This window comes from Melozone crissalis, unplaced genomic scaffold (genome assembly GCF_028551555.1).
Source record: "Melozone crissalis strain CALT ecotype California unplaced genomic scaffold, PUWL_Pcris_2 ptg000081l_1, whole genome shotgun sequence".
In the NCBI taxonomy this organism is placed as follows: domain Eukaryota; kingdom Metazoa; phylum Chordata; class Aves; order Passeriformes; family Passerellidae; genus Melozone; species Melozone crissalis.
In genome coordinates, this window is record NW_026535858.1 from 10,855,740 (window position 1) to 10,995,330 (window position 139,591).

The 139,591-nt window shown below is 44.3% G+C and overlaps 8 protein-coding genes across 9 annotated transcripts; 7 read left to right on the plus strand and 1 right to left on the minus strand.

The window, feature by feature from the left end:
* The first annotated feature begins 10,743 nt into the window (after positions 1–10,743).
* LOC128946576 (protein PET117 homolog, mitochondrial) lies at positions 10,744–14,185 on the plus strand. Its single transcript, XM_054290465.1, has 2 exons — positions 10,744–10,857; positions 13,866–14,185. Exons 1-2 carry the CDS (start codon positions 10,762–10,764, stop codon positions 14,013–14,015), a joined length of 246 nt encoding a protein of 81 aa, XP_054146440.1. The 5' UTR covers positions 10,744–10,761; the 3' UTR covers positions 14,016–14,185.
* KAT14 (lysine acetyltransferase 14) lies at positions 14,184–30,710 on the plus strand. 2 transcript variants are annotated; one of them, XM_054290463.1, is made up of 10 exons: positions 14,184–14,529; positions 16,199–16,317; positions 18,779–18,900; positions 20,527–20,708; positions 21,216–21,635; positions 22,473–23,044; positions 23,603–23,739; positions 24,245–24,420; positions 27,457–27,647; positions 30,110–30,710. In XM_054290463.1, exons 1-10 carry the CDS (start codon positions 14,274–14,276, stop codon positions 30,281–30,283), a joined length of 2,349 nt encoding a protein of 782 aa, XP_054146438.1. In that variant the 5' UTR covers positions 14,184–14,273; the 3' UTR covers positions 30,284–30,710. The 2 variants fall into 2 exon arrangements, with proteins under 2 accessions (XP_054146438.1, XP_054146439.1); XM_054290464.1 differs by having other exon boundaries at positions 21,219–21,635.
* A 1,924-nt stretch (positions 30,711–32,634) lies between these two features.
* On the plus strand, positions 32,635–34,080 carry BIRC5 (baculoviral IAP repeat containing 5). The gene is made up of 4 exons (XM_054290426.1): positions 32,635–32,749; positions 32,836–32,945; positions 33,069–33,186; positions 33,411–34,080. Exons 1-4 carry the CDS (start codon positions 32,636–32,638, stop codon positions 33,489–33,491), a joined length of 423 nt encoding a protein of 140 aa, XP_054146401.1. The 5' UTR covers position 32,635; the 3' UTR covers positions 33,492–34,080.
* A 381-nt stretch (positions 34,081–34,461) lies between these two features.
* On the minus strand, positions 34,462–55,013 carry DZANK1 (double zinc ribbon and ankyrin repeat domains 1). Its single transcript, XM_054290241.1, has 20 exons — positions 54,905–55,013; positions 54,116–54,269; positions 52,927–53,044; positions 52,541–52,637; positions 51,679–51,791; positions 51,060–51,145; positions 49,655–49,772; positions 48,650–48,763; positions 47,614–47,706; positions 45,576–45,698; positions 44,692–44,853; positions 43,851–44,079; positions 40,217–40,320; positions 38,979–39,050; positions 37,938–38,034; positions 37,052–37,140; positions 35,917–35,997; positions 35,252–35,379; positions 34,831–34,905; positions 34,462–34,685 (listed from the first exon to the last, which is right to left on the minus strand). The coding sequence occupies exons 1-20, from the start codon at positions 55,011–55,013 to the stop codon at positions 34,565–34,567; spliced, it is 2,283 nt and encodes a 760-aa protein (XP_054146216.1). The 3' UTR covers positions 34,462–34,564.
* A 2,657-nt stretch (positions 55,014–57,670) lies between these two features.
* On the plus strand, positions 57,671–64,560 carry POLR3F (RNA polymerase III subunit F). The gene is made up of 9 exons (XM_054290361.1): positions 57,671–57,745; positions 58,162–58,279; positions 59,140–59,207; positions 59,355–59,422; positions 59,682–59,794; positions 60,291–60,434; positions 62,307–62,414; positions 63,133–63,324; positions 63,862–64,560. The coding sequence occupies exons 1-9, from the start codon at positions 57,690–57,692 to the stop codon at positions 63,937–63,939; spliced, it is 945 nt and encodes a 314-aa protein (XP_054146336.1). The 5' UTR covers positions 57,671–57,689; the 3' UTR covers positions 63,940–64,560.
* Positions 64,561–70,394: 5,834 nt separating this feature from the next.
* SEC23B (SEC23 homolog B, COPII coat complex component) lies at positions 70,395–85,092 on the plus strand. The gene is made up of 20 exons (XM_054290434.1): positions 70,395–70,438; positions 72,340–72,575; positions 73,604–73,661; positions 74,245–74,331; positions 74,512–74,748; positions 75,098–75,183; positions 75,628–75,772; positions 76,297–76,455; positions 77,109–77,224; positions 78,134–78,257; positions 78,657–78,737; positions 79,052–79,141; positions 79,380–79,486; positions 79,617–79,770; positions 81,088–81,165; positions 81,459–81,620; positions 81,855–81,941; positions 83,337–83,492; positions 84,307–84,372; positions 84,874–85,092. Exons 2-20 carry the CDS (start codon positions 72,355–72,357, stop codon positions 84,961–84,963), a joined length of 2,304 nt encoding a protein of 767 aa, XP_054146409.1. The 5' UTR covers positions 70,395–70,438; positions 72,340–72,354; the 3' UTR covers positions 84,964–85,092.
* A 336-nt stretch (positions 85,093–85,428) lies between these two features.
* Positions 85,429–86,863, plus strand: SMIM26 (small integral membrane protein 26). The gene is made up of 2 exons (XM_054290473.1): positions 85,429–85,575; positions 86,379–86,863. Exons 1-2 carry the CDS (start codon positions 85,458–85,460, stop codon positions 86,558–86,560), a joined length of 300 nt encoding a protein of 99 aa, XP_054146448.1. The 5' UTR covers positions 85,429–85,457; the 3' UTR covers positions 86,561–86,863.
* Positions 86,864–87,871: 1,008 nt separating this feature from the next.
* Positions 87,872–100,543, plus strand: DTD1 (D-aminoacyl-tRNA deacylase 1). The gene is made up of 6 exons (XM_054290371.1): positions 87,872–87,939; positions 89,623–89,713; positions 91,618–91,853; positions 95,895–95,992; positions 98,390–98,566; positions 99,927–100,543. The coding sequence occupies exons 1-5, from the start codon at positions 87,897–87,899 to the stop codon at positions 98,543–98,545; spliced, it is 624 nt and encodes a 207-aa protein (XP_054146346.1). The 5' UTR covers positions 87,872–87,896; the 3' UTR covers positions 98,546–98,566; positions 99,927–100,543.
* Positions 100,544–139,591: the final 39,048 nt, after the last annotated feature.

Genomic DNA, 139,591 nt, shown 5'->3' on the forward strand with positions numbered 1-139,591 from the left:
TTTCACGGTCGGTTTCATTGAGACCAAGGCTGAACTTCAGGGGCTGGAATGGAGCCTCCGGAAGGAGCAGCCTCCAAGATCAGGGCCAGATGAGAGAGCTCTGCTGGATGCCGATGTCCCCGTTGGTGTCCTGGAGCCCCAGGGCACAGCTCCAGCCCCACATCAGGTGCTGCCCTGTCAGAGAGCTCCTCCAGCAGCCCGGATCTCCACCAGGGTATTCCAGCACTTTTTGCTCCCCCTGCTCCTGTGGGGAGTTTACATTTTCCGCAGGTACCAGGTGGGAAGCCACCTCAGCATGGCTTGGGGCAATACCTCAGCCAGACCGCACATAAAACCTTCCCTTTCTCTCTTTCTCTTTCAGGCTATGTAATTTTTCTGTTATGTCTGAGATTTTGCTCCAGGACAAAATACAGCTATGTGGGGCTTAATTGATTTCTTTTTTTTTTTTTTGCAGTGCTTTCAACTTGAGGTTTCTTTTATTTTAAGGACTCCTCTTCTTTTAAGGCAAAAGAGGTAGAAAATGACATTAATCAGTGTGCTCTCAAGCCAAGAGCTTGCTGAGAGGACTTCACTGTCATCTGGGCTTTCTCAAATCCTGCTTTGAGGTTCTCACTTAATGAGGTCCTGGGGCACACACTTCACTTCCAGTGGGTGCTCTAAGTCAGACGTGCAGTTACAAGCACGGCTGAATCAGGAATAATAACAGTAAAAACAACAATAATAATAACAATAATAATATCATCATCAGCTCTGGAGCCTTGACATGAGCGGTCAGGGCTGGGCTGTGCCCAGCACCACGGGAGACACAGAGTGGAGAGAAAGTCCTGCAGCCTCTGGCAAGGTAAGTGGAGCTGGGTGGAGAGGCACCAGCTCCATGAAGGAGGGCATTCCAGAGGCAGTGGGCTGCCCACGTGCTGAGCCACCAGCTGGAAATGCAGACTCCTGATGGTTGGTGCTGCTTGGCCAGAGCCCATAGGAAAACCATCCTGCCTTTCCTACAAATGCCATCCCTTGGTATTTTCTAACCTGGAGGAGCCTGAGGAGCGTGCTCACAGCATGACCCCACCAACACCACATGCAGCACCATGAAATGGGATTTTTGGGGATCTTTGGGGATCCTTGTTGTGAGCAAGGCAGCCCACAGACATATCCCTGTATGGCCATGTCCTTCTCCATGCTCCCACTGGAGCAATGCTGCATGCACAGCTTCAGCACTGTAATTAAACTCGATAAATAATGATGCTAACAAGGTAATGGCACAAACATTTCTGTAGGATCTTGTGTAATTTTCAGCATTACTTGGGTGTGGGAGAAAACCTAGCGCGTTAAATTAATATTTTGGGTGTAAATCAAATTAAACGTACAAAACGCCCCGTAGGGTCAAAGCACAGTGGGACCCACCCTTATGGATTTGACTACTAAATACTAAAATGTGTTTCACTTCACTCAGATCACTTGGGAGTGAGGAGGGAGAGGTGGGATCAAAGAAAGAACCAGCCCTGTGTTGCTGTCTCAGTCACTTCCCAGACTAACCCTGGGTGGGGTTGGATTGGGGGTATGTGCAAGGGGCAGGGGATTCATCCTAAAGCCCCCCCTGCTGAAGGATGGGCTTGAGAGGAGCTCAGAAAGGAAGGCCCTGCTCAGGGGACAGCAGCTCAGCTTGGTCTGTGAACAGGGAATATCTCAGCTGTGATCCCAGGGAGCCCTGTCTGTTTTCCTCTTGCCTGGGCTGCTTTTCACCACCATCAGCACATGAGGCTGCAAAGGGACATGATCTGGGCAGGGATGAGGGTTTGATTGCCCAGCCCATCAGAGCTGGGGGTTGTTGAAAGGCACAGTCCCCCAGCAGTGCCAGGGAAATGCCTTCAGCATGGAATGCAGCAAAGGGACCTCCCTGCTCAGCCCCCAGTGGGATCCTGTCCCCAGCCATCCCTCCTCTGGCATGGGAATGGAGGGAGCCCAGCAAGTCTACCGGGGCTGCTCTGCCCTACAGTCACTCAGGACCCATTTTCTGGATATTTCTCATTATTTTGAGCCCATCCAGGCCAGACCAGAGATGAGAACCTGGCTGGTACAGCAGCTTGGCCAGGCAGCCTTTGGTTTCTGGCTCCCAGCAGAGCTCGGGTGAGGAGATTTATTCAAGTTTACTGACCATGCAGGAGTGGCCACAGCTTCATACCCTTGGGAAAACAAACCTTCATCTTCAGGGTCTGTAGTGTTCTTGCACACCAGGGCTGCTGCAAGTCACCCAAAAACCCAGCTGACACCCCCTTGGCTGGTGAGCCCTCACACTGCGCTCAAGATGCATTTTGGGAGAGATGGGGAAGAATCTGAGTGTCAAAGCCCTGGCAAAAGGCTCAGAAACCTTTGCACGGAGTCAAAGACAGCTGTGCCTCCAATTTTAGCCCTTGGAAAAATTTACCAACTTTGTGTGAGGATGTACAAACCGCAAAAGTTTGAGTATAATTTGTGAATTTATCACAAAGTGAAAAAGTAGAATTTTGAGGATTTAGAATGGAGGTTCAAGAGGCAAGATGAAGGAATCTGGGCGTGTCTTCTTCTTCTTCTTCTTCTTCTTCTTCTTCTTCTTCTTCTTCGTCTTTTTCATAATCTTCTTTTTCTTTTTCTTCTTCTTCATCTTTTTCTTCTTCTTCTTCATCATCTTCGTCTTCGTCTTCTTCTTCTTCTTCTTCTTCTTCTTCTTCTTCTTCTTCATCATCATCATCATCATCTTCGTCTTCTTCTTCTTCTTCTTCTTCTTCTTCTTCTTCTTCTTCATCATCATCATCTTCTTCTTCTTCTTCTTGTCCTCCATCTTCTGCTGTGATGGTGACACTTCTAGATTGGTTTAAAGTAGAGACAGACTGTCTAACATAAATATAAATAATAGGTACTAGAAAATTATTGTAAATAAAGTAGTTTCTAGTATAAAAAACTAACATGGCCCCAAGGGCGGTCAGTGTGCCTCAACCCGACCTGCCGGACAGACCTCAGCGGGTCAGACAGAGAATGTGTTAGATAAAAGAAAATAAACAACCTTAAAAACCGTGCTGGGTAAAAAAGACTCTTCAACACCTTGAGAGCCACTTCAGCAGCACAAACCGGAGCTCTGTGCCGCGGCTCTGTGTCCGTGAGGAGCCGAGGCGCTGCCGGGGATGCTGCGGCGCTGCCGCGGCGGCGGGGCTGACTCAGCCGGGCTTGGGCAGCGCCCGCCCCACGCACTGCACCTCGCCTCGCCCCAGGGCTGCTCCTGCCTCCCAGGGCCCCTTCCCACCTGAACACGGCTGCTCCTGCCTCTCAGAGCACCTTCCCACCTAAACACGGCTGCTCCTGCCTCTCAGGGCTCCTTCCCACCTAAAACACGGCTGCTCCTGCCTCTCAGAGCACCTTCCCACCTAAACACGGCTGCTCCTGCCTCTCAGAGCACCTTCCCACCTAAACACGGCTGCTCCTGCCTCTCAGAGCACCTTCCCACCTAAAACACAGTGCTCCTGCCTCCAGAGCTCCTTCCCACCTAAACACGGCTGCTCCTGCCTCCAGAGCACCTTCCCACCTAAACACGGCTGCTCCTGCCTCTCAGGGCTCCTTCCCACCTAAAACACGGCTGCTCCTGCCTCGCAGGGCCCCTTCCCACCTAAAACACAGTGCTCCTGCCTCCAGAGCACCTTCCCACCTAAAACACGGCTGCTCCTGCCTCCCAGGGCTCCTTCCCACCTGAACACGGTGCTCCGGCCTCCCAGGGCTCCTTCCCACCTGAACACGGCTGCTCCTGCCTCTCAGGGCTCCTTCCCACCTGAACACGGCTGCTCCTGCCTCCCAGGGCCCCTTCCCACCTAAAGCCCGGCCTTTGGGTGAGCACCAGCCCGCGGGGGCAGGGGGATGTCAGCACTGATGGGCACAGCAAAGCTACTGCCCCTATCACCCTGGGGCCTGGCCACTGGAAAGCCCGGCTTCCAAGGCAGGTTTTGGCAGCTGTCCTGCTTGGATGAGGAAACGCTTCACCGCAGCGGCAGGAGCCAGGGTGGCTCCGTGCCAGCATTATCTCGGAAGGAGGGGAGGGAGCAGCGGCTCTGCAGGCTGCCCCAGTTTGGAGGGCGAGCTGCTTCCCTTGACCGAGCAGGGAGCGATGCAGAAGGTGCCAGCCGGGAGGAGATGCCTCCCCGGGCTGCGGCAGAACCTGCCCTGCCTGTGCCTCTCTGCTGCCGGGTTTCAAAGAGCCCCAGCAGGCTGAGTCACCACGCTCCTGTCTCCCTGCCTCCCACGGCCCCGCCACTCCCGGCGTCTCCCTGTCTTTCCCCACCTATGGCTCCGCTTCCTTCCCACTCTCCCCGTCCCTCTGGCCGCCCATTCACTGTGGCTCCCCTCCCTCGGGGCACCCAGCACCTCCACAGCTTCCCACCCAGCCTACAAGTCCCACTCCTTGTGGAAATGTCCCCCTTGTGAGGTCTGTGGTGGGTGTTGGACTGGAGCAGCCCCTGAGCATCCTCCACACTGGTATCCATGGCCCTGTGCTTGGAGGAAGGGGATTCTGTGCCCCACATGCCCTATACCATGGTCTGGCAGCAGTCTGGGAGCATCTCTGCCTCTTGGAGAGATGTCCACCCTCACAAACTGGTCAGCAGAGCCCTGAGCTCTCAGGCTGCCATGGAAAGGTGATAGTGTGAGCATCTGTGTCTGGAGATCTCTGAAGCCCCTTGCCAGCTTTGGGTTTTGTGTTGCTCGGTTTCCCGCAATCCTACTGCCCAGTGTTTCCTCCCTGGGAACTTCAGTGTGTTCCTACCAGCCTGATCCAGCAGCAAAGCTTCCAAAGGCAGTGAAATCCCAGGAGAATCCTGCAGGAGTAGCTAAATAGTGGACAGAAAGCTATTCCCTCTGAATGTTTCTGCTGTGCTTCAAAATACATCACCTTTTTTAGGCACTAGCAAATCCAGATGGGCTCTAACTTCCAAAAACTTCCACATAAGTCAGAGCTCCTCCAGCCTCTTCCAGTCAGTGCTGGTGGTGGCCCCCAGTGCCCTGTGTTTCCCTGGTGCTTTCACAAGAGACCAAACCAACAGCTGTGTGAACAGTGATGTGGCAGCAGCCTCTCAGCCTTCTTGCCCGGTTGTTTGGATTTTGGATTCTCCCAGGCAGGTCACAGGGAGCTTCAGCCAGGTGGGTTTGGCCACTTGAGCAGCTTCCCAATTCAGTCTCTGGAGGGGGCTGCTGGAATGCAGTGGAAAGGACACCACAGGTGGTCTGCTGAGCCTCACTTCCTGGCTTTATCCTTGCGAGAGGCATTTTCCCTCCTTGCATTATCATCATCCTCATCATCACCACATCTCCTTGTTCCCACTTTGCTGCCTGGCCTGAGTCTGCTTCCCATGCAGATGGGAGGTATTGGCCTGGAAAAGGCACATTTTCCCTGGCTCTGGGATGCACGGGGATGCAGTGCCACCAGGATGCACTGCTGTTGGGATGCACCCATGGAGGCTGAGAGCTCCAGGAAGGAATGCAAAGCCCATTACCTGACTGGGATGACAATCATTTGTCGGCAGTTTGGGAAGACAAGGGGAAAGCTCTCTGTGAAAAAAAGCTGGATGAGCCACAACTGGAGGCTGACTCAGTCAGTCTCCTTCCAGGTTCCTGAAAATAATGAGCGTGCCTTTGAACCCCGTGCTTCCCGCAGCTGGCACGGCGTGATAAGCCGTGCTTCCCCCCTCCCACAGGCCCTGCCATCCCTGCCATCCCCAGCCGAGCTCAAACCTCGAGCGTAGAAAATCCCCTGTCCCCTCCCCAAGGACAAATGGCACCTCTGGGGCCCCCCAAGGCTTCCTCATTCCTGCCGGATGACGGCTGCCATAAATCCCATTGTATGCGTAGCCAGCTCGAGCATTTCTTTACCATTTCAAAAATCTCCAGGAGGGGCTCGGTGCTGCCCCTGCCATCCCTCTCATTCTGCAGGATCATTGGAGTGAGAAAGAAGTGATAAGGGCAGAGAGGAAGGAGTAAGTGTTCCCAGCTGGCTGCTTGGGGACAGTCCCATTGCTGCCACCCCTGCCCGAGCACCCTGGCACTGCAGCTCCCTGGGGCTTTTGGTCCTGCTGCACTCCTCCCAGCTCCTCCTCGATGAGGAAGAGTACCAGGACAGCCTTGGCCACTGGCATTGGTGATCCCAGCCCGGACACAAACCGGTCCCAGGCAGGGCCAGGGGACAGGACAGGATGTCCCCAGCCCTGTGTTGGGCACTGCCTGGTTAGAGATGCACCTTTCCTGCTCCTTGTCCCGGTGCCAGGGCAGGGCTGCTTCCAACGGGGATCCAACGCTGCTGCTGGAGAGTCCCTGCCTGTCCTGCCCGTGCTACGGCAGAGCATGTGCTCCAACATGCCCAGGAGGAGCACAGACACACACACACACACAGACACACACAGACACACACACAGACACACACACAGACACACACAGACACACACACACAGACACACACACACACAGACACACACACAGACACAGACACACACACACACAGACACACACAGACACAGACACACACACACACAGACACACACACACACACACACAGACACACACACACACACACACACACAGACACACACACACACAGGTACACTGCTGGGAATGGCCATGGCAGCACAGTGGAGCTGCTCCCAGCTGGGTCCCTTTCCTTACAGCTCTGGTTTGGCCCCCGAGGGGGCTCAGAGCTGGCTGCAGCACCCATGGGTGCCTTTGGCCTCTCCACACACACCCAGATGAGCTCTCCTCTCCCTGCTGCTCTCATGGCTGCAGTCTCAGAACCCCTTCTGCCCATGGGAGAGCCCTGGCAGGGTGTGAGCTGGAGGTGCAGCTCACCCTGCTTTGGGGGCCAGGACCCCCCACACCTCCTGTCTTGCTGCAGAGTTACCCTGCCACCACTTTGGGTTCTGTGCACAGCGGTTTTGATCTCCCGGAGCCTTTGGCAATGATTTCCAGGAGAGAACAAGCCCAGCCCTAAGACAGCAACACCCCTGCCCTGAGTTCCCAGCAGCGCTGCCGCCGTCCCCACCTCCCTCCCGTGGGCAAGGGTCTGTGCAATTAGCACCAATATAATGATTACTGCCGGGGTTACATCCTCTCCCTGCTCCCGAGCAGGCAGACTTTGGCCTCTGCCTGATTTTCGTCCCCCTCCCGGGGCAAGCATTGCAGGAGGGAGCCAGGCTGCACTCCCTGGGTCGGATACCCTCTGCAGCACCCCAAAAACAGGGTCTGGATGTCCCTCCCCACCATATCCCTCCCTGATTTCCCCATGGCAGGGACCTACTGTTCCTTGGGGAAATCCGGGAGGGATATGGTGGGGAGGCACATCCAGACCCTCCTCCTCACTCCCTCATGCTGGTGATGCCCGGAACGGAGTTTGGGGTGTCTGGGGGTCCCTTTTCCCCCTCTGGCAGGGCAATAAGAGGTGTTGGTGCCGGTGGCAGCCCCACAGCTCGGTTTAGCTGGAGGTGACCCCGGGCTGGCTGCCCCACTGCAGTCACACCAGCCCGGCTGTAAAAGCAGCACGGCACCTTGTCCATGCCTCCCTCCGGGCTGGAAGGAGGAAGTGCAGGGGGAATTTAAAATCCCAAGTAACTGTTTCAAACTGTTTCAAACTGTTTCACAGGCTGCCCTGCAAATGGAAAGAAAGTTTCAGCGCTCCTTGCTCGTAAAGGATTCTGTCATCTCCCGCCCTAATTTATCTTTACTTCATCACTCAAATTTCAGGACAATCAGATTTGCTTCCCTCCAGCCCTCTGGGAAGAACTATCAGAGGGCCCTGGTTCTTGTCTGAATGGGAGGAGCAACTAAATCCATCCAAATTGCTGGTGAGAACAGGTTCACAGAGCTTCTCTCTGTGCAAGTGCTGAGGGGATGAGTTCCATGGGCTCTCACTTCATTCATACCCATCAAAAAATAAAACTCACCCAAGCCAAGCACACCTCCACCTGCCCGGAAAGGAGGCTGACCTGGTCAAAATAAAGCATTTTTAACACATACATTTCATGAATTTAAAGTACTTCGGGGGTTTCCGTGCACAGAGAAGCCTCTGAATTACAGGGGAGGGACATAAAAAGTTACACATCACAATTTTTTCCTCTGCATAATGCACTTTTAATTACAAACAACACGACCCTGCCAGCAAATCCTACAGAAACATTTCCTGCAGGGCCAGGGTGGCTGCACCTGGGCCATCAGCGCCTGCACCACCACAGGCAGGTCCGTCCCTGCTGCGGAGGGATGGAATAATTCTGTTTCTGGGAGGGGAAAAGGTATCACGGTGAGACAAAAGCGCCTACAACACCGCAATTAGCTCTTTTGCTGCTATAATTAGCGCTGCCATAAGGAGAAAATCAATGCTCACAGCAGCAGGCACAGCTCTGCCTCTACCCCAGAGCCGTGCAGACACCCACACCCACACCCAGCCACGATCAGCTTCACAGGGCAAACGGGATTTGCTGAATTCAGGTTTTGGGGCTTTTTTGTCTTTGCCACTGAGGCAGGCGAGCCCCTGTGTCCCAGTGGAGGGCTCTGGGTGTGTGCAAAGTGCCCCGTGTGAGCACATACACAGACACACAGACACACACTGGGGGAAACCCAGAAAGCTTTGTGAAAACGTGCCTTGAGGATGGTTTTTGAATTTTTTATTGTTATTTTTTGTTAGTTTGCAGTTTGATAAGAGAGGTTGGCTCCTCACATTAAACAGGGCAAAGGGAGCAGGAAGGAGCTGTGGTTCAGGATCAAACCTGGAAATATGGGCTGTGCTCAGACTTTTCTCCCTCCCCTTCCACATCTTGCTGGGTTTCCTTAGGCTTCACTCCTTTTGCTTTTGCCACCAGTGAGCAGCCCGTTTTCTGGATTCGTTGGTGGTTCATACAGGTTTGAGCTGACACTGCCACCCCTTCTCCTCTCAGAGTGACCCAAAGCCTGGCCAGAGCTCCTCCTCATCCCCCAGAACGGCTGGAACAGGGAAACAAACATGGAAATCTTGCTGAGACAGGGCTGCAATCAACGCAGCCCTATCAAAGAGGGTGCCAAATGCCTGTGAAAGAGCGTGGAGGGCGGATGAGGCACACGGGGCTTGCACAAGATGTATTTTCTTTGAAATCCAGGACAGAAATGCCCCCTAAGGATGGACTGCAGATGTTATCCGAGATCATTATCCAGATCTGAGCTGTTTGCCCAGGGGAAAAATGGCCTTGAGCTTTCCAGTCTCCTTCAGGTGTGACCCAACCCTTTTCCGGCTTGGCCCCACCTCCGTGAGCGCCGCTATTCCCCGATAAGGAGGAACCAGGCACGGGAGAGAGGGCACCAAAGCTCTGGGCATTGCACAACTTTCCCCAGCAGAGAAACCCTCCTGATCCACCTCTCTCTCAGTTTGAGCCCATGCTCTGCCTCTCCATTTGGGAGTCTAACACCAGGCTTGTGTTTGTGGGGCTGAATTCCTCTCTCGTGTCCTCCTGCCCACCGGCAGCTGGGAAGGTTTTTCCCAGCAGGAAAATGTCCCCCATCGGTGCACATCCATCCCCTCTGGGCGCTCCGGCCCTCCCACCTCCGTCACATCACTTCCCTGCCCCTGCAGCCCGGCTCCCAGAAAGGAAAATGGGATTTAAACCAGACCAGCTGCTAATCTGGGTTTGGGAAAGGTCCCCTCTCATCCCACAGCATGGAAAGGGGGAAAGGAGAAGAGCAGGGCCAGGGCAGGGGAGCTGAGCCCTTGGGAGAACGGGAGGGGCAGGAACACCTGAACCACCAGGGCAGAAACAGATTGTGAAAGCGCAGCCTGAATGCTCCCTAGGGATTTTAGCCCCTCCGGGGATTAATGATGGGATCGGGTAGAGTTGAGGGAGCTGCACCCTTCCCCAGTGCCAGGGGTTCTGTGCTGGCTCCCATCCACCAGGTTTGACCCCATTCCTGGCACTCCAGTGGCCTTGGACCCCTCACAAGCACAAACCCTAACGAGAGTAAACACAGCACAGCCATGAGACTCCGTTGGATATTATCATCCCCACTAATTTCACCTTTCACTTTAATCATGTTCATTCAGCAGAGAGATTAAAAATATTATAATAAGGAAGGATCAGCCTGACGAGTGTTTGATTTCCTTCTTCCACTGCAGACAGGGCTGGGGATGGAATAATTCTCTCTTCAGAGCACGGAAACCTGGCAAACACGAAGCCTGAAGGCCACACACTGAACAATGAGAAGAAACCAAACAATTGAAGAGCAGCTTTCTCCAGCTGCTTCTCCCACGCAATTCGGGATTTCTGGGCGAGGACAGCGCAGGACTGGTGGTCTCCACTTGACAAAACCAGAAATGTTTCTTGCACGCACAAGAAAATTCCATTTATTCGCGTTGGCCGGCGGGAAGCTCCAGGGAGCAGCCCCAGGAGACGCGGGCACAGCTGGGCACCCAAATCCCCAGCGGCGCTGAGGGAACAAAGGCCGATTTTTGGAGTTTCTGGCCGGCAGGGTGCGAGTTTAGCACCCACGGCAGGGTTTCTGGCCGGCAGGGTGCGAGTTTAGCACCCATGGCAGAGTTTCTGCCCGGTCCTGGAGCTGCATCTCCCGGAGCCGCTCTCCCCAAGCCCCGCCCCGCATCGGCGCTCGGCTGCCCGGGTCTGGCTCGCTGCGCTCGGCGCTCGGCAGGGGCGGGGCGCGCCGCCTCACGCTCTCTCCCGCTCCCCCGCCCGCCCGCCCGCCCGCCCGGCGCTTTCCCCGCCGCGGCCCCGCGCCGCCCCGCCGGCCATGTCGCGGGGCTCCCGCCTGGCGCTGGCCGTCTCCGCGCTGCTCTCCGCCGCCATCGTGGCGGCCGTGCACATCCAGCAGCGCCGGGAGCTGGAGGTGAGTGCGCGCCGCGGGCCGCGGGGGGGAAGGCGGCGAGCGGGGCCCTGCGCCGGCCCTCAATGCGGCTCCGCCCACCGGCCGGGCAAGCCCCGCCCCTTTGCTCAGACCACGCCCCCTCACCTGGCGGCCCGGCAGGCCCCGCCCCCACCTGCGGGCTCAGCGCGGAGCCACGCCCACTGATAAAGAGCCACGCCCACCGCCAAGCCCCGCCCCCTGCGCGCACCTGAGCCCACGTGTCCCTGCTCCTTCCTTCCTTCCTTCCTTCCTTCCTTCCTTCCTTCTCTGGCAGTGTTCCCGGGGCTCTCCCCTGTCTGTCTGTGCTGTCCCACTTGTGTGCCCACTGTTTCTCCTCAGCCCCACAAATGCAGCCTGCTGGAGGACAGACAGCCCTGTGCTGAAGGACAGACAGCCCTGCGCTGTGCCATGCCCATGCTCCCCTCTTGTTCTGCCGGTGCAACCTGTCAGAAGCACCACGTGGTGATTGAACAGGGCGGTTCTCTGTGCTGTATTTACAAAAATCAGGGAATTCCTGGCAGGCAGCCTGTGTGCCAGGGAGCCCACAGCCAAAAGGTGTCAGCTGTGACCATGGTGAGTCCTGAAGCAGAGCAGCCCTGCCTGGGGCTGGAGGCTGTGTGGTTGTGTGAAGCTGTGCTGTGTGGGCAGTGATGTGCTGGTTTGGACCCTGCTGATGAGCCCAGGGTTATGTGAGGGCACACAGCTGATCCTTCCCCACTTACTTACAAAAAATCTAGAAAATGCACACGGAAACAGCCTGAATGACACTGAGGCAGTCAGAAGTTACAGAACACCAGAGTTCAACTTCCCAATCCATAGCCCAGCTGGCTGTTGCTTGGGCTTTGTGATGCATTCTGTAGGTAGAGGATTATATTTTGTTCCCCTCCAGAGATTGTCTGTCAGTGCTTGAGAGGGATGGAATCTGGAGGATGAGGCTGGTGTGGGTAAGGAAGGAGGCAGGTTTGTGTGAGCAAGGGTGGGAGAGCACTCTGAAGGGCACAGGCAGAGCAAGGACAGGATGGTTGGGATCCTGGAGTGGCAGCCAGCAATGGCTCTGCACTTCCAGAGCTGATGGATGTGCTTGTTGGATCACCTAACATATTTTGGGTAGATCACATTTTTGCAGCTGTTTGCTCTCTGGTTCAGTGTGCCTGCCTTGGGGCACTGAGGATCTGGCAGGAATAGCTGCTAAATGCTCCTAAACTAAATTGCAGCTGCAATTAATGGCACTTGTACTTTGAACATGTGCAGAATAAACATCACCCTTGGGTGTTTCATGGGACACCTGAACCTCATGGATCTTTTTGACCCAAATCCCATTGCAGGCTAATACCTCTTCAGAAGGTCCAAGGCTCAAAGCTTATGTTTTGTAAATTTAATCTGAGATTTTTTTTTTATAACTCTTCATGGCCAAGCCAAGCAGTAGTGGCTTCATGTTCCACAGATCCAGCTATTTAGATAACATAATGGAAATAAATATTTTACAGTCCTGGTGTAGAGATTATTTCAAGTTTATCTTTATGCAGATTAATAAACGTTTGACTCTTATAAATTGATGTGCCAGGCCCAGAGTGCTTTGAGCTTGCACATGCTTTTCATGCCTGCAGAAGACAAGCAGGGCTAACTTCCAAGAATGGAGGAAGATGAGAAGATTACCTTTCTCATTTCAGGTCTTTGTCACTTGTGACACTCAAATTCTAAAGGTGTCTTTTGCAAAATGTGCATTTTCAAAGTAAATGCATCCACCATCTGAAGGATTGCAGTGTTTTGTGAAGGAAAAAGGATTATATTCTTGGTGCAATTGATCAGTTACCTTGTATCTCCTCACATCTTTATTGTTATTAACTGATAGCAATGTAATTATAAGTTTATGAACTTTGTATTCAGTTTCAAATTACTGATTTGTGGTAATCAGTAATTACAGTAATTTGTAGCCTGAGTTCAGTTGATGGAAGCTGGTGAGAAGGAACTGGTTTTATTAGATTAATTTCTGGAGAGTTTTGATTATTGGCAGACACGTGTGGCTGTGCATTTTCTTAACAAGATAAAATTATTTCTTAAAACCTTTCTGTTTTGATCTAGACAGGAGAAATGATTGCATTTGAAGGTGCAGTCATTGGCATGCTAGGTGAGGAATTAAACTCTGTTGAATAATAGTCACAGACATCCTCTCAAATGACTTTGGGGTCAGCTTTCAAATAAATTATTTCCAGGTGCATTTTGGCATCATTCAAATGGGTCAAAAAATTATTGATCTTTCATCTAATTATCAAAATATCAAAGTGAGTAAAAATGTCCAGGTAAGAGAGAGAGAAGCAGCAGGGATTTTCTTAGGGCTGTTCCCACCCAATGAGGGGTGGCACCCCAGGTTGAAAGCTGCTGGTGTTGTGTTGCACACAATGTATTTATTTATTTATGTGTTATATATTTACATGATTTATAATGAACACTTTAGGTAAAGGGGATATTTGTGAAGCAAGTGCTTTGCTGTTTAAAGAGTTTGGCATAAGCAGGTTGTAGATTTTTTTTAAGATTAGGACATGAGCAGAAAGAAGCAAATGAAGACACATACCAATTTTTCTTAAAATAATTTCCAGTTTGTCACAAAATTTCCTCTGAGCAGAGAAGTTTTGAGGAGCTCCTTCTGATGTGGTAAAGATTTAGGTCAGAGATGACAGGGATTTTAGATCACATCCATCCTGCATGGCACGGGAATTCCAGGCTCCGAGCATTTATTTGCTCCATAGCTTTGTCACTTTGTAAACCCAACCATCATCACTAACCAACATCACTTCAGTGAGTGCAGATAAAGCAGTTTTTGGTGTAGTGATTCTGGATATTGGTGGAGTGATTCTGGATGTCCTGAAGATTCCAGCCACGGTACATTGCTGTGGGAAGACCCTGCAGAGGGAGGGTGGAGCTGGGGTGGGGTTGGTCCCCATCAGCGTCCCCGGGCTGTGATAAACCCTTTGTGTCCTTTGTGTTTCCAGAGGCTGAGGAGTGGCGTGGTCAGAGATCTGGAGCGTCAGAAGCAGAAGAAGGAGAACATTCGCCTGCTGGAAGAGCAGATCGCTCTGACAAAGCGGCTCATTGAGGAGAGAGACAAGGCGCTGATGGAAAAGCGTTCCCAGCAGCCCTAGGCACTGGCCTAGCTCCTTAGAGGTTTGATTAAAGACGTTTGGAGGTCGTTTGCATCTCACTCCTTGCAGGTGTTGTAACAAACAGAGGTAACCTGTGAAAGACTGCTTATTTTGTATAAATTATAATCCAGCCCCTGCAGCTTTGGGGCAGACACAAACCCCTTTGGTCTGTGGTTGGTACTCGCACTGTGAGGGTTTGGTTGTGCCGCATCCCAGGCTGGGCAGGAGCAGCTCAGTGTGGGGCAGGCTCCCTCTAGCATGGCCAACAACGTGCACATGGGCGGGCTGCTCAGCCGCCACGACGATGAGGCCACCAGGACCTCCACCTCCGAGGGGCTGGAGGAGGGCGAGGTGGAAGGGGAGACTCTGCTCATCGTGGAGTCCGAGGACCAGGCTTCCGTGGATTTGTCGCACGACCAGAGCGGGGACTCCCTCAACAGCGACGAGGGGGAGACGTCCTGGATGGAGGAGATGTCCTATTACTGTGAGAAGTGCCAGAAGTGGATCCCAGCAAGTAAGGCTGCGTGGTGCTGGCCGTGGTGGTGTTTGAGAGGTGTTTGTGCTGCCCTGTGTTCCTGTTTCACAGCTTGGTGGGTGATGCCTGCTGGCAGGGGCTGTGTCAGACACTGCAGTCCCGGAGCTGGGGCTCTCCTGAGGAAGTCAAACTGTCTTCTTCAGTTACTAGAGAACATCAAAGTTCAGAAATGTGCCCACACTCACAATTCTTGCAGCTATTTAGCGACCTGGCCTCTCTGCTCACTCAGCTAGTGACCCTTGCTGTAAAGCTCTGGGGAGGAAAAGGACTTTGTGTGTTACTTTTTTCCCCTCCCTGTTATTTGTCACATCTGTGGAGCATATGGCTAAATCTCAACCTTAATGTTTTCCCAATAATGTGAATTTAAATTCACTTAGAAACATGCTCAGCCTGGGGGGTGTTAGGAGCAAGCTGCAGAATTTGGTGCCTCTCCTCTGGCACAGATATATGCTGTTAGCAGTGTAACAGACAGCTTTGCATTCTAAATTCTGGATTATCTGGTCTGTTATTACATTTAAGATCCAGATATTGGTAAACACCTTGGCTTTGGTGTTTTTTGTTTTTGTTTTGTTTGATTTGATTCGGGGGTTTTGTGGGGTTTGTTTATTTGTTTGTGGTCAAAAATAAGGGACTGTTTAGGTGGCACCTGCCTTGCAGATTTGTCAGAGCTGCCCTTTTTGCCTTCTTCGGATTTGCCAAAATTTATAGTGTAAAAATCTCCTCTCAAGGCATGTTAGTGAATGTTTAGGTGTTGATGTAATGAAACCAGCGCCAGACTAATTAATTACTATGCACTAAAGGGAAATATTAACTTGAAATGTATTAATAGAAAAAAAATGAAGCAGAGTTAAAGGCAGCATGAGCTATCTCACATGGAGCACCTCATTTAACACTCAACTTGTTTTATTTTACAAATGTGCTCCTCTCTGCAGTTGCTGTGGAACAAATCCAAGGAGCAGACAAGGCCAGTTGCAAAGCAGCAGTAGCCACATACAAATGTGCAGAGTAAACGAGCTGCCAAAGGGAGATACTGTGCTGTTCCCTAATTGTTCAGTTCTAGGGAGTTCAGTTGTCTCATGTGAAAATAAAACAGACAAATAATCACTTTATTTCATTGAATTGCCTATGAAAATTTAATCAGAGCAAGGAGTGGAAAAAAAAATTCCACTCCTTGCTCTGATTAAATTCAGAGAAATTCTCTTCATTTACCAAGTGTGAGGGGTTTTCCCCCCATCAGATGTAGTTGCAAACTGAATTCTGCAATTCACTATGGAAGCAGGGTATCCATATGTTTAAAAGTATAAAATTATACAGTAAAAGAGATGGCATCCTTGTAGAGAAACATCTTTGGAGTGTGACATTCCAGAAACACTCTAGTCTTAACATTGTTTCCCTGTCCTCCGGTGTAATTTTTCAATTGTTCATGTTTGTGTAAATTAACTCCTGGTAAGTTTAAATGCCCTGATTTCCTTTTCCTCTGCTGTAGAAACATGGAATTAAAACCTGTAACTTCGGGTGCATGGGGGTTTACAGGTGGTTCTGTCATTTTTGTTCAGACAAACCTGATCTTGGAAGAAATCCAAATTTCCTTTGCAGCACTTTTTCCTATAAAAGGGCAAAAAGATTGATTTTTCCCTTTTCATTTTAGGTCAACTGAGAGAACAGCTCAGCTACCTCAAAGGAGATAACTTTTTCAGATTCACTTGCTCTGATTGCTCAGAAGATGGGAAGGAGCAATTTGAACGTCTGAGATTAACGTGGCAACAAGTAAGTGAAATGTTTGTGCCATCAGAACAGCCGTGGGACTTTCTGAAATTGTTGGTGGTTGTGTACATGCTACCTGGAAAGGGAGGATCAGGTATTGATAACTAAGGAGCATTTGCATGAACTGAAGAAATTAATTAGCTGAGGATTGCCTGCACATGAGAACTTCAGCATTTGGCAGGGAAATTGAAAGATAATCATACAAACCACATTCCTTTTCTTTTTTTTTTTCTTCCCCTTATGTTGCTCATGAATTCATGGCTTCAAGCAGGTTTGGAAAAGCAAAATAAATACAGTTTGGCTTCTAGGCATGAACAGTTTTTTGTGTCTAAGAAAATGTGAAACTGGTGAGGTGGCAACATAGAAACAGAAAGCTTGCCAGCTCCCTGGGTGCAAAGCTCCAACCTGGCTGCCTGTGCACTTGCTGGAATTCACTGTTCCAGTCATTTGCACACCTGAGCAATGAAAATAACATCTGTTTGCATTCTTTGAGCCTGCAATGGTGTGCTGTCTCATAGAATATCACAGGATCAGCTAGGATGGAAAAGGCCTTTGAGATCATCAAATCCACCCTGTGACCTAACACCACCTTGACCATGGCACTGAGTGCAGCATTCAGGGTTTCCTTAAACACTTGCAGGGATGGTGACTCCATCAGCTCCCTGGGCAGCCCATCTCAATGCTCAGTCACTCTTTTGGTGAAGAAATTCTTCCTAATGTCCAGCCTGAGCTGATCATCTGGGGACCTGCCCCTCCTGAATCCATGCTGTGGGTGCCAAGTGATGGCTCTCAGGATGATCTGTTCCATAACCTTGCCAGGCACTGAGGTCAGGCTGGCTGATCTGGAGCTCCCTGGATCCTCCTTCCAGCCCTTCTTATGGATGGCTGTGACCCTCCAGCCATCAGGTGCCCTCTTGGTGAGCCAGGGCTGGTGGTAAATGATGGAGAGCAGCTTGGTGAGCTCTTCTGCCAGCTCCCTCCTCACCTAGGATGGATCCCACCTGCTCCCATAGACTTGTGAGCATCTAAGAGGGCTCAGCAGGTCACCAACTGCTTCCTCCTGAATAACAGGATTATTATTCTGCTCCCTGTCCCCATCTTCCAGCTCAGGAGGCCACTTGTCCTGAGGACAAGCTGTCACACTGTTGAAAATATCAGCCTGGTTGGCTTTTCCTTGAATCTTACCCCTAGGCACTCAGCCTTATTGTCATGTAAGGTAATTTGAAACACTCATTGTAGCTCTTGCACTGCTTTCTCGTGGTGCCAGTGCAGGGAAAAAGGTTGGTTTAGGCAGGGCTCTGTGCTGGCAGACTGGAAGAGTTTCACCAATTCCAGACTGGGAAAGCAAAGGCTGCTGGCATTGCCCAGGTCTCTTCAGGGGAAGACAAAATGAAAATGGGTGAGGAGGAAAGCTGTGACCACATCCCTGGGCTTCCAGCAGCCAGAGCTGCTGCTGCTTCTGGGTAAGTGGAATGGAGAGAAATGGTGAAACTAACTTGCCTGAAGCAGGAAGAATGGGGACAGTGATTTCTGGATTTTTTTCAGAGTACGTGGCCTCAACAGATCCATATCTTTAGCCAGTTGAAAAGAGAATTATTTTTGACATCCTGAGACAAAACCCACAAAATCCTAGTTATCAAACTGAGAGGGGTTGTGAGGTAGAAATAGGGTGAAGGAGACATTAAAACTGTCCATGTTTCCTCATTTTGACATCTTTGACAATGCATCCCAGAAAGCCAAGGTCCACTGTGAGGAGACCCATCTCCCTGAGAAAAGCAGATTTCAGACTTCTCTGAGGGTGAAATACAAGTTATTGTTGGAAGTAGTGCCAAACTGAGGCTGTGTGATTGTTAAAAGATGATCCCAATTTAGTTCTGTTCTAATAAATTAATTGAAATTAATTAAGTAAATGTAATTAACAGTTGATCACCTAGGATTTACTTGAAGGAGGTGAGATATTTTTCAAAGCTGCCCTTTAGTTTGGGTATGTAACAGGTCAGAGTCAATTTAGTTTTGAAGTGTGAAAGACCATTTTCACAGTGTTCCTGATGTATTGGATAGCAGGGTTACTTGTGACTTTCTTTTTATTTATTTGAAAGTCTGTTTCCCTACCTCTGCATTACATTCAGACCCCAGCTGTACTGTAATTCATTTATACAACATTTATACAATTCATTTATGCACAATTCTTGTGTCTCAGCACAAACCTGCATAACTAGGCAGCTTGTTATTCCCATGGGATGGAGAAATCTCTGGAAGAATGTGCATCTAACAATAGAAAGACAAGAACAGGCAGCACAAAACCAGGAAGAAGATGGATTGCAGAAGTTGCCTATGAGATGTTGCAAAAATAAGACATTTATGAGGGAGCAAAGATCTGTGTGTGTGTGTGTGGCAGCTGTGGGGGTCTGTTCAGCAGAAAAAGCAGAAGGGATTCACTGGTGTCCAACACTTTCTGTTGCAGGTTGTCATGTTGGCAATGTACAACTTGTCTCTGGAAGGAACGGGCCGCCAGGGGTACTTCAGGTGGAAAGAAGACATTTGTGCTTTTATTGAGAAACACTGGACTTTCTTACTAGGGAACAGGTAAAGACAGGATATTTTCCCGAGGATCTGGTTTGTGAGCCAGAGGAATGACAGATGGACGAGAATCCTGGTTAATTTGGTGACAACTCTGTTGAGCCTTACAAGTGATAAAAAGGGAAGATTTAATATTAAGAATCTGAGTGCAGGCATGGGGGTACACTTGAGAAAGAATTAGCATTTCTTACTGGGGAGAAACACCCCCAGGAGTGTCACACAAAAGCAATACAAATGCATCTATTTTGGATTATTTCTTACCTTCCTTTAGGCAGCATATGAACTTGCAGAGAACTGAGTTTTTCTAAACAGTCACAATGGGTGGGCTCATCCTGGTATTGCCAATCTTTAGGGACAGAAATGTGATCCAGCAAAGTTCTTTGGCTATGAAGCTTGCCAAAGGACCAAATTCTTCAAGAAGAACTGAGCCTCACCTTTTAGATTGCTTCAGATCTTAATGAAATGGCTCTTACATAGTAGGTGTTAAACAATTGGAAAGTTTTTCACACTGTCAGAGTAGGAGCCCCTCTGGTAGAGGGCAGCCTTCATTTTCCAGGTGAACAGCACATTTCCTCTGAGTGTGCTGAAGCTGTCAAAGCCAAGCCTCACTGTTGGTGTGTGTGCTGTGGAGGCAGGGAAGGAACTGGGCAATCCTTGGAAGGTGCAGATTTGATTGACTTCACAGCTTCTTTTCTTCCCCAGGGATTTCCTCTGTCGTAAGATCTGGCCTTTCTTCCTAACCAGATTTGGTCTTGGCTTTGCTTTCAGAGCTTGTCTGTGCCTCCTTGCTCTGTTCTCAGAAATGATGTTAGCATTTGTCCTCTCTGGGAGCCACAGGGACCCTGACAGGAGGGCAGCTAGTGGCCCATTGTCCCTCATTCAGTGCCTCCCAGCGTTTGCTGCTGCCTTTTGAGGTTTGCCCTGGGAAGTGGGCACTCCTTGCTCTGATTAAAATTCAGAGAGTGATTTCTGGCCTCAGACACAGCCTTCCCACTTGCCTGGACAAGCCACTGAAGGAACAGAGACAGCTGAATCGTGTGTGCAGCAGCACAAACTGTGCAAAGATCTTCCTTGGCATATTGAAGTGCAGTTTATCCAGATTTACTGCAACACTCCAGACTCTGAGCTGCAGCAGCTGCGTTTGATCCCCCACCTTTGGGGTTCAGTCCCTCAAGGTGTGTAAGGGCAGCACCTGAGTGAGCACCAGCTCAGCCAAGCCTTGGCAAGCACAGAAGTTTCTGCATGTGGGGGGTGTGCAAAGGCAAGAAGAAATCCTGAGATTCTGGGCAACTCTGTTGCATGAACGTGACTCTCCAGAGTCCAAGGGAGTACCTCAGTTATTGGCTACAAGGGCAATTCTTCAGTATTTCTTCTGATCTCTAAGTGACATCTTAGTTAGCCGTGTCCCCAGTTCCTAAAGGAACTAAAAAGGCTCAGGTACCCAATAAGAGTGCCCTGCCCAGCAGAGGGAAAGGCTTAAATACAGCTCCCTGCCTCCAAGGGGCCACAAAAGTGCTTCAGGAGCAGTTCAGAGATTGTGTGTCAGTGCCTCTGGCAGAAACACTCTGTCCAGCATGGAAGCACAGCTGGTGAATGGGGACCTAACCCTTGTTTTCCTCTCTCCCACCACAGGAAAAAGACCTCAACATGGTGGAGCACAGTTGCTGGCTGTCTCTCTGTGGGGAGCCCCTTGTTTTTCCGCTCGGGGGCACAGGAATTTGGAGAACCGGGATGGTGGAAGCTGGTTCATAACAAGCCCCCAACACTGAAGCCTGAAGGAGAGAAGCTGTCAGCATCTGCACTGAAGGCAAAAGGTAACTCTGTCCCCAGTAGTGTGTAGATTGCTTGCTGGGCCAGAGCTGGGAGATGTGAGAAAAGTTCAGTTGAAACCAGTTTGTGTGCATGGACAGCTCCTTAGCTGTGTTCTGCTATAATGGCTGACTGAAGAGAACTATGGGGCATATACTGCAGTGTGAGAAACCTGTTATATTTTATTACCTTTTTCCATTGTGCTGACTTGTGCAGAGTGGTTTTCTTTGGGTTATTTTAGCTGAAATCCACAATTTCCCCACTTCTCTTTACCCTGGGGAATGTCTTTTATCTTTTGTCACTAGATGCAAATTCTCCTCTGTGCGGAGGAACAAAATTTGGGCTTTAACGAGGTTTTAGTCATACACTGGCTTAATGCTACACGTCCCAGAGTGAATTTTTTGGTCACTTTGAAAACCCCATCTTTTAAGCTCAGTAGTCAGTGTGGTTTTGACTGCACAGTGTGAATCCAGTGACTGCAGGAGCTCAGAATAATCAAACCCCTTCTGCAGCAGCTTCCAAGCCCCCGCTGGATCCCATCATTACCGTGGAAGGCCTCCGGAAGCGCGTGAGCCGCAACCCCGTGGAGTCGGCCATGGAGCTGAAGGAGAAGAGGTCCCGCACTCAGGAGGCCAAGGACATTCGGAGGGCCCAGAAGGAGGCAGCCGGCTTCCTGGACCGCAGCACCTCCTCCACTCCTGTCAAGTTCAGCAGCCGCTGCCGCCGGCCCGACATCGTGCTGGAGAAGGGAGAGGTCATCGACTTCTCCTCGCTGAGCTCCTCCGACCGCACGCCCCTGACCAGCCCCTCTCCATCCCCCTCCCTGGACTTCTCCGCCCCCGGCACGCCCGCCTCGCACTCGGCCACTCCCAGCCTGCTCTCGGAGGCCGATCTCATCCCCGACGTCATGCCGCCACAGGCGCTCTTCCATGGTAAGGGCCTCCACGGGTTTCCTTCGGTGATGAACCGTGTGCGTTTTTCTAGGAATCTGTTTTGCACCAATGAGGTGCAGGATCCTTTCATGATGAGATGGAAAGTAACTGGCAGTATTCTATTGTCTTAGTTGAGTGTGAGTCTCAGGTAGTTGGCTGTTAATTGCTGCCCTGAGATGTGCAGGGTGTCTCTGCTTCAGCCCGTGCGTCTGAAGAACGAGTCAGAGCTCTTCAGTTTTCGGTCTAGAGGTTGTTTATTAATTCTTATCTATAAAATTTTCTTTCTGCCCAGCCGAGGTCTGTTCTGCAGGGCAGCCACAGGCACTCTGACCACCCCTGAGGTGGTGTTGTCTTTTTATACTACAAACTGGGTGTAACATATTTACACTTAATTCCCAATACCTATCACCTATGTTAGACATTGCACTTCTCCTCTAAACCAATCCCAAAGTGCCAACATCACTGCAGAAAATGGAGACCATGAAGAAGAAGAAGAAAGGCTAGACATGCCCAAGTTCCTCTATCTTGTCTCCATAACCCCCATACCAGAAATCTTAAAATCTACATTTTCACCCTGTGATAATTCTATCATTATACTGTTTAAACTTCTGTGACTTTCATGTCCTCATACAAAGCTGGTAACTTGCTCCAGGGGTCTTTTCAGCATCTCCCATCCAAAATCAGGAGATCTGGGAGTACACAGAAAATGAAATGTGTTGGGTAAACCCACATTATTGTTCTTTAGCAGAAAAATGCTGTGATAACCATTTTTGAAATGAGACTTTGATGTTTAAATTATTTTTTCTATCCCCTGGATTATTTTGCTCTGTTCCACAGATGATGAGGAGATGGAAGGAGATGGAGTCATAGACCCAGGAATAGAGTATGTGCCCCCTCCCAGTGGGACAGCTGGTGCTGGCACCATGATAGCAAGCAGGAAAAAAGTGAAGACAGCTGAGCAGATCAAACAAGAGGTGGAAAGTGAAGAAGAAAAAACAGAACGGATGGAAGGTGACAGTGAAGATCCTGAAGAGTCAAACACACCCTTGCAGGTGAGAGGACGAGACAAGGGCAAGTCACAGCTGGAGAAGGATGCTAAGCCCAGAGCTCCCAAGCACACCTCAGTTAGCATCTATGAGGAGAAGCTGCTGCTGAAGAGACTGGAAGCCTGTCCCAATGCTCTGAGCATGACCCCAGAGGCCCGCAGGCTGAGGCGCAAGCTGCTGGTCAGGCAGGCCAAGAGGGAGAGAGGGCTCCCACTCTTTGACCTGGACCAGGTTGTGAATGCTGCACTGCTCCTGGTTGATGGGATTTATGGAGCCAAAGAAGGTGCTGTCTCCAGGTCCCCAGTAGGGCAAGCAACATACAGAACTACTAGCCAGGACTTCAGGATCTTGGACAGATACCAGGTGGGTGTTCCCAAATCTAAGTTAGCTTTTGGCACTGGTTATTTTAAAGCTTTTGCTGCAGCCAGCAGTGTCTCATTGAGGTTATCTGACTCCTAAAGTGAAAAAGATCATGTGAGCAAGACTTGTTTTGGCTTGGGGCTCTCCTAAGTCCCTTTCTTCTTGGGACATGCTGGTTCAGCACTGCTGTCTGTCAGTGTCAGTGCCACAAATGTCACTGTGTTTGTACTCCAGCCCTGCCCAAATGCTGGAGGTCTGGAAGTACCCAGACAGGTGGGTGCTCTTTCACGTGTGTAGGAGGGAGATGACCTGCAGCACTTTCAGATTTGGGCACCAAATTTGGGAGCACTCAACAGAGCCCAGAGGTGGCACCACCGTGCTCCATCCCCCCTGTCACACTGAGAGGCCATTACTGTCCCTCCATGTGTTCAATCTCTGCCTGACCTCCCTGCAATTGTTGTGCATTTTTGTGCATGCAGACGATGCTGCCCTTGCTCTCCCTCCATGTGTTCAATCTCTGCCTGACCTCCCTGCCATTGTTGTGCATTTTTTGTCACGCAGACGATGCTGCCCGCCACGAAGGGATACCGCCAGCAGACAAGCAGGTTCCTGTACCGCCTGGTAGGCTCGGAGGAGCTGCTGGCAGACCACAGTATTGTCAGCCCTTACACCTCCCGTGTCCTTAAGCCTTACATCAGGTACAGAGGGTCTGAGCTTGCTCTTGGCTTGTGCACCGCCAGCCCACGGAGAGGACACCTTTCTTGGGCAGTGCTCCTCACTCCTCCTCACAGTACATCCCAGTGCACCATGGTAACCCTGGAGGGATAGTGTTGGATTTAGCTGAGTGGTGAAATGGATTGCATTGGGAAGGGGAATCTCCAAGAGGGGGCAAGGGCAGAGAGGGAATTGCTGTAGCCATTCAATGCAAGTTGCACCTGCTCTTGGGTCAGAGCTGTGATTTCCTTGCTCATGCTGTAAGGAAAGACTGGCTGGACATGCTGTGGGGCTGGAAAGTGTCCTGGCCTCTGGCACAAGGGTGTTTTGGCTGAGCCTGGGGCTGCTTCCCCATGTGAATGGAAGACTTCTTTATTTTCCTTATGTTGAGCATGTCAGAAGATATTTCATGGGCAGTAGCCATTTAGCTGCAGTGGCAGTTCTAGTTGCTCACTTGCTTTTTGTGTTTCCTTTTCACGTTCCTGGCAGACGTGATTATGAGACAAAGCCTCCAAAACTCAGGCTGCTGGCAGAAATCCGGGCCAATCCACACAGGAATGATCTCAACTGGAAGGCTGAGCCAGAAGCACCCATTGATTACTGCTACGTTCGCCCTAATCACATCCCCACTATCAACTCCATGTGCCACGAATTCTTCTGGCCTGGTAAGATTCCTCCAGTGCTTGGGTTTCCAAGAAAGAAGTGAAAAAATATGTTCTTGGGCCAAATTTTATTTCAGTTGGTGTCTGGCTGGTTCTTAGAAACCCATTATCTGATGTTACAGGAATGTATTTGAGGTGGAGGCGTGGCTTTGGTGTCTTTGTCTCTTGAGATTGAATAAAACTGGGCAATTAGGACCTAATTAGCACGGCAGTTACAAAAATAGGTGCTAATAGGAGTAGTAGGTAGGTTAGTAGTTAACTAAACTTGAGCATCCAGTGAAATGTTTTGCAAGAATCAGGGGTTGAAATAAACAGTTTTATACCAGAGATTACTGTTCATTAACTCTGTGAGAAGGTTTTTTCCTAACAGCCATAAGCTGCATATGTCAGAGTGAAAGTTGGGAGGTCGTAGGAGGAGTGGCTGAGGTGACTCGATCTGTTCAGCCTGGAGAGCAGGAGACTGAGGGGAGACCTCATCGTGGGCTGCAGCTCCCTGAGGAGGGGAAGCAGAGGGACAGGCACCAACCTCTTCTCTGTGATGACAGGACCCAATGGAATGGCTCTGAAACTGTTAGGGGAGGTTTTGGATGGGGATTAGGAAAAGGTTCTTCTCCCAGAGGGTGGTTGGGCACTGGAACAGGCTCCCCAGGGCAGTGGTGACAGCTCCAACCTGCCCCTGAGGAGTCTGGACAACACTCTCAGGCACACGGTGTGATTCTTGCAGCTGTCCTGTGCAGGGCCAGGAACTGGACTGGATGATCCTTGAGGGTCCCTTCCAACTCAGCTTATTCTGTGATTCAGTGAATTGCTTTTACAGCTGTGATGTCCTTTATTTCTTCAAGCCTCGGTGGGAAAGGTTAGGTTTGTGTTTTTCTGTCCTTTCTGGAACTGCAGGTTCTTTGGGGACAGTGTCCACCCTTTCTGGGGGTGGTTACAAGGCTGCACTCTTTAGTTCTTCTGCAATAATAACAGGGATGTTCATCTGCTGCATGCATCAGCTTCTGATCAGCAAACAAGGCAGCAGGCTAATTTAGAAAAGGCCAGTGCAAACAGAACACACCTTTATTCCAGGTAACTGCTGGCTTTGTGTTTTGATTTGCTGGTGGTGATTCAGCAGGGCTGTAGTTCAGCAGTGCCCATGTGCCCCAGTCAGGATGGGAGCTCTTTTTGCTTCTCATTATGCAAATTGCACAGTGTGGGGGGAATAACCTGGCACACCTTTCCTTTCACGAGCTGTTTGAGGGTTTGTGAGAGACTCTTGCAATCCCAGCAGAGGCTGAACCGCTTTGTCATAGTCTCCCCTCTCCTGATAATGCATTTGAAGTTCTGGCCAAGTTGCCTTACACCTTCATTAAGTTCTTCAGGACTCACCCTGTTTTATTTAACATAAGGAGCATGGGTGTGTTCCACCCAACTGTGAGCTGTTCATCATTAAATCAGAAAGCTGACACCCCTGTCAGTCTCCAAACAGGAATCCAAATCTTTTCCATGGTGATAAAATTCTGATGCTGGGATATGATTGTTGCACCTTGGTTCTGTGTAGCAGGAGAGGGAAGTGATAAGGATGTAAAGCCTGGGTGCAAAGGGTTTAGCTGGTACAGCTTGGGGGTGGGAGGCAGGGATATGCAACTGGGTGAGCATCATTAAGCCAGCACTTAGTTCTTCTGTGCCTCCAAACTCTTCCTGTCAGAGCTGTTCTTGTCTCTCCCAAGGCAGAGCCAGGTTTCCAGGTAGAGAGATTCCCAGGTGTTGTTTGTTCAGTGCCTTGGTGCCCTAACGGGAAACCTCTCCCTGGCAGGGAGTGTCTCCAGCGGTGAACCATCCTGAGCTGAGCATCTCCCTCCCTACAGGAAAAGCTGCACCCCTGCAGAGACACCAGTGCCTGGGGCAGGGAGTGTTCTGTCCAGACACGCTGCAAGGCACTCCACAGGCAGGGCAGCCTTGCCTTAATTAACACAGCTCCCTATTGCCAATCGATCCCTCCCACGCCCCGCTCCACCCAGCTCACTCTGGAGCAAGAAATAACTCACCCACTTCTCTGTGCCTGCTGCTTCTGAAGTCTTGCCTCTCATCAGAGTGATTACTGGAGAACACACTCTGCTGTTTTGTTACCCTGTGTTCCAAATACATGGCAATTGCCAACTTGAGGCTGAAGCAAACGTTTCTGGCACATGTCTTCTGTGTCTTGCATCTCATCTAGGGTCTGTCCACACAAATTATCGAGCAGTCAGTCTTCAGTGCCTTGAGCTGCACTGCTGGGTGGATGCTGTGCAGGCTGTGTGGATGCTCTAGGACTGCAGCAGCAGGGTGATTAGGTAAAGTAACCAAGGTTGCAAGGTAACAAGCTCCCAGTCTGTTTCTGAGTCCAGCCTCTAACTCACAGAAGCACCACTGCCTGAGAGGCTGCTTCATCCCCAGATCAGAAAATTTGCATGCCAAAAGGAGGTGTTTGGATAGCGTTGGAAGCTGTGGTCGGGCTCACAGTGCAGCCCCACAACCAGCTGAGAGTGCACAAGAGACAGCAGTAAGAGCTGCAGGGTGGAGGAAACAGACAGTAATGCTTGCAAAGCTGAAGCTCAGTTTCATGCGTGCTGCTTCTGAAGAGAGTTAAGTTTCAGTTTCATCCTTGAGTCATTTGAAAGGAAATCAGCTTTGTTAGTGTTTCCATGCAAGCTTCCCTGCTAGGCAGATACTGTTTTGTCTGTTTTGTTGTATCATCTTTTCCCTTGCATACTCACCTGGCACGGGAGGCACCAGGATCAGGCAGCTGGTTTCATCCCCTGCACTCTGGGTGTCCTGACCCCTGGGATTTCCCAAAATGTGGGAAATTTGGACTCATAATTTACAGTAACAGAGGGTTACTCTAGCAGGGACCTTGGACTATTCTGTTATGCTGTGATCTCTTGCTATCACAAATTTGAAATAAAGGTAAAAAGAAGGGATTGAGGGTTTCTAAAAAGCCTTTAACTCCTGGATTTGAACCACACTTCTCTTTTGGTTTGCAGTGCTTCCAACTGCTGTCTCTCTCTTTTTCCCTAGGAATTGATTTGTCAGAGTGCCTGCAGTATCCTGACTTCAGTGTTGTTGTCCTTTACAAGAAAGTTATCATTGCCTTTGGCTTTATGGTGCCAGATGTGAAGTACAATGAGGCTTACATCTCTTTTCTCTTGGTGCACCCTGAGTGGAGAAGAGCTGGGATTGCAACCTTCATGATTTACCACCTTATCCAGGTAATGAAATGAAATCATCCCTTGAATCTGCCAAAGAACCAGCTCTCACTTCTTCTTTGTGTGCACACCTGCAGGTATTGGAGGGTGAGATATTGGAGAACCCTTTTTGTGAGTGTTTATGGGAGGGAGTAGCTCCTGCTTTGGAAGTCACAATGTGTTTAGGAAAACAACCATCCTGTCCTCAGAATTAGAGGGACGCTGCACACTTCAGCTGTTTTGGGGTTAGCTCTGTGTTCTTCAGTGGTCAATACTTTGTGTAGAAGGGATACTGTAAATGGGGGTTTAAGGAGGAAATGAGGTAAGAATGGGGCAGGGTCAGTTAGAATTATTGCAGCTTTCTTGACTACACCTGGAGGTTTATTCCATGCATTAAATCACTTACTGATCTCAATCACTCACTTGCACTTTTATCCTCTGGTTCAAGTACAGCTGAGTTCATAATGAAGAGTTTGCAACCTCATTGTTTAAAATGGGCCTTATTCCACAGGGATACTTGGGAAAGTTAATCTCAGCTAACTAAATGGGTGATACTAAAGGAGTTAAACTTCATTAAATCTCTGAATGAATACTGTTATTCAAGTGGCCTTAATTCCACTGACTTTCTTGAATTAAATTGCAGGAAAGGCAGCTTAATTGTGAGTAAAGATGAGTAAGATACATGTTCTTTACAGAGCCCAACTCCACAGTTTTACCACTCCCTGAACTCTCTTGGCAGAGCTGCTGATGGGAAACGTTGTAGTCAAGATGAGCTTCCCTAACAAAAACTCACCATTGGAAACTGTTGTATCCTCTTTCTTTCTTGGCTAAAGCAAGGTAGGGAGTGCTGGCAGAGCCTTGTGGAAAGTGATCCCTGCTTTGGAAAAGCACTTTGTGCTCCTGGGCTGCCTGAGGATAACTCTGCTACCTGCACAGCTCTCTGCAGTGCTGGCACAGGCCTCTCATCAATATTCTTTAAACTCAGCCCTTGCATCTCCCAGACAGCTCTGTGTCAAGTGTTGAAGGAAATTGCCCTCAGCTCTGTGTGCTGATGTGAGATGTCAACACCCAGTGGGAACAGGAGCCAAGGCTTGCAGGCATCCAGCAGGTGGACTCTCAGAGACTTCCCTCTCCAGCAGAGTGGGATGCTGGAGTTGGCAAGTCAGCCACAGAAAATCTTCACACCTTTTTGTAGGATGTATCACATCAATTAACCTAATCCTGCTTGCATGAAATTCCCTGTTGTGAAAAACCAAGCAGATTTCAGAGATTTGATTCTGATTAGGCACATTAGCAATGAGAGATCAGCACTGTATGTTTAGCTCACATGAGGTTTGTTTTGCCATTGCTGACTTTCTGCCAGTGGCAGAAGGGGTTTAGTCCTGTGGAACAGTGGTGGTTGTGACCTTCTGTTCCTCAGTCTCCAGGTTTTAGGTGCTACTTTGCAGCCTGCTTGGGTTTGGAGCCTCCTCTCTGTAGCTTGAGACACTTTGATGCTTTGCTTGTATTAAGAGTAAGTTGCTGACTTTATGATCAGTGTGCTGAGTTTGGGGCTGAATTCTTGGGAACAGCATAACTTAACAGAAAAATGGTTTGATGCAAATAGTGGTGGCTGGTTTTGCTGGCAAAATTTATCCTCTCATGCATCTGTCCCAGAGGAATAAACTACATTTTCTTAATGATCTCATTCAAATTTTCTTTTCCCCAAAACAGCTTCCAATTATTTCTTTTTTTCCTTCCCTCCTTAAATTCCTGAGGGTTTTCTCCTTGAATGTACTATCTTGGAGATTTCCTAGAGGGTATTACTGTTCCCACTTTAGAGTTACCATACACTCAATATACATGGAATGCTATTAAATCACTCGATGAAAGCAGAAAATAAATTATTTCAGCATCTTAATCAGAGTGTTGCTGGTTAGAATAATTTAGGATCTTCAAGGTAACTTCAGCCATGCTATTATTTGCTGTCTGAACTGAATTTCCTGCCTTCTCAGGAGGAGAGTGCTGTGCCCTGAAGGATGGGAGAGGAGCTGGGTGGGATAGGCAGGAATTCCAGCATGACAGCACAGAGGTGCTCAGGCAGTCCCAGAGAGCTCAGCTCTGTTTGCTGACAGGGAGGAGTGCAGAGCCTGGTCCTCTGGCATGTTTTGTCTTTTCTTCAGGCCATTGTATTAGAGATCAGGGCTGTACAGCAAGATTATTTTTAATTAACAATTACTTTAGCAATTTACAATGGGCAGATGACAAATTATAATCCCAAACCTTCCATTGTCAGAGAATCCACGTTTCCCAGAAACAAAGGCTCGGAGGAGCAGCAGCAGCCCTCCCTTTGCTGTTGCTATGTGTGGTAACTCCTGTGACTTTTCTCACATTTCCTCAGTACCTTGGATCCCTGATGAGTGTGCTCACCTCCGCATTCCCCCAGAGGCTGTCTCGTTCCCTTGCAGTGATATCTCCTTTTTGTTCCTCTCCCCCTCCCTTGGCAGACCTGCATGGGCAAGGACGTCACCCTTCACGTCTCTGCAAGCAACCCTGCTATGCTGCTCTACCAGAAGTTTGGATTTAAGACTGAGGAGTACATTTTGGATTTTTATGACAAGTATTACCCCTTGGACAGCAAGGAGTGCAAGCACGCCTTCTTCCTCAGGCTGCGGCGCTGAGCTCGGGAGAGCTCTGGGGAAAAGCCCAATCCATCCAAAAACTCCCCCAGCTTTTGGTGGAGGATGTTGGCTGCCACAGGAGAGCTGCAACACGCTGGTGTGTTTATCCCTAGGACTTTGGATGTCAGCAGTGTGTGGAAAAATGCAATCCAAAAGGATTGATTCCTGTGCTCCAAGGGGAGAGGCCTGGAAATGCCAACTAGGGTACACTGAAACCACTGGAAAATTGAAATTCCTTATTGGGGAATTTTCCTGCCACTGTTACTTTGGAGAGCCTCATTAGCAAACAAAAATACCAAACTAAAAAGTGTTTCTCACTTGAGAGGGGCCCCATGGATTTCAAGTTTTGAAACCTGTCCAAAAAATATTGCAGGTTTTTTGTCTCTGTTTTTGTTTATTAGCAAAAAATGAACACCTAAACTTAAACCATTCAGTGTTTCTGTGGTTTGATTGCTTTGTTAGGAACTGTCTTGAGTCTGTGAAGGGAAATAAGGTATTGGTGCCTGTAGCTGGATGTTAACATTAGGAAAGTTCTGCCCATGCCAGAACCGTAGTCCTGGAACCATGTTTCAGAACTACTGAAGAGTGTGTGGATTCCTGTTATCCCAAGTGCAAGGCTCAGAGGAGACACCTTTGTTTTGCCCCTTCCCTTGCCCTCCTTGCCCCGTGCTCAGTGTGGTTCTCGTAGCGCGCAGTGTTTTGTGTTCAGGAACGGTGTCAGGTGGGTTTGTGTCTAGGCAAGGCAGGGCACCACAGCTGCCAGATCAGCTCTTTGGAATCCTTCCACCTTTCTGTGGCTGTGGGGCTGCAGATCAGCCCTTTGGGCACACCTCTAGCCACAGAGCAGCCTCACAGGCTCCAGCACCCACCTCCTCCTGCTGGCAGAAACCCAGAGCAGAAGTCAGCGGGGATGTTTGAAATGCTGATTTGTAGAAGCAGTCTGCTCGCAGCTGGGAGGGAGGAGGAGAGGGCAGAGGTGGCCCAGATCTAGTTCTTGGAAGCACCTAGGCTCACCTAGCAAAGAATAAATAGAAATAGCCAAGAATCAAAAAATACAACCCCAAATGCTTTCTCTGCTAGTGGCTCTTGTCCTTTTCCACAATGTAGCAGCTTCTCTCTCTGCCTTTCAGTGCAGATGAACAGAAAGCTGCACAGACCAAAGGCCAGGCTGGGCATTTTAACTACAGATCACATCCATTGGGATGTGTCCTTTTACATCCAGCCCACAGAGAGCTACACACCAAATGTGACTTCTCTGTCCTTAGTCTAGTGTGTGTACCTGCTGGCTACCTGACTATAGCAGTAATTACCTTACTGCAGTCTTCATTTTGGTAACAAAAGAGAAAGGGACACAAAATATGTTTTTATGTAGCCAGTGTCCCTGATCACCAACACAAAACCCAGTGGCAGTGGAAAGGAAAACCAGCCCAGCCAAGGGTTGTGTGCCCAGACATCCATGCACATTTCTGTCTGTTTCATGACTGTGAAGATTTTCAATGTTCTTAATGTTCTGAGTTAGCTGGACTTTGAAAGAAAAGAAATATATGTCTTTATGAATGGAATTAAAGCCCTTCCCTTGGAAAAGCTTGTCTGTAGTCATACTGTTTGTTAAGGTGTCTCTCCATCATCTTATTTCATTGGAATCTAGTAAACTCCAGTATGGCCCTGAGAGGATGTGTGTGGGCAGCTGACCAAGGCAAGAAACTCATTTCCCTACGGGCACACACAGGCAGGCCTTAGCAAGCTCCTCCTTTCCAGACAGAATTAGGAAATACAAAATAGTCTGCAAAAGATCATGGTTCAGCATTGTGTTCTCGAAGGTGACCATGAAGATCTTGAGGAACATCTTGTTCTGTGGCTTTGTCCCTCAGGGACTGCCAAGTGACAACGCTTTTATAACAGCCCTGTGTCATCGGAGCTGCAGCCAGCTTGTGTTATCCAGGTCCCTCGTTTAACCCCAGATCCTCAAAGGCAGTGAGGTGATCCTCGGGGTGGGAGCCGTGGCTTTGTCAGGGGTGAGGTTCTAAGGTACGTAGTGAAACCAGCGGACGAACGGTGTTCCCAGCCCTCTGCTTCCCTCTGGTGCCTCGGGAGCCTGACTGCTGGCTCAGCCGAGCTGCGCTTGAGGAGCAAACACCGCGCTGCCCGAGGAGTCAAGCACCATTTAACTAGGCCCGGAGAATAAAGGCGGAACTTTTCCTAACGGGGCAACAAATCCCTGAGCTCCGATTCGCTGCCACAAGGAAAGGTTTCCTTTCTCCAGGCTGCGCGGGCGCCCTGAGGGCTCGGTGAGGGCGGCGGGCCCGCCCCGCTCCCGCCGTGCCCCGCGCTCGCAGCCGTTTGAACGGGGCCATGGCGGGCCGGGAGCTGCTGCCCGAGGGGTGGCGGCTCTACTTCCACTCCGTCCGCGCCGCCACCTTCCACAACTGGCCCTTCACCGAGGGCTGCGCCTGCACGCCCGAGCGGGTGAGCGCGGGGCCGGGGCGGCGGGAGGGGAGCGGAGCGGGGCCGGGCGGGCGGGCGGGCGCTGACGGCCTCCCGTGTGCCCGCAGATGGCGGCGGCGGGCTTCGTGCACTGCCCCAGCGAGAACAGCCCCGACGTGGCGCAGTGCTTCTACTGCCTCAAGGAGCTGGAGGGCTGGGAGCCCGACGATGACCCGCTGTGAGTACCGGGGGATCCCTCGGCCTCTGCCCCAGCCCGGGGCAGCCGCTGGCGGCGACCGAGAGCGGGACCGTGTGGCTCCCTGCCTCCTCTTATTTTCTCTTTCTTTTCGCCTCTTTTCAGGGAGGAGCACAAAAAACACGCTGCGGCCTGTGGTTTTCTTTCTCTTCAGAAAGAACCTTCTAACATGACGGTGCAGGAGTTCCTGAAGCTGGAAAAAATGCGAGCGAGAAAGGCACTTGTACGTACACGGCATCTTGGCTTTGAATTGTTCGGCCGGGCTCGTTCCTTACCACAAGGCTTTGTGTAAAGTGCTTTGTTGTATCCAGGCTCGGGCTGGATCAGCCGGTGATCCCTTTCCTTGTTCTCTGCTTTATGCAGGATGTATCCTTCTTTCTCCTCGAAGCTGAATGATGCTCCACTTAGTGGTAGACAGTAACATCATATTATTTTTACTCTTTGCAGAAAAAAGAGGTCTCTCAGATGATGACCAAGGTTGAAGATAAAGCCAAGATCCAGCGCTGTAGTATAAAGAATCTGTCCTAGACTGCTGCAGCTTCATAGTTGCCAGTGACACCTGTCTTGTCCACATGCTGTGGCACTGCCCTGTGACTGAACGGCCGTGTTTCCTGAGGCTGCTTCCAGACTGGCTGTCCCTGAGAAGCAGAGGGAATTCTTCTTCACTCCTCCCACTCTGTCTGGGAGGTACCTGGGGTTTGATGCACTGCATACAAAATATTTTTCTGCAAGGATTCTCCTAATTTTCCTGCTGGTTTTTAAAGGATTATTATTTGTGGGTTTACTTGTTTTCTTTTTTTTTTTTTTTTTAATTTTTTTTGTAAATCCACCTGTTTGGAGATATTGCTGTCTCATAAAGATAGTAGTAGCTCTGGTGCTAAAACTTGTATTTTTGATAGCAGCTGACATGCATTTCCATATTTGTACTGAATATTCTGATGCTTTTAGATGCTTTGGGACATAGAAAGGAGAAGGAGTTTTAAAAATACTTTGAGGTTTTAGGATTGTGGCTAATAACTTGGAGTTATACCACACCTTAGTGTGCCTGGTATTCTTGTAAATTTCTGTTTGTTGTTGGCTGCTGCCTTGTGTTGATGCATTTATAAATAAAAGCTGAAGGCAGAACAACAAAGTAGTTTTACTCAATTTTCTGGAGGACAAGACTCTGACCTTTACTGCAATGGGCTGCAGTTTTCACATCAAAAAGGAAATTAAGCTCATCAGTTACAGCTTGCAGTGCTATTGCTCAAGTGTCAGTGTTCATCAGGCATTGTAGACATTTCAGAGATATTGAAATGCATTTGTGCCTGGGAAGGTTTGGTTTGTCCCTTTGCTTGGAAAGGAAAAGAAAATTTGCAGAATAGAGTGCAGTCAGAGGGGAATTGTGCTCTGAACTGCTGGAAAGGAACGGGGCAATCTTGGAGGAACTCTTTGACTATTACAGGGCCCAAGCTGATCCAGGGCCGTGGATTCTGCAGACGGAACTGGACACACGTGGTCAGGTGCTCCCAAAGTCAAAGAACCTTCAGCTTTATTTGGGGATTAAGTTTGCTGTAATAACACATTGATGAGAACAATGTTCCTGTGTCACATAAGTCTGTTCAGTGCTCTCTATCCCCACTTACTTGGAACAGTGAAATAACCTTATTATCTCCAGCTGCAACAGCCAAATCCAGCGCTGAGTGCCCTGCTGCATTCTTCTTTTGCACGCTTGCATTGCAGCTGTAAATACAGAACATTGGTTTAAACTGCTTCAATTCAGTGCACTTAGTGATGAAGTGGCTTGGAGGTGAATGTTGATGTAGAGGAACTTTGGAATTTCTGGATGCTGCTTCCCACAGGGACACGGGGCAGCCACAGTACCTACCCTAACAGGGCCCGGACGCTCTCCTCTCCCTCCAGTCCCAGCAGAACTGCCTCGTGGAGAGCTGTGTTGTTGTGCCTGCACAGGAGGAATGAGCAATGCACTTACTGCCCAAGGAAACTTGGCAAATAAAACTTAGGAAGATGAATAGGAGGGTGCAGAACACACGAGAAGTGTGGCAGGCTTTGGGGATGTTTATCTTATTAAGTTGAAATGGGTGGGGGAAGGAAGTGAATAGAACAGCAGCTTTTATAACAGAAGTTATGGGAAATCTTCAAAGCTGGCAACTGGGAGTGTGGATAGTGTCCTTGAAATGAACATATTTGTGGAGGAGAGGTGGGGTTTAGCTCTCTCTGAAACTGGAGCACGTGTGATTTCTTTTGGTAAAACTTGGCAAGAGCTGAGGCAGAGGATCAGAACTCACGGCCCTGACTGCTGGTCAATGTCAGCCCCTTTCTGCACCAGAGGGGAGATGGCTCCTGTGTGCTTGTTCAGGACAGCAACTGTGAGGGCAGGGCGCTCCTCCTGGCTCAGGGAGTTGGGGTCAGCTCCCTGGAACAGAGCACAGGCAAAGGGGGCTGCTAACACCACACAGATTCTTCAGCATCCACCTCACTTTTGTGTTGTGCCAGTTCAAGTTGGCAAATGGGCTTCGTGCTCAAGACAGACAGAGGTTCAAAGTGTGTTGTTTTGCTTTCTTCTGAAAATGTTTGTCATCTCCTAGCTCAAAGCCAGAGTTAATGTGTGTAACAATAGCCAAATGAGATCCCAGAGCAGAAACACAGATTATGCTTGCTTTTGCTATACAGAGGACTTGATCCTAAATTATAATATTAATACATTTTTTTTTGTTTGGCTTTGATAAACCCAGAGAAGACTGCCTTATCCACTGACCAAATAGAAATTTGGGGAGATCATCTGTAAATGTAAAACAGGCCCTATCTTCTCTAAAATGCTCTTTCAGTCTGAAGCCTGGTATTGCAAGGCTGTTGCCTCCTAATCATCAAGCTGAAGTTGCATTCCAGGCTAATATTCACGCAGTAGACAGGCAAAGAGTTGAAAAAGGAAACTTCAGCAAGTGTTACTTACATCACTGAGCAACTGTTCTATGAAGGAGATTCTGCCTTTCCCAGTTTGACCCAGTTCATCCAGCAGCTGTCTGGACTCTGGCTGTGGAGACACACAACAGCCAGAAACATTGCACACAGGGAAAATGCAAGCAGGTGGGCCAGATTCTGCCTTGGAATGAAAGTGCAAAATCCACACAGTGGCATGAATTTGATGTATCTGAGCCTCAGTTACTAATCCCTGACTTCTTTGGGAATGTTTTTCTGAACCTGAGCAAATGTTGGGTAACCCTGGCTAATATCTCACCACTGAGGTCTTCATTCAGCAATGGGTGTCTGCAAATTATTCACTTTATGGCAATGCAGCTCCCCAGGGCTGTACAAAGATCTGCTCAGCACAGCAAAATTAAACATGGCTACATGTTTAGGAGTAAAGTTTGAAGTTTCCAAAACTTGTGGAAGTATTTTATTTTAAAAATATGTATGTTTTGCCTCAGTGAAATTAGTTTACTAAATCTTAACAAACAAACAACAAAACCTAAAACGTTTTCCTTTTATTTCTTCCCAGCTTTCAACCTTCTCTCATTTTGAAAGCTCAGTCACTTTTTTATCTCTGGACTCATATCACAGATCTTCTCCCACCTGTTCAGTTGGCTGACTGATCCAAGCTTAGATTAATGTACATTGCCCTTTTGAAATTTTCCATGTCATTACTGATAGTCCCTCTAGTAGACAGTTCTTTCAGGAAATTTGGTCTCCAGGGAAGTAAATCCTTGCTTCTTGAATTAAACTAGGCCTCTATGGAGTTAAATGTTGTAAAGTCAAGGGAAGATGACAATACTTCCATTTGATGTTGTTTCTGAAAAATATCTGTAAGAGAATCACTGCAACAGTCCTTAGGCCTAATGCAGTGTCAAAATTGAATGGGTTCAAAATGAGAGAAAAAAAATCTAATTAAACTCTTAGAAAAACAAATTAGTTATTTCCAGTTCTGAATGAAATGTCAGTTACCAATGTTCAGGTTTTCTATTAAGTTGGACTTTTAACCCCTGGCCCCAGTCAGGGTTAAAATCTTTCTGTTTTAATGCCTGGATGCCCTCCTTCATGTTAATGCTGCTCTATAAATCTTTTTTCCTGTATTTGCAGGGGATACTTACAGAGAGCCTAGATTCCTTTCCCATGAGTGTTCTTGACTTGGTTCTCTTTATTTTGCCTCTTGAATGGAAAAGATTGGGATCATCTCTGCCTACCAGAAAGGAAAACAAGTGTTAATTCAAAGCAAAGTCAGTATCCTAACTAGAACTTGGGGCAGAGATCTGGAAATAATTTATCCAAAATCAAAGCAGTATTTATCAGTTTTCCACATGAGAAAGTGATGAAATACTTGTTGCAGTTCAAACTGGTTTTAACAAAAGGTTTGCACGGCTCCCAGTGCAGTGACTGCCTCTTGCTAAGCCTCAGACTGGAAGCACAAAGTGGATGAAACTTACATGTGAATTATATCAATGATGCTATAGGAATTCCTGAATTGTAATGCTGACTTTACAACTGGTTGATTTAATGAAAACCTAAGTCCAAAATGAGATGCTCAAAATGCTGAGCTGTTACTGACACCAGTGGGAGATTGCAGTTAAACAACATCCCTACATGAATGTATTTCATAATTTCTCATCTCTGCCAAAAGTGCCAGAGCTGGCAGTTCCTGGAGAGCTCAGATGTAGAGATAATATTGATGTTTATGGTTCCTATTGTAAAAGAGTATGTGAAATATCTAAAGTTTTAGTGCTATAATAAAAGCTGTGACCTGTGGCTGCAGTTCACTGCTCTCCTCAGCTCTCCAGGGATGAAGTTCCCAGGAGTTTTTGAGGGCATCTGTACATTGCTTAAATCTCAACTTGGACACCTTTTGAGACTTAAAAGATCAACTTAAATAGGCACAGAATGTTTGCCTGCCTTGGTGTTTAAGCTTTCAAGCACTACTTCTGTATACCTGACTGCTCTATTTATAGTCTACTGTAAAGACAGGGAGGAAAAAAATCTCACCAAAATTAGTCTGACTGCCATCCTGTCCATCTCTGACTTCTGCTCCAGCACTCAGATAATCATTGCTGAGCTTCACTGCTCTGTTAGGATGAATATTCTGTAGAATCATCAAATGCAGGCAGTTACTAAGATTATCATGTAATGATAAATAATAATGATGATAATAAAAAAATATAATAAATAAATACTCTTAGTGGCACAACACTTGCCTATGAGAAAATACATAGGCTTTGAATAGCAGTGTCAAATTACCACAAGACATGGTCATATGTAATTGAACTCTGTTTTGAGGCAAAATTATGTAGCAATTTTTTCTGAACCTTCTGTTAGGTATTTCTTTTGATTTAGAAAAAAAATTATACAACCTTAGTTAATGAAATGAAGATTCTCATCCAAATGAAAGTATTTCTACCACTTGAGAAATTTCGCTTCTGAAATGATGTGATACAGTTTTTCAGGCCTCACATGGCAAGGTAAGCTTTCCAAGATTCCACACAAGAGATGCAGTCTGAATTTTGGATTTTTGAAATGGTAGATTTTCATCTTGAAAAGCTGGAAATGTGTATATGTTGTGATTTTTGGAGCATGGTAATTCCTGAGATAGAGATTCCAGGTTTTGAATAGAGCTAACAGGAGCTCTGACAAAAGTTATCTCCAAACTATTGAGAATTACTAAGCTTAGTTTTTAAGAGCACATTTTGCAGGCTTAAGAAAAGCAGGTTCTGAGATCAAAAGCCAAGGGGTGCTAGAATCATCAAACAACATCAGCTGAAAGAAGAAAGTTAATACTAATAGCAAACTAACAAAATGTGAGATGATAGCAACATAACCACGAAGTCTGGCTTAATCAGATAAAGATACCTGTTCATTCAGCTCCAACAGAGAAACAAAAAGATTCTTTTCTCTGGAGAGGTAAGTTAACACCCTCTGAACAAAAGCATTTCTTGTTTAGACCTGAATTTCAAATCTATCAGCATTACACTGCTCTAGTGACAGCTTTAGAGCAGCTGCCTCTCAACAGGTCCCATCCCATGAACTGACCTTGTTAACAGCAGCAAAATTCAATGTAATAGTGACTTCATAGTCATCTTCAGAGAGGGTGGCATAGTTAATCTAAAAGGAAAGAGCAGCCATTAGTAGATCTTAGCAAAAAACCCCCACAAAAGTACTTTAAAGAATAATTCTTGCTGATGGTGTTTCTTGTGCAGCCAATGCACAAAATCACACGTGGCCTTTGCCTCCTTGTGATATTGTACCAACACTTCCCATGTCAATGAGAAAGGGGCAGGTGTGTTTTGAGAAACTGGAAATTTCATAACAACTGAAACACCAAATGAATCCAAAAGTGTAGTAAGGCTGCATTTCATAGAAGTTCAGTCATTCTCCACTGAGATGTTGTAGCTGCATAAAAGGCTGTGTTGTTCTTGGGACTCCCAGATCCAGGAGAACTGGTGGCTGCTTTAGGGACACCAGTCTGTACTAAAACTTTGGTACCTTTGTGTATCAATCCTTGAGACAGTACTGCTGGCAACAAATCTATGGAAGTCATACAAAAATGAGTGCACAGGAGATTGTAAAGAGGTGGAATGAAGATTATATTGCAGCTGGTTGAGAATTTTGAGGTAAGGTTGATTATATTTCTAATCCACATGAAAAACTGAAAAAGCAGCATTAAACCCAGATAGTTGGCATCTGCTTTGAACCATTTGTTACTGCTGGGGGCATTGCTTTTAAGACAATAAACTGACACAAGGCCAAGAAGCAGCAGGAATAGCCTTCCCCAGACAATTTTATATTCTTCAGGCCTATCCTTTTGAATCCTCTAGCAGAGGAGATAAGTTGAAATGGACTGTATCTCAACTCTATTAAGCAGATATTCTCTTATAGTTGCACAGCAGCTTCTGAACATCTTGGTGGACAATAGGTCGCAGTGAATATAGAAATTAGATAGCAAGTATCTACTGGAGTATCTACTCCTTAGGAAGGAGTCCTAGAAGGTTCCCACCTTCTTTCTATATAAAAAGCAGCTGAGCAAAGGATTTCTCACTCCCCTTGCAGTTCTTAGGTGAGAGAATGGGAATTGCCATTGGAAAAAAAAGCAGAAAAAAGTCTTCAGAAGAAGACTGACCAAAAAATGGAAAAACCAAACAGGACAAATGACACACAGGTCAACATCTAAAGAAAAGGGAGACATTTACTTTTCCAGTGGTTGTGTAGCAGCCATGATAATCTTTTCATGACCCTCCAAAGGAAGATATTACTCACAAGTTCCTTCCTACCTTTCCCATTTGAGGTTCTCCAATCAGTGTTCTGAATTCAGGGTTGTTCTGGGCATAGCTTCTTAAATGAGCACAAACATGATCCAGCTGTTTTCTCCAGTAACCTGTTCACAGGGAGAAAAATCCTTAAAATGTGATTAACATTCCTTCTAGTCAGGTGAATGGAAGGTTTAAAAGATAGCACAGTTTCATTGAGATAAAAAAAAATGCTGTAGAAAATTCATCTAATCATGAAAATGAGAAGGAAGTTATACCCTAAAAAGCCAGGTGAAACACTGTTTTATCTGTAGTTATAATTCATCCTTAGGGCCCTCTATTCACAACAAAGCCATGTCTTGGAATGGTCCTTAGGAGTCAAAACTGGTTCTGTGTGAAGGGAAAAATCTCACACCATTCCAGATCATAAAAAAAGGAAAAAGTAAAATATTACAATTAAGTAATTATGTATTACTGAACTGATTTTTAGTTGATTTGGGATAACTGACAGGGAACAATAATCCAAATCTGAAAACTGCAAACACAGAAACTCAGGACACACAACATTTTGGTCTGTGTAAGTTATCCTCCAAATTAATTCCTTTCAATTTGATATGTAAGAGCATATTAAAAGCTTAAGCATTCCTGCTCTTTTTCCTGTCAGGATTGCTGGGAGAGAGTCAGCATTCCTTTATCCTGATAGAGGCCACAAAACATGAGGGGATGAATGTGCCTGGATTAAAAACTCATCTTAAGCCATTTAGAGCTTTGGCACCTCCTGTCCAGGCAATTCCAGAGCTACATTTTGTTTTCATCAGAGAAAAAAACAAATGGACTTGTTCTCATTTTTAACTGTTTGTTTTCAGGATCTGGGTGATTTTCTTTTTTAGTATCCTTATGGTAAATACAGAGCATGATTCATTTTGTTGTAAATAAACTGTGTAGGCTTGGTAACCTCATTTAACTTACACAATGCAGCTGCTCTGATCTTATCCTTTCCTTCATGTTAAGTGAAGCTTAAAACAGTGAAAAGAGACCAAGCCAGAAGGAAAGTGCTGCTCTGGCTTTTACAAGACAAAGCAAGGGCACAAGGAGTTTTGTGCTTGGAAGACTCAAGGTTGACAAATGATGCTATGACAAACGAAACCAACAAATCTTACTTGTTAAGCAGCTTTAAATGAATAGAAAAAGAAGGATCCACAGAACAACATAAATTGCCCCCAAAAACTAATACAAGCTGAAAGCAGTGTTTAAAACATCTAAAATAGACTATTTGCTGAGTGATCTCTCCATTGAAGTCAGTATTTTTTGCAATAAAGTGGTTTATAACTGGCTCAGATCCCCAGATTTTATTTGGAAAAATCCAGATGGTCAGGAACATATTCTTGCATGGTTGATGTTCTATTAGATCTCATTATACCTATATCATACTGATTTTACCTTTGTTACAGTAGAAAAGGAAGTTCTTGGTAAAGTTTACCTGGTAAATGTCTTGGTTCCTGTTCAAAACAGACTGAAAGTACAACAAAAAAAGAAATATAGTATACACCAGAGGATTGGTGTTTTGGTACTGCTGTTGTTTGCCCCTTTCTTAACTTTAATGTTTTTTTTAATCTTCACACATGAAAAGAAGGTTAGTTAATAGTTGATATGGTCAAGAAATAATAACCTCCACCATTTTACTTCATTGCTTGTATTTAAAAACTTGAATATCAAATGTCTGATCCTATTTTGATTGAAGAAATAATTGTCATATTTGACATAAATAAACAAGATTTTCCTGGGTGATAGTGCATGGTCTTGTTGATACAAATAGTTTCAAGCCATGTATAAAACTCAGCATGAACTGACTGTAAAAGACATTTATTGATTTATGGAATGAAATAAATTCCTCAGTCCTTGGCAGGATCTAAAGGAGAATACATTACACAGTGCAACTTCAAAAAAGTTACCTCTGCTAAGTGGATAAAAGAGAAAATAATTCAAAAGCAGCTCAGAATCTGTGCCCAACCTTTCCCAGTGACAGCAGTTCTCACTCACAAGTCAAGAGCTGTACTTCTGACAGAGATATACAAATATTCAGTGTGACTTTGCTTTTTTCTTGGCTCTATTAGGGGCCAATCCTGTTTTATCTCTGACTAAATTAAGCTCCCTGGCATGTTAAGTCAAGTATTTCCTACAGTGATGCCTAAGAGAACATGTCACATTTCAGAGGAAGGGAGGAGGAAAACAGATTTCCCCATTGATTATTTTAGGAATCAGAGTCCATCTGAATACAGACACGCAGAGTCAAAAGAGGAATTTCTAACATCCATTAGCAACTTTTACTACCCAATAGAAAATTAATTCTGGTAACAGCCTAAGGAGTTGATCATCTGACTGCTGAAGAGAGCTAGATGAGAAAGTGGATCCAAAAGAGTAACTGCTCCTCCAAACCAGGGTTTGGTGCTGTAATGATTGAAAATTAACTCATTCTATGGATTGCCCAGCTGGACTGCCCTGTGAGATTAAAGACCATTTTGCCCACTGAGCCATTTATTAGGTCCCTAATTAATAATAATGGACTGTCTTCAAGGGTTTGGGATCCAGAAAGCTGAAGATTTCTCAGGATCGTAAAACTAAAACCTCTAAAAATGGCAAAGCATTTAATGACAGCAAACAGTCAAGTGACTCCACAAAGAACAAAGTTGTGGAGGGATAGAATATAAGAGAATAGTGCAGAAGGTAATCTCACACCTGAGGAGTTGCAGCTGTACCAATCACCAGAGATTAGGAACAGCCCTGCCCTGAACAGGCCACAGCTGTGTCCAACAATGATGTGTGCTATAAAAGAGCGGGTTAGCTGGGTGAGAGGAGCTGGAGTTTGTTGGCTGTGTTGTGAAGAAGGAGTCAGTGCTGTGAAGAAGGAGTCAGTGCTGTGAAGAAGGAGTCAGTGCTGTGAGGAACTGCCCATGAGATATCACCAAGAAGGTATGGGAGATTTCCAATAAGATGACAACACAAAGTTACCACAAAACTCACTGTGAATGAAAGTTGTCTGCACTACTGCTCCTGCTGTAGTCTGTGAGAGGAAAGACTCTTCAATGAGTGATATTTTTATAATCCTGTTAAGAATCCCTTTCTCTAGTTTAGTTATCTTTGCTTCTGAAGCTTCTATCATTTATTCCACAGCAGCACGCCAAACAAGTTGCTTGTGTAGATGACCTTCATCATATTTTCAAGAGCTCTGATCCCCTGTGTCTCAGAGTTTTGTTTAGCAATATCCCTGCAGGTGCCATCACAGCTCTGCCTGAAGTTCACATGGTAGAGGCTGGGGAGGCTCCTGGGAACTGGGAGTATTCAGTGGTTTCCAATTCCCATACAGGACACCTGCCTCCGGTCTTGTGGGATCTGAAGAGATCAAAGTGCTACCAATTTAGTAAGGCTGCACAGGGCTCAGTAAGCCAAATTTTGATATTGCTGATAGTTTTATTTTAGCTATTGATGGAGATCAGTGATTGAATTCTAGGGCAGTGCATTTACAAGTGACTGGTGGAAACAGACTTGTAAAGATGTACATAAGTGTCTGACTGATGCCACATTCCATGCATTATAATATTTTCAAGAAAAAAAGCAAGGTCATAAATTGTTTAGAAATCACAAAATCAGAACTTCTAACCTTTTCCAGGACTAATGGCTGTCAGGAGAGGCTTATGATCACTCATCTTTTCCACCTTTTCCTTTTGTGAAATCAGCTCAAGCTCCTTCTTTTCCAACAGTTTGCTGGATGGGTAAAAAAGTCCAATGGTTTGGGTTCCTTTATCTTCTCTTTCTGTTAGTTCTGCCCTTGATTTGGGCAAGGAAACAGGACAAGTTTTCCAGGCAACTTGAGCCTGTAATAGTTTTGCCTGTGAGGGGTGGTGGAGAAGGGAAAATGTAAGTAATATAGGTATAATTCAATGGCTTACAAGCATAACTAACCAAGGGAATGTAAGGGAATGAAAAAGCTAGCAGGAAGAATCATTAACAATTTAAAAATTTTAGTTACCAGTCTGTAACAACAATGCAACTTACCATAAATATTCAAGCAAAATCCAAATTCTTTACAATTGCCAGGGAATGTGTATGCTTTTGTAGGGCAAAAGCTGCTTTATTAAGTATTGGAGTCTGTCTTAAAACAGTTTAAAAACTACTACTACATTTGTGTGAAAGAATACCTTGCATCAGCAGACCACAACTAATTCACAGCCAATAAGATACAACTACTTGAAGAGCTAAGACTTTTGAAAGGCTGACTGTTTCCCACTTTGCCATTTACAAAGGCTGGATTGAGGCCTTGGGCTGAGGCTGCTTTTCAGCAGAAAGCAAACCAAACATTTTTGCCCTCCTTGTGCTCCCAGCCTACAGCATTGTCCCAAGGCAATGGAATTCCCATTCCCAAGGAATGGAGCTGTGCTGATCCACCTTCCCCCAGTAGAGCAGCCTCTCCCTGAGTTCAAACCTGGCTTTGTGTGTCCTACCTGGGAGGATGCCAGGGGGTCCCCACGGTCCATGAGAGTGCCAGGAGAGCTTTGTCTGGATGGGGGCTCTATGTACACACCACAGGACACACAGAATCGAGCATAGGGCTGGTTGCTGGTCCCACACTTGGAACAAGCAAAGTAGGATGGAAGAGGTCCAGGCTGGAAAGTTCAATGCAACATTTGTCACTGGAGCAGCATAGGATGAATGACTCAGGAATGATAAGGGCAGAGGAATGAATTTAAAGGATGTAAAGCACCACCCTGAGTGCCCTAACACAGTACAGGACTAATGGTTATTTACGCGTGTAGGGGAGTGTTTCAAATTTTATGTGCGTTCAGCTCACGGAGAATAAATTCTGCTTTAGTGTGATCTTAGGTAGAAGCACTGCACAAGGGGAAATTTTTTACATTGATTGTAGCTCTACTGAGCAGCAGTTAAGTATTGTCCTCACTGAAGTTAAGGAGGCCTTCAGTCAAAACAATTGCATGCATCATCTCATATCTGGTAATTGCCTGTGTAGGTGATTATAGCCCAGAGCTGTTATGGGAAAACTTGCATTGGGTCAGCCTGTACTTTAACCTTTGATGGTTAAGCTACTTTGCCTGAGCACAGGGCTGTTGCATCTCAGCTGATGCAATGACCTGGTGCTTGTTGACCCACGATAATTTGTTTGCAGCTCTAAACCCTGGGGTCACAGACTGATGTGGAGTCAGGACGCCACCTAAGCCATTCCTTTTTCCATACCCAACCCTCTCTGCTCTAAGCAAGTATCTGGATGCTAACAGTGTTTAGTGACTGGCAGGAGCTTAGCACAGAGCAGTGTGGCACTGCAGCAGAGAAGCAGCCCCAGGTGTGTCCCAGAGGCAGCAGGAGCACCTGCCTTGGCCCCACACCAGGCACAGAAGCGGGCGTCGCTCCGGTTCACACCGCCGCACTTGGAGCACCGAGCCGTCTGCCCTGGCTGGCCCTGCAGAGATGGGCACCAGTCTCCTCCAAACGTGGGCTGGTTAAACAAAACAAGCATTAGGCACAAAATCCTCCTTGTGAAGGAAAGTCTACCAGCCTAATAAAGGGAAAGAGGAAAGCAAGCTGTTCTGGCAACATAAAGTAATATTCAGCCTAAAGGAATTCTTGCAGCTTAGAGTGACTTGGATCTAACTTATAATTTTCATCACAAAACCACAGTAAAGTGTAGCATTAATTAATTTGAAAATATTTTTAGCAGAACTAGCACTAAAAAATAACCTTATCAATGGTGTGCTTTTAAACTGAGTATTTATTAATAGAGTCCTATGTATAAGCACATATGAAATTAAGATGGAGGCTTCTGTACTGACAAACTTGCATTTCCAAATCCAACACACAATTTTCCTTGTACCTCTCTCTTTAGTAGTATGGCAGGGAGAATGTGTTCAGGCAAAGAGTTTCCTCACAGTTTAGAATTTGCTGCATAAATATATTTTTGCACTCTTTTGCTTTGTGCAAATTATAGATTACCCAACTTTTCTACAATTAACTTATATGAGTAAGCAAAACAGGTTTTTCATCTGAAACTTCCAGAGCTTAAGTACAGATCCCAGTTAGGACAAATAGCACTTAAAAATGTTTTGTTAGGTTTTGCCTTAAGGCTTATGCAGTTTATTTTCTCTACAAGTCAGGAATATGGATAGGGGACAGAAGCCAAGGAAAATTATTTTGATTACACCATAACAGCAAGTAAGCAAACACAAAATAGCCCTGTTTTAATCTGTGGCCTGCATTGCAAGTTGAACAATGTAATTAGGGGGTTCAGTTGGAAAATAAAATTTAGAAAAGCATAAGTCTAAGTATGTTCTAAATATAAATTATGTAATAGCCATTAATAATATCAGCATTATTACTATTAAAACCTACTAATAACTAATAATACAATAACTAACTATTGTTATCACTAATTCATCATCATTATTAGCAAATTTTCTGATTACTATTAATAATTCTTAGTAAGCATTTAACTTTCTCAGCTACTACAGGTCTCACATTCGAGTCACATGCCTAACTACATATGCAGCTACATATTATCTACACACATTTCTGCATTCAGTGAAGCAGCCAAACATATATTTATCTTAGGTAAGTGCAGAATCCTACTGAAATTCACTTTGAAATGACACTCATGTGGCTATACAAGAGACTTTTGCCTCTAGTTATGGACAGTTTTAGAATTCAAGATGTTAATCATTATAATCAGAAGATTTTAACTTGCAAAGCATTATTGTTATATCATTTTTGTATTTACCACAACATGGAGAAGTGAAATGTACCAGATGTTTTTCATACAAGATTTTTTCAGAACTGAAAATAAAATTCTTCTAAGGAACCAAGCTAAATGGGGAGTTGAAACAGAGCAATTTTAAGGGTAATATTTCAGTGCTTTTCTCACCTCTGTGCAGAGTCACAGCCAAATACAAGCATGCTAGCTGTATGCATGTAGGAGAAGCAGCAAGTAGAGATAAGAAAAATAATGCAAAAGTGGAGATAAGAAATATAATGCAAAAGCCTATTCTATTTTCAGAATATAACTGACATCAGTGTGAATGTTGTTCCTGATGTATAAATTCAACTTTTCTAATGCAATTAAAAGTAATCTAGACACAAACAAGACTCCCTTGGAGTCAAGACTACCCATTTTCTGAGAGCCTTCTGAGCTTTCTCAAGGGCATTCACAATCCTGACTTCCATGTCAGAAGCTTGAAGGTACATGAGACACTCATGTTTAATTGGACATTTGTGGTGGAGCTTCTGTGGGAGGACTGGGCTTAAATGTGACATTGGGGAGAGAATCTCTGCTTTGGTGACATGGGGACATGACTTCAGTTTTCCAGAGATAAAGGATGTTGTGCTGTGGTTTGATTCACCCAGTGTGATTGAAGCCTTACCAGTTGTACTTCAGGCAGTTTGCTCTCACAAGTTGCACAGTGCTTATGGTGAAGAGGATTTCCTGTGCCACACACCTGACAAATGACTTTGCCCTTTTAAACAGAGAGAAAACACATTTCACAGAGTATTTGAAAACTGTCTGAAAACAAAAATACAAAGACTTGATATTACAAAATGCTGTGGTTTTCCAGCCCTGCAGATAGAGAACATCCTTCAAGTCTGGGCTGTTTCACGCTTTAGTTAGGCCATGTTGCCTCTCATCACATGGGGACTATTTTTTTTTAATTATGCTTTAGTTTCTTCAGGAGATTCAGTATCAGTATCTCCAGGTCTTTGTATACTCTGGTTTCAGTTTGCTGAGTTACTATCCTCACAAAAACCAGACAGCGCAGAATGTGCATAGACAATTATTAACAATAATATAACACCAAGTGAGGTGCCTTAAAAGACCTCTGGTGGTGATTTGACCCTGGCTGAAGACCAGGTGCCCACCAAAGCTGTTCTATTATTCCCCTCAGTTGGACAGAAAAGAGAAAATATAATGAAAGGCTCATGAGTTTAAGAGCAGGGAGAGATCACTCACTGATCACTGTCAGGGGAAAAACAGACTCATCTTGGGCAAGTTACTGAATTTATTACTAGTCAAATCAGAGTAGGAAAATAAGGAATCAAACCAAATCTCAAAAAACACCTTTCCCCCACTCCTCCTTCTTTCCTGGACTTAATTTTCCTCCTAATTCTCTGTCTCCTGCCCTCCTCAGCAGCGCAGGGAAATGGAGGTTAAGATCAGCCCATCACACATTGCTTCTGCTGCTCCTTCCTTCTCAAGGGAAGTTTGTCCATGTCTTTCTTGTACTGGGGAATCCTTAATCCCTTTTTCCATTCAAGTTGTTTTAAATCTCACTAACTCTTAAAGGTGTCCATAATGTAATTATACAAAGCTGGGTTGGATCAAAATATTTGTAATGAAGTCATCTGCTAGAAAAATGCATGCCAGGAGTTAAATAACTATTTTTTTTTCTTATTCTCAATTACCTTTATGCAGATGTTGGTTTGGGGCTGCAGCTGTGGAGCTATTGGTGCCTCACAGATAATGCAAGTGGGTGTATTCATTGGCACAAGATGTCTGCATTCAAGGCACGGTGCCATCTGAAGGAAAAGCCACATCTCACAGTTATGTTAAGGACCACAATGAGATCATTAAGGTTATCATGAGATTTCAGTATTTTCCTAGCTGGAGTGTATATCAGCAGCAAGGTCACTGGAAACATAGCAATTGACAGAAACAGATGCTGATACCTTAAAGATCAAAGGATCATATTGAGAAAATATTAAGATATCTGGAAAGAGAATGTCAGAAAGGTGTTAAGGTAATTTTCAATAAAATGAAAATGATACTATAAATATAGTAGGACTGGCAAGGTGCTGTGGTCCTTGAGGGGACCCTGTGAGAAGGCTTTCTTTCTGTTTCCAAGAAATTACAATCCTGTTATTCCACTCTCACCCACTTCATACAGGTAACTGAAATTCTCCTAATTATGAACCTAATCTAAGAAGGTGGTGAATCTCAGTCATTACTTTAAACTACAGCACTGCCCAGACCAGACAACTTTCTGATGATACAGGAAGGGAAATACACCACTGACTTGTTAGGTCAGGTCTTGGGAAGAGCTTAGAGAAGACAGTTACTCATACTACTCCAAAAACTTGGTGCGTATGCCCACACATGTCACCATTTAAAGTTTCAGGTCTGGTAGTGTTTCCTTACATAGGCAAATAATTTACTTTTCTTTGTTTTCCTTATTAGAATACATGGCCCTTGAAGAATCTATGGTCAATTTCACCCATCTTTGGAGAATTTCATTGGGTCCAGTGCTGAAGTTATTGAGCAGAACTTTGAAATGAAAGTGTGAGTAGGTAACAGGTTTGCCAGCACTGACTGTGTAGCTTGCAGAGGCTGCTGTTCTTTGCCAGGATGATGTGTGGACTGCTGTCATGTTTGCAAGGATGATGTGTGCATTGCTGTGATATTTTGCTGACCTGTGTTCCTTCGGGGACTGGGAAACGCTGGAATGGCACAGGGGGGATGGGAGATCCACATTTCTGGCAGAAGTGAGCCAAGGGCTCAGACAGGCGAGGGGCAGAACAATGTGCACATCTGAAAATAAAGCAAACTGGCTGAGCTGGGTTTAGTATTGCACTGCTGCATAATAATGAATAATCTGGAATTGGCTGTGACAGGACTTAGGCTGCTGATTTCTCAGCAGTGGTGGAACACCACACCATGCCCCAACATCCAGATATGGAGTTCTGAACTCCAAACAGCTTTGCAAGGTAGAAAGCTGTCTGGTCTCAGGGGTCTCTGTGGTCATGATGACCCCAAGATGTGTCAGAGTCTCTCTTCCCAGCCCAGCAGCTGAAGAAGGAGTCAGGATTCTTCTGTTCTGGTTCTCAAGGTTGTTTATTTGCTGTTATCTATAATATGCTTTCTCCAACCCACCAAGGTCTGTCTGGCAGGTCAGGTTGTGGCACACTGACCACCTCAGAGGTGATGTTATCTTTTTATACTAAAAACTACATGTACATTATTTACAATAATTTCCCAATACCTATCACCTATGTTTGACACTGTGTTCCTACTCTAAACCAATCTGAAAGTGCCACGATCACCCAGAAGATGGAGGCCAAGAAGAAGGAGAAAAAAGGACAAGGCATGCCCAAATTCCTCCATCCTGGGACCCTGAGCCCCCATTCTAAAAACCCCCAAAATTCTACTTTTCACCCTGTGACAAACTAACTATCATTCTACTTAAAATTCTGTGGCTTGTAAATCCTCATATAAAGTTGGTAATTGTTTTTTCCATGGGTCAAAATCAAAGGCACAGGGGCCTTGGGCTCTGTGCCAAGGTCTCTGAGCCCCCTGGCAGGGGCTCGAGCCCTCCAGAACAGCCAGAGGTATGTCCTGGGTTCTGACAGTCTGGCGACTATGGAGTTTCATACTTTCCTCCGCATGATGGGAGATGAACAGGTCTCCAGACAGGCAGTCTGTGTCACTGCTGCACCACGGGGAACCACTGATGTAGATCACAGAACTTTTTCAATCCTGATAAGCACTAATGTTCTGTGAGACTACTCCAGTGAGCAGTGCTCACCTACAGCACTGAGGGTGTACTACAATTTGAAAAGATAGTTTATTCTCTGAACCTATGAGTGTTAGGAGGTTTGTTTTTTAAGGGATGATAAGACAGCTGATAACAGACAGTTGAAAACTACATTTAGCAAACAGAACGTTTAAAGTCCTATCTAGATGATGCTCTGCAGCTATGACCCAATGTCTGTCTTTGCCTTCCTTAGTTTTACAGAAACCCACAGGATTATCAGCTTGGTTGCAGAAGGCTCAGATATTTTCCAAAGGACAAGTATGTTAAAAGGAGAAGCCACTTACTTAAGGAAATCTGTTTCACTCTGGATCCTTGACATGTGTGTGCTTGCTAGGCTTTTCTGGACAGTTACTGTAGAGGAACTTGTAAACTGAAATAGAGGCAATTCTTTATGCTTTAGTAAGGAAATATTTGCAAAATGCATAGAAAGAGAAATCAGCTACTGATGCAATTTGAAATAAACTGCACTGAAGTGCACTGATTTGAAGAGTATCTACCATTCTTGATTCCCCCATTAGCTGAATTAAGGACCCATGGCTCCTTCCAGTAAAAATAAATCAATGCCTTGCTATGTAATTCCACCACAGCATTACTGAATATTTTTACTTGCCAACAAACAGCAGTAAGTATTTGCTAACTGCAGATTCAGGAATGTATTAGAAAAGAATTAGTAGGGATGCAGTCAGTATTGATTTCCTTTGCCTGGTTTTATCCATACTGACAACTGTGTCCTGCTTTGGGCATTCCTATTCCAGTGCATCATCACCGTTCCATTTAAATCAGGACTGCAGAATCCAGGCAAAAGCATTAATAGCTGAGAGAGATCACAAATCTTCACCTCCTCCTTTTTTTAGACCTGAGGACAATCTTGCAAAGTTTTCTTCAGCCTACCCCTTTGCTCACCTGCAATGACTCCATTTGCTGTGCTGAGGTGGATTCCTCTCTGAGCTCTGTGGCTCCCAAACCACTGGCAAGGAGCTGAGGCCCTTGAGGGGATCTGTGAGAAGGTTTTCTGTCTGTTTCCAAGATTAAAATGACAATCCTGTTATTCCACTGTCACCCACTTCATGCTTCAGTTAATATATATCTGAACTGGAATGTTACATACTCTAGCTAAATATAATTAAAAACACATTTGGCATCCACATTTTGGGTTCAAATAAGCTGCATGGAATTACAGGAAATGAAACTAGAAGAAACCCCACACCTCTCTGACTGAGCTGACTTTTGTGTTTTAATTTATTTACAGTTTTCTTCCTTCCTGCATGCTAAAAAATTACTCCCAGTTCCTGAGAGTAAATTAATGAGTAAACATTAATAAAATTACCTGCTCTAAAACAGTCCCATTGCTGTTGCCATGGAATAAGAGACTTTATCTACAGAGAAAATGTGGGTGAAGCTTTCATTTCTGCTCAGTGTATTTATTTTGGAATCTTACTGCAAGCAAACATCAGTAAAGAAACTCTGTAAAGGATTTGCAATCCCATCAATTTAATAGCATCTTCTGGCACAAAGGGAAGTACAGACAGGGCCTTGTTGTGTTACTGAGAAATGAATGACATTTTAATATGTTTTAAGAAGTGATGTGAAATGTATGGAAGGCAAATTTTGTTCTCTATTTGCAGTGTTGAGCAATCCAAACTGGAATTTCCAGAGAATGTTCTGTCTTCTGAGAGGGTTTTGAAATTACCCACATTTTACAAGTTATACAAGAGGAAAACTATGCTATTTTCTGCTATCTCAGTTTTATGAAGTGATACTGTACCTTGAAGGTCTTGGGTTGTTTCATCCCAGGCAGGCTTGATTTCCACATTCAGTCTATTCTTCTTAGGTTTTGTAGTAAATGTTCCACCTTCCTTATTCTAAAATGTAATTCCATTTCAATTTCAAATAAAACTTTTGCTTTTGCTCTAATCCTCTCCTGCTATAGTTGTTAAAAATTTAAAACTACATCCTTAAGGTATTTATTTTCAATGCAAGTATGTTAAAAGCTTAATTTTAACATTACAAAAAGGATCAAAGCAGCAAAGATGGGCAAAAAGAGAAAATAAGATATGTGAATAAAACTGGCAGTCACAGCTTAATATCTAAATAATATCATATATACAACATTTTATACTCACACAAGGGGTTACAATTTCCAAAACTTACCAGTGTGGCCATATATTTCAGGAAATTCTTGTCATCATCTTCAACAGGGAAAAGGAAGTTTGGTTGCTGGTACTCTACCACAAACACCTTTGTCACAATTGAACTCTCCCTGTAGTCCCTGAAAATCAACATTCACAAAGCTAAGAACCTGCCACAGACCTGTGTGCTGCAACAAGAAAATCTCTCATGGATGTGGTTTATTAGGTGGAACATCCCTTTCAAGCTTGCCAGTCATCATTGCAGTAGGATCTTGAGCAATCTTTATTTGATAAAGCAACTGTCATTCTCTAATGCCTATTAAATTACAGCAGTGGATTGAAATAGCTGTAAATGTCTAAACCACTCTTGCATGGTTTATTGTCATTAAAGTGAATCTCTGAAAATGTCTTAGTATAAACAGTCTGGAAACAAATGTTAATCCAGGCAGTGATGGCAAGAAAATAAACCTAGGCCTAGGTTTTGTGTGTTATATAAAGTTGTTGTATTGCAGTGCAGACACGAGCACAGGCTGGCTGCAGGTGCTGCTAACAGGGAACAGCAAACACAAATCTCCAAGTGGAGTGGAAGTTCCTGCCCCCTTGGAAATAAAAGATAATGTAACACAGTACAGACAGAGAGTGGATGTGTCCTCTCTCTCAGCATGAAGTTAGTTTGGACAAACTCACTGGTTGTGCAGCAAAATCCAGTTTTCTTTCTATGAATTGTATTTTTGCTTCACCCCATGTTGTACTTAAGCTGTGAGGTTCAGCATTCTGTGATCCCTTGGGAGAAATGAAGCAAATTCCTGGGAAGATCAGCTTCTAATAATCCACAGAACCACTGGATGACCCCAGAAACACCAGCCTGGTTTCTGTGGTGTTTCTGATGGTCACACTCCAAAGGAGGAGCCCTCAGGACAGTACATCAGCCTCTCACCCACAGCCTCTGGGATCAGTGGACACCCAGAGTCCAGGAGATAGTACCCAAGAGGTTATCCAGCCACACAAAACATGGACATCCATTTTAATGGATAAAAATTAACCTGAGAAAGCCAAGTCAATGCTATTCATGAGGATCATTTAGATTGCAAACTGCCTGGGGAAAGGCTCATCTCTCACCTGCAGGGTATGGAGTGCTTTAAACAACACAGGGATGTCGGTCCCTTGCCAAAACAGGACTAAAATAAACCAAACCAGGATTTGTAACTCACTTTGTAACTGCCAGAGCCTTGACCATTACTCTCCCCTCTGGTAACATGATAGGACCCTTATACTCCAAGGTGTTATAAGGCCCATAGCCAGGTTTCCTACTGAGTTCTGGTTTACTTCCATCTAAAGTGTAATAAATAGAGGCCTCAGGTGTATCTGAAAGAAACAGAAAAAGTAATTCCTCAGACTGTAGGAACCTTGGGAAAACAAAGTATTCACTACTGTGCTTGATTTTTCTCACATAAAGAAAATAAAGCAGGTCCATAAGTGACTGAATGTTTGGGATCAAAACTGTTTCTCCCATGAAATATCAGTTACCCAACAAAAGCAATTTCATTGTAAGCAATATTTCTAACAGCAAAGTATCTGTGAAATGATTTTGCATGCAAACATTGCAGCAGTTTGTCCATTCCAATGACAGAAAGGGTATTTTCTGCCACAGCAAAAGGTGACAATTCAAAAATTGTAATGACAACGTTGGGAGTAAGCCTGGTACATGATTCTTTCAGGAACTGTTTTTGCAGTCAAAGCCAAATGCAAGAGCTTAAAAGTTTGGCCTTGGAAGCAATTAAGACTGCTAGCACAAATAACTTTTATGTCAGTAATATTGTTTGGATGCATAAATTTACATGCAAGTATATTTGGTGCATCAAATCTGCTGGTCAATTTTATAAGTTCCTTAAATGCACACTCCAAACATCATGGTTAAATGTGAAAAAGGTATAAAGGCTAAATATTTCAAATGGACACATAAGTACAGGTTTGAGGTGGGGTTAAAGCCTTGTTCATACCTGATTTTATTTCTATGAGAGTATTTGTGTCTATTTCCCGTTGAGCTTTCCCAGGAGGTGGGATTCGAAGTGGGAAGATCTGAGGAGCTGAGACAGAGCCAGCTGTCATTTTTTCCCAGCAGTGGTCTTTAAAACAGAAAAGTAAAAAGACAGACAATCATTTCCCTAAAAAGAAGAATGCACTGAGAAATACAGTCTTTTAGCATGACTCCTTGTCTTTGTTTCTCTTGAAGAGAGAACACTGGATTCTTTAAACCATTCTGTGATTGTGACTCTGTGTGTTTGAGCTAGAACAGCTGCAGCACCTCATGTCAGAGATACATGGAAGGAGTAAGGGACAAGAATCTCCACCCTGACCATGTCAGATGTGAAACCAGCTTCATCCCACTATGGCCACCTGAATAAGTGGAAAATACTAAAGAAAACCAGCTAATTTTTTAGCTTATCCCAGTTATCATGTGAATCCAGAATATATCCATGAAACAGGTGCCAAACCTGATTTATCCTGATGTACACAGTCATTATCACATCATGTAATTCAAGAATGCAAAAATGCATTTGGATATGATGACATTTTACAAAACAAAGATATAGTATACACTCCAGATCTTGTGAATTGATGCTCAGGGCCAGGAAACACGTCTGGGTTACAAGGGTTTGGTTCTGTCACCATCCCTCCAGTGCCCCAGGGACACTTTCCCCTCTCTCAGGGCAATCTGTCCCAGTGCTACTTTACAGGGTGAGGGTGAACCCTTCCCCTGGAAGCCTGGAACTTCCCGTGCCCCAGATTCTCTCTGTTGCCTCCTGCCCCAATTTTGGGCACCACTGAGCCCAGCCCGGTCCATCCTCTGACCCCACCCACCAACCCCGGGCGGATCAGCTCTGTCCCTGACCCGAGGGGGCGTTCAGCCTTCCCCGATGGTCCCAGCAGCTCTTGGCATCCCAGAGCTACAGCGGGCTCCTGGGGAAACCCAGGGCACTGGGAATATTCCTCTGTCTGCTCTGGGGTGCCCTGACCCCCAGGGGTGCACTGACTTTGACCCTCACTCATGGAGAAAGTTTCCTAAACTCCAGAATAGAACAGAATCCACAAAAGTGTGAAATAGATTATAGAGAGCAGTGTAGGTGTATCACTTGGTGAGAAATTTAGGTTTTGGGATTTTTAGTATGTTGTGGATGGAAGCAAGATGGAGGGCACAGGGTGTCATCCTGGGTTTCTTCTTCATGCTTCTTCTTTCTTCTTCTTCATGGGTTTGGGTGGCATTTTGTAATTGGGCAAAAAAGTCCACATTGTGGGCTCTTTAAGATCAGTTATGTGATTTATGTTATACAATAATTCGTGCTAAAGGAAATTGAAACCACAGCATCTTGGGCACCAAGCCAGTGTCGGACAAATAAAGAATGGAGATTCAAGCACCAGGAGGACACTGTCTCCAGGGATATTTCAAAGATGTATATTTCAAGGGATTTTTTTTCATTTGACAAGACCCCAGCAGGAGGCATTTGACGGGCATCATCAGAAGTTTATGCCAGGAAGTTTTCACCTGACAGGATTCCAGGAATTATCCACCGCTTCCAGGAAACACCACAGCAAAAAAGAAAAACTACAATAATATGCTAAAATATGCTATAGAAGAGCCCTCTACCAGAGCCCAAAGGACTGTATAAAACAGATCTCTTTGAAATGACATTTCAGAGACCCACAGGGACCTTGGTGCAATAGAGACCAAATCCTGAGACTCCTGGACCCTGATCACCTGGCCCAGAGTCGACTCACTTGTGGCTTTTTCCAAATTTATATTTGATTGTTTAATAAATTTCCTTAATTATTAAATTGGAGTATTCATTTATAACAAGTTATTAGGTTAAAAAGGAAAATAATCTAGGTGTCAGTTCTTAACTGGATGGTTTAGTTTTAAAAGACCTTGTAACAAGAGATAGGATTTTTCATGAAACATGTCTGTGACAAACTTTCCTTAGGATTTTTTCTCCTGAGAATCTGAGAGGCCTCAGGAACAAAATGTAAACATTGATTATCTGCTGCTGTGGAATGCTACAGGTGCATCTGTGATTGGTCTCAGGTGGTTGTTTGTAATTAATGCCCAATCACAGCCCAGCTGTGTCTCTCTCTGGCCAGTCACAGGATTTTGTTATTCATTCTATTCTTTCCCTTTCCTTGCTAGCCTTCTGATGAAATCCTTTAGTATAGTTTTAATATAATATATATCATAAAATAATAAACCAGCCTTCTAAACATGGAGTCAGATCCTCATCTCTTCCCTCATCTTGGGACCCCTGTTATCATCTCTACAATAATTGGCCATTTTGTGCCTTCTAATAAAAAGCTGCCAAACTCACAGTTAAGAGACTTTTACTGATAAGAAATAATAAACACCTGAGTCCGAACACCAATTGCTGTCTCAAGTGCCTTCATTCCAAACCCAAAAAAATAACAACTAACACCCCATAGGCTCCCTCCGGCCTTTTGGGATCGCATCCCTGGAACGGGAACGGCCCTGCCGGCATCTCTGTCCGCTTCAGGGCGCGGCCCCCACACTCTCTCCGCTCCATCGCAGCTCTCCAGCCCCTGCTCACCCGCTGGATCCCTCTGGATCCCTCTGGATCCCGGTCAATCCCTCTGGATCCCGTCCGATCCCGCCGCTCCCGCTCCGTTTCCAAGGACGCCGCTCCCGCCCCGCATTGGCCGTTGCTACGCAACCGACACCGCCCGTCCCCGCCGTCGCGCGTCTCTGACGTCATCTCTCCGCGCCGGGCCAGCCGCGCCATGGCGGAGGTGAAGGTGAAGCCGGAGGTGCCGGATCCCATGGACATCGAGAGCAGGTGCTGCGGGCGCCCGCAGGCGGGCATGGGGTGGCTGTGTGGAGGCCACGAAGGGTTCTGGGGCCGGGGGCAGCAGGCGTGGCGGGGCCTCGCCGTTCAAGGCCTGAACGGGAGGGGGTTGTTCGACGCCCCAGTGTTAATGAGGAAAATGATGCTGAAGGAGAGGGTGCTTGGGGACACGGAGAGTTTCGTGCTTAGAGGGCACTGAGGGTTGGGTCAGGTCACTTTCGGCTGTCCCGGAGTTTTTCTGGTCTTGGAAAGGGAAATGGACAGGGAGTTGGTGCTGAGCTGCCTAAAGAAGCAATTGATGGATGCTTTTCCCCCGAGTTCCTCCTGTCGCTCTCTCCCATCCTGACTCCAGTGCCGTTTGGATGGAGCAGAACACGAGTTTTAAAGTTGCTTCTCTCCTCCTGCAGGATCCTTGAGCTGTGCCACCAGTTCCCCCATGGCATCACGGACCAGGTGATCCAGAATGACATGCCTCACATGGAAGCCCAGCAGAGAGCTGTGGCCATCAACAGGCTGCTCTCCATGGTAGGGACAGCCCACCTTCCTCATCCTCCTCAGCACATTCCTAACCACAAGGCTCATTAGGGATGGGGAGTTAATTAGCTGTAGAGAAAAGGGGGGATGTGAGCCCTTCTCTCATAGGTGGGGGTGTTCTCTGAACCCCCCATGAAATCCCAAGCTTGTGGATTGCTCTGAAGGCACACAGGAACCTGCCAAACCTGTAAGAACCAAGGCTGTAACTGCAGGAAAGGATCAGCTGGCAATGAGAGAGTGAATTTTCATTAATTCTGTTATACACACTTACATCCTTAGGCTTGTCAAGTTGCTTTCCTCTTCAAAATAAGAAATAAGGACTTTGCCTGACCACAAGCATGCACAGCAGAACAATCTCTTTGCCAGTAATTTGCTTCTAAAAATCACTGCCCATCAAAGTTGGCAGCTTTCCAGTGATTGCCACTTAGTAAAAAGCAGAATTTTGTTGCTGGAACTTGGAATTGTTCCAGAGCTCCACTATGATTTCTGGGTTTCTGTGCAAATGGGTGCTTTGGTGGAAAGTGAGAGCAAAGTGAACCAGAACCCTGACAAGGATGTCCCTTGTCAGCCATGGGAAAGTCAGGAGAAATAATAGGAATTGTGTAGATGTTGTGGGAAGGGTCAGGAACTGTTTGTTATTTCTGACAGCTGATGATAAGGGGAAATTTGTAAGGGGAAAACAAAATATCCTCAAGGCTGTTGTTATTTCCAGTGGTTAGAAACATTATTTTTCCTTTTTTCTTTATTTAGTTGACATTAAACAAGGTTTTTATTTTAGAATTTCAGAATATTCCTCTAAAACACCTGAAACAAGCTGTTTGAAGAAAAGTAAATGTGTCCATCTCTCCTAGGGGCAGCTGGACCTTCTGAGGAGCAGTGCAGGTCTCCTGTACAGGATCAAAGATTCCCAAAATGCAAGGTAAGCCTGTGACTGCTGGGGAGGTGTGTTGGGAACACAATTCTTGTTTAAAACAAATCAAACTTCAATTCTTGTTTAAAACAAATCCAACTTCTTTCAAATTTTGGACCTTTTAAAAAAATCCTGCTGTCTGTCTTGTTTTGACAGTAAAATGAAAGGTTCTGACAATCAAGAGAAGCTGGTTTACCAAATCATAGAGGATGCAGGCAACAAAGGTACTTTAAATTATCATTGTGAATGGCACTGTTTGCTAACTGTCCAAAGTCACAAATGCTTGCCCAGACAATAAAAATATAAAATCTAATGCCCCATACCTGCTTGCTTTCCCCCAATCCCTTCTGTCCATTCCTTCCCTTTTGCTGGGAGTGGCAGGGAAGCAACCCAAGCAGTGTTCTGATGTGACTTTTGGTTGGTGTGCATGGAAACAAATGGTTTCTTCTATTTATTTCTGTTCACTTCTCTGTTTTTGAACAGGTATTTGGAGCAGGGACATTAGGTACAAAAGCAATCTGCCTTTAACAGAGATCAACAAGATACTGAAAAACTTGGAAAGCAAGAAATTAATCAAAGCAGTTAAATCTGTGGCAGTGAGTATTTTGTGACATTTTTAAACAATTTCAAACATCTGCTGCATGGTTTGAATGCTTTTAACAGGGGCCTGGGGGCAGAGAAAGCTGGAGGCAAAATGAGTTTTCTCTCTTTGACTGTGCACCAGTGTTTGACTTTGCCTTTCAGTGTTCAGGTTTGAGGTGCAAGAGATCAGCTGAGGTCCACAGGTCAGCTTCTTGCTGTCTGTCTGCAGTTACCTGGTTCTCACTGGGTCTGCTAAAGCAGGTGGGGGTAGAGAAGTTGGACACAGCAAAGCAGTAGCTTTTTTGTGTTCATGTGAAAGATGCTGGCTTCATCTGGTCTGTTATAAAATTATTAGCAATCGAAATGGGTTGATCTTCTCTTTATCTCCGAGGGTCAAACTGGAGTCAGGTATAAGAGTAATAAGATTCTTTTGCAGATTATCTGTTTACATGTCCCTTCCTTGTGAAGGAGGGGAAATGTTGTTGAGAGCTGAACCTTTCCCTCCCCCAGGCATCCAAGAAGAAGGTGTACATGCTGTACAACCTGCAGCCCGACCGCTCCGTCACTGGAGGGGCCTGGTACAGTGACCAGGACTTCGAGTCTGAGTTTGTGGAGGTGTTAAATCAACAGTGCTTTAAGTTTCTGCAGAGCAAGGTGAGTGCCAAAGTCACCTGCCAGGTGCCAGGCAAGGCTTAGGTTTTCCATAAGTGTTGGCCATTACTGCAGCTAGATGCACAAATCCATACTGGAGTATTATTTTTGTCACAGTAGGTGTGATGGTGTTGTATTTAAGGATGGATACTTTTACACCCTGGACAAGGAGGGAAGACTTTTATCCCCAAGGTCCAATGACAAATTGTCCTAGGTGACCCAAAATTGTGTATTCCTAAGACCCAGCAACCTGGGAATTGTGTGTTTTATCCTGGAAGAGGGGTGCAGGATCCCTTTAAAACCAGAAATGGATATGAAGGAAATGCCTTTGTTCTCCCAGGGTGCCTGAGGGGATTGCCTGGGCCAGGTCTTCAAGTCATACCCGATGTGAAAAATGTCAATCACTTGTTTTTAAAATATTAAGAGTTTTATAGTAATAAAATGGTTAGAAAAATAGTGATATAATTAGAGTAATAATAATTTGGATAACTAGGATTTAGGACAATATGAGACAACAGAAACAAAGAGTTATGGACAGTCTGGGTACCTCTTTCTGGGCAAAATAAGCCTGGAAAAGGACAAATGTTAACAGAGGATTAACCCTTAAAAGCAACAGCCTGTTGCATATTCACACACCTCATCCATGATGCATAAATTCCATCCAAACACAGGATTCTGTCTGGTCAGTGTCAGCTTCTTCCTCTGAATCCTGACAGCACCTTAAGGGAGGCAGGAAGAAGTTCATTTCTTCTGATAATGGAGCAATAAATTCTCTTTCTCTGACAGATTTAGGTGTCCTGTGGCTGCTATCTCAGTGCGAGTCCTCTCTTTAAAAAAAGTATCGTACATAGCATAGTTTCTATTTTAACATTATGTTATAACCTAAAACTATATTTAACACACTACTTGAGAAAATTAATACAGCCTAACTTTCTAAGATACCACATATAATATTCATTTTAATATTTGTGAAAAGCCAATCATAAAATACACATTTTTCACACCCAAAAAGCTGCATTTTGCAGTCCAGACCTGCTTCAGAGGGAATTTTGCAATACCTTTTCCAGCTGAGGAGGAGTCAGAGGCTCTCTCCACAATTTTGCAGCTGCCTGCTGTTTGTTTGTCGAGGAGAGGGGCAGACCTGCAACTTGCTGGGAAGTTTTTTCCAGCGTTTTTGGCAGCATTGGAGCCTTTTGGCCAGAAATTATTTGTCCAGATTTTGTTTTGTCCCTGTCCCCCTCTGATTGTTTTTTGTGGAGCTCTGGAACCATGGAGTCTGTTATCTTTTATTTGATATTTTTTCACTTCTGACTTCTCCCATTTTGTCTCTTATTGGTGGAAGGAGATGATTCATTTTGGACTCTCCACCCCATATAATTGTCTTAAACTAAGACACAAACCAGGCAGCAAAGACCACAGGACCAAAACATCTAGGAAAAGTCACTGTGGTTTCTGCAGAACATCTCATTTCTGAGGGGGTGTAAGGCATCAGTCAGTCAGGTAGCTCTGCCTAGAACCTAGTCCCTGGTTCATTAAATATGTCTGCAGATTCTAGCATTTGTCTATTCCATTACAATATATTTTTAATTGGCTCTAGGTACAGCAGAAACTTGTTTTTTTTTTTTTTGTCAACAAAATGCCAAATGTTGGTTCATATTAATCTGAACTACAGTGTAAATTTTATGTCATTTATTATAAAATTATATTTGATTGTGCACTGCATTGTCTCACACACACCAGTTTAAGTGCTTTTAAATGCTAAACATGTCCCAGAAATGGAAAACAAGTTTTGTTTTTGAGTCTGCCTGAAACTGAACCACAAAGGAGGTTCATGGCAGTGGGTGCTGACTCTGACCAACCTTTGCTTTTTCTCAGGCAGAGGCAGCTCGAGACAGCAAGCAGAACCCCATGATACAGAGGAACAGCTCGTTTGCCTCCTCCCATGAGGTGTGGAAATACATCTGTGAGCTGGGCATCAGTAAGGTCAGAACAGATTCATCTCACTGCTGTTCAAATTGTCAGTGCATGATGAGCTCTAGGAGCTGGCTGCTGCAAACTTGCTGCAGGTCTCATAAATGTCTTTGCACCCCACAGCTTGTGTAATGGGGGTGAGCTTTGTGGCTTCATTGCTTTTTGGGGAGGGTCACTGGTACTGCCTGGCATACCAGGATAGCTTGTGGGTTTTCAAAAATGTGTTTTTGAAAACATGGGTTTTCAGAAATATGTAAAAGAATTAGCATTCACATCCTTGTTAACTGTCTCAGCTGGTTTAGATTTTATCATTTCTCTTAAGTTTACATATGCACTTCAAGGAATTTTAGGGGATGGAAAAATACCTTATCATTACTGGTCACCATCAACAAGTATAGCTTTAGCAGTCTTGTCTTTTTCTTCTTTCACAATTGTTTTCCTGCAAAACTGGGACTGTATTGTGCTAGGCTGATGGAGGCATCTCAGGTACACAGGGAAGTTCTTCTTGGTAAGACCAAGGCTAGTGCAAGTCAGAAATGCTCAGGAGGTAGGAGGTATTAGAATTCCTTTTCTTTTCGCACTGCAAAACTCCATAAAGTTCCCAGTGGGACTGGTGCCTTTTTCTGAAGTTAGAACTCTGTGGATTTGTTACTCATGGTGTTTGCTCCTTTCCTCCTTGCAGGACTGGCACACATCTTTCCTAACATGTATTTTACAAATTGTTTCTTAGGTAGAGTTGTCCATGGAAGACATTGAGACCATTTTGAACACTCTGATCTATGATGGCAAAGTGGAGATGACCATCATTGCTGCCAAGGAGGGGACAGTGGGCAGCGTGGATGGGCAGATGAGGCTGTACAGAGCTGTCAGTCCTCTCATCCAGCCCACTGGATTGGTCAGGACACCCTGTGGACTCTGCCCTGTGAGTAATTAATGCTGTGTATCATTAGTGGTGCATGCAGCTCTTGAACACAGGCCTGCAGATGGCACAGGGCAAGCTCAGGGCTGAGCCAGCTGTGCTTCAAAGCTGCCTGTGAGGAACAGGTTCTGGTTTTGGTCTGAACACCTGCTCTGCCAGGTGTTCCCCACTCCCAGCCTGTCTCTTTACTGGACTCTATATGAAGATGTTGTCAAGTGTAGCCTGTTCCAAATCATGTTATTATATTTCTGATCCCAGGTTTGCCTGTGTTTTTACCAAGCTAAATTATTTCTGTCTAGCTTTTGGTCTCTCCTCCCTGGTCTCCTTTACCTCCCTGTAGGTAAAACCTGCCAACATGTCCCTTTGTGGTGGGATCTGTTTTTCTCTTCTCCTTCAGAGTTGCCATAAATCTTCCTAGGTTTTGGCCTCTGTTAGACTAATGCTGATCTACTGGGAAAAAGCAGAAAACATGTTACACACAGCAAGCACCATCTAACTGGAAGCAATTACTCTGCTGAGACACAGGGCTTTCTTTTGCAGGTTTTTGATGATTGTCATGAAGGTGGTGAGATTTCTCCATCAAACTGCATTTATATGACAGAATGGTTGGAGTTTTAAAGTGAAAGCAAACTGTAAACTGGATTCATTCTTCACAGCCAAAGTGACAAAGCACGTTGCTTTTTTTAAAAGCGGACTTCTAAATTTGTAAGCAACTTCAGGACATGGAGTGACAAAACAGCCATGTGGCAGTTGTGTGAGCTCTCCTGGGAGTGGACTGGAAGTGGAATTAGTGCTGAAGATCAAGGCTGAAGTGGAAATGTAGATCCATTCTTCAGTCAAAACTGGAGATGGTAACGAAGGTGGTTAATAAAGCAGATTTCTAAGCAACAGTTCAAAATAAAGTTCAAACAAGGTTGAGACATTTTAGTCTTAACATTTATCAGTCCCGCACAGCTGATCAGAAAAACTTCTAACAAGTGGTACCAAGAATGAGATCCCAAATTTTGCTTTCAGATTAATGCTACTGATGGATCCTTAAGTTCTAAAGCTGACACTTTTCTCCCATGATAGTTTCCATCTAATTGAAGACTATGAATCTGAGGTGGGAAAGATTCTGAATATGTCATATTCAGAATCTGAATATGTCAAACACTTACTGGTTCTTTATTTCATATATATTGTTCTTTATTATCTTTCTTACCTGCTTATTTATCATTAAATGCCTGATTTTTCTTATGTGCCTCTCTGCTTCATTTCCTGTATTGCTGCCTGCTCTATTTATTCCTTCATCATCCAATTTCTGGTGGTGGTTTCTGCAGCTGTGTCACATACCTGGATGTCTCCACTGAAATTTTGAGTAGAGGTGTTCTGGGAAGATATGTTCTCCACAAGAGAAAGGGTTCCTCTGGCTTGATGGTACAGAGAAAATTTTTATGGATTCCAGCATCCAGAGTTGCAGAGGGGTGGAATGGCACACTAGGAGGCAGGGTGGGGTGCACAGGGGCTGTGCACAGGCTGCCCCCCCTGCACCACTTGCTGCCTGTGCCTTCAGCTGCCTCTGGCCAGGCTGGGTCTCTCCACAATTACTCAGTATCTTCACAACAGTGTCCCAGCACTGGGGAGCCATCAGGGGGTCAACACAACACAGGGCTTGTTGCATATGGCTATTTTCAAATGTGCCTGGCTCAAAATAAGCCCTCTGGGCACTGTGTTGGGAGGGTAGTGGGAAAGCACCTCTGTGTCTGTTAGCAGCATCCTGGGTAACCTGACAGAGAGTTAACGTAGATTTTGGATCAGTTTTCCTCATAAAGGTAATAAGGGCTTTTACATCAGCATTTTCAATATTGTCCTGGAGTTTGCACTTTCTAAAAGCAGTCTGGATCACATATGAAAGTGTTCAAATCTTGCTTGATTTCCATTTCCCTTCTTACAGCATGGATGGAGGACAGAGGCTAATGAGGGTGCTGTACAAAGAATAAAGACCCTCCCATGGTTCCTGTCCCATGCAGGGAGGGTATGGATGCAGAGAGAAAGGCTCCTTGTGTGGGAGCAGTTAGGTGTGTACTGGAGCAAACAATGAGCACTGATAAGCTGGCAAGTCCATGGAGGGGCTGTGATTGTCCCAGTGAGGTGAGCACTGCCAGCAGGCTCTGCTTTTGCTGCAGTGTTGTCTCCAGGTGAAAGGGATGCATATCTACAGAGGCTGAAGGGCTCTGAGGAAAGAGATGTGGGGTGAAATGATTGGAGCTTTGTTCTTCCTCTGCCCCCTTTAACCACTCAGCACAGAGAAGCCAAGGGGAAAAGGCTGCTCTCTTCCCTGGAAGGAGCATTGGATCAGACATCCTTTATTCCACCCAAGGTAATTTCATTGAGGTGTGGGGCTGGGTTGTTTTTGTCTTCCTGTCTTCAAAGGGGACCTGACACAATGGGGTCCTGAGCCTGCTGCTGCAGAGATAACACCGTATTTGTGCTCCACTGCAGCTAGGAGATAACTTCCAGGGAAACAGCAAGGCTTTATCATGCAGGTATGTCACTTTATGCTCTGTAATCACATTCATTGGCAATAAGAAAAGGGAGAGAAAGCTTCTCCTCAGTGAACAGCTTTAGGAAGTAGAGAGATGGTTTATTAAGCTCTTTAAGTTTTGGCATTGGGTTTATCTGGCTTAGATGACCTTTGTGGTATCTGAAACTTCTTAGCATTGAAGCTGTAACAAGACTTCTCAGATCTGGGGAAAAGTGCCTATAAGGGAAAAGCAATTTCAATTTAGTTTCTTACAGATAGCAATCTGTCTATTTATATATGAATCAGAGGAGTGATCTTTCTGTCACTCTGGTTCTTCATGAACCTGGCTGATCTATCAGCCTGACATTCTTATCTGAAAAGGGAGTAAATGCTAAAAGGTAGCATGAATAGTGTCCTGAGTTTTGTCAATCTTCTCCTTGGCAAAGCTGTCCCTATTCCAAACTGGTATGAAATGGAATGTTTTCAGGAAGCTACTACAGTAGCTCTAGTACTCAATATGAAAACACTTATGTGTAGAAAGCTGAATTATCCCTTAAAACATGGATGACAAATAGGAAGCATGATCTACTCATTTATTTTCACAAACCTCATGCACGAGGTCAGAGCTCAGCTGCTGCAGGACCATGAGATCCCTCGTGAGCTGGAGAGAGCTCATCCTTGTTTTCATGAGCCCTGATCCTGCTGACAACTCTCTTTTGAGTGGCTTCCTCACTAGTAGTAGCCAGCTGGAGGGTGGGCACACCCAGATGCCACACGGGATCGAGTGCAAAAGTGTGCTTTAATTCCAAGACAAACACTGACCACGGTAGCTGGCTGCACTGAGAACTGACAGTGTGCAGCTGGCAGCTATTGCCTGGCATGTGCAGCCTTTACACTCCAAAGTTTAAAACATGAGGATGAATGGCAAACTTGAAGCTTTGGTAGTGAAAACATTTTCCCCGTGGCTGAGTGGCTGTTGAGTTTTTTCCTGGGTTTGATTTTTTGGCTGCGGGTTTTGTATTTTTACTCATATGGTAAGTGACACACTGGAGGTGTGATGGTAATTGTTGTTCCTCTGGTGCTGTTAGAGCACCATCTCCTGTCTCCTCCTGGGATGGCTCTAACAGGGAACAAGCTAGGTCTTAAGCCATACTGGTTTCTTTTTTGCCTCCACATGCAGAGAATCTTTCCCAGATTTTGGGAAGAAACTGTAGTGAGTGGAGTCTGGGTCTTCTATTGCTGCTAAACACTTGATGCTTTGAAAGAGAGTACAGACACCTCAAACAGAACTGTCCTCTGCCACACACAGAGCACCTTTCCCTCCTCTTGCTCTGCTTGGCTGGGACTTTCTGCCGTTTCACCTGTGAGAAATGCATGGCTGGGCCCTCCTCAGGCACACTTGAGCCCAGCTTAGCTTGCAGCCTGGAGGAGACTCAAAGAGATTTGACAAGCTCCACAGGTGGTGTCCAAGTTCTCGTTGGAAATATTCACTTCCCCCATGAGAAAGTTGGTCATTGCACTTTGCTCACTCTTCAGGAGGTCTTCTGGGAAATGGGGAGGACAGGAACCAGAGCTCAAAGCTCTCTTCTCTTTCAGCTGTTAAACACAAACCAAGTTTAGGCTTGTATAGGCAGCCTGTGGTGTTTTCCTTTCTCCCACTTTTTGAGCAAGCTTGTGCTTCTTTCAGGAAATGCTTTTGGGAAAGCTTTTTTTTTGGGTTATTTGTTCCACAGACAAAGGGCTTTAAGGTTGTGCCCCTCTTCCAAACTGCTTTGGTTTAACCCAGCAGACAGGTAAACACCACACAGGTGTTCCCTTACTTCCTCCCCAGTGGGATGGGAGAGACAATTGTAAAAAAAAAGTAAAGGTTGTAGATTCACATGAAGACAGTTTAACAGGGCAGAAAAGGAAGGGAAAATAATGGTAAGAGATTATATAAATCATGTGATGAACAATACAGTTGCTCCTCCTCCTGATCATTGCCCATGGAGGGCCAGAGCAGTAGGCTGGAAACCAGCAGCCAACTCTCCCCAGTTTTATTGTTCAGCATATGATAAGGAATAAGGAATATCCCTTGAGCCACTAGGGATCAGTTGTCCTGCCTTTGTCCCCTTCCAAATTATTGGGCAGCCCCAGCTTCCTAGCTGGCAGGAAGAACCTGAAAAATCCTTGACTTAGCATAAGAATTGCTCAGCAAGAACTAAATTATCAGGGTGTTACCAACATCTTCCTAATCCTAAATCAAAAAATGCAGCACTAAACCAGCTCTGAGGGAGGAAAATTAACTCTGAAAGTTGAAAGCAGGACACAAACTCAAAAGAGTTGCTCAATATTTTAGTGAATCTAATGTTTGCAGGGGGTGCACTGTGGCCTTGAAGCCCTGGGTCCTGGTAAGACACTTTGCTGTTGAGATGTGGCAGTGGGAGGAAGATGTAAACAAACAAACAACTTCAGAAGAGCAGATTTGCTTTGCCTCCTACTTGGAGAGCCAGTCCTGGGCTGGGAATGTTCATCCTACACCTGACAATGTTAGCAATACTAGTAGTTTGAATTTTACACACTTTAGCATGCACACAGGAATTTTTTTATTCCCACTGTATTTGGGATGCCAGGAAGCTGGGAAGGCAAATCTAATGTTCACCTCAGACAGCATTTCATTTTGCTTTGTTTTGGACCTGGAACTGTACTCTGCACATCCCAAACACAGATTTCTGTGGCATTTAGAAGAAAGAAAACAGGGAAAAATCCCCCAAAACAAAACCCCTCACCCAGCTGGACATGGGTGAGTAGACTTGATCACAAGGCAATAATTTCCTTTAAGCAACGGTGGAGCAGTGCCCACACAGAAGTCTGGGGGATATTTGTAAGCCAACCACTGCATGAATGTAATGCAAACACCCAAACTATAAGAAGCAGACTGAGGTATTTCATTGCAATGCCTTTGCACCTCAAATATGTGTGAAAGTCTACAGGATTCAGGAATGGATTTGCATCCATGCATTCAGATGGAGAAGTACCACTTGCACAGCATCACACAAAGCTGCAGGGGAGAATTCCTGTCTTGAGCTCACTAGGAAAAGGCCTTTACCTCCTTGGCTTTGGAAAGAGACTGGGAAGCAACACAAGATGGAAGCAATGAAAGAAGGGCTCATATTTGCCTAATTTCAAGGCAGAGACAAATTCCTGGGGCTAGTCGGATGTGCCAAACCTCTACTTCATACCCACATGCTCCCTGAAAATTGTGTCCATCCCTGGAGCTCTCCTATGAGAGGAGTAGGAGTTGGACACAGTAGGTCGGGGTACAGATTTCCCGACAGAATGGTGAACTGCTGTGGCCTCGAGCAGATGTGGGGGTAAAGCTCAGCCAGGGAACAGAGCTGGAGGAAAATCCAATGGATTGTCCCTGCCTTGCTGCTGGAATGGAGTAGCCTCATGACTCTGCCCAGTGTGTGTTGCTGACCCAGCGTGCCCAGGGACAGAATGCACGGCCTGACAGAGGAGCTGGGAACTGAGACAAAGGTGAGACTGTGTGGGGCTGGCAGTTTATTTCTTTAAAAAGTGTCTGGGTGTTATTGGTGCAGCGCTACTCATAACCCCTTCCCAGTGTGAAAAATGCCAATCACTTGTTTTTAAAATTTTAAAAGTTTAATAGGAATAAAATGGTTATAAAAATAGTAATATAATTAGAGTTTGGACCATTTGAATTAGGACAATATAAGACAATAGAAACAAAGAGTTACGCACAGTCCAGGTACCTCTTTCTGGGCAGCACAAGCCTGAAAAAGGACACAGGGTAACAGAGGATTAACCCTTAAAAGCAATAGACTGCTGCATATTCATACACTTCATCCATGATGCATAAATTCCATTCAAACACAGGATTCTGTCTGGTGTCAGCTTCTTCCTCTTAATCCTAACGGTGTCTTCAAGCCTGAGCAAGGCGGGAAGAAGTTCGTTTCTTCTGATAAGAGAGCAATAAATTCTCTTTCTCTGAAAGATTTAGGTGTCCTGTGGCTGTTATCTCGCTTGTGAGTCCTTTCTTTAAAAAAGTATCTTATACAGCATAGTTTCTATTTTAACATTTTTATTATAACCTAAAACGATATTTAACACACTACTTAAGAAAAATAATACAGCATAACTTTCTAACACAACACATACAATATTCATTTTAATATTTGCGAAAAGCCAATCACAAAATCCGCATTTTTCACACCAGGAAGTTCTGCGCTCCCTGCTGCACACGACAGCGCGCTCCTACGCAGCCAAGCACCGTGAGGGCAGAGTTCCCTCAGGCCGTGCCAGGGGAGCAACGCGGAACCGCATCCCACGCTTGGCAGGGACACCCCGTCCATCGCCATTCCAAGGCGGAACCTGCCGCCTTTAGCCAAGATGAGCTCCCTGCCGCCGCCGCCCCGCTAAGTTTGGTAGGGGCACGCCTCTCCCCTCCTTGTGAAAGGCGGCGCGGCGTGCCCTCAGCTAAGATGGCGGCGAAGCCTCAGCGGGCGTGCCGCCGCCGCCGCCATGTTGGCGGCGGGCAGCGCGTACCGCTGAGCTGGCCTTGCCGGGCGCGCGGGGCGTGCCGGGAGGGAGCGGCGCGAGCGGCGCGGGCAGGTGGGAGCGGCGGGGCTCCGAGGAGATGGGAATGGGAATGGGAATGGGAATGGGGGATCTGTGCCCCCTGAGCGACACAGGCGGTGTCAGGCGGTCAGTGACGGCCACTGTGAGGGGGAAGGGGTCGTCCCTTGTGAGGGGAGCCAGTGGCGTCCCCTGCAGGCGGGTGTGGAGGGGGCGGCCAGCGGTGTCCCCTGAAGGCATGTGGAGCGTGGTCGGTGGTGTCCTCTGAAGGGGTGTGGAGCGTGGTCAGCGGTGTCCCCTGAAGCGGTGTGGAGCGTGGTCAGCGGTGTCCCCTGAAGGGATGTGGAGGGTGGTCAGCGGTGTCCCCTGGCCCGGTGCTTTCATGGGGGTCACCAGTGTCCCTCAGAGCAGCAGGGGCTCGGCGCTGTTCGCTTCGGCCGGGCTGGGCATCGGCAGTGTCCCCCAGAGCAGGGCTGGAGTCAGGTGTGTCCCCTGTGGAGGGTCAGCAGTAGCCTGTAGCCGTGCTTTGCCCCATGGCCGTGCAGGGGATCAGTGGTCTGGGGGACCTGTGGTGTCCCCCACAGCCATGCTAAGCACAGCAGCTGGGCCATTACACCTGTCCTGACCCCAGACTAGGGCCACAACTCATGGCAAACCCAGCTTGGCAGGCAGCCTGGGGCAGGGAAGTGATGCTGGGCTGCAGCTGGAGAAACATGGAATAAATTCACCCTGTGGCTGTGCTGCATGCCTGAGATGTCAAATGTGTGTATTGCTGTCCTGATGTGCGGGGTCTTTTACAGGCAGACTCAGCTCTGACTTTCACCTTGACAGACCTGTTTGTGTTGTGAACCCTTCTGTTTGTCCATCCAATGAAGGGATGGAAACATGGGGCAATTCTGCCTAAGCTTGATTTACATCCTTAATAGTATAGAGGAAAATGTCAGTGAATTTGGAGTTCTGTAGGAAAATATTACACCAAAACTTCCCCTCCTCTGAGGGGACACGTTGCTTCTAATTTTTCATGTGTGTGGCCCTCCTGAATATCCCACCTGCAGTGACGACCAGGAGTAAGGTAGTCCTGGAGCATCTGCAGCTGTAGGTGAACCTCTGAGTTTCCTTGTCTGAAGCAGGTTGTGGAGCTGCTGCTTTTGGCTCTCTGAGTTGCTGCTAGTGCTGTGTGGTGTTTCTGTGATCTGGATTTGACAAGTAAGTTTTTTGGTAAGCTTGTCCTTGCCTTTCTCAGAGAAATCCAAAGTAGTGATGGCCTGGAAGCTCTTGTTTGTGCCCTCTTTTAAAGAGTTTAGCAAGACAACACAGAGAATGACTCCTGTTGTGCTGGGGATATTCCTCCTTGATGTTTTCTGAAGTCTTCTGGACTCTCAGTTCCTTCCTTACAGTGGGACAATGATGCCATGCAGAGTGGGTGGTTTTTGATATTTTGTCATGTACACCCTTCCCTTTGTAAGCAGGTCAGGCTGGCAGCTTGGTGACATTTGTGACTGGTTTGGTGTCAGACTTGGCCTCCTTTTCTCCCTGCAATGTTTTAGCTGAAGGCTCCAGGATGTGTTGCAAATCTGGCCTGTTTTCCTTTACTGACCCAGTCAGGCAGGATTGCCTTGAGGCTGATTTTGAGATGTCAAAAGTGAATCATAAGAAAAAAAAAAACAACCTCTTGCATTCTGACTTTGAGTGTCGGCTTTCCTCGTTTCTTTGTTGGATTTGCTGGTGGTTTAATTGGCTGCAACGTTGATGAGAGCACTGGACAGAAGAGATTAACGGAATCACGTGGTTTAGTTGATAATGGGATTAATGCATTGTGCTGTGTTGGCTTTGTCCTGCAGTGCCTTGTGCCCTCACCTGTAGTTGATGTGCTGAGCTCCTTTGCAGGCCCTGCTGCCCACACCACTGACCCGAATGTGCATTTTTCTGTCCTTCAGGAGCTTCTGGGGGCCATGGCGACGTACCTGGAGTTCATCCAGCAGAACGAGGAGCGCGACGGGGTGCGCTTCAGCTGGAACGTGTGGCCCTCCAGCAGGCTGGAGGCCACCAGGATGGTTGTGCCCCTGGCCTGTCTGCTGACCCCGCTGAAGGAGCGCCTGGACCTGCCCCCCGTGCAGTATGAGCCAGTGCTCTGCAGCAGGCCCACCTGCAAAGCTGTGCTCAACCCTCTCTGGTAGGAGATGCTCGGATGGGGAGGTTGGAAGGGGCTGGGTAGGACCTGATTTTCATCTGGGCTTCATTGCTTCCTTATTGCCCTTTTGTCTGCCCTATGCTTGGCAGCCTCTTTGATTTAGATGTGGTGGGCTTGCTAAAATCCATACATCAACATGCCTGTTACTAGAGCTGGCAGGAGCAGAGGGCACAGGAGGATCTTTGGGGGAGGCTGTTAAGGCAGAGAGTCCTGTCAGCATCCCAGAGAATTTAATGGTGAATGAGGAAACTCATAACAGACAAAGATGCCCATTATACTGGTATACTCAAATCTAATGATTTGAGTGCTCTGGACTCTGATGTTCGCTTGTTTTCCTCTGGACTGTGATGTTCACTTGTTTTCCTGCTTCCTACACATCCTGCTGCTTGTAGGTCAGTTCCAATATGAGCATAATGAAGTAATTTTAGAGGAATATCTCGATCCCAAGATCATGTGATGATCACCATGCTCAGAACGTGGTGTTGGACCGAGAAAAAGCAGGGAATGCCAGTAAGAGGAAGTGAAATGAGATCAAAGCCGTGGAAGGAGAACGTGGCATCCTGCACTAGCAGGATGTTGTACTGGCCTGAGGAGAGTAAACTCTGTGGGCCAGGGAACAGCCTGTTTGTTCTGTGTTTGCACAAGATCTGGGTGGATGGCTCCTGCTGCTCTGAGGCTGGAGCACTTGTGTGCTACAGCTGCACAAACAATAGGACATGAGGTGAGCCTAAGTGCAGTGAAAGAATGATTAGACCCAAGTCTGTGTCTGCCAAGGGCTGAGCTTCAGAGAGCTGGCAGTGGCCCCACATGCTGACAAGCCTGGAAATGGCAGGGCTGGATTAGCTAATGAACTTCCTGGTAATAGAACAAGAGTCTGGTCCCTGAAACACTTGCTGTTCAAGCTGGAGTGTCTGTTTCTTCCTCAGTGCTGTGAACCAGCATGGATTAATGAATTAATTGCTGTAAAATTGTTCCTGAAGTGACACCAATGCCTCATCTTTCCCTTGCAGCCAAGTTGACTATCGGGCCAAGCTTTGGGCTTGTAACTTCTGTTTTCAGAGAAACCAGGTAAGTTGGAAAAAGCATTTCCACCTTTTCAGTGAACACTTTATTGATGGCCTTCCCTGGACATAAAACATAAATTCTGCTTCTCTAGATCCCTTCCCTTGGCATTTTTCTCTTGCTGAACCCCCAGGCTAGTGTACAGGCTGCTTTATCTGACATACTGTCAGTGATTTTACTGGCATGCAGAGCATAGCAAGGAGATAAAAATGCTTTTTTGTTCCATGTATCTCAGTGTGTTTTTTGCATCTGATATTTACTATTCCTGCAGATTATGGAATTCATGAGATTTGAGTAGACTTTTGCCATCAGAAACTATGGCTAAAAGAATTTCAGCTACTACATGGTTGCTGTTGTAGCCTTACCTTTTATTTACACTGGATTGAGTCCATCCTGCTGGCCACTTGTTGTCTGTGCTTAGGAAAAGCACTGTGGGTTTCTTGTAATGAATTAATCAGATTGGTGCAGTGGCAGTAAATAAAAAGTTAAATAACCACATCAGCAGCAGGGCAGGCTTTGTGCTGCAGGTGAGAGCCCTACATTTTTGCCCTGCAGCTTCCTTGTCCTAATTTTTTGTTCTCTTTTTCAGTTCCCCCCAGCCTATGCTGGCATTTCTGAAGTCAATCAGCCAGCAGAGCTTATGCCTCAGTTTTCAACAATTGAATACATAGTGCAGGTAAATGAACCACAGGCAAGTCTGGACCTCCCAGAATTGTCTTATTTGTGACAAATGAAATATGTGTAAAATACTTTTAGGATAATGCAAATAAATACCATGTCTGCAAGGTGCTTAAGAAGGAGCTCATTTTATTCCTTGGCTTGAGGCTTTACAAAATGTCATTTCTTCCCCCGTCAGCGAGGTCCGCAGACGCCGCTGATCTTCCTATATGTTGTGGACACGTGCTTGGAGGAGGAGGATTTGCAGGCCCTGAAGGAGTCCCTGCAGATGTCCCTGAGCCTGCTGCCCCCTGATGCCCTGGTGGGGCTCATCACTTTTGGCAGGATGGTCCAGGTTCACGAGCTGAGCTGTGAAGGGATTTCCAAGAGCTACGTGTTCCGCGGCACCAAGGACCTGACAGCCAAGCAAATCCAGGTGTGCTCTGCCACCCCTCAGCCCAGGGGCTTGTACCTCTCACCTCTCTTGGGAGAAAGGAGGGCTTGGTGCTCTCAGCTGTGAGCCTGTTGCCCTCCCAGTATCTGTCCTGTCTTTTTGCCTTTGTAAATGTCTTGGAAGCTTGTTCAGAATTGAGTTTGTGTATCTCACATAATGGACATATGATCCATTCCTAGTGGCAGTGCAAAGATGAGTAATTTTACAGATTTAAGTATATTTAATGCTGCAGGATTCAGGATTGCAGGCCTCAGGGTATATGAAATAATAATACAAGTGATATGTTTAGTGTTTGAATAGTTCATCTCTGCTCCCTCTTTACTGTTCTTAGGATATGCTTGGGCTTTCGAGGCCAGCTGTCCCCATGCAACAGGGAAGACCTCTTCAAACTCCAGAGCAGCCTGTTATTTCCAGCAGGTAAGCTTCACAACACACAGCAGGGCAGATGTTTTATGCCCCTTTATACCTGTAGGTCATGCTTCTAACCCTGGGTTTCCCAGGAAGGGAAAGAAGTTTTAAATGGTATTGTCTCGTCACATTTATTTACCTCCATTGAACACAATTTTCTCTTTTTCAGTGGTAGCTCTCGTGCCTTTCAGCAAACTCACCTTTGAACTTCTTTCCTGTTCTTTATGTGACTTTGCCTTCTTGTCAGTTCCTGATGTCTTGCTTTGATCAAATTTTTTATTTTGCACAGGCTTGTTATCTTGGAAAGTTTGCATGTAAGAAGACAGCCTGCTGCATGTCTCTTTATTTCTGATTATTGTCTCAGTGCAATTTATGTGTCTGGCAAACAACAGAGGCAGTTTTTTTCTTCTGCAGACTTAGAAGCAGTAAAACACTGTATTTATATTTTTGCAGGTTCCTACAGCCTGTGCATAAGATTGACATGAATTTAACAGATCTGCTTGGGGAGCTGCAGAGGGACCCATGGCCAGTGACCCAGGGAAAGAGACCCCTGCGTTCTACTGGAGTGGCTCTTTCCATTGCAGTTGGCTTGTTGGAGGTACTTCTAATCTGCTGTTTGAGATGAGCAGGCCAAAGTAAGCGCATGAGTGCAGCTGGGTTACAGTGGGGTGCAGAGCTGCAGTTTGTCTCTCCTGATATTTGAGCTGTGCTAGCACCAGCTGATGTAGAGTGAGCTGGAAGGTTCCATCTAAATGGTAAAATTTGCAGGTGTTTAAAGGTCTCTGATTCTTATGTGTGTTGCTACACAAGAAGTGATGCTAAGCACTGGATTTATCTAAGTATTATCTAAGATGTAAGTAAAGAGAACAGAAACTGCCTGCTTCCTGTTTTGAAGACATGAAGCTTGGTATGGTTTGAATTTAAACTTTATCTGAGTGCTGTGCCTGTCAGGAAGTGCATCACTGTTTATTGAGGTGACCTCTAGCAGGGACAGGTCCCCACTGACATTGCAGGAGCACATGCACACCCTTCTCTAAAGAAAGCATTGTTGCTATTTAATCAATTTCCCTTTTTTTTTCCCCTCCTCCCCCTCTCTGATATAAGTATTTGTTTTGATTTTAGGGCACATTTCCAAACACAGGGGCCAGAATAATGCTGTTCACAGGTGGGCCACCAACACAGGGGCCAGGCATGGTGGTGGGAGATGAGCTGAAAACCCCCATCCGTTCCTGGCATGACATTGAGAAGGACAATGCAAGGTTCATGAAGAAGGCCACCAAAGTAGGTACTAGGGCTTGATGGGTGTGTTTAAAAGCTGAAACTGTGTTGTGTCAGAACGTTATGTGGGTTGCATGGTTGTCCTTGAAATAATCTGAGTCTTTGTGTATGCTGAATTATGAGGATGGTTAAGGGAAGGGTAAAAAAACTTCCTCCTAGTTAGTTCTCCATCATGGTCTTGTGCCTTCTCAGAGAAGAAAGTATTTCAGTGTTGTTTTTTAGCTGGTGGTGGGTGGAGAGTTTGTTCATCCCCATCATTGTATCTCCTCCTGGAGAGGAACAAATCTCCCTAGAACTGGTTATTTCCAGAAAGCCTCCTTTGTCTTCTTTCATTAAAATAGAAAAAATGTCAGATGTGAAATATGCCTGACAGCTTAGAGAAAGCAGGATGACACCTGTTCTCTTAACTGTCTTTGGGTTCCCAGCAAGTCATCACAGACTAGACAATCCCTTGTCATTTATGTTTATATTTGAGACAATAAACTCAGGCTCATCCAAATGCATCCCTCATCCTAGAAGGGAGCAGTGTGCTGCAGCCAACATCTCTTTAGCTACCACAGCCCTGGTGATTGTCCCATGTGTCCCTTGTGCTGGCCTGAGGTGGGAACAGCAGAAGTTGCCCTTTGCAGCCTCCTAACCCCTGTGTGTGTTCCCAGCACTACGAGACTCTGGCCCACCGCTCTGCGGCCAACGGGCACTGCATCGACATCTACGCCTGTGCCCTGGACCAGACAGGGCTGCTGGAGATGAAGTGCTGTGCAAACCTCACTGGGTATGTTCACAGCAGGGCAGCACACAGCTGCCACCTGCTTTTTGGGGGTTTTCTGAAGGGGGAGAATACTTCAGGAAGCAATTAGATGTGCTGGCAGGGCAGAAGGGTTTTCGTCGTTCTGTTCTAAACTGTGGTTTGAATTTGCCAGGAATTATATGGCAAGCCTCACCTGATCCCAGTCCACATTTCTGGAGTCTCAAAGCAGCATGTGAATTAGCACTGCTGTTAGAAAACTCACTGGTGGGTAGAAGCTTTCCTTGTGTGGGCCAGATTTTCTCTGCTTAACAGCTCGCTTCTGCTTTCTCCAGAGATTCTTGACTTCCCTGGGCCCAGTTTTAAGTGACATGTCTTAAAGGATAAATGTCTCTGTCCCATATTGCTAGAAATGATCTCTGTGAGGAAGGCTGTGTGCTAACCCAGGCCTTTTGGGGAATTGGCATGTCTTACTGCAAGTGCAAGGTGTTTGTAAATAACCCCTCAGTGCTCAGCACAGTTTGACCCTGTGAATGTGTTACTCAGCTGCATCTGGTCAGGCCTGGGTTTGTCAGGGCACTTGGGGGAGCCCAGCACCTTCCTGCAGCCACCCCTGGTGTGGTGTGGGTGGCTCCAGCCCTGCTCAGGGAAAGCAGCCTGAGCAAAGAGCTGTCCAGGGTTGAAACACAAACGTTTTGAAGGAAGCAATGGCAAGAAACAGAGTTGAGAAAGGAATCTGACAAATGTGGAGCTCTAACCTGTGTGGCTTTGTAGGAGGCACCCATGAATCTGCTCTCCCTGGTATGAATCCTGCCTATGCAAAGGCATGCTCTAAAGCAGTAACTGCATGTGTTTGCATGTGTCAGAGGTTCAGGGATGTATCCTTGGTGCTTCTAGTTCCCAACTGCTTCAGTTCCCTTGTTTTTTCTTTCCCAGAGGACACATGGTGATGGGAGACTCCTTCAACACTTCTCTCTTCAAGCAGACCTTCCAGAGGGTATTTAGCAAAGGCTACAATGGGGAATTTCGGATGGCTTTTGGTGCAAATCTGGATGTGAAGGTGAGAGATGAGCTTGATTGCAGTTTCTGGGATGTTTGGGGTGTAGGAATGTCTACATGTTTGAGGTCAGATGTAGTGCTTCTTTGGGAGAAACACTGTACTGAAGGGATATTTATTTGGAAGCTTAGTGATGTTGTTGTGTGGGTTTTTTGTTTTGTTTGTTTGGTTTGATTTTGTTTTATTTAAAGCAGCCTCTCCTCACTCAACAAGGAACATTTCATACAGTTTCATCCCTATAAATATATTAAAATGTGATTCTGCAGATTCACTAATTGTAGCAGTGGGTGGTCTGGGAAAATACCATCTCATTAAAGCTGAGCAACACATTTAGACTGTGTGTATTCTGTTTTACTGACTTCATGAAAAAACCAAACTTTTTTTTTTTTTACCTTGTTCAAGACCTCCAGGGAGCTGAAAATTGCAGGAGCCATTGGACCATGCATATCCCTGAATGCTAAAGGGCCATGTGTGTCTGAAAATGTAAGTTTCTGACATGGAAAAATCTTTAATAAGAAGTAAATATACAATGCAAAGTTCCTGTCTAGACCTACAGTTGAACCAGAATGTCACAGTTTTCCAGGAAATATCCCTAGGAAATTACAGCCTTTCTTAGACTAAATTCTTGCTTCCTAAGGCTTCTTTTAACTGTATGGCCTTCAGTAACTTCATTCACACCCAAAAGATACAGAATCTAGAAGGCCTGCCATTACTTGTACATCTGATCAGAATTTAACATAAACTGGCCTTTCCTGCTGCTAGAGGAAAATTGCTGCTTTCTTTTTGATTCTGTGCAGGAACTTGGAATTGGAGGAACATCTCAATGGAAAATCTGTAGTCTGGATCCCAGTACAACTCTGGCCATCTACTTTGAAGTGATAAATCAGGTAAGTCCTGGCTTTTTTTTTTTTAATCATCTTTTTTACTTGTTACAGGTCTAGATAATGCCATGGCACCCCCTGTGTAGCTGGTGGATGGTTGCAAAGCAGCAGTTCTGTGATGAGGAAATAATTTCAGAAATTTTTTGTACTTGACTGTTTCTTTTATGTGCTGTGGGGGCTTGTTAGAGCTGGGAAGAGTTCTGGAAATCATGTTTTGAAGTCTGTGCTTGTGTTTCATTTGCAGCACAATGCACCCATCCCCCAGGGAGGCAGGGGGGCAGTGCAGTTTGTCACCCACTATCAACACTCCAGCACGCAGAAGCGCATTCGTGTCACCACCATAGCCAGAAAGTGAGTACCCCGTGCCAGTGCTCTGCAGAGTGGCAGCAGCTTCAGCTCCCATCTGTGCTGGGATTCCTGGCTTTTTGCTGCATTGGCACACGTGGATGCACGTGGCATTAACCCTTTGCTCACCCTGCAGCTGGGCAGATGCACAGACCCAGCTCCAGCACATTGAGGCCGCGTTTGACCAGGAGGCGGCTGCGGTGCTGATGGCACGGCTGGGAGTGTACAGGGCTGAGTCTGAGGAGGGACCTGATGTTCTGCGTTGGCTGGACAGGCAGCTCATCAGGCTGGTAAGGTCAACACACTGAGCTTGGGGGCATTCTTGATTTCAGTGATTTCAGTGAAATTTTTGTGATTTAGTTTTGTTTGTGCTCGGATCATGGTGACGTCACTGTAGTGTGGAATAACTCAGAACCCAGTGTGATCAGCAAATTCAGGATGGGATAGGTGAACATCCCATCATGCTGAAAGGGATTGACTAAGGGATAGTGAAACACAGAATAATGCAGGTGGGATGGTCACTGGTTCAACCCTTCTGCTTAAAGTAGGACCAAATCTGAAGTTAGAGCAGCTTGCTCCAAGTCCTGTTCAGTTGTGTTTTGAAGATCTCCAAAAGTGGGATTCCTTACACGTCTCTGGACAGCCTATTCCAATGTCTGGTCACAGTCACTGTTGTTTGTTTTTTTTTCCTCAATCAGAATTTCCATTTCCCCAGTTACCAGTCAGGTAGGCAGCAAGTTGACTCCCTGATCTCACTCTTCACCAGGCTGAACAAACCCAGCTTCTTTGGCTTCATTTTCTTTATAAGCTGTTCCAACCCTTGACTAACTTGGTGGCCTCTGCTAGACCAGTTTGTTTGTATATGCTAGACCATATCCATGTTTGTCTTGCACTGGAGAGCCCAAAGCTGGACACAGCATTCAGATATGGGCAAGTTCAGGATAGTAATCTGAATTAATTCTGCAACCTCGTACTGTCTCTTGCTTTGAGTTTCACAAGCCCAAATTGTCCAAATCAGTGCTGGTCTTGTCCAAACACCCATGTGGGGTTGGTACTAACAAAATATGGCACAGCAGACCCTAAAAAACCAGGGCCAGTCAAATAGAGATTGGAGCACAAGCACAAACAGGGGCAAACTGTTTGCTGCAATGACTCTGGGATCATTTAGAGTTTAATTTCTAAAACCACTGATACTTATTTTCAGTGAAATGGTGAAATACTTATTCGCTGTTCTGCAAGAAGTGTTCCATAGGGTGCAGAACAGTGTAGGTGTAATAGCCTTGAATTAATGGAAACAAAAAGGTGGTACTATAGAGGCACCATTTCTTTCTGGATAATTCTTGGATAATTTCAAATCTAGACTTTATGAATGTATATATATATGAAAACAGATTAAATCTTCATTCTCATTCCAGTAAGACAGAGAAACCACTGACTTAAAGAAAAATAGCCTGTAAATACTGTAGTACTTGTTCTTGTCAGGTTCATGCCTTGATTGTTTAAAAATTAGCAGAACACCCTGTAGAAAAAGAGATGTAAATTCTATTGAAAAAAAGGGAAAAAATAGAAAAAAGAGATAACCAAAGTACCCATTTTGCTTCCAACAGTGTCAGAAATTTGGACAGTACAACAAAGATGATCCCAACTCCTTTAGGCTGTCAGAATCATTTTCTTTGTATCCTCAGGTAAGAATGTCACTTCCCACAGCCATGGGAAAAGTGTGCAGGGGTGAGTGGGAATGGATAAAACATCTTGCACTGTTTATCAGATTCAGGAGGGGAGGAATGAGTGCTTTTTTAATGTAATGGACCCATCATGTAGTTCAGCACTGCAAGAGATTGGTAAGAGAAGAAGTCTGAGGAGTTATAAGGGGCAGACTTTTCCCCAAAGAATTTTCTGTTCAAAAATACTGGAATTGGGTTGAAATGTTTTGGCACTTTGGCTGACATTTGTTGTCTCACTCCCCTTTCTGCTGCAGTTCATCTTCCACCTGCGCCGCTCCCCGTTCCTGCAGGTCTTCAATAACAGCCCCGATGAATCTTCCTATTACCGGCACCACTTTGCCAGGCAGGACCTGACCCAGTCCCTCATTATGATCCAGCCCATCCTTTATGCTTATTCTTTCCATGGGCCTCCTGAGGTGAGTCTGTGTTTTCCAGGAAGAGGTCAATCAACTCAAAATAATGAGTGTTCAGTTGAAGTAACACTATTTCAGTCAAGAGACCCCTCTAGAGTTTAAAAAAATTATTACAGGACATGATACTTTTATTCAAGATCATATCAAATGACACTTGGATGGGCATAGAAATTGCTCTCTGACATCCTGAGATCTGAGAGCTTAGGGGTGCCTGATTTTGTTCTTTATTTTCTCCAGCCAGTGCTTTTGGACAGCAGCAGTATTCTTCCTGACAGGATCCTCCTGATGGATACTTTCTTCCAGATAGTGATCTACCTTGGTGAGGTATGGTGAAACACATTCTCTTTTTCTGTGCTCCTTCCTCCTGCCATGCATGCAGCCAGCTTTGCTGCTAGTGTGAAATATTAACAAACAACTTCTTGCAAAGCCCACACAGCATCATGACCATGTCATGTACATGCTGCTTGTTGGAATACAATTCCATCACTGTCAGAGTAAAAATAATACTGGAGCCACTAAGATATGTTCTGCACCAAGTAGCAGTACAGCACCAATGTGCTCTCTGTTGATGGAGTGACAAAACTATCTTTTGTCTCCTTAAAAGGGAAAAAAGCCTAGAAGTTTCTTTCCTCAATTAGGTAAAAAGACACCTCATAGGACTTGAGGGACTTCACCTCAAACTTAAGGATAGCCAGTTGGACAGAAGCCAAAAAGTCCCACCTAAGCAATTTACTAGAAGAAGACAACAAAGGAGCCAATCACTTTTGTGAGGTGTTTTACCAGGAGCAAGAATCTGGCTTAATTTTTCTCTGTGAAGCATTTTGTTATTTTGCCTTTTATAAATCTTTTCTATTTCCAACACTACCACAGAAGCCATCCTGCTGATTTTATGCCTTCTAAGGTAGCTGAGCTATCTTGTTGTGATATAAATCTCCAAGAGCTTATGAGACCTAGCTCAAACAGACCATATATCATAGCAGCTGTTGTGTTTGCTTGGCCATGAAGGGGGTCCCTTACCATGACTGGAAAAGGCCAGAGAAACTGGAAATGAAGCAAGGCAGAGTTACAAGATGATACATCCTTTAACAGAGTTGCAAGTATTTTCAGAGGAGTGACAGACTTTTGCTTGCAGGGCTTTCATACTTAAGTACTGAGACTCTTCAAGAAATTAGGCAGTTTTCCAGTTTTAAATACTGGGTGTTTTTGAAAGCTGCTGTTCCTTCTCTCATGACTGAGGGGAGTGCTTAGATACTAAAATTTCTAAAAATCTTTTGGAGTTACCTTAAGGAGTTTCTATCTTCTGTTGCAGAGCAAAACACTCGGCAGGTGTGTAAAATTCAGACAAGGGAAGAGCTGAATGTCTGACCTGTGTCTGTACAGAGGAATTGCTGCAGACATATGGTGCATGCAATGGATGCCTTGAAAGTACTGTAAGGCCAAGTCAGATTCAAAGAGTCAGTGATTTATAAATGTTTCATTTGTGTGCTGGCACGGGCTGAAGCATATTGAAGATTTTCAACAAACTGCTCTGGCACTGCACAAATTGCTGCCAGGTTTTGTGTGGGGTGCCTTTCAGGGACAGAAAGCAATGTTGTAGGCACAGTAGTGAAGGTGTGTGTTTGCCCCTCAGCAGAAGCACATGTAGCATTCTCAGGGTAAAAAGGGGAGGCTTGTAGACACCTCTGCTCCATTTTCCTTTCCTCCCTGTCCCATCAATAGACTATTGCCCAGTGGCAGAAAGCTGGCTACCAAGACATGCCTGAATATGAAAACTTCAAGCACCTCCTGCAAGCCCCACTGGATGATGCCCAGGAAATCCTGCAGACCAGATTCCCAATGCCACGTTACATCCACACTGAGCACGGGGGCAGTCAGGTAAGGAACTTTCTAGAGGAACTCTTTCTGTTGTTGCCTAGAGCAAATGGCTCATTCTGCTTTTCTAAAAGGATAATTCTGGTAGTCAGACACAGTTCAGCTCTTCAAAGTACAGAGCTTGCATATTTTCTTATCAGCTTTTGCTACAACTCTGTCTTTTAATAAGCTGATCACTTGCTGGATATGGTTATGAAATCTGAGAGTGGAAAAAATGGGAAAGCCAACTTGAATATGTTTTTATTCCCCAGTAGAAAGGTGGGAAATAAATGATTTGGCTGTGTGTCTATAGTTAGCTTGCTAGGACAGTAATGCTGAATGATTGACCATCTGTACCTTCACTCTCAGACACTGAATGAGGATATAAAACTGTTCTTATTTTCACTCTTCCTGGAATTGCAGTATACTGTAACTTGTGTACAGTGTACTGTACTTGTAGCAGTGAAGGGGCAGGAAGTGATGCTCCAAACCAGAGATTTGGTGTTGATTTTTGATGTGACCCTTTTACACTGGTCTTGCACTGAGCCCATTTTGGAAGAGCAGATGTGGCAGGGGGAGAAGAGCAGTGCTGGTGTTTCCTGTGCCATGGAATCAGAGCTGCCAGCTGGGCACAGCCTGCTGGAGCAGGGCACTCAGTGCCCCTGGGAGACAAACTCTCTGTGGAGCAAGGATTTCTGGGCTTGAAACCTGCTTAAGTTAAATTAGTGCCTTGCAAAAGCAGAGGAACATTGCTGCTCATGCATCTAGAGTGGGATGAAGCCTGAGGGAGCAGACAGGGCTCTCATTTTACCAAACTCCTCCTCTTTTGTCTTTATAGGCTCGGTTCCTCCTGTCTAAAGTGAATCCTTCCCAGACCCACAATAACCTCTATGCCTGGGGCCAGGTAAGCAATGGAGGAGCTGCTCATGTTTGGGAATGCTGTAAATACACATGGACACATTTGTGTGTGCAGTGGCCATCTCATCTCACCAAGTGGCCACAAACTGTTACATTTGTCTTTGGTTCCTTATCATGATAGCACTGGATGATCAGAATGGAGTTTTCAAGCTTGGATGTCATGCATTTTTAGTATTCTGGAAAAAGCAACTAGCATATGGATACATACAGATCTAATTTAGCTGAGAATTCTAGGTTTTTTTATCCTGTTTGCTTACCTTTGGGCAGCAGAATTCCCAGTGCTTTAGGAAGAAGAGGCTTCCCTGCAGCAGTTCAGATTGTAGGAGAGGATAATGTCAGTGCTGTTGCCAAAGAGTGGCATCTGGGTTTTGCAGGAGAAAAACGTTTTAGCAGGCAATTAGGTCAGAGTGCTGACATTTAATTTGCTATTAATTCATCCCCTGTGTTAGCAGCAGTATTTTAGGCACCTTATTTGTTTTTTCTGCAGGAATCAGGAGCTCCAATCCTGACAGATGATGTGAGTCTCCAGGTGTTCATGGACCACCTGAAAAAGCTCGCAGTCTCTAGTGCATCGTGACTGATCACACTGAGCAGCAGCAGAACATTTACATGGATCGTGTTGATGACAGAAGTGGACCAATTCATTTACATTTCCTTTCCTCTCTTTTAAACTAGGGATTTTAACTGTTACACGAAATAAACATTCAGGGAGAGTTTTTTACTTCTCCCTTCTAATTTATTTGTATTGCTGTTTGTCTATATTCTGTTCATTCTGCATTTTCTATGCATCGTGATTAGAGTTGAAAGGTGTCTTAGCCAACAGAGATTTTGACAGCCTTTAGCTTCACTTTTAAGAATTTTCTTTTAAGAGTTCTTAAGAGGTCTCCCAGCGAGCAGGGGTCTGTATTAATGAAAAACACAACGGGGTAGGAGCACTGCTCCATGGTGTTGTCCCCAAATCCCGCTGTCGGTGCCATGGGCGGCCCTTGGCTCCTTTTGCCCCGCCCCCTGCGCTTGCCCCGCCCCTCGGCGCGCGCCCCTGTTGTGGGCGGGGCTTCCGCGCGGGCAGCCATGAAGGTGGCGCGCGCCGCCGTGTGGAACGCCAGGGCCGCGCTGGTCTATTCGCTGGGCGCCTGGACCACGCTGGGCGCCCTCATCTACTACGGCCGCATGGAGAAAGGCGGCACCGGTACCGGCAGCGGGGCCTGCGGTCACCTCCGGGGGCTGGGGAGGTCTCGCTGAGGGAGAGCCCGCTCGGCGATCGTCATGTCCGGGGCGGGGCTTGCTCGGGGGGCGGGGCTTGCGTGAGGGAGAGCTCGGCCGCGGGCGGCTCCTGGGCTCTCATGGCTGCCTTGTGTAGGGCCGGGATCCCACCAGTCCCGCTCCCATCGCTTCCCGGCCGGGGAAAGTAACGCTGGGTGTTGACCGCCCGCCCCTCGGGGCACTTCGGGCTGTGCGGCTGCCGGCTGAGTGAGCCGGGTGTCCGCCCGGCCCTCCCCCGGCTGTCCCTCCTGAGGGGAGATACATCCCGTGATGATGGGAGAAGCTTGTGCTATATCTCAAGTCACTATACTCTTCCCACCCTATTGTTTTTATTTGCGCTGTGGAAATGTTTCGAAGCTGTGCTGCGGGAGGGTTAGGCTGGACATAAGGAAGCATTTCTTTACTGAGAGGGTGGTCACACAGTGGCATTAATGGGTGTTCGCACTGGGCTGCTTGGGCTAGCTTTGATGTGGATAGCTTGGGAAACCTGTTGTTACTGCTACTGTAGTACTGAGAATTGTCCAGTACCAGTGCAGGTATCTGATCTACCCCATTAAATCAGTTTTTCTGGCTATGGTTAACAGATCTTTGCTATCTGAGCCTCAGAATGGGAGGAAAAGCAAAAAGAATACTGAATGCCCACGTGGCTGCCATCATAAGGGATAAAACATTTTTATTGTTGTGCTCTTTTTTGTCTTCCCTGCCCTAACCATCTTTTTTATTCCTTAGAGAATGGAAATGATCCTGAGGCAAGCCAACCCCGCAAGGAAGTACACACTAAGGAATATCCTTTTGGATTGACAGTGACAACAGAAATAACATACAAAGAGGTTCAGCCTCCTCTTACTCGGCTGCTCAGGCGTGTGGTGTCATTCTTTGTTCCTGATGACGGCCCTCCTTCTGAGAAGTGAGCTGTTCAGAAGCTCAGAACATTGTGCTGGACCTGTGAGAACATCATCCCAGTGCCTGGCACCACAGCACTGCTGGAAAACTGTCCCTTGCTTTGCTGGAACAGCAGCTCTGCCCTGCTGGTGTGAAGGTGCTTTCCCAGCAGGACAAACCCAGGTAGATCCAGGCTGTGCCTGGGATGGCTCCTCAGCTGGGCAGCTCTGAAATGGATACTTCAGGAACCATGAGTAAATGGGAAGGAATATAGTTTAATGTCTTGGTTACTGGAGTTCTTAATGGTCCTTCAAATAAAAGCTCAGAGAGATTGAGTTACAAGTGTGGAAATGTTTCTGTAAGCTAAAAACTTACTGAATGTACTGAATGTGCTCCAGGCTCTTGTTCTTTAGGGGTTTTCCTGATCCTTGCACACGCTGTCCCCTTGTAGGGTACTGTCCCTGAACTCTGTGGCCAGAGCTAATGTTCATTCTGTAGGATTTTCCCTGGTCCTTATGGACATCACCTTCACTGTTTCTCCCTACAGCCCTGTTAGGACACATCCTGCCCTGCCCAGAAGGGGATCTGAGGTTTTCCATCTTGCTGTTTGGAAAGCTGTCTCCATCTCCTCTGCCCACACACCTCAGCTTCCAGATCCTTCCAATTGTTGCAGGGATGCTGCAGGGAGAGGGTGTCTTCGTCAGGAGCTGTGGTGATACAACGAGGAGGAGTTGGTACAAATAAAAGGAAGGGAAATTTAGGTTTGATATTGGGATGAAATTCTTGACTGTGGGAGTGGTGAGGCACTGGAACAGGCTGCCTGGGGAGGGTGTGGATTCCCCAGCTGTGGAAGTGCTCAAGGCCAGGTTTTGGATAACCTTGAGCAACCTGGCCTGGTGCAAAGTGTCCCTGCCCTCGCAGCCCACACCTTTGATTCTGTAGGAGCTTTTACAACCCAAGCCCCACCCAGCCCGTGCACCTACGGACCCACCTCAGCTCCTTACAGCCACCAACCACCTCCTTTTCCCAGCCACTCCTTTTTATGGACACCCTGCTGTGTCCCTGTAGCTGTTCCTATAGCGGATGCCAATCTGCTTACGTGCATATTCCTTTTTGGAAGGCACCCCCAAATCCCTACAGGAAGGGGATTAAGAGGAATAAGAGGAAGAGGGGACTAAGGGAATAAGAGGAAGGCCAAGCACCTGGACACGCCCCTGTCCCATGGAATCTCCCGTCGCGGCCGTGCCGGGGCTGCAGCGGCACCTCCCGTGCGCCGGGGGGCGCTGTGCGCGGGGAGCGGCCGCCGCCGCCGCTGCCGGGCGCCGCTGCTGTCCCCGCTCGGCGCTGGCCGCGCTGCGCTGCGCCATGAAGGCGATCGTGCAGCGGGTGGCCCAGGCCAGCGTCACAGGTCAGTGTGTCCCGAGCGCGGAGCTGCGGGGGCCGGGCCGGCCGGGCGGGTGTCTGTGTGCGGGGCTGGCTGTGGGGGTGTGCGGGGCTCCCCTCGCCCTGTCCCCCCGCGTGGGGCTGGCGTGGCTCCTCTCGCTCGCGGCTCCCCCGGGGGCTCGGCCCCGCGGGTGCGTGTGTGTGTGTGTGTGTGGGGCGTGTGTGGAGCTCCGTGTGCTCCCTTGCCTGGCGGGCGTGGGCTGGCACACAGCTGCCATCGCCTCCTCCAGCGCCTTTGTGTCGGCAGCACAGTCGCAGTCGTCTTGCTTCGCTTGTGCTCGCGGAATCGCACAGTGTTCCGAGTTGGAAGGGACCCACAGCGATCGTGGAGTCCAACTCTTAGCCCTGCACGGGACATCCCCGAGAGTCACACCGTGTGCCGGGAGCATTGTCCGAACGCTTCCTGGGCTCCGGCAGGCTCGGTGCTGTGGTGCCGTGACACCGCCTGGGTGCCGTGACACCGCCTGGTGCTGTGACACCGCCTGGGCGCTCTGTTAGCGGGGCTGCCCTGGCACGGCCGTGCTTTGCTGTTTCTGTGGTGGCAGTGCCATCCCGCTGTCCCAATCCCTGGCACTGCAGTCCCAGTCACCTCCGTGCACGGCAGGCATGTTGGCAGTGCAGCCCGGATCATCTTTTTGCACTGCCCGTGTGTGTGTCAGTGGTGCTGTCCCAGCTCCCCTGCCAGGCACTGCTCGCCTGGGTTCCTTCAGGAATGGTGTGTCCTGATGGAATATCCCTGCTATTGCACTGGTTTGCACCTCCTGTGACTTTTCTGGGGAGAATTTCAGCTGTTGAGCTGAAACTGGGGAGAGTTCCTGGCTGTTGAAGGGTTTGGTGTACTTAGCAGGACAGATTTCTGGACTGGAGGACTCATACTCTGATCCACCCACTGATGCACGGACACTTTCAGCTTTCACTGGAAACCTGATCTTCTTTCTTTTTGTGGGATGTTTGCAGCTTTTTGTCCCAGTCATGAGCCTGGATGCAGTTTTAGCAGCTGGGTAACTGGTGCTTGTCTCAGTTTTAAGACCACATTTATTCTTACCACAGTCATCTCAGGATGAACCACATTAAGATAAGTACATTAAGACAGTTTAAGGCATTTCTTAGGAAAACACTGCCTATTTTTGTGTTTTATTGTAAATGTCATAAAAGGGGTAAATTTCCCAATTAGGAGGGTCTAATTTGCAGGTTGTTGGGAGTCATATTTCAAAAAATCCATAAGGACTCAGGTAGAAATCACCTGCTCAAAATAATGGCAAAGTATGAAGGGAACGGTGGAGTAGAGAAATTGAGTGCACTTGGTGGCATCAACCAGGTGGATAATTTTTCAAGGATTGGGGAGAGTTTTACCACCTTTGTGTTTAAGACAACTGATGCAATTGCAGTATCAAAATCTTCATATAGTGTTTTTAAATGCTGGAGTAAGGTAAGTAACCCAATCTGATAAAGAAGTGCTGGCATTGGAAAACTTTTGAAAGAATGCTTCTGCGTGGTCTTTCAAATCTACAAACTTAAGACAGAGGAAACAGGGTTTAGAATGCTGTTTTCTTTAGTGGTTGCACTGCTGAAACCAGTCCTGACTTGTGCCATAAAACAAGACAGTTCATTTAGCCTTATTTTTCTTTTCCCTCTCTGCTTTCTCCAGTGGGTGGTGAACAAATCAGTTCAATAGGACGAGGCCTCTGTGTGCTGCTGGGCATTTCTTTGGAAGATACACAAAGAGAGCTGGAGCACATGTAAGTCACTCCCTTCCTTTTGCCTTGCACTCTTCTGTTTGTGCATTGCTGACACCTGTGCAGTAGCCAAACAAATCAGCTATTCCTGTTGGAAAATTCAGGTTTGCCTGTTAATTCCTCTTCAGATTTTACCTTGAATACAAGTTTTCTCTTCATGTTCCATTGAGAAAAATCTGGTCCCATTTTCTGCTATGTGTTTTTTATCAAGAGCAGACTCTTTTAAATCCTTTTTGAGTCCAAAAGAAATCCCTCCTTCAATGATGGGATTTATGAGCATCATCAGACTCTCCTTTTAGCTTGCACAGGAGTTTTGTTCTTCCTAAAGGCAGGATAGTCTTGTCAGCTGCTTGTCTGCAAACAGGAATCAGTTTTGGCAGCCTGGAGGACTGGCTCTGGCCATCTGCTCCATGGCCACAGAATATTGGGATTCAGCCAGCAAACACATGCAAGGGAGAGCTCTCCAGGGGCTTCTTCCGTCTCTTTTGGACTGGTTATTGCTCTAGGGCTGATCTCAGTCCTTGCAAAGGCAAAAAAGAAACAGGTAATGGAGCTGACTGATGTAAAGAAGAAGGGTTTTTTGTGTTCACATTCTCCATTGGTTCCCTCAGTGTGTAACACCTGCTCTGCCGTCACTTCCCATCCCTGCCTGGGTGGATGTGGAAGCTGCTCCTGAATTTTGCAGGCAGGAGATCTGTGGCTGCCATGCTCTCAGCACCAGGTTGCTGGGGTGGCTGGCACAGGAAGGGCAGGAAGCCAGCATCTGGGCAGAGGGAGTGAGAGAAAGCAGCTTAACCAGGCTTTTCAGGTCCTATTAAAGGAAACTTTAGTAATCCTGTAAATGAATCAACAAACACCTCTATGAAGAAAACAGAGCAGTGGTGATGATTTGAACCTTCTGCTGGGGCCTTCCAGTGGATGCTTTCAACAATCCACTCCATTCAGGAGTTAATTCTGTTTGCTGTTGACACACACTAATTGGCAAGGATATTCTTGTGACTGTGCCCTAGTGATGGCAAAACCCTGAAGCTGGACCACAACAAAGTCTCAGCTTTGTCTTGCACTGACTGCCTCACCTCTGGTGCAGTGCAAAATGCCTGGCTGAGGGCTGCAGTTGAAACCCTTTGTACTTGATATGCTGCAGGTGTGGAGAAGCCAGAAGAAGAAACCAAAGACAGGAGAGTGACTTGGATGCAGTCCTGACATGGACTAGGTTGCAGTTTCCTGCTGCTTTTCAGGATCCACTTGTGAAAGTCCCCTTGTTGTGTTGAGCCAGTCAGTTCTGTCCCCTATCTCAAGAAAATCAGCCCAAAATTCAAACCACTTTGCTGCCACCTGCAGTTCTGCCCTGTTCCTTGGATTCCTCCTCTCATCCTGATGAAAAAGTGTTGTCATCATCTGGCTTATGGGGCCTGGTCTGGAAATAGTGCTAGGAAGTGACAAAGCAGGAGGAGTATATAATGAATCACGATTGGAAACAAAAACCCACAGTTTTAAACACAGTTTAGGATGATCTCATTTCCTACTGAGTGTGATTTCCTGGTCTGGTGGGAGGATTCAAATTCCCAAAGCTGTTCACACGTTCAATAATGTTGTGACACATCAAAGCAGATAGTAAAGAGTGAGCTCTCTTCCTTCCTGTGCCATCTTTATGTTGCTGTGGAACATGCAGTTATTCTGTCCTGGTGCCACGCTCTGGTAAATGATGGTGTGGATTAATGACCTGACACTGTTGTGTTAAGGCTCTGCCTAATGTAATGAGATTCCCAGGGCTGGGAATCAAGGGGCAGAGGGTTATCTTGTTATGTGGAGGCAGGCTGAATATGCATCTGTTATCTCATTCTTTATGATACCTGTTGATCCTGCAGGGGACAATTTAGGAATTAATTATCTTCTCCTCCTCCCAGGGTTCGGAAGATCTTGAACTTGCGAGTCTTCGAAGATGAAAGTGGGAAGCACTGGTCCAAAAGTGTGATGGATAAACAGTATGAAGTGTTGTGTGTGAGCCAGTTCACTCTCCAGTGCATCCTGAAGGGAAACAAGCCTGACTATCACATGGCAATGCCCACAGAGCAGGCAGAGTCTTTTTATAACAACTTCCTAGAGCAGCTAAGAAAAGCCTACAAACCAGAGCTTATTAAAGGTAAGGACAGAAGGTTGGTAAGGTCCTTGCTGTGACCAGTGCACACTCCTTGTGTGTGTCCTTTCCTGACTGTTGCTTTCTTTTTTCTGTGATTTTCTGTAGCTGAAGGGATGTTAACAATATTTTCACTAGAGCCTGTCAGGGTGATTGCTCCAGTCTTCCTCTATCCAAGCCTTTCTCTGGATGGCATGTATTCCATGACATGTAGATGTTGTATTCCATGACATGTAGATGTTGTATTCCATGACATGTAAATGTTGTATTTCATGGCATGTAGATGTTGTATTCCATGACATGTAGATGTTGTATTTCATGGCATGTAGATATTGTATTCCTTTTGGCTGCACAGCATGAACACCCCAGAGAGAGGCTGCAGCCATGAGAACAAACTCTGTGGTCAGGCTCCCTCAAAGGCTGGATATTTTGTGCTGTATAAATAGATTAACCCAAGAGAAGCATTTTTTTCTGAGAAGTGTGTTTAGTGAGGCTCTAAGGTGTGTGATGGACAGCACAGTTCCATCTGTCACTTCCACATCCTGTTACATGGAATTGTGACAGTGGGAGGTGTAATGTGCTGCTTGAGAACAGGTTTTGATTTAGATTCTCTTTCCTCAACTCTGTGTCATGTGTGGAACAGTTTTCTCTTTATCAGAAAATACCTGGCTTTCCTGTTCATTTGTGCTCTGTCCATACTCAATCTTTTCTGTTTGGTTTTCTCAGTACTTTCTGTCCATTTTCATATTCAGATTTGACTTTTTGCTACACTTGACAGAAGACAAGTTTCTAGAAAAGATTATTTTTTAAATGGTGTCTGCTAATAGGTAGTGGTTGGCCTTCCTTTCCTGATGAGGAAAAAAGTAAAAAAAGCTGAGGAAAGATTTAGAGGCTAATTTTCATATTGACTCTAGGTTAGGATAATTATTCCAGTGCTTTCCAAGGAGGCACAGTGAAATGCACACATGTCCACATGTCCAAAAATGTCAATTTTTCAAGCTTTTCTTGATATGTTCTTCCACCATATGTTCCTGATAAGGAATGCATTTCTGATACCCCTTCAATCACTTCATATTTTGAAAGCAGCTTTTTGAATTCATTCTCTCAGTGAATAGCAGTTGAGGATCTGAAATGAATATTAAGTGCCCTTATTTTGGCACTTTTTTTTGCCAGTGCTTTCTGCAAAATGAGCTTTCCCTTCTGCATTTTTTCTTTCAGTGTTAAAAGCACAGATTTGGAAACCCAAGAGTGCTATTGTGTCAGATAACACATGAATTTAAAACTGCTGGCAGCACTGGAGCTACCTGTCAGTTTATGACTTTGCTTTCTTATTAAGCTGTGCCAGCTATGGTGTGTTGCACCCAAGTCTGTTAAGATTCTCTTAGGTTGAAGTTTCTGCTGTGCCAATTGCTTTGCCAGTGGTTTTTTTTTTTTTTTTTGCTTCTTTGCTGTCTGGAAAATCTGTACTCACATTGCCCCTACATACACACAGGCACACACACAACAGTTGTAGTTATTGGGAGATTAGAGTTTGATTCTCTGGATTGCTGTAGGTGCCCTTCCCTTTTGATCCTACAGATTGCTTAATGCATTTTAGAGGAGTAATTTAATCACTGAAAGTGGAATTTGTGTAGATGAGGCAAAGACAGATCAATGAAGGTCTTGTCCTGTCTCCTGAGAGCCTTGTGTTTTCTGGTTCCTGGTTGCAGGAGAGAATTTGGCTGTTGGGAGTTGTAGGTGCTGGGCAGGCAGCTCCTCTCTGCTCCCTGGTGTGCCTGGAGCTTGCCAGCCAGGAGCTCAGAGTGGGAAGTGTTCCCCAAAGAGAGGCACAAACCATTCTTCCACACGAAGAGCAGTGGGACACTTGGCAAATGAAACCTTGGAGAAGCTTCAGAGCCATGGTTCCCAGGTCAGCACATGGGCACCCACATGTAGGAAATAAAAGGTTGCATCAGAAGTCCTTGCCTGTTGTTCTTCAGTGATTTCTTGTGTTCTTCAACATCCCTCTCCCCTCTGGGGAGCAGAGCTGGTGTCTGCAGGCCTGAGCACTCTTGTTGTAAGCTAATATCCAAATATCAGACCTGCCAAGGCTCCTCCTTCTGTTTCAGGGCCTTTGCTCTCTGTCTTGAATGTGGATATATTCTTCTGAGGTAGTAAAGATTAACATGGCAAGGAGTGTGAAATGTCTTACTCCCTTAGTAGTAATACCTAAGTAAATATGAGAGGATTGTTCCACAAGGAAGAGTTTAACTCAGATTAAGGTTTGGTACAAGTTGAAAGCACAATTATTCTCCCTGATTAATTCTCTTTGTGAGTGTTGTCATTTCAGAATAAGTGCTCTTATCTGGAGCAACAGTATTCACATGAGGTTAATTAAGAATAACTTTCCAAGTAGACAAGCTTAGAAGTATAAAACCAGTGTGAAATTTCTAGGTCATAAGGCTTGAAATATGTACAAAAATATTCTGGAACTAAATGATGCCTCTTTTTCAAGTCTGTATGGCTCAGATGTGGCTCCTCTGACTCATGTCAGGTGCAGATATTCCATCTGAGGAAGGCATGTGTGTTGGGTTTTAGAGGCAAGGAATTTGGAAGCTGGGTGTCCAGCAGAATGAACTTGTCACTTTAATAGTACATCTAGGATCCTATTTTATTGCAGAAGATGTTGCAAGATTAATTGATAGTCCAGAAGTCTTCAAGTGGGGAAGGATGAAGAGAGTAACTAGAAATTTAAATGTGTGAGGAGAATGGGAGGGAACTGTTACAGAAAGATGTTCCTTGACAGTAGTTCTGGTGCCAAAACAAGATAGAAAGTGCTTATGACATGGGAGTACTTTGAGTGTTCTGCTAAAGTTGGGGTTTAATTGACCACTTTATCAGCCTCTGGAAAAAAAAGGTTTGTGGAGTTTACCTTTTTTATAGGTCCATACACATGAATGGGAAGTGGAAAAGACCAATCCTTTTTTAAGTGAAGTACAGCAGAGGGATGGGATTGTAGAGAGCAATTTGAAAAGTTGTGCTCCCATAAATAAAATTTAAGATAATATTCTTTGTTTATTATTTTGTTAAAGAAAGATGCATTAGTTCTGGCTGGGTTTTGTGGTCACAGGGTTGTGTAACTCTCAAAGACTAGCCTAGGTTACCAGCAGGAATGTAGAAATGGCTGTGGCAGATTGGAACTTACTGTATTTGTGGGGTGCCCTGATAAAAGAAGGAATGATGAATCTGACTCCATGTCCTCAGAAGGCTAATTTATTATTTTATGGTACTATATTAAAGAATACTATACTATACTAAAGAATACAGAAAGGATACTTACAGAAGGCTAAAAAGATAATAATGAAAACTCGTGACTCTTTCCAGAGTCCCAACACAGCTTGGCCCTGATTGGCCAATGAATGAAAACAACTTGCACCAGAATCCAATGAAACAATCACCTGTGGGTAAACAATCTCCAAACACATTCCAAAGGAGCAAAACACAGGAGAAGCAAATGAGATAAGAATTGTTTTCCTTTTTCTCTGAGGCTTCTCAGCTTGCCAGGAGAAAAATCCTGGGCAAAGGGATATTTCAGAGAATGTGAATATCACGGGAGTTGAGCTGCACCCCAGTGTCCCCTGCTCTACAGTATTTAATTATCAAATGCTTCAGAGTAGGGTCCAGGTCTTCTTACCTTTTGCCTAAATATAAAGTTTCTTCAAAGCATTAAGTGGTCAGTTGGACTGGAGCTGTTAGAGCCTTTAAAATGTCATCTCCTGGCAGTGAGAACCATCCTGCCCATCCTGAACTGTGGACACCCTGATTACCTGTAGACTTGGTTTATTTTGTTCATGTTTCTCTACTTAGCTGTGTATTTATCCTCTCTGAATGTCAAGCTACATACCTGGGTGCACATACACTGTTTTTTCTTAGTAGCATTCTGCAGTTTAGTAGTGAGCTGCCCTTTTATGTATTTTTTATTTCTTTTTGGTATCACTTTTGGTAAAAACTTTGGTGTGTGTTATCCTCCCAAGGGCTCTGAGCACTTGTTGTCTTTTCCCTTTTCAGATGGCAAGTTTGGTGCCTACATGCAGGTCCACATCCAGAATGATGGTCCTGTAACAATAGAACTGGAGTCCCCAGCCGCCACTGTTGATCCTAAACAAGTAAGTGACTTGTAAGGTCTGTCTGGAAAGGATGATGTGCATCCTGTGCAAATTTGGAGCATTCTTGTTGTGAAGCAGTACAGCTTCATTGGGTACAAGGACCTTGTCCTTCCTGTGCTGCCTCTGAACAGACAAATAATTGCATTGTTTTCTTCAGTTCCCTGGCCTCTTGAAAGGCTGTGTGTGTGTAATGCAGAACAGCTTTTCACAGTTTATTCCTCCTCCTCATTAAAGCTGTTGTTTCATCATGACTCATTAACAATGTTTTTAATTAGTCTGGACCACCCCCCATGCCTTTAATGAAGTTCCTTGCCATATGGGTGACTGGATGGAAGTGAAGAGGTGCCTCTCTGTCAGAAACAAGGGAATAGTGAATTTCAATCCCAAATTTAAGTCTGGAGTGGACAGGAGAGTGAGCTAGCTCTGGTGAGGAAGAGCACAAACTGTGCTAAAAACCAAATTCAGTGTTGAGACTTCCTCATCCTCTAAACACAACAGTGGCCAGCTTTTCCAGGCTGAGAGAAAAGGGGGAAGGATTGCTGTGCCTCAGCAAGGCCACACCAACCTTATTTGTATGATGCTTCACTTAACCTTGGTGAAATTGTTACTGCAGTTTATAAAAAGGGGCAGGAAGGAAGAATCAGGAAACTACAGGCCTGTTAATCTAACCTCAGTGCCTGGAAAAATTGTGGAGAAATCATGCTGGGTGCTCCTGAAAGGCATTTAAAGGTGAGGTTAAGTCAACATGGATTCAAAAGGGAAGTCCTGTCTAACTGTAATGCTCTTCTACAATAAGGAAGTAAAGGAAGGGAAGGTGGTGGATTTAGTTTTTCTAGATTTCAGTAAAGCTTTTGACACTGTCCCTCACATCATCCTTCTCAACAAGTCCTCCAACTATAAATGAGCAGATACAAGTGCCCTGTGTTGCCTTAAATAGCTTGGTTTGAAGTTGGTTTCATTTTCTTCAAATTCTGTTTCTGGATTCTTGTGTCATGTTTTAACCCCTGAAAAATCTACTTCTGTCTCTAGTCTTTCTTTCTGTACCCTCACAGTTTTAGAGTTCTCAGGCCAAACCATGCATAATTAGCAGCAGCAGCTCTGTTTTTGGAGTGAGAACTGCTGCCCAGTGTGTGTAGGTGTAAAATAACCAAGGAATTACCAAGGTATGCAGGGTTCTGCAAGGATTCATTTCTTTCTTGGGGAATATTGACTTGTTTAAGGGGTTTGCCTTCCCAGCTCAAGGCTGCCTGCTTTACCCATCTGACAACACCTTCCTGGTGGTCACAACTTGGGCTGAAGGCAGGGAAGGATGCTGGTTTTTAAACTTTCTCTGGCAGTTTAAGGCCCAAAACTCCCTTGACAAGCCTCTTGAAAGGGCTTAGGGTGTTTTCATGTTCCCTGAGTTAGACACAAAGGAGAAATTCCAACAGGGTATTATCAAGAAGTCAAAACAACAAAAACTTCACCGGCAACCTTCAGAAAATCAGACAACTTTGGCAAAAATTTAGAGCAACATCCAGTTAACACAAAACATTTCACAAAGCATTGGCTTAACCCATTCAGCTTCACAAACTCCAAATCTGTCCAATTTTAAGTTGCTCAAAACTCAGAGGAGACGGAATTAGAAGAAGAAAGAGACAGAAAAGAATGAATATAGCTCCCACTCCTGGTCCCAGCTGTGTTCAGCTGATAAAAATTCCAAGAGGAGATGGGGTCAAGACATCCATCATGCAAAGTGTGATGAGGGAGAGCCAATTTAAATTGTTCTCTTTCCTCTTCCCTGCCCATTGCATTCTTTTTTTTTGCTGACAAAAATCTTTTGATTTGTTTGTAGCATGGGAAGTAAGGCTTAGGGATGGTGTGGTTTTTATATGTGAGCTTTCAGCTTTATCAAGAAGAGATAGCTGAACCATCCTGCAGTGTTTAATGTGATGTTAGCAGGAAGAGATTAGACAAATAATTGCTGATGAATAGCTCTTTTATGTCATTGGATGTGACAGTGAAATATTTTATCTGAGCAATTGTCTTGTGTTTGTAACTGGTAATCAGAACTTTGTAAGTCATTTGCAATGTAATTAGTAAAAATACATTTGGATTAGTCAATCCAAATGTATTTTTTGTATTACTTGTGCTGAGGGATATAAATAAATCACTTCTCTTTTATACTTGGGGCGATCATGTTATCTTATGGTGATAATTCACTGTCTCTTCTAAACTTTTGAAAATCTCAGCCTTCAGGGTTATTTTTCTTTCTTTTTTTGTTTTGTTGATACATGTATTGGTGTTGTGAATCTAAGTTGCAAGTTTTATGCAAATGCTCACATTTACAATTTTTTAGAAATAGACTTCTGAAATAATTTTATTACATGATGTATTTTTTCCTTACTTTGTGAACAGCTGACAAAACTTGAAAAACAGCAACAAAGGAAAGAGAAGACCAGAACCAAGGTGCCCTCTGAGTCAAGTAGAGAAAGAAATGTCCCCAGAAACAAGGATGACCCCAGTGCCAGCAGTGGAGCAGAAGGAGATGTGTCCTCTGAAAGGGAGCCTTAGCTCATCCAAGGCAGGCCTCAGGTTTGGCTTCTCCTCTCCTCTGGAATGCTTGGCCCCTGCCTCTTTTACTGAAGCAGCACATGCATAGAGTGGCATTAGAAGTGCTGGAAGGTGAAATTTTATAATCTTGCTGGTTTTATAAATTTTACAACCTCTGCTCCCATCTGCAGTCGCACACCAGAGTGTTGGGGTGGGTGAAAGCCTCTTCCCAGCTTGGCTGGAGGTGTGGGTCTGGGTCTGGCCCTGTTGTGACTGTTTCCATGTTGACTCAGGAAATCTGAAAGTTTGATCTGATAGTACAGCAGTGACTGAACTCAGAATCCTGCCTTGTGTTCTTCAGATACACAGAGACACAGGGCTGTATTTCTGTCTGTCCTGACCTAGCAGGGAGCTCACTCTGGGACAGCCCAAATACAGCGCAGTCCCCAGCAATGGAGGTGGAGAACAGCTCCAGAACTGCAGAACTGCAGCTTCCTTTCATGGTTCTTACCTGCCCCTGCTCAGTTTTGCTCTTTCCCAGGATGAATTAGTCACAGGCTGTCTCATAGACCTCCACCATCTAATAAGGACATTAGGGCAGGCACTGAGAGCCAGATTTGCCTCAGCAGCAGGAGATCTTCTCTCCCTTCAGGCACTCCACCTCCAGGACATGCCTAGACATCAGTGAATGGAATTAGGCTGAATACAGACCTGAATGCTCTGTCATGGATTATCTGCCTATGTAGATATGTGTTTATCATACTCTTCCAGTCAGCTTTAAGCCTTCAGGACACAGCTTTCATTATCTTCCCTCCCCCTTCCTGCTCCCAAAAAGTTACATTGCTGATTTTGACTTTCCAAACGTGTCCAAGCTCTCAAGAAAGTGTTATTATCCTCATCTGCACACTGAAGCCCTGAGCTGGCTGTGCAGTTTAATTATTAACAGCTTTGCAAAGTTAAGGTTTAACCTTTCTCTCATTTTCCTGTCCCCAGAGTTTAGTCTGCCTGTGATTTATACAATTCAGCATCATTCATTGCTCACAAAGTTCCTTACTTTTTTATTTTCTTTCTTAAATCCATGAATTTCCCAGGTGGTCAGACATTGGGTGATGATTTCTGTTCTGTACAGGGTTTTCCCCCACACTGTTTCTGGGTTGTATGTTGAAATAATGACATTGTAGAGGGTTTGCAGTGTTATTGGAATGATTGGGTGAGTCCAATCTTTCCAATAACATTTGGATTTCTAAGGAGCTGAACATCTCTAAAATGTGATACACAGTTAACCTAGCATTAGTTTTCATGCTGTGACAATAAGTAAATTTTTTTTTCTCAATGGGATTTGAAGGAATCCTGCAGTATTTCTGCTCTACCTACAATAATGTTCCTGTTTTTTGCCTTCCAGAATTTCTTACACAAAAGCTACTCTGAATTCTTGAAGAAAGACCCAACACTGGCCTCAGCAACACTCTTCAACCACTTTGGAGAAGGATGGAAGATGGGAAAGCAGAGCTGAGCCATTAGAAACCTTTCATTCTGTATTGAACCAACCAAAGCAATGCTATCAGATCCAGTTGTTAATGTGTAGTGTCAGTAGTGAAAAGGACTTGTGACATTTCTGTGTTTGCGTTCTCACACGACTGCTGAGCAAAGGGTGGCTGTGGGCAGGTTGTAGCAGAGCATTTCACTCTCAGTACATAAGCTCCATTTAAAGAATAAATCAGGGTTTTTCCTTAAACTTACACTTGAATTCTGAAATTCTCTGAGCAGGCTTGTGTATTGATTCTCACTCTGTGGTGTCATGTGCTACCTGTTTCCATTGCAGTGTGTGCAGATCTGTGCATATTTTGGTAAATTGTTAGCTGCTGCCTGGCATCAGGTTAGGCAGTCCAGTCTTTCTGCATGGATTAAGTTATTACAGGAGAAGATCAACCTCTAGTTGTTTATCATGTGGAACACATCTGTCTTGTAAACTTTTTTAAAACCAGAAAAAAACTTTATTAAACAAATGATGCCAGCTGAGTGCCTGTTGGTGTTTGTGTATTGCACTCCCTGAGTGGGTGTAAGTGGGGGACACAGAGATAAAGTTGTATGCCAAGAAACACATACTGCTTCAACTTCCCCGCTTTTCTGTTGGAAATCAGGCTGCTGACCTGAAATCTGCTGTTTCTAACTCATCTGAGTCATTTATTTTGTGGTGGCTATCACAATGCCACACAGCTGCTCCACCTACTGCACCCAGGGCTGCTGACAGACACTTCTGTCACATCCAGGGGAGCATTTGGAAGCTGCCAACAAACAACAAGAGCTGATATGAAGCTGCAAAATTGCCAATGAAGCTTCAGGGGAAATGAAAGACTGCAGGTTGTTACACTGGCTTTTTTCAGAGGTGATGGCACCTTCTGTATTTGCTGTTCCCCAGGTCTGCCTTGCCCTTCCAGTCTGCCCTGGGCACCTGCTGTGACTGCCATCAGAGCCAGGATGCAGAGCTCTCTCCCTGATTGTAGGGATTACTCACTGCTGAGAGCTTTTGATCCAAATGCACATCACAGTTACAATGCTGCACGTCGTGTAACAACTGTGGTTTTTATTGTTTAACTTGTAGGCTGCTTGTATTGTAAAATACCAGTCAACCAAGGCAGGAGATTTAGAGTTGCACCCTGACATGTTTTTTTAAAAGCCATGAAGCTCAAGTAAAGATTTGGCAAGCTACATAGCTGGCATTTAAACAGAAATGGTGAGTGGGCAGGGTGGGTGGAAGTGTTACACTTAGCTTGCCTTTAAGAATGACATAATTTCCCATCCGACCATTTATCAAATCCAGGGTGCCCCCAGTGCAGGGAATGATTGGCATCTGACTCCATTGAGTCAAAATGCTGAATAATTGCTTTATTAAGACTCTATATTAAAGAGTTACTATACTTTACTAAAAGGATACTAAAAGGGTACTAAAGAATAACCTGTGACTGTCTCGAGACAGCCAGGACACAAGTTTGAGCCAATTGGCCAAGGAAACAAAACAATCCTCAGCAGAATCCAATGGACAAATCACTTCAGGTAAACAATCTTCCTAACACATTCCACATGTGCAAAAACAACAGGAGCAGCAAGTAGAGATAAGAATTGTTTTCTCTTCTCTCTGTTCTTCTCCAGGAAAAACCCTGAAAGAGAGAGAATGATGTTCTCTCTTCAGAGAATGTGAATGCCACTTCCATTATATGTGATATAAGGAAAAGCTGTGTGTTTGGGACAGATGCTTCCTGTTCTCCTGTGCCCAGATTATTTTTAAGCATCACAATTAGTTTCAAAAAAACCACCACCCAGCCAAGCCCATTTCATTTAAAAGCACTGTTTAACAAAAGTTACTGCCTTACTCTGCTGCCAGCCAAACTTGGGCAAGGCCACTTTTCCAAGTGCACTCGTGTGGCTTTGAAATTGGATATTTATCCATGGATTTTTCTTCTTGAAAAGAGCTGCCAGCAAAAGCCAGGACACATGAATTCCTGTGTCTTGTTCCTCTGCTTGATATTTCTTAGGAAAAAATGTTTTCTCAACAGAAGACATCTCCAATGGAAATGTGTTGCTAATTGTTATGGACTGCTAAGAATCAGAAAATACAATTTTTATAACACCAAAAAACTTTTGAAGGTCTTTTGCCAACATCTCCATTCAGATACTGGCCCTAGAGGCTATGATTGAAAAATGGGATTTTAAGAATGGAACAGTCAGAATAAGTGATATTTCTACAAAGCTGGAAAAATGATCAGAGTATTTATGATGTAAATGCAGTAATCAAAGTCAAAATAACATGACTATTGATGTAAGTACCCAATGGCTAAGCTCATAGTGTGGACAATTAATTAAAAATGTTCTCATTTACAGAGATGCTCATTCATGGAGCACCCCTACTCTGACTAGTGGAGTTTCTTCCTTTCAGTACCTGCCCAGCAAAGGACACACAGACCTCCTCAAGCAGCTTTTCAGCTGGTGTGAAGTGTCTGCTCTCCTCTGGTGCCAGTCCATCCTGAGCAGTGCCACAGTGTTCTCAGAAATGCCTTTCTGAGAGCTCCTCTGATTTAATGAATACTTTAGTATTTGCAGCCAGCAGTATCTGAATATGTTTTCGTTCTTTGTGAGTTTAACCTAATACCCACAATATTTTAGAGCTGCTCCTTGTATTTCCAGGCCCAAAATTATTATTGATTTAATAAATATATTGCCAACACATAGGTGTGTGGGGAATGTGCCTCAGTCGTGACTTAAGGAGAAGAGATTTACACTTTGTGTAAGACAGTACCTTGCTGTTCATGCAAAAGTGTTTTTTCCTCTTGTGTTTAGCTTGTCTGGGTGATGTTGACCAGTGCCAGATGAGGTATGATGGTGAATTTTTTCTTGTTAAGAACTGGGTGGTTGAAAAGCCTCTGGCTGTATAGAGCACATATATGTCTTTTTACTAACCCTTCTGCACTAACACAACTGTAGGCAAAAGCTTGGAGCATTGGGAGTGAACAGGTATTAACCTGTGAAAGCCTTCCAAGGCATCTCTTACAGAACTTTGAGTGTATTGGTTTTGTAGTAACAGAAATGGCACATCTTGACTCAGAGAGGGTGAGGTGAGATCAGCAGCAGGACCAGAGAGATTTATTGCTTTGAGACTATTTCCCTTTGTGCCACCTGGTGTCAGCAGAACCTAAGAAACTGAAAACCATTACAGTGGATTAAGGTGGTTTTCATGAAAGCCTCCTTCCCTAAAGAAAAATTATCATTCCAGTGATAATTGACACTGCTGTTTCTTCAGAGAGTATTTGTTATAAGTATGAATGAATCTGTCTTCATTCTGGCATGAGTTTGTTTCTTTGAGGTTTTCTTATTCCTCAGAAGCCACACACTATTTGTTTTACTATGGATTGTGATTTTTATCTCATGACAGCTCCAAAGAAGTTCTCTCTAATTGCTTCCCTTTGTTTGTTTGGTGTGGTGGTGTTCACAGGGGTCCCAGGATGAGGGAAGAGATGAGAATCTTGACTCCATGTTTCAGAAGGCTGATTTATTATTTTATGATATATACTTTATGAAAAGAAAATAACATTTTAAAACTATACTAAAAGAATAGAAGAAAGGATTTCATCAGAAGGCTAGAAAGGAAAGAAGTGGAATCATAACAAAAGCTTGTGACTCAGAGAGTCCAAGACAGCTGGACTGTGATTTGCCATTAATTAAAATTAACCAAATGTACCAATCAAGGATGCGCCTGTTGCATTCCACAGCAGCAGATAATTATTGTTTTTCTTTTCCTCTGAGGCTTCTCAGCTTCTCAGGAGAAAAAATCCTAAGGAAAGGATTTTTCATAAAAGATGTCTGTGACAGCTTGGGGTTAGGGGGACACAAGACAGGAATTTAAAGAGCAAAGAGAGTTGTTGTCAATCTGGGAATACATTCACATTCTAAAAGCTATAGTGTCAGGGGGCTGCTTCAAAAGGGCAGCCAGCTGGAATATTTCTCCCTATGGAGAGCTGATTGTTGTGTCAGGGTCTCACAGTGCTGAGTTTGCTGTCCCTGAAGCAGGCACAAAGAGCAATCAGCCAGGCAGCATTCCCTGGTGTGCTTTAGGAAGAGGAATAGTGTGGGCAACAAGCTTGTGGTGGCCAACCAAGGAACTACTGGCCAGTGTGGAAAATTTCCAAGAGGCTGATAAACATCCCTGGAAAAGAAGCCTGAACAAACCCCCTGAACCTGCTAGAATGGTTTATGATATGCTAATACATAGTGAGGACTTCATGAAATGGGAGGGAGGGTGGAGCAATGCAGATGTTTATTATGGATTAAAAGGAATAACAATGAAAACTTTAAGTTTTAGGAAATTTATTGGAATATAGCCAATACTTCATAAGTTGAAGTATCCACTACAACCATGAAGTTGTGTGCCTGCTGCAAAACTGCCTCTGTGTTTCAGGGGAGAAGAGGGAGGTGAAAAACTCTTTTATTCCAATTAGTTTAACATCCATGGATTTTTAACACATCTAACAAAACATTTTATGAATAAATTTCCATTTCCCCACCTGTGTTTTGGGGAAATCCATGTTGTTTTTCTATAAAACTGACTAGAAATATTTCTGATGGTAGGACAAATCCTATTTTTTCCATTATGCTCCAGTGGTGAAAGTATACTGAGCTAGCCAGAATGTCCCTGCAAATAATTACAGTGAAATATAATGTATTATGGACTAAAATCCATAAAGAAAATTGATCAGAGTATTTAGATTCAGGCTAATATGTCTTTCTAATGGGAGGTATTGTTGAGAAGTCCATGGAGTCATATGCAGCCACATGCTGATAAGAAAACCATCTTGAAGAGCAGCACAGTGCATTCTTGCAAGGATAAAAGTGCTGACATTAAAACTGAAACCGATTCATTTGTATGAAATGTGTTTTAGGAAAAATTCAACATGTTTTAGGGGAAAGGATTTCAAAATAGCCCAGAAGTTCTGGCTACAACCCCCTAACTTCAAATCTTGTTTGGTGTTGCAACTGTGTTCTATGTTGATGTGTTTTCACTTGTTTTTTACCTGTGCCAGCTCCAGGAATCTCCCAGGGTGAGCAGGATCTCAGAAGCTGTGCTGCTCCTGATGTGGGCACTGGTGTTGGTGATCCTTCATTCTGCACCAGACAAGGCAGAAATGTTTTTGCATATCAATGCCAGGCCAGTCACCATTTTTCCCCCCAGTTATTTCCTACCTGAAATACATGTGTGTGTAAAGATAAACACAGAATACATTTAATTCCTGTTTCTGCCTTGTGTCCCCTCAGAAAGGTGCCAGATGCCCTGCTTTTGAGCACATTTTATCTTGCCTTCCAGCATCCCTTCTTTCCCCACATCAAGCTGATCAGCTCCTGCTCCTCTGTCCATTGTAACCCCATGTTGAAAAATGGACCCATCCTCCTTGGGCTCCTCCATAAGGCCAATTTCCAGCACAGCTGGCAAAGTGGGCTTTGTTTTGGTTTTGGAAATGTTTAGAAGGATGTAAAAATAAAGTAAAAGATGCTGAGAAGGAAAAAAACCTGTTTGCCTGTGCAGGCATAAATCCCTTTGAGGTCCCAGTGGGGAAATGGGGAGTAAGGGAGAAGGGGAACAGCTGGAAGCTTGAGTGGTATCTGTGAGGTTTTTTCCTTGGAGTAAACCATGTAAAAGATGCTTCGGGTGTGAACTGGATGTTTCTACACTGATGGCAGCATGCCCAGCATTACCAAGTGCGAATGCCATAGGAGATTAATGAAATGCACCAGAATGGAATTGCCATGCTGTTGTAAATAAAGTATAAAATACATTGACCTGTAATCTGAGGAGCTCTGAAGTGGAGCCCATAGGCTGATCATCTGTTCATCCCTAATTGTACAGATGATATCTGTGATACCATCAGTGATATTATTGGTGATATTTTTGCCCAGTGTCTGAGAGAAATGATGAGGAGGACTCCATCTTATCAGAAAGCTAATTAATTACTTTATTATACTATTTTATTCTATATTATATTACACTATATTACATTATATCTAAACTGAATCTGCCAAGCACCCAATTGCCCTCCCCTGCCCAGAATCTCATGACTGTCACCCAACAGTCCCAACACACACCTGGATTCCATTGGTCAAAGAATCAAAACACTCACACCAGAATCCAATCATCAATTCCCTTCAGGTCGACAGTCTTCCACATTGCATTCTACTTGTGAACAGTACAGGAGCAGTAAATGAGATAAGAATTGTTTTTTCTTTCTCTGAGGCTCAGAGAATGTGAAACCCAGAAATATTCTTGGGAAGTTGTGCCTTGCTTTTCTCTGTGAAGAGAAATGCAGGAATTTGGGCCATCGCTTGTCTGCATATTTCTGGCCTGCTGCATTGGTGTAAGACAATATTTCCAGGATCTGAAGTGTGATGTGTGAGCTCTGAGGTCCATCCTCTGTCCCCTCTCTGCTGCTCCTGCTAAGTCTGTTTAACACCACACCACAGTTCTGCTACAGGTTGTTTCCCACAGAGGCCAAAAATCAGGGGGGCTGGTAACTCCTGCAAACAGGAGCAATGAGGAAGAGCACAAACATCCTGACCTTTGTGCCACACAGTCCCAGACAGATTCTGCTCCTGGGCCCCCCATTCAGAATGTGCAGAAGATGCTGAGGAGGACCTCTGGGGCCATGGCATGATTTGTATGATGATGGTTTTCACCTCCAGCTCACCAGTGTGGTCATCAGATTCACTTAATCCACTTTTCTCACATCACCAGCATCTGGGTGAAGTGAGATTTAGTTCACGAGTGGGGGCTGACAGAGGATTAATTTAAATAAACTGAAAATTATGTTTCTGATGGGGAAATCCAGAGATGCTGGAGAAACTGCAGCAGCTGTTTGCATTCAGGAAATTTGTCAAACCAGCTTGGATTACTGAATGTAGGTATTTTGTGTCCTCAAAGCAACAGGGCTGCACAGAGCATTTGTCCTTCTGATTGGTTTGAGATTTGTCAGCTTTTCTCCTTCAAGCCAGATCTTGCTGGAAAATGCATATATACATATATAAATATATAAATAAATATATACATATATAATATACACATATATATGTGTGTATGTATATAAATGAAATAAAATTTGTGAAGTGGCACTATAAAAGTGCCACTTTAAAATTTATGTGTATGCATATGTCATCTATATAAATATATATAGATATATTCATAAATATATAAATATATATATTTATATATATTCATATATAAAATATATTATATATTATATATAATATCTATATATAGATATATGAATATCTATATATAGATATTCATATATCTATATATTCATAAATATATAAATAACATTTATTTAACATATATTAAAAATAAATATATATATACACACATGCATCTGTGTCCTGCAGGGTTTTGAAGAGGCAGTAACAATTTTGGACACAAAGAACTATGGAACACAGTAATATTTTGGGTTACCCTCAACAATCTGTCATGTCCAACCAGGGATATTTAATATTTTCTTATTAAGATCAACCTTGAAGTTACCTTAAAGTTTAGACATGAGCAGGCCCAGCAGGTTTCTGCTTCACAGGGTGTGCTAAATTGTGTGTGCTTCTGTTTTTCCAGACTGATTTGATTGTCAAAATCCTCACTCAGAGACAATTTACTTCTGCCCTTGCTGGAGTCTCCTGTGATGTGATGCTTGGCATGGGTATTTTCCTCAAGTGGAACTGCTCATTTCTTGGGACCACTGGCTTCAGTTCACCTCATCTTATCCAATTTTCAAAAAGAATAAAAATATTTACTGTCTAATAAAACACAGTGTAATAATATTTTATGAGGTTTTTGTCTAGACCTGTGTTCTCACCCATAAAAACCCTGTTTGCTGAAATCATGATCAGCCTTTTCAGTAACAAAGTGGAATAAATAGGATATATTTAGGCCCTTTAGGTGTAAATTTGCTGTACAAGCTTCTCAATAAGTGAAGAGAGAGAGCCTGCAGGAGCAGTTTTACTTCTTCCTTCACCCCAAACTTATCTCCTTGAGGGCTGCAGGGCACATTGAGGTTTGCAGCATCTCATTTCATGATGTGGCTATGTGATAACTCTTTATTGGTTTCTCTGGGAAAGCCTCCAGTGTGTCACCATGATATTTTCTGAAAAATCATCTTTGCCCTGGATTTTCTCCTGGGAAGTTGAGAAGCCTCAGAGAGGAGTGAAAACAACAATTATTGTTTTCATATTTAATAAACACTGTTTTCAAGGATTGCTGCTCCCGTGTTTGCTGCTTTGGAATGTGGCTTGGACATTGTTTACCCACAGGTGAATGTTTGATTGGTTCCATGTGAATTGTTTTTTCTTAATGGCCAATCATGGCCAGCTGTGTTGGACTCTGAGGAGTCAGTCATGAGATTTTATTATCATTCTTGCTAGATTTTCTGGTGAATCCTTTCTCTTTCTTTAGTAGAATAGAATAGAATAGAATAGAATAGAATAGAATAGAATAGAATAGAATAGAATAGAATAGAATAATAAATCAGCCTTCTGAGAACATGGAGTCAAATTCTCATCTCTCACCTCGTCCTGGGGACCTCACAAGCAGTGTCTAGAAGTCTTATCAGATGAGAATAACCCATTGCATCAGCTGCAAGATTTTGCCTTTTTAATTTCTCCTAGCAGGTCCATGAGAGCTTAAATGATGTGGGAAGTGGGGAGTCTTCAACCATCCTCAGCTGATAATGCTCCTTGTGTTGTACAAAGCACATATTTGGACAAAATGGGGAAAATGACATGGATTCTTATAATTTTCATTTTTTTTCTCCCCCTTTTATTTGGTACTTGAATTTAGAAGTGTTTGACAAGAGCCTGTGATGCCAGAACCCCTGCAGCAGCTCCAGCTGGCAGCAGGAGATGCTCCTGGAAGCAAAACTGAAGGAGGAGAAATGCTGCATCGGGAGAACTTCACTTCAGGTGATTTCTGGACAGTTCTGCTTACACTTGCGTTTTCTTTTAATTCTTCATTGATCTTGCAGTGAAACCTAAGCCTTCTTGGGTACCTTAGAGACTCCTTGGAGTTACAAGGCTGCTTCCAACAGATGGTTCTTAACTTGTTTCACAAACTATTTGTGGTAAATTCCTTGCTTCTTGCTTTGGCTGCCAGTGCTTTGAATTTTACATTTAAACACTTCTAGCAGTAGGCTGGGGGTTTTTAGTTTGTTTATTGGTGTTTTCCCCCCAGACATGCGCTTATATCAACTCCAGAAATGCAGCCCACCAAACCAAAACTGTAGTTAGATTTCTGCTATTTTAACAGGATTTTGAGACACTGGAGTATGTCCAGAGAAGGACAAGAAAGCTGGTGAAGGATTTAGAGAGTAAATCCCATGAGGAGAGGCTGGGGGATGTTCATCCTGGAGAAAATGAGGCTCAGATCCATGGAAGGAGGGTGTGGGCTGTCCTCTTCTTCCAGACAACCAGGACAAGGGCACACAGCCTCAAGATGCACCAGGAGAGGTTCAGGTTCTACATCAGGGAATATTTCCTCATGGAAAGGGTTGTCAAGCATTGGAATGGGCTGCCCAGGGAGGTGGGGTGTCACTGTGATATTTTCTGAAAAATTCCTTTGCCAGGATTTCTTCTCGTGGGAAGACGGGAAGCCTCAGTTTCTCCATGTTTTGCTGCTCTGTAACGTGGTCTGGAGATTGTTTATCCAAACATGTGAATTGGTTTTAATTAATGGCCAATCACAGCCCAGCTGTGTTGGACTCTCTGAGTCTGTCACAGGTTTTTAGCATTCATTCTTGTCTAGCCTTCTGATGCATCCTTTATCTTTCTTTAATATAGTTTTAGAAAATATAATATAATATAATATAATATAATATAATATAATATAATATAATATAATATAATATAATATAACATAATATAATTTATCATCCTTCTGAGAATATGGAGTCAAATTCTCATCTCTCATCCTGGGGACCTCACAACACCACAGTGGTGGAGTCACCATTCCTGGAAATGTTTAATAAAATACTGGATGTGACATTCAGGGCTGTGGTTTAATTGCCAGGGTGGTGTTTGGTCAAAGATTGGGCTTGGTGGTCTTGGAGATTTTCCCCAGCCTTAATGATTCTGTGATCCTAAGGGTTTCTCCTTCTTTTCAGTGATTGCTTTTTGGGAACCTGACAATTTGCAGGTGTTTTTCATGTATTGATTTATATCTTGATTTGTATCAACAGCAATGTTTTAAGCATTCTGTTTATGGTGAAGGTAAAAAAGGAATCTTTTCTACGATTCTGTGCTCACCACCTATGGTGTAAAACAGAACTAAAGCCCCTTGTTAATCTGGAGTTTTTATTGGCAAGATCTGTGTGACCTAAATTGTTACACCCCACATACCCAGACCATTCCATCCCATGCCTGGGCCTAAAAAGTTCCTACAGCTTCAAATTACCTTTTATACCCATCAGATGAAATTCTAATTAATTAAGGAAACCAGCATTTTCTCATGAACACACAGAGAGAATGATGTTCTAAGTGCTCCTTAAACATCATCAGATGGTAAATTTAACATTAATCCTGGCTGCTTTGCACAAGTTATTGCCTCTTCTTATGTGCAGGAACTTCCACATTTCAGTGTGAGTGGGTGTAGTGTATTTAAAATAAAGTGCCTTAATTCTGGGGGTAAGAAATCAGGTACTGATAAGTTTAGCTGTGATTTCTACTGCTGTGCCTCCTGAAGGGAGTGGGATGTAGTTTAGGCTTCTATTTTGTCTCATCACTGGCTACTCCTTTATTTTCATCTCTGAAATATTTTGTCCTGTCCCTAACAGCAATGTTGTAAAGAATTTGTTTGGCACAAAACCCACTAGAATTCAGGGAGGGGGTTTGTTTTTGATTTTTAGTCCAGACCACAGAGTTGGAAACCAGCACTATGTGATCCTTTAAGACAAAATTAGTTTTGCTTTGGGGGATAAAGTGGCAGAAAAAAGCAAAAAAATTATGATTATTGCAGTAAAAATTTAGTGAAAAAAATAATTGAGTTGTGCCCTGAATCCTTTAATTATATTTTCTTTATGAGAATGACTTCTTTTTTCCTGTTGGCCTTGAAGGTGCTGAAAATGGGCACATAGGTAAAGCCCATAGGAATTCTGGCCTGTTCCAACATGGATGTTGGATGAAATTCCATGCCCCAAGCTTTGTGTCAGGTAATCTTGGACTCTCCCACCCCATTTTCATGTAATGCCACATTCTGAATGATATTTTGAATAGTCTTTCCATTGTTAGGTGATTTTTTTCCTGCCCTGTCCTGCCAGCTGTAAGGCAGTGTGAATGCTAATGGAGCTGGAATGCACTAAAAGAATGCATTGAGACCACAACAGCAATAATTCTTTAGGTATTATGAATATTGTGCCTATTTATGAGTTCATTTGTTATGTCTGGAAAGGGAATCTGTTAAGAGAATTTTTTGAGAAAGGTTTCTATTTAATAACTCTTCATAAGTGAGACACATGACCTATTTCCAGGACAGAAATGTATTGGCTTAGTGGTTCTAATAAGCTAATTTGAGTTCCATTTCTGCTTATTGGCTAAATGAGCAAATGTGAAAAATGAAATTAAATTTGTCTAATTTGTTCCACCACCAATTTTTCAGGTTATATTTACAGTACTGAATATACTGCATTTTTTCTGATTTCTGTTTGTAATGTGTGTGGGAAAAATGGGGCTGTGTCAGTTCTCCAGCATTTTTTAAGGGAAAAAAACCCAGCTTATTTTAGGGATACACAAGTCCCTGAAATAAAATAAAAACAGTCCAGGACAAAGGAGCAGCTCAGGAATGTGAGGATAATTTTGAATTACATGTTTGTTGCTGCTCAGTGTGCAAAGCTGGAGAAGTTAAGAATGCTCCTACCCCTTGGTGATGGTCATCATTCCTTTAGTGTGAGCTTTCAGAATTTCACTGATTTATCATCAGATACAGTTTTACAGGTTTAGTTGTACTTTTGGACATTGCAATGTCAAATTTCAGAGTTTCCAATCAAATTCTAGTTGCAAACAGGTGTCCAAAAGTGTTTGGAGTAGGAGTAGAAAACCACATGTAACACTTAAGTAGGACTGTAGATAGTAATGAGCCATGAATATGATTTACAGCTCCACTTCTCACATGTTTTTTTATTATTAGCTGGCAATATGCCTCTAATAATATGTGTCTATATGAACCCAACAGTCTGTCAGCTGAGGAAGATTATTGGCATGTGAATTAAACCACTGAGTCCTCTACATGGAGGAGGTGATTCTCCTCTGTATTATGTTATTTTAGTGCAGTTTTAATAGTGCAGCAGAAATAATGAACATCAAAGGATTAAATCTTTAGATATTTTACTATTAACTTAATAACAGGGTGAGGACATTGTGCTGGTCTGGAGAACTATGCAGCCCCAAAAATTGAAAATGCTATTCCTTGAGGATAGGGTAATTCTTCACTACACAGAAAGGAGTTGTCACATGTCACAGGTGTGGATTTTGGGAAGGTTGGTTGGGATGTTACTGCAGAGTAATTCACCCTGCAATCCCATGACTGGCAGCATTTAGGAGGAAATATATTTAATACAGATGAAAAATGTTTAAAACTGCAAAATAATGAGGAGATGCTTGATCTTAACCCTTAGGAAAAAAAGGGGATCTTTGGCTGGGCTGTCATTGAAGCTGTGTTTCAGACTGAGGGCTCTCACCAGGCTGATGAGGATTTTCCACAAACCCTTCAGGAGTGAAAGATGGGCTGGCAAAGTTGTCAGGGCCAGAAATGTTGTTTGATTTCTTTAAATCAAAACCAGCCTTTGCAACCTCTGCAACAATATGAAGTTTGGAATCTCTGAGCAGCATCAATAAGTGAGTAGCAGAGTGTCTCTCCCCCATCCTTGTTAGCTGGGGAGGATGCAGGTCAGAGGGGTGAGGCGTGGAATAAGATTATTTTTTCTGCCTCAATATCTCAGTGTTCAGAAGAAGGAAATATTAATTTTAGCTGCAGCTCACATGCTCACCTCTGCACTCCAGGGAAGCCTGGATCTAAATGCAAACCATGGGCACCCAGCACCACTGCAAAAGGGACTGCTGGTCATATCAAATATGTGCTTCTGTTTCCAATTAAAACACATTTATTGCTTGGCTACTCAGAATAACGGAAAACAGGGTGTTGGGGGCACCTGAGCCTCTGTGAGCAGCGCAATTTACACAGCCAGTCAGAGATGTAAATCAGTGCTGAAGCACACGTTGTTAGGAGAATATTACTGAATAAGAAATGCTCCTTTTCAAAGCAATCCCAGTCATGAGAAAAAAAAATAAAATTAAAATTTAGTTGTTCCATAATGTGTCCCAGATAATTAGTGGCTCCAGATATTTGAAGTTACCTGGAGTTGCTAATACTGGTGGCAGTATTTATTTAATACCTGTGTGGGGCTGGGGCCACCTGCAAGAGCCAAGCCCCCGTTGCTGAGACCTCTCCTCTGGGAAGCCCAGCCCTTTGAAGGGGAGCCTTGTAAAACATAATTGCAGTCTGGATTCTGTGCTTCCAAAAGGCCTTATCAGCCTCATCTGTGTCTTCTGGGAACTTGCCTTGCTGCTGTAATTGAATCAGATTGACTCTTAATGAGCTGGGTTCCATTCAGGAAGGGTGGGTTGGTGAGAAATCCTGGCTGACTCTCTCTGTGTGCCATGCTGTGCACGACGCCAAGGCTGCTCAGCTGGATGCAAACCCCAAACCAGCTCACAGGATTAGGACCCTCCCTGTATTGGAGATCCAGGGCTTTATTTCATGTGGCACAGCTTGAAGGTGAAATCTAAGCAGGTGGGCACGGTGTTGTCTGTACCTGGGTTTAATAAAAATCCTCCTGAAACCTGCAGCCCCCCTGCTCTGGAGTAATTTGGGATGCTCCTTGTAACACCAGAAGTTTATTTGGAGGATTCTTCAGTAATGCACTTGAAGCCCACGAGCAGCACGAGGATCAGCTGCCTTATCTGCTGTCAGGCGGCTTTAATTCAGTGAATTTACTGTGCAGGGCACCTGGTAAGCAGATAAAGCTGTGTTGCTTATTTAAATAAGGGCTGCTAATCTCCAAACCTCTTGCCTGGCTGGTCCAAAGTGTGCTTTCAAAGGATGGTATGTGGTAATTAATTACTGGGATCAGGTTTAGTGAGGGTTATGGAAAATCTGAACTAAAGAAGTGAGTGTGTGAAGGCTAAATTCAGTAAAATTCAATTAAAAAAAATTCAATTGGTTCCCTCTTTATAGGGAGAAAGCTATATAGAAAAAATTACTTATTACCACCCTGCAGAAAAGCATCTTTTCTCTATTCCTATATCCAACATCTTGTATTAGACCCTAGGTTTGGTTGAGCAACAAGAATAATGCATAGAAATGCATTATTCAAATGCACAGAAAGAGGTCTGAAGGTACAGGAGATGAAAGCAAAGGTCAGGAGAGAAGGAAATGGGTTCTGTTAGAGATTGTGTGAGACAAAACAACAGGGCAAAATACCAGTCTGATTTTGGTATTTTATCACCAGGAGTAATTGTGTGGCAATGTGTAGCTCTTAACTAGGCCTGATAGAATTAAGCTTTTATTTAAAATTATGGCATATTTGTGTTTTCTTCTGTTTTTTTATGCATGAAAAGATGCTTAAACTTCCATATTTATAAGCTTTTACTAAAATAATTTCAGCTTTATAATGTAATTAAAATTATTACTCAGTTCCATGAAAAGTGCAGGATTTTAAGATTTACTTAGTTTTAAATATTGATTTCTATTTCAGATACCATTGAGATGTCAAATGTATTTCAGTAAAAAGTTTTTTAGCTGAGTGTAACTTTTAAAAGTGTTTATGAGACTTTGTTGTGTTCTTTGCAGTTTACCAGTTAACAGAGACAAAACAAAAACAGCATTTTCCTAAAGAGAGCTGGGCTTTTGGGATTCTCCCCTGTATATTTTTTGGTTGTTGCTTAAAAAAATATTTTCTTCTGGTTGAACTCAAACCTGAAATCCCTTAATGTGGAAAGAGGAAATAATTTTAAAAAACTACACTGGAGTGTGTACAGGAGAACCTTTGACAAAAATCTCTTGGAAAATAGAAAATTATTAAAGATTTTTGCTTTGATATTTTAATTTTTTTCTTCACTTAGCACATTTCATTTCCCATTCAGGAGGAAATTCAGGAATGTTTGTAGATCTAGGCAGGAATGACATGGCTTTTTAGCCTACATAACACCATAACATTTGCTCATACCCACAGTGCTCCCCAATCAAACCATCATCAAAAGTTCTTCACACACTCTAAAGACCTGAAATGTAAGTTTTAGACCAGTTCCTGAATATGTACAAATGCAATCTCTGGTGGAAGGAGACTTTGAAATGCTTGTTAATTCTGTATTAAAAAAAAAAAAATAGCAAAACCCCAAAAGCTAAATATGCTTAATCTGAGTTTTTTTTTTTATTTTCTCTCTTCTTCTCCAAAAGTGCCTCCCTGGTAGCAGGAGAGCCTGGAATTAGAAGTGGGACAGCAAAATTCTGCAGAGGGAGGTGCTGCCTGAGGCTGAGGCATTCCCCTTGGAAAGCAGGTACACTTCCTTCCAGCCTCAGTTCCTTCCAAAAAGAAACAGAGGGATATCTGATTGCATTAGCAAGGGTGATACTGTCAAATTGACTTTAGAATTGCTTTTGATGCTTTATTGTCCTTAGGATATGAGCTGGGTAAGGATTTGTTAAAAAATAGCACAGCTGTCTCTGCATTGTTTCCTTTATTATTTTAGTGCTGTTGTGTGCAAAATTCTGTGTCAAAATTTTAGAGGAGCTTGTTTGGCTGTGTGGGATTTACCCTGTGGATAAGGATGCCCTTAATTTCATTTTGGAGGTGATGAGCTGGGAGGGATTCCCTCCAGATGAGGAGCAAAACCTTTCAGGCTCTGTAGGGGATGCTGCCTGGGCTGCCAGCAGTCCCTTTGGTGAGGGGTACAGTTGGCAAAAACCCCTCTGCATGCCCCAATTCCCAGAACCTAAGTGGGAAACAGCTCTTTGTGCTCCTACCAAATAGCAACAGAACACCAAATAATCACCAGAAATTACTGAGAACCTGGGGAGGGGCAGAAACTGTTACCTTTGCAGAAAAAAAATGGTATTTGAATGTGTTTATTTTATACATATCATGATTAAAGGAGGTATTTTTGATATGTGTCCACTTGCAAGTGATGTGTGTGCCTCATGCTGAATGCTCTGAGATGCTGTCACACGAGCCCCAGCATGTATGACAAGGTGATGCTGAGAGCACACACATCAACCTGTGCTCCCAGTACAGCTCCAGGCTTAAATGAGGGAAAAACTGGGAGATGGTGCCATGGTCTTGCTTTTTAGAGACCACCTTTGGTACCCAAAAGGAGCTGGGACTCACTCTGGGAACTGGGGAGAGGAGTTCACATGGGAAAACCCAGGGAATGTCATTGAGAACTGCACCTTCCTAATGTGATTTGTTCAGCCTCTTGGAAAATTTGGGAGATGATAATGAGTATTATTTGATTACATTTTTCTAGACAATATCCCACTGACTTTGTTTATTAGTTTTGGAATTTGATTTGTATTTGTAGCAAAGTGTTATATATACCCTGCTATCTTAGCACTTGGTAGCAACTAAAATGCAGAAATTATCATAATAAATATTTGCAGCTTCAATTCTATAATCAAAACCAGGTCAGCCAAAAGGAAGAGATTCAATGGCTCTTTGTCTTCAAATGCCACCCTCCAGGAAAGATTTAGTACATAGAATTTATGATACAATATATATATTGTTCTTGAAAACTTGTGCCTTCAGTACTGCCTCACATCTAACAAAATTCTTTGAAGGGTGATAAAACTGTGATAATGTTATTAGAATTTCTTTGGAATATTATATCTAGTATTAATTGGCATAAGTTTTTTTGGAATGACAAAAGGGTTTGCCTGGGGAAATTTAATTACAGTTCTTTCTTTGTTTCCACTTCAATTTGAGACTTTACATATGAAAAGCATGTTTACCTCCTTCCATTGTTTTTGTGTGTATGCAAGTTGCCTGCCTCTGCACAGAAGCTGTGACAGTGAGCCTGTCACTAACATTTTTAAGGAAGGTGTTTGAGGAAAAGCAAGGATGTGAATTGCCCAGGTTTTTGGGAAGCATCCTTGGCAGTTTTACTGAAATTACAGCAGGTGAGCAGCTCTGTCCTTGCACAGCAGGCTCAGCTTCCAGAGACCAAACACAAAGAGAGGGAGGGGAAGAAAAAGCCCCAATTTTCCTTTTTTCCTTTGCTGGAGCAGCAGCAGGTAGGGAGGGCAGCTGCTCTGCTGAGATTGAGCCTTTCCCACCCCACCAGGGCTCAGAGCTTGGGCTGAGCTGAGCTCATCACACGGCTGAGCATGGGAAATTAAAAGTGGAGTGTTCATGCTGGCAAGTTCAGGAACTGGTGTTCACAGCTCCAGCTGACATCTGCCCCTGGCACACTGAATTTACTGCCCATTGTGTCTCCTTTGTAACAGAAATCAGATTTTTTTTCTCCACCTATATGGGAGTAAAAGGTGACATAATGAATTTTTTTTTTTTTTTTTTTTTTTTTTAGAAAATCTATTTCTTTGGAACCCTGCAATATTGTAAAATTAAAAAGTTTTGCTTCTAGAAGATGCTGTCTTCTGGCAGCTGTTACTTTGCTCACCATCATCCTTGTAAGAATGAGTTCATTTTCTTCTCAGCTTGGAGCTTTTTTAGGAAGGGAAGGCTGTGTTTTTAGAGGAAAGACAAAAGGATCTCTCTCATCTTTTTGTTTAGTATCACTTTTGAGCTGGACAACACTTTAAAGTTTGATAACAAATCTAAAAGTTTCTGTGCACCCCCCAGCTTCTTTTGTGCCTTAAAAGAACTGTTTAGGGACTTGATGTGTATGCAGTTGTCTTCAAAGACATATTTTATATTATGATAGGAAATAGCAAATGTTCAATGGAAGAGTTTGTTTCCCAAGAAGCTGAATTTTCTGCAGTCCAAAGCAAGACTTTCATTTTAGAACACCAAAGATTCTGTAAAACATCTGAGTATTAGGATTGAACTGAGTGAAACAAACATCACTTTAAAAACTTTTATTCATGTTTTTTTGACTGCTGGTGTGACTGAATGATGTTGTTTTGTAGAATCAATGGATAAAGCTGAATGCAGATCATTAGGGGAGTAGGCTGGAGCCAAGGTTTACATTTGGGAAGCTGCTGCCTTTTTTGTTTGGAAACAATATCAAAACTACAAAATTCAATAGGTTTTAGTGCCTTTTAGAGACTACCATAAGAAATCCCACGTTTTTTTTGGTAAAAATGTGCTAAAACATTTGATCTCACTGCCTCAGTCATTAAGGAAGATATAATTGAAGATCAGGATAATCTTGTCCTAATGTCTGCAGTGAATGGCTCTAAAGCTTCCCCTTATGCTCTTTCCCAGTTCCTAATTGCTATTACACCACTGGTGACAGGAGCAGTTTTATTTCCAGTTTTGTTCATATTCTGCCCACGTGTTTTTGCTGGCTCACAACACCCCCCTCAAGGTATTTAAATTCACCTTAAGACAGGGGCAAATTCTGCATTGTTCCACTGCATGTTGTGGATCTGTGTCTCCTGGATTGACATTCTCAGGTTGTTTTGCTTTTATAAGCTGAGTTTCCAACCAAATGCTTCTAGGCAGTGGCACTGCAGAAAAGAAGTGACATCAACAAGACACCCAACCAGAGGCAACCAATACTAACATGCTTAACAGGAGTTGGCAGGAGGTGTGAATAAAACTCCCAGCCCAATGTCACAAAGAATGATATCAGGCTTATGGAGCCAACAAAAAGCAGAATCTGTTTCTCCTGAAACCCCTTTGAGCACCTCCACCTCTCCACCTGAATCTGTTGTTAATCCTTGTTGAGCATCCTGAGGTTTTTTTTTAATTTTCCAGCCCTCTTCCTACAAAAGGTGGTTTGTATCGGTGAATTTGGGGCTGGACCAGGTTTCTGAATTGAAGCAGAATCTTCACTTTTTTCTTGTTTGTCATCTCCAGTGTCTTCAAAGCTGAGTCCTGACAGGTGACAATATGATATTCTCCAAACTGAAGGGCTGGCAGGGCCCTCACTTGTGGTGCTCAAACTGCATTGTGCAAAACAAAGTGAGATCCCACGGAAGAAATCTGTGTAGATAGGGAGGGACTGAAGCAAGGAGTGTGTCCATGTCACTGTCATACTTTCTGAAAAATCCCTTTTCTGGGATTTCTTCTCCTGGGAAGCTGAGAAGCTTCAGAGAAAAATGAAAACAATAATTATCTGATTGATTCTCCTGTATTTTGCTGCTTTGGAATGTGGTCTGGAGATTGTTTATCCACCATGTGAATTGTTTTTAATTAATGACCAATCACAGCCAGGTGTGTCAGAACTCTGGAAAGAGTCACGGGTTTTTCATTATCATTCTTGTTAAGCCTTCTGTCTGTATCCTTTCTCTATTCTTTAGTATAGTTTTAGTATCATAAAATATAATATATAAAATATAATATAATATATAAAATATAAAATAATATACTATAATATAGTATATTATCGTATATTATTTTATACTATAATATATTTTAAACTATGGTATTATTTTATACTATTTTATACTATGATATACTATTATATAATATGCTATAATATATAATATAGTATACTATATATTATATACTATAATATATATAATATATGCTATATATACTATATATACTATACATAATATATAATATATATAATATGGTATATATAATATAATATATAATATATATTATATAATATATTCGCCTTCTAAGAACATGGAGTCAGATTCACTCATCTCTCACCTCGTCCTGGGGCCCCTTGCAAACACCACATGTCCAGTTCTGGGGAGGGCTCAGCTGAAGCCTCTGAATTCTGCAGGATTGTTTGCCATACAGAGAAAGGTCCTTCTGAAGAGCCTGAGTGAACTCAACCCTGTTAAAATCCAGGGATTGCCACTCAGGGGGGATCTCAGGGTTCATTCCAGGTCTCTCCACAGCAGGGCTCCCACCCATCCACAGGGGAAATGCAACAAAAGTGAACTCAGAGCTCGAGTGACTTTCATAGCACCACAAGCAGGGGCTCTGAAATGGATCAGAGGGGATTAAAAACCAGCAACATGAACTCCAGGTGACTTCAGTGAGCTCCGCTAATTCTAGAGACAGTGAGGAGCTCAGCACTGCTCACAGAATAACAGTGTTGGCAGAAAAAATTAGCAGCTGCTCAGAGGGGAGGGCAAAAGACTAAGGAGAATGGCTCTGAGTCCCTTTCACTCCTCTTATCCATTTTCTTCCTAAATGCTGGGCTAATTTAAAAAAAAAAGTTTTTTTTTTTTTTTAGATCTTTTGTGACTTCTCATATTTTTAGAGAAAGAAGGCTTTTCAGGCTCAGGGTGAGAACTGTGCTCACCTGCAGCCCCACACCTGGATGAAGCTTTTGGAAAACAGGGCAGCTGTGCCTGCATGGCAGGAGAGAGCAGCTCAGGGCATTTGGCCCAGGGAGCACATCTGCTGGGGAAATAACTCCTCCCTTTTCTTTGCTCAGGCAGCTCTGTTGTGGAGGATCACTCCCAGGAAGGTAATCCATCTTCCAGGCTCTGAGCTAAACACAGGCAGGATCCTATTGATTTTTGTGGGCTCATAAAGGCACATTTTTAGACATAATTTTCTGCTCTCTGCTCTGGTCACTGCTTTCAAATACTTGAATTTCATCAAATCAAGAGTGTTTCTGAAGAGGAGACAGTCTTTACTAGTTCTGGCTGCATGATCTTGAACAAATCATAGAGTCAGGAGCCTCCTATTTTATATTTTTTGGTCCATTTTCAGGTGACATCAATAAACTGATTTTTCAAGGTGTCAGATGTCCCCAAGGTAACAACCCCATGCTTTAAAACCAGGAGAGGATTTCTTCACTCAGCAGACACAGAGTTTGAAGGACTCTGCCCCGTCCTCCTTCTTGTACATATCTTAAGGTTATAGTGGTAAGGATGTGCAAAACCAGAGCATCCTCTGCACAGGGAGCTTGAAGGAGCAGGGCAGCTGCTCACAGAAGAAAACTGCCCCTGCAAGGTGGCAAGAAATGCCTCTGTTTTAGCTTTTCTTAGCAGAAAAAGCTAATTGAAAGATCTCAGGGCTGCTGCTCCTGCAGAACATGTAAGCAGCACCTAGGAGGGTCCCTGGCTTTTAATGTTTTGTAGGTGGTTTTTAGTCTTTCTTGTCCTAGGGTGGTTAACAGACTTTATTCTCTTTGCCATCAAATCTCAGAAAGCTCATGTGCAATTTTCACGTATTGTTTGTGTTACATGCACTGAACAATAATACACCTTGGGATTTGGGATAAGGAAGGACTGGGAATGAGACACCAAGCAAATGGAGAGTCTTTTTGAACAGATAAATTTGAAAATTCAAATTTTCCCACGTGTGTGGAAACCCAGGGCACTGGGAATATTTCCATGTCTGCTCTGGGGTGCCCTGACCCCCAGGGGAGCACTGACTTTGACCCTCACTCATGGAGAAAGTTTCCCGGACTTCAAGATAGACCAGAATCCACAAAAGTGTGAAATAGATTACAGAGAGCAGTGTAGGTGTATCACTGGGTGAGAAATTTAGATTTTGGGATTTTTAGTGTGTTGTGGATGGAGTCAACATGGAGGGCACAGGGTGTCATCCTGGGTTTCTTCTTCATGCTTCTTCTTCCTTCTTCTCCATGGGTTTGGGTGGAATTTTGTAATTGGGCAGAATAATCCACATTGTGGGCGTCCGGGGATCAGTTATTGGGTTAAAAGGGAAAATAATCTAGGTGTCAGCTCTTAATTGGATGGTTTAATCTTAAAAGACCTTGGAACAAGAGGTGGTTGGCCATTTCGTGCCTTGCTGCTGAACTCACAGTAGTGAGACTGTTTTACTGATAAGAAATAATAAACACCTGAGTCAGAACATGAACTACCATCTCAAGTGCCTCCAATCCAGACACAGAGAAACTGATAAATGTGGAAAGAAACTGATCTGCTTTCAGTAAGAAGAAAGCAAACTCCAAACCAGAGTGAAACTTGCTCTGCTGCATGTTCTGGCTCCAATCATACAATTTCTCTGCAGGTGCCTCTCTTGCCTCCCCCTGATGTCAGCAGGGAAAAGCTGCAGCTCCCCCAGCTTGGGAGAGCCATCCCTGCCCATGGCTGACCCCGTCTCAGGTCTGCCAGGCCTGTTATGGATTCAGCATCAAGCACGTGTTTTAAGTTCCATTGAGGCATGAGTATAAGACCACTGGGATTTTAGCTTGTGCTAAATTTATTGTTGGAGTGCCTGGCTAAATGTGTTTTTGAGTTGTGGCCTCTGAAAGAGCATGTTTATATAATGCAGTATCCTGATTTGTGAAAGGAGGGAACATAACATTTATTAGGGTATGTGATGGTGTTCACAGGGGTTCTTGGATGAGGGAAGAGATGAGGATCTGACTCCATGTTTCAGAAGGCTTGATTTATTATTTTATGATATATATTACATTAAAATTATACTAAAAGAATAGAAGAAAAGGTTTCATCAGAAGGCCAGCTAAGAATAGAATAGCAAAGAATGATAACAAAGGTTTGTGTCTCAGACTCTCTGTCCAAGCCAGCTGGGCTGTGATTGGCCATTAATTACAAACATCCAACATGGGCCAATCACAGATGCACCTGTTGCATTCCACAGCAGCAGATAATCAATGTTTACATTTTGTTCCTGAGGCCTCTTAGCTTCTCAGGAGGAAAAATCCTAAGGAAAGGATTTTCCATAAAAGATGTCTGCGACAGGGGTACTGCAGGAGTCAGGGTAATCTTTGTGCATCCTGAAATCCTCCTGTGGATCCCTGCAAGACTTTGGGCTCAGAATGCTGCTATATGAAAAAAATCATCCATAAAGCCTTTTTATTTATCAGAGGCAAGGAGTTCCCATAAGAAAATGATGCATTTGGAAAAGTAACAGAAACCCCAAATTTATGCAGCATAGCAGTTTTGAAGTAAACAGGCAGTCTAGACACCTACAATTGTTACATAAGGATGCAATGAGGACTCATTAATATTTCACTAACCAATAAAATGTTGTGTATTAAAGTATTCAAATGTAATGTTATCCATTTAGCTGCCTTGCAATGGGAAACAAACAACAAGAAGGCATCTCATAGGAAAAAAAGCCACCAGGGTAGATTTGAAAATTATTTTATGTGTAAAGCTTTGTGGGCTTAAAGATGCTGGGTAGGAGAAGGGGAGCAATTTTCAGGATCTGTCCTGGTTTTGCAGCCACACACATTTAAACTGTACATTGGAACCTGGGATAAACCCACAACAGGTGATTTTGGTGTGTCCACACTGGTCATGGCAGGTTCAGGGGCTGCTGCTGGCTTGGGAAGCCTTATCCTTTATCTGTCACCAAATGTTATGTTTGCTTCACAATCCAATGGGTTTTTCCAAGTGCAGGTGTAAATTTGGACAAAGGGAGGTGCTTGAAGGAATTGGGTGCTGAGCTTGCTCTCCAGATCTTTTCAGTGTGCCTTGGGAAAGGCAGATATCCAGGGAGAGTTTCAGATTGCAGTGGGTTGACCCTGTCTGGATGCCAGACACGGCACCCCTGTACCCACCCCAAAGCCAAAACCTGCCCACACAAACCCAGTCCCCAGACACTCAGGGTGTGATTATTTCCATTTACAAAAACCAGAGCAAAACAAAGCAAAAAACCCAGGAAAATCAAAGGAAATACAAGTGAAAACCAACCTCTCTTTTTGGCTTGGGAATGACACACTTTTAAAGGCAGCCTTTTAAATAGGGCTGTTCTCAGTAGGGCTTGAAATACTGTAGGAAAAAAAATTAAAAATCTGTGTCATCAGCTTTTAGGCAGAAAAAGTGAGGCAGTGCAAATTCTTCCCCTGCCAAGTCTCATCTCAGGCTGTGGGGGTGAGGGATGAGGTGATGTGGCTGTGTCTCCTTTTTGGCTGCCAAGGGAACCAGCCTGTGCACCAGGCCCTACAAACAAAGGAAATTCAGATTTGCATTAGCAGACCCAAATAAAACAAACCCCAAAATTAAAGCTCTCAATACAGAGAAATGATAGAGTGGCCTAACTGGGATATAGTTCCAGTTTTACTGGGGAATGGCTGCACCAAAATCTATTGGGTTACACATGTGTATGAATTGAGATGTATATGAGATGCAGGGGTGTGTCAGTCCTTAAAATAAATTTTGGTGGGGTGAAAACCTTGATTATATCTTGGGTTTTAGCAATGAATTTCTTTGAAAAGGTAGAGGCATTTATATTATTATAGCTCATGTAAGATTCTTTTCATCAGTGTTTCAGAGTAAAATTGTTCTGTAAAGTGCTTGCACAGACAACTAATATTGATAACAATCAAAGTCTCCCTTTTGAATTTGAATTTAAGGCATGCCAAATATGGCAAGAGGCTGTGACTTTGTTATTGATAACATGTTTCTTGATGGCTGATATCAGCCTACAGCTGTTTAAGAAATTGATCTCCTATAGTCTAAATATTGTATATGACTCACAGTCACATTCTGGATAACGTAGTATTAATTTATTGTTGGTTTAATTTTCAGTAAAGGAGAGAAAGTTGTGTTTGGTTTAATATACAAACAACTTAAGTAAACATGCCTATTGTTTAGTTGTATGAGGTATTGGTATATTTTTAATTTAACTTTTAAACTAATTTTAATTTAACTTTTTAACTAATGTCATGTGTATGTGTGTTCATTTAAAGGCCAATGTTGTGTTTAAGGCTGCAACAAATACCAATGAGGATTTCAACATTTAATTCTGTAGAAGATGTCTCTCAAATGTAATTAAATCTGATCTCACTTACTAGCAGACAAATGAATAATTCATGGGGTTTAGGCATAATCAGGTTATGAACTTTCTTAAAATTTCAGTTGATGTGCAAAGGTTAATCTTTATATTAAAAGAAGAAAAGCTGGGATAGTTGTATCTCCAATGTGATAATCCAGGTTGCCTAGGATACCATGTTAAAGAGACAGAAAGTTCAGGATATATATAGAGAGAGTCAAACACGACCTGGTGTTTATTTAATCCAGAAGATGTATAGATTTTTGTGTGTGTCTGAATAACTCATTATTTCCTCTTGACAAACACAACAGGGAGAACAGGGCTGGGAGAGCTGCAAACCAGGAATGGCAAACATCCAGGAAGGCAGAAGGAGAGAGGCAATTCTGAGCCTGGGAGGAGCAGAGGATGCCTGGCAGCTTGAACGAAGCCTGAGGAAGGTAAAGAGAAATTGTGAAAAATGCCAATCACTTGGTTTTAAAATTTTAAAAGTTTAATAGGAATAAAATGGTTATAAAAATAGTAATATAATTAGAGTAATAAAATTTGGACAATTGAGATTAGGACAATATGGGACAATAAAAACAAAGAGTTATGGACAGTCTGTGTACCTCTTTCTGGGCAAACTAAGCCCGAAAAAGGACCCATGTTAACAGAGGATTAACCCTTAAAAGCAACAGCCTGTTGCATATTCATACACCTCATAAATGATGCATGAATTCCCTTCAAACACAGGATTCTGTCTGGTCAGTGTCAGCTTCTTCCTCTGAATCCTGACAGCATCTTCAGGGCTGAGTCAGGCAGGAAGAAGTTCATTTCTCCTGATAATGGAGCAATAAATTCTCTTTCTCTGAAGGCTGTTTCTCCTGTGGCTGCTGTCTCACTGTGACTCCTCTCTTTAAAAAAAGTATCTTACATAGCACAGTTTCTATTTTAACATTATGTTATAACCTAAAACTATATTTAACACACTACTTAAGAGAATTAATACAGCATAACTTTCTAACATGACACATATAATATTCATTTTAATATTTGCCGAAAGCCAATAATACACATTTTTCACAGAAATTAAAGCCATGGTGTGGCTTCGGCCAGCAGCGAGGCTCCCAGGGCCGGCAGGGCTCTTCTCCCTTCCCCCGGGTGCTCCCAGGGCAGCGGCAGCCTGGGGGAGCTCTTCCCACGCTGGAAAATCCACAAACAGCCATGGGGGATCAGTCAGCCCTCAGCAGAGAGGGATCGAGGGTTCCCTGTCAGTACCAGCGCTGGGATGGCCGCAGGCAAAGCCATTCTACCCCCAGGGCATCGTGTGAAAAATGTGTATTTTATGATTGGCTTTTTGCAAATATTAAAATGAATATTATGTGTGTTATATTAGAAAGTTATGTTGTGTTAATTCCCTTAAGTAGTGTGTTAAATATAGTTTTAGGTTATAACATAATGTTGAAATAGAAACTATGCTGTGTAAGATACTTTTTTAAAAGAGAGAATTCACAGTAAGATAGCAGCCACAGGACACCTCAATCTTTCAGAGAAAGAGAATTTATTGGTCTCTTATCGAGTTCTTCCTCGCTCAGCCCTGAAGGCGCTGTCAGGATTGAGAGGAAGAAGCTGACACTGACCAGACAGAATCCTGTGTTTGGATGGAATTGATGCATCATATATGAGGTGTGAGAATATGCAACAGGCTGTTGCTTTTAAGGGTTAATCCTCTGTTAACGTGGGTCCTTTTTTGGGCTTATTTTGCCCAGAAAAAGGCACCTGGATGTCCATAACTCTTTGTTTCTATTGTCTTGTATTGTCCTAATCTCAATTGTCCAAATTATTATTACTCTAACTGTATTACTATTTTTATAACCATTTTATTCCTATTAAACTTTTAAAATTTTAAAAACAAGTGATTGGCATTTTTCACAATCATGATCAGGCTTCTGTGCTCTGCTGTTTCACCCAGTTTCCTTTTGTTCTCCTTGCTGCTCTAGAAATTATTGGCTTTGGGAACATGTTTGCACCATGGATTGGATTGAATATATCCAAGCAAGTCCCCAGTGGAAAAGATATCAGGGTTTGCTCAGCTAAGCAATGATCAGATTTTTCATTAGAAATGCAAAATAGATGTGAGAGAAGTAATACACACTGGAACAAAAAGTATTATCTTTGGGATTCTTGCCTGAAATAGCAGCATACTTAGTGCCTTAACAGAAGGGGAAATGAGTTTGCAGTAGTAAATCTCAGCTCTGACAGCTCTCACCCTGTGTGTTACAGAAATCCCACTTTTTCTTCACATGCTGTGTAAATCTGCAGGAGCTGTGCCATGAGAAACACCAGTGCAGCCCTGTCTGGGATCTCCAGTTGTGCTTGGAGGCCTTGGCCTGGAATTCCTCTGGCCTTGTTCGCCTGTATTTTTGCAGGAATACATGGACATTAATCCCTGGAGAGGGTGGTGCTCAGACTTCCCCACAAACCACCTTTAGAGGGTTCCCTGCTCTGCATGCAGTTGTTAGCAGTGCCAGCACATCCTCTCTTCTTCCTCTGCCATCCAGCAGCCCAGGAGCCCAGCTGGGAGTGATTTTAACCATCCAGTCACCAGCGTGGTTTTATAGAGACAATTCATTTTTGCTGACTTTGTTGATATATTTGGTGTGTCCACCATCCTCTTATTTTTTCCCCCCCTGTTATTTTTAGGCCAGCCATCATTTCTCCTGGCAGCACTCAGCCCTGGCTGCTCACAGTGCTCAGAGCTGGGCATCCCCAAGTCAGCTGAGCTCCCCCACTCTGAGGACTGCTGGCATCCAATTTCCTCCAATCTCTCCCATTTCCTATGGGAATCCATAAAATCAGAGGGTTTTAGGAAAACTGCAAAAGACAGGCCGCAGATACAGCAGAATTGAGAACAGTGCTAAAGCAGCAGAAAAATTATTTAAGATGTAGAAAAGATATGGGTGAATAGAACAATAAAAGCTGTGTATTAGTCCTTGTATAGGCTTTCTAAGTTGCAAAAAGTTTATCTAGCAAGATCTTAAGAAGGTTAAACTTATGAATAGTGCTCTGTGTGTTGTCTCTTATAAATAGGTATTGTATTCAAAAATAAGCAAGCATTGTTTTAACCAAAGCTAAGTGTGCTTATGGTGATTGGACAGAACTACTGTCAATGTGCTTTTGCTTCATGTAATTAGCTTAGAGGGTTATAAAGTATGCTGTAATATTAAGTTTTCCAGCCTGCTTCCTAGATTTGCGAGCTGTTAGCATCTTTCCATTATCATAACCAGGTAATGAAACTGATGCTGAAAAATAAATAGCACAAGACAACCTTAATAGCAGCCCCGTCCTGTTCGTGTCTGTAAATCAATTGCCAGCATCATTTCCCACTTATTGAAAGGGGCTTTGTTTGCACCTGTGTCAGCCCAGGGCCCTGTGGACTCAAGGCTCCTGGGTTATGCTGGCTGAGCTCTGCTGCCTCTGCAGACTGGGGCAAAGCTGATGCTTTTCAAGCAGGAGTGAGGTAGTGCTGATCCTCTGCTTGAAAAGCCTCAGCAACATCCAAGAGTCCTGCACCAATGGAGTGGAACTTCACTCCTGAACACTGCAGGATGTGACAGGATGTTTGGAAATAATAACAAAAAAAAGCTGTTTCTACTCCAAAGAGACATAACTTAACAGCACTACGCTGAGCCTTGGCAACTCCTCTGCAATTTCAGAGCAAAAGTCACTCGTTTTCTGATGGAAGTAATAAAGAGAAGGTGCTCTGACACTGTAACGTTGGTCATTTGCTGCAGACTGTACTGGGCTAAGTGCACTATCCAGTTTCTTGCTGAGGTAGCTGAAAAAGCAGGTGATGCCAGTGAAATGTGCCCTGGGATGCTGGGAAGGGAATTTGGGTGAAGCATTTAAAGCCATTTATCTCTGAGCCCAGAAAGCTGAGGCTCTCAGGTCAGCTAAGCCACCAAGTGATGAGACAGTTTAGCACTAAATCCCTGAGCTCTAATTTAATGTGGAGCCTTATCTCAATGTGAAGCCTGGTCCCCACTCCTTTCTCAGGGAGCACAGGGTTATTGCTCAGGATACCTCTGGGGAGGGCAGGGAGAGCAAATGAGCTCCTCTTGCTGTCCAGGTTACATGGATTAGTGATTGATTGATTAATTAGAAGCATTATTGACAGTCCAGGAGGTCACCATAAGCCAAGGTCCTGTCTAATCTGAAATACTTGCTGAAAATACCAATTTAAGGGATAAGGTTTATTTTCTTTGTGGTTTCTGCTAGAGAAGGCTGGGGGAGGAGGGGTGCAGGGAAGGAACCTCCCCAGAGTTTTAGGATGGAAACAGAATGAAGAATAATTGATCTCTGCAGACCTCTTTATAGGTGAGTCATGGGACAAAACTATGTTAGCAAATGCGCCTGTGTCTTATACCTTGTACAGGGAAGATGTATTTTGGGGCCTGTAGCTTCTTCTTTCAGGTTTTTGTGTTTTTTTTTTTTTTTTTTAAATTTTTAAATTTTTTTTTGCTTGGCTATCCTTTTCTGCTGTACAGTTATCCCTCACCCAGAGCAGCCTTAGCACAGGACAGACATCCTGTTGTTTGTCTGGCTTTCAGAGGTAACAGCTTCTGCAAACTGCCTGTTGGCATTTTGTCCCCTGACTTCAGCGCTCACAAGAAAATTTTAATGTGAATAATTTCTGAATCCCAAATAATAGGAAGGGAAAGCTGTACCAGGGCTGTGTTTGCTTTCTGAAGCTCACTGCTCAATGTCTTGGACTGAATTTTAAATATGTAGAAATCGGGGATGCTGGCAGAAAAATGCAGAAAAAAATACAGTAAAATATTTACTGTATAATGGCAGATATAATCTATATAATGACATTCTAATATTCCATTCTAATGACATTCTACACAGAAAAAGAAAATAATTTTCAAGTAACAACTACTTCAAACCCAGCTATTGTGCTGATTCTTAAAAGTACAAATATACTCTCTTGTTTGTGCTGGCTTATCTTTGAACTGTAGACATTTATGGAGTGACCATCTGTGGCAAGAAACATGTTTCTCATCTTGTCAGTTCTTTTCTCCCTGGCCTCTCAGAGCTAGGATTTCAGAACTCTTATGCTTGGCAGGTTCTTGAATTTGTGATGCTTCTTTCTGTGCCTGGAATTGCATTTTTAATATCTTGGCAGACGGCGTCAAAGCCAGGGTGAGTTTTACACTCTTGGTTCCCCTGTTAGGGCACTTTTGTCCCTAAATACACCACAGTGCAGGGGTCTTTCCCCCTCTTTCCCCAGCAGCAGTGAATTTTCCAGTTTTAGGTTACATTGCACAATTTGGAGCAAGGTGGAAAGAACTTCCACTGACCTTCAGAATTGTGCCTGTCCGTGTACATTTTTTTTTCTCCTCATTGTTGGCAAGTTCAGGACTTAGAGGGTGATAGAATCTGACCAGTTTGCATTTATGAAGTAGTAGCAGCAACAATAATGTGTGACCTTATGTAATTGTATTACAACTTTTAGGATGGAAATAAAGGGAAGTCTGGATAACCCTCAGTCTGGTGTGGGTACAGCTGAGCTGTTGATCTCCATTGCCCACAGAAAAGGACAGCTGGCCTAAAAAGCAGTGACTTCTATGAGCCTGAGTCAGATTTGGCAATGCCTAGAAGTGAGCAGCACTCAAATGCAGCTTTTGAATTGCTGGATTGTCACAAAAGGAGGTGTTGATTGTTGGGTGATTGTGCTGAATCAGAACAATGTCGACTAATGTAAGAATCTGTTTGTTAGCTGTTAGGAAATGCTGGATTGTACTTGAAGTGAGCATTTGTGTTGATCTAACACTTATTTTCTAGTATTTTGCTCCCACAGCATCAGGAATGTCTCAGCTTTCTTTTCCCCCCTTAAATTATGACAGGCAAACCGTGTGGGGTATTAAATAGCATTTGCCTCTTCTCCATGAGTCATTCCAAGACTTGAAATGTCTAGAGACCAAAAGATTAAAATATCTGGACCTGCCATTTCACTTTCAGGGCCCTCTCCAGTGGGTTTTGGGGGCTCTGTCAGATCCCATCCATCCTGGCAGCTGCAGTGCATTAACTCCTGTTCCCGGTGATGGTGGACACTGCCCTGGCAGTGCAGCGGCATTCTGTCCTCAGCTGCTGCTTTTCCTTGAGTATATTTACAGTGCCAGCATGGGGAGAATTGGCCTTTACAGCCATATTTGCAGGCCCAAATTAGTCTGCAAAATAAGTCAGGAAATTTGTAGAAAAAGTCCAGCGTTCTGAAGGAAGATGAGGAAAATCCACAATGCCATAATGTTAAAGCAAGTTGCAGTCCTTTCCAAGGGAAAAGGGATTTTTACAATGCCTATGTAAGCAGTGTGTAAAATTCAGGTACAATTAGCAGAAAGTGGTCTTAAAAACCTTTAAAATCAGTATTTTAGTCTTTTGAATGACTTCTCTCCAACCTCTATTACATTCAGTACTGGGATTAACTCCTTGGGGCTCTGAGCATGCAGCAATGATCAGGAAGGTTGTAGGGAAACTTAGTTGATAGAAAAAGTTGCTGTATGGAATAAAATTCCCTTAATTCCCCAAAGAGATTGGAGTGTGCATGAATGGAAGTTCTGAAGGCTTCGTGCAGGCTAAGGAAATGGGAATGAACAAGGGCAAATATGGCTTGGGCTCTTGTGACAGCATGTTTGTTTTTATGAATTTGTGACATCCAGTTGCTGCTCTGTGATTGCTGTGCCTGTGCTGTCCTCACCAGCCTCTGGCTGTGCAGTTCTGTCTTCTCCTCCTGGGTGAAAATCTTGCTCCCATCATCCCTGACCACTCCCTGTGCTCATCATGGAACACAGGGAGAAATTCACCCCATTTTCCTTTGCAGTATCCTTTGGAATACTGGAAGGCTTTTTCACAGCTCCATTCTGCCTTCCTGACATTAAACCCCAAATCCATTAATCCTCTGATTAATCCCATGAGACCATGTTTCCCAAAGCCTTGATCTCTCTTAGTTGGAGTCTCTGGATGCTTTTTGTGGGTCTTTTGTGAAGGGTGATCCTCAGAAACAGACACCGTTTGAGCTGAGAATTAGCAGGAGGCCCCAGGCTTGACTCTCAGAGCAGTTTTTCCATCAGCCATCAGAAATTTGGTGGAGACTCCCCTCTGTGAGGCTGCTGAAGGGCACATCAGGTGAGAGGCTGTGGGAATTGAAATGGAACCCTTCAGTTAGAATAATATTCCATTTTAAAACTAAATGAATTAATTTTTATTTATTTCAGCTTATTCTAAGTTTACTCCACGATGTTTTAGCTCAAGGGATGTTTTGATGTGTGTACTGGGGAGGAAAAGATAGAAAATTGAGTGAGTAGTCAGAATTCCTGCAAATCTCTTCACCTGTGAAAAGCAATTGCTAAAAATGCTTTTCAATGCTCCCTTTGTAATCTTGCAAAGAGCAGGCTGATACAGCAATATCTGCATCTCCAGGAGGCATGATGATTTTCTTATGAAAGAGTAAATCAGAAGAAATGCAATTTGTCAGCTTGCCCCCTGAAGCTGGAGTGGGGTAATTTATTATCAGGTGGTTTGGCACTCTGTGCTCTTGAAATGTACAGGAAACAGAGCTGCCTTCCCTCCAGTTTCCCCAGTTCTGGCTGTTTTCAGTGGATGTGCTCCCCATTTGTGTCAGGGCAGGAGCAGACCAGGTCAGTCTCACATCTTTTCATTAAAAATCCTTTCTTAGGATTTTTTCTTTCAGAGAAGCTGAGAGGCCTCAGAAACAAAATGTAAACATGGATTATCTGCTGCTGTGGGATGCAACAGGTGGATCTGTGATTTTTCTCATGTGGATGTTTGGAATTAATGGCCAATCACAGCCCAGCTGGCTCTCTCTCTGTCTGAGCCACAAACCTTTGTTATTCATTCTTTTCTATTCTTAGCTGGCCTGCTGATGGGAACTTTTCCTTCTATTCTTTTAGTGTAGTTTTAATGTAATATATATCATAAGATAATAAATCAAGCCTTCTGAAACATGGAGTCAACATTCTCATCTCTTCCCTCATCCAAAAACCCCTGTGAACACCGTCACACAGGTCCTTGGTGAAAGTGCAAGGTGAACTCTGGTTGCCAGTGCCTCCATTCCTTGTTTCCCTGTCAAGTCAAATGCCAGCCTCACTCTGGCAGGGAGGAGGAGGAGGATGCTTTTCCAAAAATGCCATTTAATTGTGTGTCTCCATTCCCTTGGCAATAAAGACTGACGTGCTCTATTTTACCAGTGACTTTACCCAGCAGCCTGATGTGGAGCTGTCTGTGATTCTGTGGCGCTGAACTCTGTTCTCGACGTGAAATCCATTATATCCATCTCATTTCGATGCACAGGGATTGCTGTGGCATTCAGCCTTGCACAGAATTAGCTCCTTTTTTAGTTCAGAAATCACTTCTATCACAGAGTGCAAAGCTGCCTTGCACAGCTTTATCCACTGTATCTGAATAATAGCCCAGAGACTGCTGCACTTCAGATCTTCAGAAATTCTTGCTGAGCAGCAAAGTATCCTTCTTGCACTTAGCATATTTTCCCACTGTCATTAGTTTATGTCCTATTGAAGTGAGATATCAGAATGCTGGAAGTTATTATGTGTCTGGCCTGACAGCTCCTGCAGGTTTCCAGCAGGATCTGGGAGGTTTCTTGGTACAGGCACTGCTTTGCTTTGTGTGCTCATTTCCATTTGTAAACAGAAAGCTGACTTTTCTGGCTGATCCATTCCAGGTTTAACCGGAAAACTTGAGAGCAGTGTTCATAATAAGGGGTAGATATGCTTCCCAGATGGATTTTTTTTAGTTCTCTTTTCATCTTTTCTTTCCTTACACAAAATGACTTAATGGGACCTCCCTCTATTACTGTTCAGCAGCCAAACCTTCAAGTGAGAGCTCTCAGATTCTCACTGTAGCAGTTTGTCTGCTTAGCCCAGCTCTGAGAATTCATGCACTAAACAAATTCCTCCTTTTTCTCTTGCTGGTTTCCTTTTTTTCCCTCCAGAGAGTGCACTTACTCAGCCTGTCTGCAGTCACTTTGAAATGTTAGAGGTGCCATTTGGACACTACTTTGCAGGGAAACAATGACAGGTCAAGAAAAACCCACGGGTCTTAAAGAAGCAGAGCTCTGGTATGGTCCAATGTTTCTCAATATCTGAATGACATCAGGTACCAGCTGAGACAAGGATATAAATTTCACAGTAACAAAGAGGAAATGGGTGAGCCAGATTGTGCTGTGCCATCTCAACCATTTCAAGTTTTGTTTTTTTTTTCTTCCATTCTGCATTCAGATTGAATGATAATTCATGGCATGAGTATTAACTGCTGTCTGAATTCAGAATCTCTCTGAAAGTTATTACTGTAAATGTCTACTTCTGCTTTTTGATCAGGATATACCCCTAACCTACAATTGGTGCAATTCTAACAGAGATTCACAGGGTTGGAAGGGACCTTAAAGATCATCTAATTCCAGACCCTCTGCCATGGGCAGGATGGGTGTTTCTGTCCTTTCTTTTTAGCTCTATCAAATCCCTTTGAAAGTCTCCTTTAGTGTTTTAAACCCTTTTCTTTTTAACCAAACACTAAAATAGGGAGTGAGTGCCAGTAGGGGATGAGAGTCCAGATAATTACATATATGAGTTGAGCAATTACATGAGTTGTTTTAAGAAGTGTGTGGGTGGAACTTGAGCTGTGTGAAGAGTTTGAAATCTGGTTTGTCTCTGGCCAGGTGTGGACAGGTCACTGTGTGGTGCTGACAGCAAAGCACAGCCTGGGATTTAAAGAGAGGATGTGTTTGCTTGCCTGGCCCCATGGCTTCTGCTTGCAGGAAAATCACTTTTATTAGCTACAGAAAAGGAAAAAAAAATAATTGCTTGAGAGCAGAAGAGGATTTTTACATGGGGCAAAGAAAGGAAGTGTGTTTGACAGCTTTTGATGTCCTAGTTTGATAGATGGTTATGTGTGACCTTTGTCTGCAGAGGCACTGAGAGGAAAGTGAGCCAGTAGCTAAAATCTCAGGAGAAGCCAGTGGAAGAAGAGGGAGAGGAAGGAGCTTCAGTCCAGGGCTCTTGGCAGCCGTGCTGGTGTGCCAGGGGCACAGCTCCAGCCCATCCCTGAGGCTTTCCATCCCAGGCTTTCCCAGCCAGGGCAAGAGATCCAGAGTCAGCCACTTTTTGAAGTTTAAAAGAGGGAAACGGGAAGAATCAAGAGAGAATTTCTGCAGAGCCTGCATGAGTGAGTGTCCCCATGGGAAGTTGTGCTGGAGTCTGGTGGCAGCCAGTGGAGGTGGGATGGTTTCACTGGAACAAAGGATGAGAGGATGCTGTAGGAAATCTTTGATTTGTGTGGGTAATGGAGAGGCAAACAGTGATTAAAAACTACTCCTCTAAGTCTGTCTGATCTCCTGAGTGATCTGCCACAGCCCTTCTTTCCCTCAAGCATTGCTTTGTGTTTCCCAAAAGCCCCCTCAGAAGTGGGATGGACTCAGAAGTTGCTTTTAGTTAGCAGTGAGATCTAATATCTGATTCCCAAATTGCAGTCTCTGAATTTTCATTCTCCTGTATTTTATGTTTCCAGGGGCTATATTAATGTAATGTAGCAGTAAACCTTTTGTCTACACTAATTTGATCATCTAGTTTTCTTTAGAGAAGTTCTGCAGTTACAATTATCTCTCCTATACTCTAGGAAATAGCTTTTGTTTTGAATGCTACAGCTGCTACATTTTATTTTTTGCAATGGTGGAACAGCTTTTATGCAAACAGAACTGATTCACCTCATTTACTCCTCACTTCCCTCAATTTCTTCCTGTTGCATCTGAGGCACAGTAACTTCATTTAACTGAATTTGCCTTTCAAAAAGCTACAACTCTCTGGTGCTGATCCTAAATTTGGCCCTTCCTTGAGACAAGCTTTTTCCAGTGGATAGTTAGGCTCCTTCTCACTTTTCCTAATGATACATGCAAAAAATAATGGCTAAGGTCAGGCAAAGTTAACTGAACTATATATTTTTTTATTTTAACTCAGGGGAGGATAATTTTTATCACACTCCTGGGAGTGCTGCTTGCTGGTCTATATACATAAATTGTGTGTATATGTGTATATATATATATATATATATATATATATATATATATATAGTTTATAGGCACACATATAATTTTATATATATATAAAATTTATATATATATTTTATATCTATATATAGATATTTTTAGATATATTATATATATAATATATATATTATTGTTTATAGACACACATATAACTTTATACATATAATTATGATATATATATAACAATTCATATATATATAAATTGTTACATATATATAACTATATGTATATAAAATGATATATGTATATATTACAATATATATACACATTGTTTCTCTGCTGTGAAATGGAGATGATGTGCCATGCTTGTGCTGTTTAAAGGTCTAGTCACATCCTACTGGAGACAAAAGGAGTTTTCTATCTTTTTCAAAGGTCAGATTAATTTACTTCCTGGAATTAGGCTTAGGTTTAAGTCCAGCATACCTGAATATCAACAACGGTTGAACTGAAACCTCTAGAGGAGGGGGTTGTAATCTCTGTAGGAGCTGTAAAACCTGGGGCTGTTTTCTTCTGCAAAAGGGAATGCAATTTTCTGGAAAGTTCACTGCTGATTTTGAGGCACTCCTGTGGCCTTACCTCTAAGGGAGCTCCTTTGTAAGGTTTGGGATGAGCTGGGAGCCAAAGGAGACCCCAGAACCTCCAGTGGCCAGAGAGCCAGGATTTGGGCTGGTACCATGGATGGCTACAAGGGAGGTCCAGAGTCTGTGCTAGGATAAAAAAAACTTGCAGGGATAAACAGGGATAAAAACAATGACACAGCTCTGGTGAGGACTGGGAGTGCAGCCCAAATTTATCCAGAGCTTCTGCACTGTGGCCAAAGGTTTGGCTGGGGGTCCCTGATGAGGTTGGTCAGGGTGATTGAGAATGTGAAAAATGCCAATCACTTGTTTTTAAAATTTTAAAAGTTTAATAGGAATAAAATGGTTATAAAAACAGTAATATAATTAGAGTAATAAAAATTTGGACAATTTGGATTAGGACAATACAAGACAACAGAAACAAAGAGTTACAGACAGTCTGGGTATGTAGGGGAATAGAACATAAAATGTAATCTTACCCCCTAAAGAGTTGCAGCTGAGCCAATTACTAAGGATTAGGAGCAGGCCTGATGTTAACAGGCCACACCTGTAGCCAATAAGAAGAGTGTTGTAAAAGAGTGGATTGGTGGGAGCTGGAGTCAGTTGGCTGCTGTGGTGCCTAGAGGAGCTGATTATGAGAAACATCAATGAGGTACAAAACTCTAACAATATGGAACCCTTGCAATGTAATGACAATAGAACTCTTGTGCTATAATGATAACATGGATACCTCTTTCTGGGCAAAATAAGCCCAAAAAAAGACCCACATTAACAGAGGATTAACCCTTAAAAGCAACAGCCTGTTGCATATTCATACACCTCATCCATGATGCATAAATTCCATTCAAACACAGGATTCTGTCTGGTCAGTGTCAGCTTCTTCCTCTGAATCCTGACAGCATCTTCAGGGCTGAGAAAGGTGGGAAGAACTCGATAAAAGAGCAATAATTCTTTTTCTCTGAAAGATTTAGGTGTCCTGGGGCTGCTATCTCAGTGTGAGTCCTCTCTTTAAAGAAATATCTTACACAGCATAGTTTCTATTTTAACATTGCGTTATAACCTAAAACTATATTTAACACGCTACTTAAGAAAATTAATACAGCATAATTTTCTGACATAACACATATAATATTCATTTCAATATTTGCGAAAAGCCAATAATAAAATAGACATTTTTCATGTGCACTGTGGCTAAAGGTTTGGCTGGGGGTCCCAGCTGAGGATGGTCAGGGTGATTGTGAGCACTCAGGGCTCTGACATTGTTGAATTATGCTCTGTTTGTCTGTGTGTGTGTTGGGAAATGTTTTCATTAGGTCAATTAATTGTGATTGATTTGCTGATTGCATTTAGGGAAAGGCAATTAATTTAGAAAGGCCTGAAGAGACACAGGCTCTTTCTCCCTGTGTGGTGCACAGGGATCTCATGCTGCCCAACTCCCAGGTGCCGCCATGCCCACCTTGCTGGCTGCAGCCACCAAACTCCCTGGCTGGCACCAGGAGTATCAGCAAGGTAAGTGCTGGGATTAGGCAGGAAAAGAGATTCACAGTAAACTGTCTGAAAGAAACAGCACTTGAGCAGAGTGAGGGAGCAGTGTTTGAAGGCAGGTGGAAAAAGTAAGGTCTATTGAGTGCAGAAGTGTTAATTTGGCTAGTAAGGAAAGTGGGTGTATTTCATACTGGTTCTTGGATTTGTTTGTAATCACAAGCTCTGCTTAACAATTCTGGGTTATTTTGCACAATCTGAACTAGAGCCATGGGCTCTCCTTTGGCCTGTGTGGAATCTGATGTAATTAGTATTTGTGTCATCCAAAGGCATTTCAAACAAATAAGTACAAGCAAGGAAGGAACAAAGCCATTTTGGTTATCAGTGGTACAGTGTAATTCCTCCTGCAGGTAATTACTGGTTTCCACCTACTTCTCACAGGGCTTGAACTAAATGCTGTGTTAGCAATGTGCAGGCAGAGTTCAGGAGATTAGTGCTTATGCTGCTGGTTCTGGAGGGAAGGAGTAACAACAAAACCCAAAGGCAGTGAAAAGGAAGGAATTTTGGGGTTATGTTGCCACAAACACTTGACATGAGCAGTTTTGGTTGATTCCAAAGGAATGGCTCTTGCAGATCATTGCCAGCTTTCTTTTTTATTTTTATTTTTGGTTTGTCAGCTGTTTTCAGCAACAGGTAAGGTGTTGTTTCTCCTTTTACACAGTCACTGCCACACAGGTTATCTCTTGTTTCCAGCTCCCAAAAAATATCTGCTGAACCTTGCTGACACACTAAAATTTTACAGAGGTGCTGGCAATGTGTGAGGAAGGAAACAAGCCCCAAGCTTTGCTGCTGAAGGGACAGTGTTTGCTGCAAAAGCAGCAGAGAAAAGGTGCAGCAGAAGCAGCAAAAATGAGCATTTAGCATAAAATAAATGAACTTCAGCTGGTTCAATTATAAAACTCTCAGAAGCAGGGTTATGTTGAGGGTTTCAGGATGCACATGAGGTGCTCCATTTCAGTGTCACATCCATGTGTGACAGGCAGGGTAAATATTCCACAAGAATCCAGCAGTGCCTCTACCCATAGAGGGCTGTGTTTGGAACTGGTAGGGCACCTCCAACATGGATCAACAGCTGTGAACACTTTAACTTAAATTAACCTGGGAAAAAGCAGAGTACTGTGGTAGCTTGGGAGTTATTTTGGGCTCCTGGGTAAACACCATTTAGACTTGTGTAAATTTGTAGGAGATATTTTGACAAAAGTATTATTTACCTAAGTTAACATGTGCTTTATTTTGCTGCGTGCTCCATATGTATTTGATCAGTCAGCACACTGTGTACTCAGACTCTACCTCTGATGGTTTCAAGGCATCTACACCACTGGCTGCAGTATATTTTCAGTTTAACTCAGATTTAAGAGTGTTACTGGATTGACACCATCTAACATGAGTAATATTGAGTGAGAGA

Excerpts from the sequence above, each read along its gene's own strand:
- LOC128946576 (XM_054290465.1), top strand. The coding sequence starts at position 10,762 with ATGTCGCGGGGCTCCCGCCTGGCGCTGGCCGTCTCCGCGCTGCTCTCC. Across the intron at positions 10,858-13,865 it reads AGCAGCGCCGGGAGCTGGAG|AGGCTGAGGAGTGGCGTGGT; the intron begins GTGAGTGCGCGC and ends TTGTGTTTCCAG.
- KAT14 (XM_054290463.1), top strand. The coding sequence starts at position 14,274 with ATGGCCAACAACGTGCACATGGGCGGGCTGCTCAGCCGCCACGACGAT. Across the intron at positions 14,530-16,198 it reads CCAGAAGTGGATCCCAGCAA|GTCAACTGAGAGAACAGCTC; the intron begins GTAAGGCTGCGT and ends TTTTCATTTTAG. Across the intron at positions 16,318-18,778 it reads TGAGATTAACGTGGCAACAA|GTTGTCATGTTGGCAATGTA; the intron begins GTAAGTGAAATG and ends TTTCTGTTGCAG.
- BIRC5 (XM_054290426.1), top strand. The coding sequence starts at position 32,636 with ATGGCGGGCCGGGAGCTGCTGCCCGAGGGGTGGCGGCTCTACTTCCAC. Across the intron at positions 32,750-32,835 it reads GCGCCTGCACGCCCGAGCGG|ATGGCGGCGGCGGGCTTCGT; the intron begins GTGAGCGCGGGG and ends GTGTGCCCGCAG. Across the intron at positions 33,187-33,410 it reads TGCGAGCGAGAAAGGCACTT|AAAAAAGAGGTCTCTCAGAT; the intron begins GTACGTACACGG and ends TACTCTTTGCAG.
- DZANK1 (XM_054290241.1), bottom strand. The coding sequence starts at position 55,013 with ATGACAGCTGGCTCTGTCTCAGCTCCTCAGATCTTCCCACTTCGAATC. Across the intron at positions 44,080-44,691 it reads ACCCCCTGGCATCCTCCCAG|GCAAAACTATTACAGGCTCA; the intron begins GTAGGACACACA and ends CACCCCTCACAG. Across the intron at positions 39,051-40,216 it reads GAGAACCTCAAATGGGAAAG|ATTAACTATGCCACCCTCTC; the intron begins GTAGGAAGGAAC and ends CTTTCCTTTTAG.
- POLR3F (XM_054290361.1), top strand. The coding sequence starts at position 57,690 with ATGGCGGAGGTGAAGGTGAAGCCGGAGGTGCCGGATCCCATGGACATC. Across the intron at positions 58,280-59,139 it reads TCAACAGGCTGCTCTCCATG|GGGCAGCTGGACCTTCTGAG; the intron begins GTAGGGACAGCC and ends CATCTCTCCTAG. Across the intron at positions 59,208-59,354 it reads AAAGATTCCCAAAATGCAAG|TAAAATGAAAGGTTCTGACA; the intron begins GTAAGCCTGTGA and ends TTGTTTTGACAG.
- SEC23B (XM_054290434.1), top strand. The coding sequence starts at position 72,355 with ATGGCGACGTACCTGGAGTTCATCCAGCAGAACGAGGAGCGCGACGGG. Across the intron at positions 79,142-79,379 it reads ACTTTGAAGTGATAAATCAG|CACAATGCACCCATCCCCCA; the intron begins GTAAGTCCTGGC and ends TTTCATTTGCAG. Across the intron at positions 84,373-84,873 it reads ACCTCTATGCCTGGGGCCAG|GAATCAGGAGCTCCAATCCT; the intron begins GTAAGCAATGGA and ends TTTTTTCTGCAG.
- SMIM26 (XM_054290473.1), top strand. The coding sequence starts at position 85,458 with ATGAAGGTGGCGCGCGCCGCCGTGTGGAACGCCAGGGCCGCGCTGGTC. Across the intron at positions 85,576-86,378 it reads CATGGAGAAAGGCGGCACCG|AGAATGGAAATGATCCTGAG; the intron begins GTACCGGCAGCG and ends TTTATTCCTTAG.
- DTD1 (XM_054290371.1), top strand. The coding sequence starts at position 87,897 with ATGAAGGCGATCGTGCAGCGGGTGGCCCAGGCCAGCGTCACAG. Across the intron at positions 91,854-95,894 it reads CAAACCAGAGCTTATTAAAG|ATGGCAAGTTTGGTGCCTAC; the intron begins GTAAGGACAGAA and ends TTCCCTTTTCAG. Across the intron at positions 95,993-98,389 it reads CCACTGTTGATCCTAAACAA|CTGACAAAACTTGAAAAACA; the intron begins GTAAGTGACTTG and ends CTTTGTGAACAG.